The 103,968-nt window shown below is 46.8% G+C and overlaps 2 protein-coding genes across 7 annotated transcripts; one reads left to right on the plus strand and one right to left on the minus strand.

The window, feature by feature from the left end:
- Nucleotides 14,824-69,559, plus strand: EDC3 (enhancer of mRNA decapping 3). Of its 3 annotated transcripts, XM_005695141.3 has the most exons (9): nucleotides 14,824-14,966; nucleotides 17,303-17,384; nucleotides 23,313-23,363; nucleotides 34,288-34,498; nucleotides 38,100-38,419; nucleotides 46,939-47,274; nucleotides 58,872-59,025; nucleotides 64,330-64,547; nucleotides 67,114-69,559. In XM_005695141.3, the coding sequence occupies exons 4-9, from the start codon at nucleotides 34,335-34,337 to the stop codon at nucleotides 67,446-67,448; spliced, it is 1,527 nt and encodes a 508-aa protein (XP_005695198.1). In that variant the 5' UTR covers nucleotides 14,824-14,966; nucleotides 17,303-17,384; nucleotides 23,313-23,363; nucleotides 34,288-34,334; the 3' UTR covers nucleotides 67,449-69,559. The 3 variants fall into 3 exon arrangements, with proteins under 3 accessions (XP_005695198.1, XP_017921621.1, XP_017921622.1); XM_018066132.1 differs by lacking the exon at nucleotides 17,303-17,384; XM_018066133.1 differs by lacking the exons at nucleotides 17,303-17,384; nucleotides 23,313-23,363.
- On the minus strand, nucleotides 69,925-84,191 carry CLK3 (CDC like kinase 3). Of its 4 annotated transcripts, none has more exons than XM_018066134.1 (13): nucleotides 84,055-84,179; nucleotides 80,067-80,218; nucleotides 79,178-79,394; nucleotides 77,268-77,364; nucleotides 76,925-76,991; nucleotides 74,545-74,661; nucleotides 73,770-73,936; nucleotides 72,468-72,562; nucleotides 72,242-72,371; nucleotides 71,911-71,993; nucleotides 71,293-71,372; nucleotides 71,050-71,140; nucleotides 69,925-70,416 (listed from the first exon to the last, which is right to left on the minus strand). In XM_018066134.1, exons 2-13 carry the CDS (start codon nucleotides 80,216-80,218, stop codon nucleotides 70,240-70,242), a joined length of 1,473 nt encoding a protein of 490 aa, XP_017921623.1. In that variant the 5' UTR covers nucleotides 84,055-84,179; the 3' UTR covers nucleotides 69,925-70,239. The 4 variants fall into 4 exon arrangements, with proteins under 4 accessions (XP_017921623.1, XP_017921624.1, XP_017921625.1 ...); XM_018066135.1 differs by having other exon boundaries at nucleotides 70,005-70,416; nucleotides 84,098-84,191; XM_018066136.1 differs by lacking the exon at nucleotides 77,268-77,364 and having other exon boundaries at nucleotides 70,005-70,416; nucleotides 84,055-84,158.

The following is a 103,968-nucleotide window of genomic DNA, read 5'->3' on the forward strand; positions in this document are numbered from 1 at the left end:
TTTCATTGCTGCTAAGTCGCTTCAGTCGTGTCTGACTCTGTGCGACCCCAGAGACGGCAGCCCACCAGGCTCCCCCGTCCCTGGGATTCTCAAGGCAAGAACACTGGAGTGGGTTGCCATTTCCTTCTCCAATAGGTTTCATTAGGTCCTTGTAATATCTTAGTGTAACTACCTTTAGGTTCTCCTTGAGGAGTAACTTGATCTCAGGCTTCAAGGGTAACTTCTTTTAATTGTTCATACAATAAAGGAGGGCATTGTATTTGAGCTTCTATTGTCTCAAAGAACAGAGAAAGCTTCTGTCATAGATATCAACAAGGGGGTAGAAAGAGTACTTGTCTCATTAGTTTAAGTGGGACCTTATATATTTTTTAATTAGTTGTTGAGAATAGGTAAAAAGAATACCTGAATGCTGTAAGAGTTCTATTAGGCCCTTTCTCAAGATGAGCCAGGGAGAACAGGTTCTAGATAATGTCTCTGGGCAAGACATATTGTTGCTATGCAATCAGGGGTACAAGTCTTGAGATTCAAGTTTTTAGGCAAGATTTGTTACAATTATAATCATTAACATAGAGCCTAAGAAAAGCATTTTTATGAGTAAGACATTGTGTTGTGTAATCATTAGTTCTGGAGGTAAAAAAAGGTCAGTTTTTCGGTAAGATACATTGTTGCACAGGGCTTAAGGAAAGCATGAGTAAGAATGCTTCTTTTTTATAGGGCCCTGGACTGTCTGCTTAAGCTCTGACTTTCATTTTCTCCTGTTTTTAGGAGAACATGGTTGTCAGGGAAAGGGGTGGAGAAATCATTTTATAACCTCTTCCTGCTGGGAAGGGGCATAGGCCTTAAATTGTTGAGGCAATATATTATCCTTAGCTTTATATAGAGGGTCTCTGATCTAGGGGCCCTGAGTAACAGCTAGAAGAGGCAGTGGAAACTGCAGGAGCATGAATAATCATTTGTAACTTAAATGTCTAAGCCATTTAGATACAAAAATCATTAATAGCTACAGACATAAAAAGCAAACAGCAAGAATAAGATGACTGCAATTATTACAGTCAAGATAGTTTTCCACCATTTGGAGATAAGCCGCTATTTGTTTGCATGAAACTGAGAGTCTTTGAATTCTAAAAAAATGATGAAGTAAAGTAGAAAAATGATGGGGCTTTCTAGCCGTTTGACCGTTGTCTTAGTACTTACCGACCTCAATAGGTCCCAACTTCAGCAGGTCCGGAGTCACTCCATCCAAAATGTCACGTATACCGGGTTCCTGTTCGGGCACCACTTGTTGCGGTCCTTTAATGGACTGGAACCTGGTGGTCCGGAGTGGACAATAAGAAGGCAAAAGAAAGAGGCTAGTATTCCCTGGGTTATGCAGAGAACCAATAAAGCCCTAGGACAGGGCTTGTACCACTCATGGAGGCACAGGGCATCCTTTTGAAGAGGTCTTGAAAACCCACGCAGGAAAGTGAGCTCGGCAGGTTTCTATACTCTAGAAAATTAGCCCAAGGGAGAGAGAGAAAGAGAAAGAAAGAACGACACGGGGACCCAAGTCTCTAGTGGAACGAGGGTATTTTATTAGCAGAAATGCAGGCTTATATATCTTTAGTAAAATGACTACTCAGTCATTACAAAGGATGAAATCCCATCAATTGCAACAAAATAGATAGTCTAATACATACAAGTTCGCTGACGCTGAAAAGAGTTACTGAAGGGAGTTACTGAAAGGAATCCAAGCAGGTACCCTTTCCCATGATCTCAGTCCTGAGAACTGCACGCAGCAATAGGAACTGATAAGGAACAGAGAATCCTCGAGAAATGGTACACAAAGAAAGAAAAGTGCAACATATTGGATTCCTTAAAGTTGAACGTCCCCTGACAATTAGTAACATGAAAACATATGACAATAATAACACAATACTGGTAAAGGGACAATCATAAAAATACTTAATGGCATAAATAGCTGATGAAAATGTTATAGACGTGTATTATTCTCAACAGAGATTCTACTTTCCTCATGCTAGTATAGTTGAGCATTAAAATAAATTAACTGGAGCCATTCAGTCTTATCATGCTCAAGTAGTTTCTGTTTTGTTTCCTTGCATTTGCCTAAAGGTCTCAGCTCCAAGTTATAGATCAAAACTCAGTCTTCTTAAAGGAACATCAAAAAGTTTCATCACAAACACTTGTCAGAATATGCCAAGTGACCAAGTCAGGATATCCAGGACCTTTGTAGTCCAGAGGCAGGGACTTCATGGAAATGGACACCTCAACTGCCAGACCTTTCAATCAAGATCATGCCCATGAAAAGGGCTACTGATTTACCTTTTAATTCTTTTGGTGGTGGTTTAGTTGCTAGTCATGTTCGACTCTTGAGACCCCATGGACTGTAGCTTGCCAGGCTCCTCTGTCCATTGGATTCTCCAGGCATGAATACTAGAGTGGATTGCCATTTCCTTCTCCAGGGGAGCTTCCTGACCCAACAATCAAATCCAGGTCTCCTGCATTGCAGGCAGATTTTTTACCGACTGAGCTACCAGGGAAGCTTTTTAATTCTTTTAACTATTTTTAATTTTTCTAATTATTTTTAATTTTAATGGTCAGAAAACTTGACTTTTTATATAGAGATAGCTCATTTTTTTAGATTCAGCAGCTAGTTCAGGAAATGTAACTTACTGCTGGATTTCTCATTTGTCTATTCAAATATACTGGTGAGGTCTCTTCTATTAGTGTATTCTACTAAACTTGCTACCAGCTGCCATTACTATTAGGCTTATTCATGGAAACTAATTTCTGGATCAGATTAGTGCACAATTAATAACTTTAATGTAAAAAAGTATATAATACAGGTTGATTATATTGAGGAAATAAGACTAGTTGGTTGCAGTTGTTCCAACAAATTATATTGCTTTATTATTTAAGCATTACATTGCTTTATATAATGTATCACATAGATACATTGCTGTGTTAAGTTGTCATTCCCCTTTCCTTGTTGAAAATCCATTGACAAGAGATGTATGGACTTATTTCTGAACCCTCAAGTGTAGTCCATTGACCTATATGTCTGTCTTTATGGCAGTACACACTGTTTTGATTATTGTGGTTTTGTAGGAAGTACTGAAATTGGAAACTGTAATTCCTCCAACTTTATTTTTCTCTTTCCCTGATAGGATTTTGCTTCTGCTCAATCGCTCAGTTGTGTCTGACTCTTTGCAACCCCATGGAGTGCAGCATGCCAGGCTTCCCTGTCCTTCACCATCTCCCAGAATTTGCTCAAACTAAAGTTTGAGTCAGTGATGCCATCCAACCATCTCTTCTAACAGCAAAATTTCTCAGAGTCTTATTATTTAAAAGAACAATATTCCTTAGCACTGTACTTGATGTTGGTATAATTTCAAGGAACATGATTTCTAATATCATACCCTTGATACTGATAAGAAGCACCATGTTTGTCCATTTTAAATCCCCTTCTTCTTCTTCTTTTTTTTTTTTTTTCGCCATATGTGGCTTGTGGGATCTTAGTTCCTCAATCAGGGATCAAACCCTGGCCCCTGGCAGTGGAGGTGCAGAATCCTAATCACTGGACCATCAGGGAATTCCCTTAAAATCTCCCTTTTGAACCTTTTTAATCTAACAGAAGAAAAGACCACAAAATTCTGCTTTAGGCCCCCAGATCTTCACAGCTCTGTATATTCCTTCTGTGTGTCCAGGTGTCATCAGGTGTATTTATATTGAGATGATCCCACAACTGATCTTTTTGCTATCTCTGCAATGTCATTTAATGAATCAGTTTTCATAATAGTGGTTGTACTGTAGCTTTTAAGACTCTGAGGTAAAAATGTCAAATGATACTACTCTAAGGAGGGTTTGGAAAATACCTCTAAACTACAATTTAAGGTTTTTCCAAGACCAGGTCATGAAAATTGAGTTCAAACCTCAGCTCCTTCACTTACTGTATGATCCTCAGTAAGTGACTTAAGTCCCCTCATGTTACATTTTCTTAACTACAAAATGAGATACTTCTTACCTATTCTAAGAATGTGTTTACTGGATATATTATGGTAAAGCTGGTGAGGCCGTAGGCCTATTCAATAATAAGACTTGAAAGAAACAAGTTTTTTCTCCCCTCAATGGGTCCCAGAGAGGAGGTCCCTGCTTGCCATCAGGGCCACAGGGGAAGTGCTAGGTTTTGGCCAGGTGAAGAAGGCAGAAACAGAGAAGCCTAGGCCAGAGTCTTTATTTTGGTTTCCAGGGAAAACACAAGGCAGGACAAAATAAACATCTTAAGACTGGCTCCTTTGAATAATTCCAGCAGGCTTCAAGGCATAGGGTGGTCTCTAATTGCTTAGTACCTGGTCCTGGAGTGTTCTAGGGCTGGAGATATATTTCTTGGTGTGTGAGAGTTAGATAAGAAGATAGCTGTGGGATATGGACCCTGGATTGGTTAGTCTGTATGTGAAAAATGTGCTTTGGTCAAGCCCTTTTCTATGTGTAAGAATTGATTATCCTTAGGAGGTGCAGTCTTTACCAGGGTTTATAAGGGTCATAAATGACAGAGCATCAATAATACAGAATTTAAGAAAATATAGTTAATGTAATTAGCCAATGGATGCCGAATAGAAAGATACAGAATTTAAGAAGATGCAGAACAATTGATTCTGTGGCTTTTTGTCATCATTTTAAGGCAACATTGTAGTAATGATAATAGAGACCTTAGAGAGCAGGGCATGAGTTGCCTAAGCAGCATAGAAAGCCTTTTATTATGGGGATAGGAAAGGAGGAACACAGGTAGAACTGTAAGGAATCCTGCGGGCTGGCCATAACTAAGTTTCCCACTTACATGGCATTAGCCAAACACAGATCGGAACTTTTTGGAGTTTGTAGCAATGTCTTGGTGGCATTGTGGAGTATATTAGAAATATGCTGAGTTCAAGGTGGTAGGTCTGAAAGTCATGTTGTTTGAGGATATGATCTGATAAGTTAGCAAAGTAAACATAAAGGTTAGTGGTATTGTATGTAAGGAGGGGTAGGAATAGTTGTAGTGTCAGAGACACAAGATAGAAAGTTGTGGTGGAAAGCTGGAGGAGAGTAGCAGGAGGAGGCACTGGGGAGTGAATGCTTCTCTTCCCAGGGTGGCACTGGAGTTGACCGACCTAAGACAGCTGCCTCCATAATGTCCACTAAGCTTCAGAATGGCCCAGACAGTATTAACCTCTATCAGATTTCTCTTTAAGCTTGAGAGTATAGAGGGTCTATGTTTTGGGAAGGAATATATGAGGATCATGGGCTAAGCAGACAGAAGACTTGAGGAATCGAATAGAACAGAATAGAAATCCTTAGTATCAAAGAAAAGCAGAAATGTCCTATGTCCAGTATGTGTTTTAGGAGAGGCAGTCTATAAGCTCTGCTGTGGTGGAGCTTTTAGCATCTGGGGTGAAGTTGTCTTGGGCACAGAGGGTAAAGATATCTCCAACCTCAAGGAAGGTCTTGGATTGGGGCGATGTCACCTCCAGCAGTGAGCTTACAAGCCAGGCCAGTGTTGTCTGGGATGTAGAAGTTGGGGTATCCTTTCCAAGTGCATAGCCACTTGAAAAGTGTGTCTTAGCATTTTAACATATTTGGTTGAAACAATGATTGGCTTGGGCTTCTGGGTTATAAATCACTGAAAGTACCCAAACCAATAGCAATAAGACCCTGTCCACACAGTAGTGTGAAACTGAACTTGAGTGGTTTGCTACTCCTGTCTAAAAGCCATGTCCATGTCCCAGGACTGGGACCTGGTCAACTACCCCAAGCACAGAGTAGCCCTTAGCTATTTACTATTTTGTTTCGCTTGTTACTTGTTAGGAGTGGTCAGCTAATGGTGGCCCAGTTTTTCTTTCTTTCCTATATCTATGTCCCTTGCAAAGTGACTTTCTACATTTCCTCCTGTAAAGAGGTATAGTCCATTTCCCCAGAGCTTGAATGCAGGCTGGCCTCATGACCAGCTTTGGCCAACAGAATGCATTGGAAGTGATGGTATGCTAGTTCTGAGCCCAGCCTCACTCAATAAACTTCGCACATGTCTATCCTCTCTTGGAATCCTGCCACCACCGTGAGAACAAATCCAGCTTAGTCGGCCCAAGGATAACAGACCAAATGAAACAGAAAGTTAACCAAGTAAAGGCTACCTTAAAGCAGCCAGACCCTAGTCAACGTTGCTTAAGCGAGTCCAGCCAAGACCAACCAGGCCTAGTCTAATTAGCAGGATAACCCAACTAATTCAAAGAGTAATGAGCTAAATAAGTGATTGTTATTTCAAGTCATTAAATTTTGGGATAATTTGTTACACAGCAATAAATAACTGATACACTATGTTAATTTTGTTTCCCTTGTTCAACAATAAGCTTCCTTAGGGCAGGCCTATTTCTTTGTTACCTCCATCCCAAGTTCTAGCTCTGGGGCTGAGCACATGGTTAGCATACCATAAATACTTGTTCATTAGTCAGATTCTCTCTGATAACTTTATGGGTGACTTGGAGCATCTTGTTTTCCTCTCTGGGCTTACTTTTCTCTTGTTCACACCTCTATCTGATCTTTCCAAAGGATTGGGTGATGAGTAAAGATATATTTCCCTATTGGGACTTTTCCTGAGCATCTCTTGGTGGTTCCTTCACAGAATACTCTCAATCTACTTTAGAAAAAGAAAAGAAAGAAAGAAGGACTTCCTTGCTGGTCCAGTGGCTAAGACTCCACGCTCCCAATGCAGGGGGCCTGGACTTGATCCCTGGTCAGGGAACTAGACCCCACATGCTGCAACTGAAGTTCCACAACTAAAAAAGATCCTACATCCTGCAACAAAGATTGAAGATTCCACATGCTGCAACTGAGACTTGGCACAGACAAGTAAATAAATGAATACATTTTTTAAAAAGTAAATGCAAACTTGTGAAACAGAGCATTCTTGGGTTTATCACTTTTTGCAAATGTTTTTACCCTGTATGTGAAGTTATTCATCTACTTCCCTCTTTTCCTAGCACTTCCCTTGCAAGGGGAGCATCAGATGTGTCAGGATATGGCTGTGAGGTGAGTGGTAGTGAGGGGGAGAGCAAAAGAGCAAGAAGATAGACAGCTTGCAGTGTTCACTTATTTAAGACATGGGGGATACGCACAAGTGTCCTGAACGTGTAAACATTCTGCACAGTAGTCTGATTCTTGAGATACGTTTGGGGAGGACACCTAGCTTCTAAGTCCCCAGGAGCACAACAAACCTGGAAGGAAGCCCAGACTGTGGACTGTTAGACCTGGTGAGCTGGGAGGCTTTCCCATCCAACCTCCTCCCCACCAACACCTCTGTTGCGTCCACCTATGTAAAGGGATAGTTTTGCATTTTGGCTGAAGTCATCTAAGAATTGCCTTTCCCTTCTATCTCATTCTGATGAAATAAACTTAGGAATCACTGCAGATGAGGTTGGACTTGGAGGATCATCCCAAGGAGTCTGTGGTCCACCCCTACCGCTAGAAATTTCTCTCCCTCAATGCAATGTCCTCTCTCCTCCTATACCTCTCCCAGTCTGCACAGTGAAATTGCCTCTCCTGAACATTTTAATAGTTGACTCGCAGGACCAGATGAGGAAAATCATGAGTATGTCTGCACGCAACCCTTTAGTCTTGCCTGGGAACCTGAAGCTGATGTTCATGAAACTATTGAAAGCCCCAGGACTGGAGGAAGAAGTGGCAACTCAGTGGCAGCATCTGAAAGGGCCAATTGTTGCTGAGCTGGTTTCTCTCTGAGAATCCCAGAAATGGAAGAAAGGGGAGGACACAGAGGCTGAGGGCTGGAGCTGGGAGGGGCCTCAGGTGAAGCTGGGGCCTGGCCAGTGACAGTTGCTGCCTGTTCTCTTCTTGAACATCTTTTCAGATGGGTAACACGCCTTCCCCTATTATCCACCACAGTTCTAGATGCCCGCTGTTCTTTGCTCAATATCTATCCCTGCCTCATTAAAGAAAAAAATTAAGATAATTCTTTCTAGTTTAGACACTGGGAAAGAAGCTTAAAATAGAAAACCAAGGACATGGTAAGTATTACAGGCTGTAGTGGGAGAGGTGTAGGAGGAGAGAGGACATTGCATCGAGGGAGAGAAGTTTCTAGTGGTAGGGGTGGACCACAGACTCCTTGGGATGATCCTCCAAGTCCAACCTCATCTGCAGTGATTCCTAAGTTTATTTCATCAGAATGAGATAGAAGGGAAAGGCAATTCTTAGATGATTTTAGCGAAAATGCCAAACTATCCCTTGACAAATCTGGATTCATTTCTTTGGGGATTCTTGTTTAATGAAATGAGGAATTTACAAGTTTGAGGGTGAGACAAAGTCCTATGAGATAAATCCATTTCCCCATTAACTTCCATGATAGACTTGATGTTGTCTATCAAGTACTTTGCCCATTTTTAAATTGAGTTGTTCATTTCCTTATTGTTAAGGTGTGAGAGTTATTTATTCTGGACACTATATCCCTATCAGATATATAATTTTCAGATATTTCTCCCTATTCTATGGGACATCTTTTAACTTTCTTGATATTCCTTCAAAGCCCCAATTTTCCTTCATTCTGATGAAGTACAATTTAGCTATTTTTACTTTTGTTGTTGGACCATAAAGAAAGCTGAGCACTGAAGAATTGATGCTTTTCAACTGTGGTGTTGGAAAAGACTCTTGAGAGTCCCTTGGACTGCAAGGAGATCAAACCAGTCAATCCTAAAGGAAATCACCCTTGAATATTCATTGAAAGGACTGATGCTGAAGTTGAAGCTCCAATACTTTGGCTACCTGATGCAAAGAACTGACTCATTGGAAAAGGCATTGATGCTGGGAAAGACTGAAGGCAGGAGGAAAAGGGGACAACAGAGAATGAAATGGTTGGATGGCATCACTGACTCGATGGACATGAGTTTGAGCAAGCTCTGGGAGCTGGTGGTGGACAGGGAAGCCTGGTGTGCTGCAATCAAAGAGTTGGATGTGACTGAGTGACTGAACTGACTGACCTTTGTTGTTGGGCTTTTGGTGTCATATTTAAGAAACTCTTGCCTAATCTAAGGTTTTTATTTTTAATCTTTATCTTTGTTTAGCATTTTATGGTCTGGAACCTGTTTTCACATGTTAGTTTCCTCACTTATAAAATGATGTGTAAGAGTTTAAGACACTTAAACCTTTGAGATCACATAAAAGATAAATAATCATATAAATAAATAGCAATGCTTGCTTGGTCCTAAAATTTATGCTATATAAATAAGGTGACTATGGAATTTTTTGTCTAACTGGAACATATTTAAGGATAAAGGTAGGTGATAATTATTACGAGTAACAGGTGTGAACTGAGATTGTTTTAGGCAGACTGGGGCATGTTCTGCGCACATATAAGTCATAGAGACCCGAGTCCCAATGGTGAATCCACCATTAATTTGCTAAGCCCTTACCCATACAATGAGGGATGAAGTAGATAATTTCAAAGGTTTCCTTTCATCTCCTCCATTCTAGAACTCCACGACAGGTACTATTAAGTCAAGAACTATAGATGAGTATTGTGCTGTTACTGATCTAAGACTTTGTTTAATTCTTTGATGGTTGATATCCTTGATAGAGGGGCTTCCCTGGTGGCTCAGAGGTTAAAGCGTCTGCCTGGAATGCAGGAGACCTGGGTTCGATCCCTGAGTCGGGAAGATCCCCTGGAGAAGGAAATGGCAACCCACTCCAGTACTCCTGCTTGATAGAGACTGTTAGGGTGGCCAAAAGCACATTAAGGCAGAAGCAAGTCTTGTTAAAAGAATTGCTCCTTCCTATAGTCAGGAACGGAGAAGGCAATGGCACCCCACTCCAGTACTCTTGCCTGGAAAATCCCGTGGACAGAGGAGCCTGGTGGGCTACAGTCCATGGGGTGGCTAGGAGTCGGACACGACTGAGCAACTTCACTTTCACTTTTCACTTGCATGCATTGGAGAAGTAAATAGCAGCCCACTCCAGTGTTCTTGCCTGGAGAATCCCAGGGACAGGGGAGCCTGGTGGGCTGCTATCTATGGGGTCGCACAGAGTCGGACACGGCTGAAGTGACTTAGCAGCATAGGTCAGGAAAGGCAAGTGGGTGCTGTTCACTGGTTTTACCTACAAAACATTATCCCCAAAACACTTACTTCCTGTGTGTATCCTGTAAATGTTGGTGTCCTTCGAAGTTCTTTCTTTGGCCTTTGACCCTTCTTATACTATGTGTTATCCTTGGATACTCCATTATTGGAAATTCAATTACTGCCTGATTATTGATGAATTCTAAACCTCATATCTCTCTCCTGAGCTCCAGATCTATATATCCAGTTTCCCACGAGATGGCCATATGTTCCAGACTATTAAATGACCTACTCCTGGCATGTGCATGGCCAGGGACAGAGGATACACGGAGGTCCCCATCCCTTCCTCCTTTCTTCCCACTCCCTTCTGTGGTGAGGGGTTTCTCATGTTCACACATGTGTTCATCTCAGCCTGAATTTCCACTCTTCAGCCTCACTCCTCCCAAGTAGTCCCATTTCTGGCTACTCATTGGGCTTGGGGGCGTTGTATGATGGTGAGGTTCACCATCAGGAAGACAGGCTTAGGCAAGAGGCTTGTCTACAGGCTGAAAGTGGGCTTGGAACCATTTGGGAGACAGTTAGGGAATCCTAGGAAGGCAAAATGGAGCAGGTCTGGAAGGAGGGGTGTGAGCTCTGAGCAGGCTGTCACTTGAACACCACAGGAAAGGAAAATCAGAGCGGAAAGTACCTATAGACTGGGTCAAGGGCAAGGCTGCCAGGGTCCCAAATCTAAGGATTTTAACTGCTCCCACAGTACCTTAAATGCAACATTAGCAGACCAGAATTTATCATCTTACTGTTTATCTCTAAGATCTTCATCAGTATCTGAGCAAACAGCACCATCAAACAATCTTCAGTCTTAGCCATAAACCTAGGCATCGATTCTGCTTCTCCCAAACATTGTTATAAACTGTCTTCTCCTTATCAGCCTGACTTACTAATGCCTTAGTGTGAATTATTGCCATTTCTCATCTGATCTCACTCCCACCAGTTTTGTTTCTCTTAAGTCCATTCTCCATAACATAAGTCTGACCAGGACATTTCTTTGCTTAAAATTCTGCATTGGTTTCCCATTGCCCTTGGCATAAATCCAAGCTCTTGATGGCACGGAAGGCTCTCTTGGATCTGGCTCCTGCCTAACTTTCTGGATCTATCTGTCATCACCTCCTCCCTTTACATTTATGCTCCTTCCAAGCTGAACTCCCTGTGTTTCCCTGGGTGGGCTGTGCTAAGGCACATTTCCTTGGCCTTCTATGTAACTCTCCCTTCACTGAAATGATCTTTCTCCGAATTTCACTAATTAATCCCTGTTCATCCTTTGTACATCAGCTCAGATGTCATATCTAGGAAACCCCGTGCTCCCCTGTCTGTATCTGCTTCTCCCACTTCCTTGTTTTACGTGCTTTCCTGGTGCTCTGTGCTTTTGTATCATGCTCATCTGTAGTTCTTTGCTTTTCCTTCTAGAATGTAAGCACCTTGAAAGCAGTGCTTTATTCCTATCCCAGTACCTAGCACAGTGCGGGACACTTAGTAGGCAGCTCCTCTACAAATGTTTCCTGAACCAATCAAAGAACTATGGAATGAGAATTTTCTTTATATTTTAAAATTTATTTTAATTTTCTTTTTGGTTGTGCTGGGTCCTCACGGCTGTGAGTGGGCTTTCTCTGGTAGTGGCAAGTGGGGGCTGCTCTCTAGTGGCAGTGCCTGGGCCTCTCATTGAGGGGGCTTCTCTTGTTGTGCAGCATGAGGCTCTATAGTGTGGGCTCAGTAGTTGCAGTGCATGGGCTTAGTTGTCCCACAGCATGTGGAATCTTCCCAGACCTGGAATCATTTGAGCCCTTATCTCCTGAATTGGCAGGCTGATTCTTAACCACTGGACCATGAGGAAAGTCTCTGTACTTAAAAAAAAAACCCAACTGTTTCTCTATGCTATTAGTAAGCAATTTTATATACTATCAATTGCTATAAGGTAGAGGAGTTCTGAAATCAATTTCTAGTATGGTTTTTGCCGATGAGAATCCTCAAATGGGTATAACCATAAAAAGTGCCTCTGTTATAATCAGCCTGGATTCCTCCTCTTCCAAACTCTATGTAACTTTTTCTGGATGGCAAAATGTTGTCCTGGGATGGTAATGCCTACTGCCAGTCTCAGGCTGCCAAGAACATTCGTGTACTGTTGGTTTTTTTTTAATATAGATTTTTCATTTCTCTTGAATAGGAGTGAGAGCACCAGGTGTGCAGTTAAATATGTTTCCAATTAAGTTTTCAAAAATTATCATTAGTGACACATGGATCTTAATATATTTGATGAATTTCTACTGTTATTATTGATGCCCATACTGTCCTACTTTTGACCAATGGGAGCCTCTTCAAGTTGGCATCTGAGTTATTTTTACAAAAATGTAGTAGTTTTTGATAGCTTCTTTGCTATCTTGTACAACAGTATGTTTCAGGCACATAGTGTGTATTTCTTATCCCAATCAGTGTTCAGTTTTAACACACTGAGTCAGTCTGCATATATGGTAGTTGTAGCAAGGACAAGGAGTTTGGAAGGACTTTATAGCATGACTCCCTGGCTTCCCTAACTCTATAAGATGCTGATCTTTAATCTGAATTTTTTGTGCAATTAGTAAACATCCCCAATTCTGCTGAGAAAACATACCATTTGTGTAAAACTGTGTGAAACAACGATTCTCCATTCTAATTCTGAATGTATTTCCCATTCTCTATAGATCAAAGGAGAAACTCAATAATTCTTAAGAGCTTTAAGAAACTTAAAATCTGGGTGATTGATCTTTCCATGAGGTCAAAGTTACAAAACAATGCAGCAGAATTCTCTAAGCAGAGCAATTCATTTAGTTGAATTAAGGCAGTTGTTGATCTTTTCCAAAGTTTAGTGGCTGACCAGCTCAGACTTCAGATCTGACTAGAGACTCCCAGTTTGAGTTCCAGGGGAAGTCTATATAGAGGATCTCTGGATAATCCTTTCATTCATTCAATACACATTTATTTTAGAACCTACTATTTGGCAGGCACTGTGAGATCAACCCTGGGATTTCTTTGGAAGGAATGATGCTAAAGCTGAAACTCCAGTACTTTGGCCACCTCATGCAAACAGTTGACTCATTGGAAAAGACTTTGATGCTGGGAGGGATTGGGGGCAGGAGAAGAAGGGGACGACAGAGGATGAGATGGCTGGATGGCATCACTGACTCGATGGACGTGAGTCTGAGTGAACTCCTGGAGTTGGTGATGGACAGGGAGGCCTGGCCTGTTGCGATTCATGGGGTCCCAAAGAGTCGGACACAACTGAGCAACTGAACTGAACTGAACTGTGCAAGGTGATCAGAGAAGGCAATGGCACCCCACTCCAGTACTCTTGCCTGGAAATCCCATGGACGGAGGAGCCTGGTAGACTGCAGTCCATGGGGTCAGGCAGAGTCGGACACAATTGAAGCGACTTAGCAGGAGCAGTGCAAGGTGGTGGGGATGCAAGAGTAGGCGTAATATCCAACTGACCTCTGGGGTTACAGCAGTGTTTGCTACAGAGAACAAGATGAAAGGTTGATTCTCCTGTGCATTTAAAAAATAATTTGGAGTGGATTATACTGAAGAGACGTAGCACACATGCACAGAACCATAACCAAAGGGAGGCACAAGAGAATTAACAACCTTTTGTGTGTGTGTATGGAATATCAATCATGGTCAGCAAATCTCATTAATTTCACAGTAACTGTTAGCTATTATTTCCAGAGAGAAACAGCTCCTTTGTAAAATGATAATAATAATTAAAAAGAAAAGGTAGAGCAAAGATTCAACTCTGAGTCTGATACACCAGGGGTTCCCAAACCTTGGTTTGCTAAGAATTGACTGGAAGAAACCTTTAAAATAACAGATGCCATGGACTCTCCAGACCTACTAAACCGGAATCTTTAGTGTCGGAGGAAGGAAAGGGACAGTTCTTGAAAACAGCAAAAATTTTAAAGTTCTTCGACTTATTTTGCAGAGCCAAATTTGGAAACCCTGCCCTCCTCTACGCTGCCTGCTCAAGCAGTGGTTCCTAAACCAGGTATCAGGCTTCAAGATGACCTTGGCAACTATAAACTTCATTACATTCAGTCTTGATCCTAAACGGCTGCTTTTTTCAAAATCAGGGCGACCAAGACTCTAAAATGCCACAGGAAGGAGAGTGGCACTTTCCCATGTACTGAGTACTAGGGGTGGGAGTGGGGAAAGGTATTCAAGCACAGTTTGGCTGACACTAAGCCCCAAACGAGCTGAAGCTGATAAACTTTTAAGATCAACCACGAAGACCACGAAGGAAATTTTTTTCCTTTAATCCATCACGGGGGTCTACTAATTGCATCCCACAGCTGCAACTGATCGAGGATACGGGCCATGAGAACAGAGGCAGCCTCCTAGCCAAAGTCTTCCGCTCTGGTTCGGCGATTAGCATAAGAGGAACTGGAAGGAAAGTCGGAGCTTTCCATCAATACTACGAGAGGGAAGAGAGCTCCCCAGCAACCAAGCCTGGGACGCAGGCAGGACTCCAACTCGAACCCAGACTCCACCCGGTATAGGTAGCCGGGGCACAGGGAACTAGGCCTAGCAGGCGCGGTTTTGGAAGGCCACACAGCTGGTCCTAGTAGTTAGTGTTTCCAAACTCTCAAAATTCCCGGGCGCCCGGCCACCGGGTTCCGAAGCGTCGCGCCGGAAGTGACCTCACGACGGTGGCGTGGAGACGCAGGGCGCTTCCGGCGGCGGCCGTGGCTGTGCTGGTGGGTGTGAAGAAGACCCTTAGTTTCAGGGTCTTGCGGTGCTTCGAGGCAGGCTTGGTGTGGTGAACCGAGGAGGCGTAGGCTTGGAGGCGTAGAGGTAGGCGCGACGGGGGGGCGGGTGGCTGGTGGGCGCTCGTGGGAGGGGTCTTCCGGGGTTGCCGGGGAGATTGGTTTTAGGCTTCGTGGTTCCAGGCCTTGCAGACTTCTAGAGCGGAGGGTTCGAGATAGGGGCCGCTTCGGGTGCGCGGGGGCCCGTTACTAGGACTTGCCTCCGGGGCATGGTTTGAGGTGGAGGTCGAGAGAACGGGACTCTCAGCAGTCGAGGAATTGTGGGAGGTGTGAGGCATTAGCGGCCTAGGCTCTTAGTTTAGCTTTGTTAATGGCTCCTGCAGCCCACCCGCTCATTGCTCCCTGCCCCAGTTTCCTTTTGCACAGTGGAGAACGGTGGCAGGGAAGAACGCGAGTACCATATCCATGACAGATACCTGGGGGACGGAGATGAACTGGAGTCTGAGAGGAGAGGGTGGCTGAGAAATTAGTGATACCTGGCAGGGGGCAGCTTCTGCTATTCCTGGAGACTTACTTCCCCTTGATTCTTTACTGTTGTTAGTGAAAGTCTTAGTTTCTTATTATCGGTACTCTTTGTGTGATAGTGGTTGAATTGATCAGTAATTGACTTGTTGAATGGTTCAAGTGTTTTGGTGTGGGGGAGGCATAGTCCTCACCTGCTTGGCCAGTTGGTTGTCAGCAAACCTCCCAATTTCAGAGGTGGAAGGAGTCCAAACAGCCCTCTCCTGGCGTTACAGATGAGGATCTCGAGACCCAGCTTGGTTTTGGTTCTCTTTCCTATGGGGTGGAGGAGCCTGGTGGGCTACAGTCCACCGGGTCGCAAAGAGTCGGACACGACTGAGCGACTTGACTTTCCTAGCCACAGACTAAACGGATTTCAGTTTGCGCTCTGTCAAATAAAGGTCTTAATCCCATAAAAACTTAAGTGACTGCCTCTGAGCAGGTCACTATTTCAGCTGGAAACCTCATGGAGTCTAGTCTTTTATTTATGAATGGAAGATTAAATGTACTGAGCACAGAATTCCTATTTTTTGGTTTCTTTGTATGAAATGGAAATGGTTACAAAAAACATAATTCTTTGAGTGCTAAGAATCTTTTGTTGAAGCCTTCTTGAGCACTGTGGGACTAATAGAGTGTCTCTAACTTTTTTGACCTGTGACCCACAGTTAATGTATTTTGCATTCTGACTCTTTGTGACTCCTGCATGCATAGAGTGTGTACACAGGAAACAAAAATTTGCCTTCTATGTGTGTGGTACTCTCTGACATTTTCTGTTTCATTGTAAGAAAAAAAAAAAGTTGATTGTAACTCACTAAACTGATTCTGACCTGTAATGGGTCTGACTGCTAAAGAACTGTAGTTTGAAAAACGCTGGACTAGAAAATGTTTATTTAAGATTCTTGAGAGTCCAGGATTCGTAAGTAATGCAAGGTGGAAAATACAGCATTTTTCTGTTATCAACTACAGGAGCAGGGTTATTAGAATTCTTCTATCAGAACAACAGGACATGACATCCATATTAGTATCCCAAAGGAGTACAGTATCTGTAATGATAAATGTGTCCGAATTTTGGCAAGGCATTTGAGTCTTTTCTGGTGACCTGCTGGGTGAGATGGGGTGGGAGATTTGCCCTATTGTGGTTAAATTAGGTGACGGCATGACTTTGGGCATCTGTGTCTGTAGGGATTTGTTTTATGGATATAATTACAGCTGGGAATTTGGTGACCAGTGTTGAGGATCTGTCACTTTTTTATATGCAGTGTGTATTTGAAGCCTTATCTGAAGAGTGTTCTTATCAAATTTGTCGCCTAATGAAGTGAAGAGAGAAAGTATCATCTGGTTAATCTCATTTGCCCAGTGTAGTTTAATGAAATGGAAGGGTCATCATAAATTTAAGTAATTTAAACATTTAATTGAAAATGGTTTAGTATGTAATTTGTTAGGTTGTAAATATTGACTTTTGAGAAATAAATACAAAGTTTTCTAAATCTAATAGTAATTTGATGCTTTAAAAGTATATAGATAATCTTTTTTATATATAAAAGCCCTCAAAGATATGGCTGTGTATAAATGGTGTATTACATTACCTGATTTTCAGATGTTAAGCCAGTCTTGTGTTCCTAGAATGGATTCTGTTGGATCTTGGTGTATCCTGCTTTCTATATATTGCTGAATTCAATTTGCTGATATTAAAAATTTTTATGAGCAATATTGGTCTGTTTCCTTTTCCTGTGATGTCTTTGGACTGGACTCAGTATCAAGAGTAAAATTACCCTCATAATGTGAGTTGGAAAACGTTATTCTGCTGTTTTCTGAAAGAATTTATGTAGAATTTGTAATTATTTCTTTCTTTACGTTTGATAGAGTTTACCAGCAAAGTCCTCTGCGCCTGGGCTTTTTCGTGTGGGAAGATTTTAAAATTACTCATTCAATTTCTTCACTTGGTGTAAGTCTGTCTGGATTTTTTTTTTTTTTACTTTTTGAGTCAGTTTTGGTAATTTTATCCTTCTGGGAATTTCTTATTTTCTTTTTGAACTTGTATGCACCCCACAGAACTGTATCCTGAAACAGGAGTCAGCAAAGTTTTTCTGTAAAGGGCTTGCTGGTAGGCTTTGTGGGCCATGTGGTCTCTGTTAGTACTACTCAGTTCTCTCATTGACGTGCAGAAACAGCCACGGACAGTAAGCAGAGAGCTGTACTAGGTTCTGTTCCCAATTCTGCTTTGTTAGCAGTGGGCCAGATTTGGTACGTGGGTGTAGTTTTCTGACTCCTGTTTTAAAGTAATAAGCTTTATGGTTGAAAGTCTTTATTTGCTATCTAGGCAGATCAGCTTCAGGATAGAGTAGGAAGTTGATTCCCTTGCTCCCATGTCTTTGTGTACTCCTAAGGATGTGTGTATTCCACTTTGAAGATTGAGACTTCATTTCCAAGATGTTGTAGAGGTAATTTAGGCATTTTTGTAGTTTTTCAGGTGAGACGGAAGGTGACCCTCGTAGTATAATTTTCTAGGGCCATAGCTTGAATCCCCTATTTGGCCAGTATTCCTTCTGTGAAAAGGAGGTGTTTGTAGGACTTCCCTGGTGGCCCAGTGGTTAAGACTCTGCTCTTCCACTGCAGGGGGAATGAGTTTGATCCCTGGTCAGGGAACAGAAATCCTGCAAGCTCCCCCCCCCCACCCCCCCGCCAAAAAAGGGAGACATTTGAAGTAAAATTTGGTATATGGTAAAAATTATATAGATTATCTCATTTAATCTTCACAGTGGTTCTATGAGATCGTTTAATTGGTATACAGTTGACTCTTGAACAATTGGGGGCCAGGGCCTCCAACCGTCTGCAAAGTTGAAAATCTGAGAATAACCTATTGTCGGCCCTCCGTATACGTGGTTCTTCTGTATCTGTGGTTCTGCATCTCACATTCAGGCAACTGCCCATCGTGTAGTACTGTTGTATTTGGTGAAGGAAATAGGTATTTTAAGTGGACCTGCACCATTCAAGCCCATGTTGTTCGAGGGTCAACTCTAATTCCCATTTTATAATTGAGACAGTTGAGACTCAGATTAGGATAATTTGCTCATAATTCTGGCCTTTAATGTCTGACTTCAGAAGCCCGTGCCTTTTTCACTATGCTGCCTTTTGTGGAAGATAGGGACTTAGTACTAGGATTGTACTAGTAGATGTTTTCTTTCAAGATCTCTGTCATTTCCAAGCTTTTGATTCTATAGACACGTTTCTACATAGATACCTAGTTTTTCAGAAATCCAAACTAACCACTTATCCATAATTGTTGATTTAATTGTCCTTAGCCACTCCAGTACTCTCGCCTGGAAAATCCCATGGGCGGAGGGGCCTGGTGGGCTGCAGTCCGTGGGGTCGCTACTAATCAGACATGACTGAGCGACTTCACTTTCACTTTTCACTTGCATGCATTGGAAAAGGAAATGGCAACCCACTCCAGTGTTCTTGCCTGGAGAATCCCAGGGACGGCGGAGCCTGGTGGGCTACCGTTTATGGGGTCGCACAGAGTCAGACACGACTGAAGTGACTTAGCAGCAGCAGCAGATCAAAGGATTGGATCTGAATGCTGAAGAGCTCTGTCAGATGTGGATGAGATGGAAGTTTGTAGCTCTGTAATCAGCGATTTGCTTTTGAATCGTTTCTGACAGCTACTTTAATTGCATGATGAGTGGAAGACCATTTCGGTCTACCTGACTTTGTTATCTAAAGGCTTCTTACAAGAGAAGTGATTCGGTAGCTTCTCATAGTGCGGCATTTGGTAGTCTGGAAATCCTAATAGCATTTGAGCAGAATCATCCTGTGTCTAGTGTGCTCAGTTGCTCAGTCGTGTCCAACTCATTGCGACCCATGGACTGTCGCCTGCCAGGCTCCTCTCTCCATGGAATTTTCCAGGTAAGAATACTGGACTGGGTTGCTGTTTCCTCCTCCAGGGGATCTTCCTAACCCAGGGACTGAACCTGTGTCTACTGCTTTGTAATATGTCCAGCATAAATGGGTACATTCATCCACTACAAAGGTATATACAAAACTGTTTAATTCTCTATTCATAATGGCCCCCAAACTGGAAATAGTCCATCTTATCAGGACTACGATGGATAAATACATTGAGGCATAGTTATGTAATGGAATACTGTATAGCCACAAGAAAGAATGAACTGCTGCTACATGCAACAGGGGTGACTCTCCCAGGTGTAACGTTGAGCAGAAGAAGGCAACACGTTGAGAGAACTTTTATGATTCCATTTATATGAAGTTCAAAAACAGGTAAATGACTCTTTTGTGATAGACATCAGAATAATGGCTACCTTTGTGGGAACACAGTGGAACCTTCTGGGGTGTTCAAAATACTGTGTCTTGATTTGGGTGTGTTCTCCCTTAGTGTGTTCATCTGATTAGAAATCCCCATGTTGGCACTCCACTTGTTTTAGATTTACTGTTTTCAGTTAATAAAGAAATTTTCTTTAAAACTATTAAAAATCCTACTTATTAGTTATTATTGACATAATATAAACTTGTATGTGTAGTATCAGTGTCTTAAAGATATATGTTGAATGGAGAAGTAGAAGTCTTTTCCCATCTGATTGACTTCTGGCATTTCTTATGGCCAGTTGCAGCTTTTCGTTTTGCGTCAATCTAAAGTAATCATCAAAGTAGGATTATGATGGAGTATGAATGATAGGAAAGGAACTTCATATTTTGTGGCATTAAGTAGACACAGGTCAATCAGGAAAGGGAAAATAAGCATAAAATCATGGCTGTTTTGTGCCTTTTTCTGTCATCAGTGTCGTGGAAATTGTGTTGCATTGTAAATTCACTTGATTTCTTAAATTCCTTGAGATAAATTGATAATTGTTGCAACTCAGTGATGAGTATGTGGGGTTCATTATGCTATTCTGTCTATCTTTGTATATGTTTGAAATACTCTGTAGTAAAAAAAAAATTATGGATGAGCCTGCTAATGCAGTGTTTCTTTTATTGTCTATTCTGTCAGCATAGTTTTGTGATACTTGCTCAGTTTAGTAATAGAGAACTACTGGAGTTTGTCTTTAGGTTTTTGTGTTTCTAATGAGACACTCTTCTTTTTTTTTTTTTTTTTTCAACTGAAGGAGTGCTTTTTATGCTCCTTTAAATATATTTCTACTGTTTTTCTTTTTTTAGACATGTTTCATGTAGATATATTTCTGAAATTAATATTTGAAAACTGTTTAAAATGTTATTCTATTTCTTTTCTATTTTTTGTGGAACAGCGAAGCCACTGTTTCATTTTATGCTTAATATTGTTTGTTATTGTTGTTTAGTCACTAAGTTGTGTCTGACTATTTGCACCTCTATGGACTGTATCCTCTCAGGCTCCTCTGTCCATGGGATTTCCCAGGCAAGAATACTCGAGTGAGTTGCCATTTCCTTCTCCAGGGGATCTTACTGACATAGGGGTCAACCTCGGGTCTGGTGCATTGGCAGGCAGATTCTTTACCGCTAAGCACCGGGAAGCCCCTATGTCACCTGCCGTTTGCTGACTTCCCTTTGTGTGTAGCACAGTGTTAGGTTTCATATCTTACATAGAATTTCACATGGAATATGCTTAGGGATATTGTGTTTTTGGAACCATTTCCAAGGAGAGCTAAGGCATTTAGATAACTCTAGATTTTGAGTGATTAACTTCGGTTAGGTTTATTATGTCTCCTTTGATTGAATTACTATTTACTGAGTTCCTCTTCCATTCTAGAGGCAATCTTATTGTCTGAACAAAACAGACAAGGTCCCTTGCCCTCGTGGAGCTTACATTCTGTTGGGGTGACACATATAATATAAATAAGATAATTCATATGGTGAGTCATTTTGAAATTATAACAGAAAGTGTTGGAGAGTGATAGGGAGTTTAGCCACATTAAATTGGGTAGCCAGGGAAGGCCTCTTTAGTGTGGTGACATTTTCGAAGGTAACTGAAAGACAAGATAGAACTAGCCATTCATATAACTGAGGAAAGAGTGTTCTGAAAATACCTGGTGCAGAATTTTGGAGGGAACAAGCTTGATGTATTTGAGGAACAGTGATAAGGTCAGTTTGTCTGGAGAGCAGGGAAAAGGAGTGGTGAGAGATGAAGTTGTCTGTAGAGGTTAGTAGAAATGGGATTGTGTAGGGCTTGCAGTCTATGGAAAGGAGGTTAAGCAGAATCATGACAACTGATTTACATTTTAAAATTTACTCTGGCTGCAGTGTAGAGAAAGAATTAGAGGGGCGGAAGTCGAGGCAGAGATATAACGGGACTGCTGCAATTATGAGATGATAGTGACTTAGAGTAGGTAAGTGGCAGTGGAGGTGGAGAGAGATGGACTTATCTTTGAAGTAGTGATGATAGGGCTTATTGATGAATTGAGTGTATGGGATGAAGGACAAGAAAGGAATCAAGAAGACTCCTGACTTTTTTTCCCCTTTATCTAAGCAGTATAGTGTGTGTTGATGCCATTTATTGAGATGGGAAAAGCTTGAGGCTCAGTCGCTAAGTTGTGTCCAACTTTTTGTGACCCCCAAGGTCTGTCAGCCGGCCAGGCTCCTCTGTCCATGGGATTTTTCCAGGCAAGAATACTGGAGTGGGTAACCATTTCCTCCTCCAAGGGCTCTTCCCAACCCAGGGATCTAACCCACATGTTCTGCCTTGGCAGGTGGATTCTTTACTTCTGAGCCACCTGAAAAGCCATGAGAAAAGCCTGGGAAGGAACAAATTGGGGGATGTTGAGTGTTAGGCTAAAGAAATTAAGAATTCTGTTTTGGACATTTATGAGATGCCTAATAGAAATCTTTGCGGGCATTGTCCAGTGTGTGAGTTTTCATCTTTATGTTTTATAGAAAACCTTTCTGGGAAATTAATCTCTTCTTATTGAAGGAATGACTAAATATTCTGTGTCATACTATACTGGTTATGTTGGCTGCGTGTAGTTTTCCTCCTTTTTAAAAAAAATTAAGATACAGCTTGCATACGGTAATAATGCACAGATGTTAAATGCCCAATTCAGTAAATTTTGCTAGATGTGTACATCCTTGTAACTACTGCATCAGTAAAAACAAAGAACATTTTCTTTACTCCACGAGTCCCTCTGCCTCTTTCTAGTCAATTTTCCGACCTATAGGTGGACGACTTCGGATTTTTCTCACTATAGTTACTCTTGTAGAAATTCTTATAAATAGGCTCATATAAATGTATCTTTGTGACTTTCAGTTTTTGAGTATCATCAACCTTGTATTAGTAGCATAAGTAGTTTGTTCTTTTTTATTGTTAAGTGGTGTTCTGTGGTATAATCAATACCATGATTTGTTTCCTCTCTCCTCGTTTCCAGTTTTTGACTGTTATAAAGGTACTTTGTACACTTGTATACAAGTCTTTTTGTTAATATATGTTTTTATTTCTCCTGGGTAAATCCTAGACAGGAAATTTTGGGTCACAGATATATATTTAATATTATAAGAAACTGCTAACCTCTCTTCCAGAGTGCTTGTATCATTTTACACTATCAGCAGTTAAGAGTTGTTCCAGTGCTTTGCCTTATCACAGACATCTGGTGCTTTCATTTTTTATCTGTAGTGGTGGATATAATATCTATGGTGGTCTTTTCCCAATCTAATAGTTTTTAAAATTGTGGTAAAGTATACATTTTATCATTTGTATGATAAAGTATACATTTTATCATTTATATACAAATGATAAAATGTATCATTTTAACAGTTTTTAAGTGTACAGTTCAGTGGCATTGAGTGCACTCACATTGTCATGCAATCATTACCATCATGAACTTTTTTTATCATATCAAACTGAAACTTTGTACCTTTGAAATAGTAACACTTCATTTCTGTGCTCTCCCAGGCCCTGGAAACCTTTCTGCCCCTGTGAGGTTGACTCTTCTAGAGACCTCATGTAAGTGGAATCATACAAGATATGTCCTTCTGTGTCCTACTTCATTTTCACTTAATGTCTTCAAGGTTCATCCATGCTGTAACATACATCAAAACCTTCCTTTTTGAAGACCGAATGGTGCTCCATTTTAATGGAGTGTTTATGCATTCATCCATCTTGGACATTTGGGTGTCTCATTATGTTTCAGTTCACATTTCCCTGATAATTAATGATGTTGAACAGCTTTTCATATGTTTATTGACTATTCACATAGCTTCTTTTGCCTGCTTTAAGAAACTGATGTTTTCTTTCTATTTATTTGTAAATATTCCTTATATATTCTGGATCCTATCTATTGGGAATATTTTCTCCTTAATTGTGACTTTCCTTTTCTTTTTTTCTTTTCTTGTTTTGGTGTGGTTATAATAGAGGGCAGAAACATCTTTTTGCCATCATAAATCTGGGAGTTTTCTTGAAATTCTTGATCTTTGGAGGTAGCCTTCATTGGGATGATGTTGAAATGGGGCTAGATTATATGGAATACCTCCCTAAATTTTTTTTTTACAGTACCTTTGTTTTAAATGTATGATTATCTTAACCCATCCAGAGCATGATTCGGTTTGAAAAAAAATTGAAAATGATTTGTTTTGGAGAAAAGATAGTTTTCTACTATGGTGTATTGTAATCAAATCTAGGTGGTTTTACATTTTGACTGACTGAGGCTTTATCTTGAGAAAATTATTCAAGATAAGCACTGAATGAAATTGATCATTGCTGCATTAACTATAATTGTGAAAAACTGAATTATCTAAATGTCCACTGAGGAAAAAACTGCTATGTGAATGCAGTGGAATAGCACATACACATGGAGAATATGCTATTTTACTAAGAAGCTGCCTTTATGCTCTGATTATAAGTGTGTAAATATCCATTATAATCTCTCTGTTGTAAATTCCCCATCTGTAAAATGGGTTAGTAAAGTAATCATCTCATAGGGTTGTCATGAAGATTGAAGGCCCCTAAAGAAGGCCCTTAAAGTTTTAACTCAGTCCTGAGACATAGTAAATGAGCAATAAATACTAGCTGCTGCTATCGTTACACAATATGATGGTATGTGTGTAAAGGTTGTGGGATTACATGTGTTCCATTCACCTTTTATTTTATTAAGGGTGATTTCCCCTCACCCCTTTCTGTTACCTATTACTATATTAAATCATTACCAAATTCAGGCCATCACCTGTATCAGTCTTGGTCTTGAATCTCAACTTTTTCCCTTCTCCCTTGCTTCTACCTGTTCCAGCTTACCACTGTCTCTTAAATAGACTGCTCTAGTTGCCTCCCAGCGTCTTTTTTTTTTGACACGTCTTCCAATTTGTATTCTTTAGTGATGATTTTTGATGAGCAGGACTTTTAAATTTTGATGAAATCTAATTCATCAGATTTTTTTCTTTTATGATTAGTACTATGTATTTCAGTTTTGTCTAAGAAATCTTTCTCTACTGTAAGGTCACTTAGATGTTCTGTTGTTGTTTTTTTTTTTTCCCCTCAGTAGCTTTAGTTTTAACTTTTATATTATAATGAAAGTGAAGTCGCTCAGTCATGTCCGACTCTGTGACCCTGTGGACTGTAGTCCACCAGGCTCTTCCTTCCATGGGATTCTCTGGGCAAGAGTACTGGAGTGGGTTGCCATTTCCTTCTCCAACTTTTATATTTAGATAGTTTATTTTGAATTAATTTTTTGTATCTGGTATGGGATAGGAATAGAAAGATATTTTTTCTCATATATATCCAGTTGGTCTAGCACCATTTATTAAAAAATACTTTTTGATTTCTCCATTGATTTATGTTGATACCTTGTGATCAGAAGTCAGTTAACCATGTGTGTGTAGGTCTGTTTCTAAACTCTGTTTGGTTCGTCTGGTTATCTCCTCACACCAGTACCACATTGATTTCTATAGTTTTACAGTAAAATTTGAAATAAGATAGTGTAAAACAACTGCCTTTGTTTTTCTTTTATATGATTGTTTTGGCTGTTCTAAGTATTTTGCATTTCCATATAGATTTTAGGACCAGTTTTCCAGTGTCTCCAAAAAGGCCAACTGGGATCTTTATTTATATTTGATCTGCAGACCAACTTGAGGAGACTTGACAACATTAAGCTCTTCAGTCTGTGAATGTGTACATCTCTCCATTTATTTAGATCTTCTCTTCCTGTTTCTCAGCAATCTTTTGTAGTTTTTATCATAGAGGTCCAGCACATTTTTCATTAGATATGTTCCTAAGTTTTTGTTTTTTAGCACTATTTTAAATAGTATTTTGAAGTTTTATTTTCAGTTGTTTGTTGCTGTTATATAAAATACAGTTGTTTATTTTATATTGAGCATGTATCCTGTGATCTTGCTAAAGTCATGATCAGTTGCTTCAGTTGTGTCCGACTCTTTGTGACCCCGTGGACTGTAGCCCGCCAGGCTCATCTGTCCATGGGATTCTCCAGGCAAGAATACTGGAGTGGGTTGCCACGTCCGCCTCCAGGGAGGGGGATCTTCCCGACCCAGGGATCGAACCCGTGTCTCTTACGTCTCCTGCACTGGCGGGCAGTTCTTTACCCCTAGCGCCACCTGGGAAGCCCTGCTAAAGTTTCATGCTAGTAGGGTTTTTTGGGAGGGGTTGCATTCCCTAGGGTTCTCTACATGCACAGTCAACAATAAAGTTTACAAATAAAAACAACTTTACATCTTCATTTCCAGTAGTTATGCTTTTTATTTCTTTTTCTTACTGCAGTAGCTAATACCTATAATATAATGTTGAATAAGAAGTAGAGCTGGTGAGAGTTGATATTCTTGCCTTGTCCCAGTCTTCGGGGGAAAGAATTCATTGTTTCACCATTAATATGATGTTATCTGTAATTGTTTTATAGATGCTGCTGCTCCTTTTTTATATCATGGATGATGTTGAATTTTGTCAGATTATCTTTCTGCATTTGTTGATGTGATCATACATAATTTCCCATTTGCTTTGTTAATGTGGTAGAAGACATTGATTTTTTTTTTTTACCTTTTTGTTTGAGAGAGCTGTAGATCCATATGTACTTATAAGAAATACTACAGAGAGATTCCATATATCCTGCCTGGTTTTCCCTATTGGTAACATCTTTCAAAACAATAGTACAGTGTCACTACCAGGATATTGACATCATATGGTCAAGAGGCAGAATGCTTCCCTAACCACAGGGATCCCTCATGTTGCTCATTTATAGCCATCTCTGTTCTCCTTGTGTCTCTGGCCCTTCTCTCACTCCTGGGAACCACTCTTCTCTTCTCTGTTTCTATAGCTGTCATTTCAAGAATATTACACAAATGGAATCATAAAGAATGTAATCTTTTGGGGTTGGCTTTTTTCGCTTTTTCTCCATACTACGGTTTGTGTTTAACCTTTGACACATGGAAAGTCATCTAGCCTGTTCCAGTTTGAGTCTATTAGAAGTAAAACTGATATAAACATTCAAGTACAGGTTTTTTTGTGAGTTAAGTCTTCCATTCTCTGAGATAAATGACCAGTCGTACAACTGCTAGGTCATGTGAGTTGCGTGTTTAGGTTTTGTTTTTTTTTTTTAATAGCCCCCATTTTGGCTATTTATTTTTTGGCTGCACTGGGTCTTTGTTGCTGCGTGCAGGCTTTCTGTGGTTGCACTGTGCTGGCTTAGGAGTTGTGGAGATGAGCTTAATTGCCCCACAGCATGTGGAATCCTCCTGGACCAGGCATCAAACTTGTGTCCCCTGCATTGGCAGGCAGATTCTTAACCGCTGGACCCCCAGAGATGTCTGCATGTTTAGGCTTTTTTTTTTTTTTTAATAAAAAAAATGGCTGCAGCATTTAGTAGTTCCATCAGCTGTGTATGAATATATGAGTATGTATGAATGTATGAGTTATTCAATTTTTCCACATCCTTATTTGTACTTGGTGTTGTCAGTGTTTTTCATTTTAGCTGTTCTAGTGGGCATGTAGTGTATCATTGTGGTTTTAGCTTGCATTTCCCTAGTGGTTAATGTAGTGATGTTGAACATCTTTTCATGTACTTATTTGCCATCTGTTTAGTTCTTTGTTGAAATGTCTTTTGTGTCTTTTGCCCGCTATGGATTGGATTTTTTTTTTCCATCACTGAATTTTGAGAGTTCTATTTGTGTATTCTAGATACTGGTCATTAGTCTTTGTCATACATATGATTTGTAAATATTTTTTCCAGTCTGTAGCTTTTTTAAAAAAGACAGATCCTTTTGCAGAATGAAAGTTTTTCATTTTCAAGAAGTCTGATCAGTTTCTCCTTAATAGGTCATACTTTTGGTGTCCAGTCGAAGAAGTCATTGCTTCACCCTAGATCCTGAAGGCTTCTCTTATGTTTTTCCTAAAAGTTTTATAGTTTGACATTTTAGGTTTAAGTCTATGACCCATTTTGATTAAATGTGTATATAAATTATGAAACTTAGATCAGGGTTGATTTTCTACTGATGAATATCCATTACCATTTGTCTTAACAACTGAAGCAAGGTATACGGTATTTGTATTCTTTCATTGGAAATACAAAGCCTGATAAGATTATTAAACTCAGTATCTAGATTATTTTATTTTTAAAAATACTTGTTTTGCTGCTTGATTCATTACAGAAGATTGTATTAATTCTCTTCTATTGACTTTAAAAATTTATTCTTGAATATTTTATATACTTGTTTTATATTCTATATTATGTTTTGACATAATCATATTACCTAAATGGAAAATTATAGCAATATATTATTATTAGTGAGTTGTACCCTCAGTGATAATATATATTGTTTAGGCATGAATTAACTCTTTTAATGTTTTTGCCTTAACCTTTTATCTGATGTTTTTACTGCAGCCCTTTCATTCCTTTTATTTATATAATTTGTTCAACTTAAAAAAAATTTATTTACAGTTGATTTATAGTGTGTTGATTTTTGCTGTACAGCAAAGTGATTCAGTCATATATACGTTCTTTTTCATTATCTCTTCTATTATGGTTTATCACAGGATATTGAATATAGTTCCTTGTGCTGTACAGTAGGACCTTGTTGTTGATCTCTGCTATATATAATAGTTTGCATCAGCTAATCCTAAATTCCCAGTTCTTTCCTGCCCCACCTCCTCTCCTCCTTGGCAACTACAAGTCTGTTCTCTGTGTCTGTGAGTTTATTTCTGTTTCATAGATCTGTTCATTTGTAGCATATTTTAGATTCCACATTCAAGTGATATCACGTGGTATTTGTCTCTCTTTCTGGCTTATTTTGCTTAGTATGATCATCTCTAGGTCCATCCATGTAGCTGCAAATGTCATTATTCCATTCTTTTTGTGGCTGAGTAACATTCAACTGTATATGTGTGTATGTATATATACACACACATATATTTAAACATCTTTTTTTTGCTTTTGAAATTTTAATGTAAAAAAGTAGAAACACAGATGAGGCACAAATGTGCATTTTATACCCGAAGATAATATGGATGATTTGGTTATTACTCATAACATTTTAATGAAATAATCAGAAATTTAGTCATTCACATTAGTATTGACATTATGAGTCCTTAAAGGAGTTTCTCACACATCATCTCACGTTGGGAGATGATGTGTGCAGTGGGCAGATAGGAACAAAAAGCAGTCAATAAAGAAAATGTGATAAGTAATCTGATAGAATTTTCAGAATTTTCCGAAATTCTGAATTTTCTGGAAAATTCTGAAAGAGATGGGAATATCAGACCACCTGGCCTGCCTGTTGAGAAATCTATATGCAGGTCAGGAAGCAACAGTTAGAACTGGACATGGAACGACAGACTGATTCCAAATAGGAAAAGAAGTACGTCAAGGCTGTATATTGTCACCCTGCTTATTTAACTTACATGCAGAGTACATCATGAGAAGCGCTGGGCTGGAAGAAGCACAAGCTGGAATCAAGATTGCGGAAGAAATGTCAATAATTTCAGATATGCAGAGGACACCACCCTTATGGCAGAAAGTGAAGAGGAACTAAAAAGCGTCTTGCTGAAAGTGAAAGAGGAGAGTGAAAATGTTGGCTTAAAGCTCAACATTCAGAAAACGAAGATCATGGCATCCAGTCCCAACACTTTATGGGAAATAGATGGGGAAACAGTGGAAACAGTGTCAGACTTAATTTTTTGGGGCTCCAAAATCACTGCAGATGGTGACTGCAGACATGAAATTAAAAGACACTTACTCCTTGGAAGGAAAGTTATGACCAACCTAGATAGCATATTGAAAAGCAGAGACATTACTTTGCCAACAAAGGTCTGTCTAGTCAAGGCTATGGTTTTTCCTGTGGTCATGTATGGATGTGAGAGTTGGACTGTGAAGAAAACTGAGTGCTGAAGAATTGATGCTTTTGAACTGTGGTGTTGGAGAAGACTCTTGAGAGTCCCTTGGACTGCAAGCAGATCCAGCCAGTCCATTCTGAAGATCAGCCCTGGGTGTTCTTTTGAAGGAATGATGCTGAAGCTGAAGCTCCAGTACTTTGGCCACCTCATGTGAAGAGTTGACTCTTTGGAAAAGACTCTGATGCTGGGAGGGATTGGGGGCAGGAGGAGAAGGGGACGACCGAGGATGAGATGGCTGGATGGCATCACTGACTCGATGGACGTGAGTCTGAGTGAACTCTGGGAGTTGGTGATGGACAGGGAGGCCTGGAGTGCTGCGATTCATAGGGTCGCAAAGAGTCGGACGTGGCTAAGTGGCTGAACTGAACTGAACTGAATCTGACAGAGATAATACTGTTTCTAGGAGATAATATTGGAAGCGCTTTTTTAAAATTTTGTTTTTAGTTGGAGGATAACTGCTTTACAATGTTGTGTTGGTTTCTGCCATACAACAGCATAAATCATCTGTTATACATATATCCCCTCCCTCTTGAACCTCCTGCCCACCCCCACCCCACTATTTGTGAGAGTACCAGGTTAAACTCCCAAAATGTCTCCTCCCTGTTGAACATCCCACCACCCCCACCCCACCTATTGTAACAGAGTACCAGGTTAAGCCTTGAAAAGGAACAGAGATCATTCTGTCTGTCTGAGATTGCATCCAAGTACTGCATTTTGGACTGTCTTGTTTCTGTGATGGCTATTCCATTTCTTCTAAGGGATTCTTGCCCACAGTAGTAGATATAATGGTCATCTGAGTTAAATTCACCTACTCCAGTCCATTTTAGTTCTCGGATTCCTAAAATGTTGATGTTTGCTCTTGCCGTCTCCTGTTTGACCACTTCCAATTTGCCTTGATTCATGGACCTAACATTTGTGACATTGTACACGAGGCAGTGATCAAAACCATCCCCAAGGAAAAGAAATGCAAAAAGGCAAAATGGTTGTCTGAGGCCTCATAAATAGCTGAGAAAAGAAGAGAAGCTAAAGGCAAAGGAGAAAAGGAAAGATAAACCCATTTGACTGCAGAGTTCCAAAGAATAGCAGGAGAGATAAGAAAGCCTTCTTCAGTGATCAAAGCAAAGAAATAGAGACAAACAATAGAATGGGAAAGACTAGAGATCTCTTCAAGAAAATTAGAGATACCAAGGGAACATTTCATGCAAAGATGGGCACAATAAGGACAGAAATTGTATGGACCTAACAGAAGCAGAAGATATTCAGAAGAGGTGGCGAGAATGCACAGGAGAACTATACAAAAAAGATATTCATAACCCAGATAACCACCGTGGTGTGATCACTCTCCTAGAGCCAGACATCCTGGAATGTGAAGTCGAGTGGGCCTTAGGAAGCATCACTACAAACAAAGCTAGTGGAGGTGATGGAATTCCAGTTGAGCTGTTTCACTTCCTAAAAGATGATGCTGTGAAAGTACTGCACTCAATATGCCAGCAAGTTTGGAAAACTCACCAGTGGCCCGAGGATTGGGAAAGGTCAGTTTTCATTCCAATCCCAAACAAAGTCAGTGCCAAAGAATGCTCAAACTACTGTACAATTGCACTCATCTCACACGCTAGCAACGTAATGCTCAAAATTCTCCAAGCCAGGCTTCAACAGTACGTGAACTGTGAACTTCCAGATGTTCAAGCTGGATTTAGAAAAGGCAGAAGAACCAGAGATCAAATCACCAGGGTCTGTTGGATCATCGAAAAACCAAGAGAGTTCCAGAAAAACATCTATTTCTGCTTTATTGACTATGCCGAAGCCTTTGACTGTGTGGATCACAACAAATTGTGGAAAATTCTTAAAGAGATGGGAATACCAGACCACCTGAGCTGCCTCCTGAGAAATCTGAGGAAATATGCAGGTCAGGAAGCAACAGTTAGAACTGGACATGGAACAACAGACTGGTTCCACATTGAGAGAGGAATATGTCAAGGCTGCAGTTGCCTGCTTATTTAAGTTATATGCAGAGTACATCATGCGAAATGCCAGACTGGATGAAGCAAAAGCTGGAATCAAGATTGCTGGGAGAAATATCAATAACCTCAGATATGCCGATGACACCACCCTTATGGCAGAAAACGAAGAAGAACTAAAGGGCCTCTTGATGAAATTGAAAGAGGAGAGTGAAAAAGTTGGCTTAAAACTCAACATTCAGAAAACTTAAAATCATGGCATCTGGTTCCATCACTTCATAGCAAATAGATGGGGAAGCAATGGAAACAGTGACAGACTTAATTCTCTTTGGACTCCGAAATCACTGTAGATGGTGACTGCAGCCATGAAATTGAAAGATGCTTGCTCCTTGGAAGAAAAGTTATGACCAACCTAGACAGCATATTAAAAAGCAGAGACATTACTTTGCCAACGAAGGTCCGTCTAGTCAAAGCTGTGGTTTTCCTGGTAGTCACGTATGGATGTGAGAGTTGGACTCTAAAGAAAGCTGAGCGCTGAAGGATTGATGCTTTTGAAGTGTGGTGTTGGAGAAAACTCTTGAGAGTCCCTTGGACTGCAAGGAGATCAAACCAGTGCATCCTAAAGGAAATCAGTTCTGAATATTCATTGGAAGGACTGATGCTGAAGCTGAAGCTCCAATACTGTGGCCACCTGATGCAAAGAACTGACTCGTTGGAAAAGACCCTGATCCTGGCAAAGACTGAAGGCGGGAGGAGAAGGGGACAACAGGATGAGGTGGTTAGATGGCATCACCGACTCAATGGAAATGAGTTTGGGTAAACTCTGGGAGTTGGTGATGGACACGGAGGTCTGGCATGCTGCACTCCATGGGGTTACAAAGAGTCGGACATAACTGAGTGACTGAACTGAACTGATGGTTCCATATAAATATTAGGATTGTTTGTTCTAGTTCTGTGAAAAATATCATGAGTAACTTGATAGGTATCACGTTAAATCTGTAGATTGTTTTGGATAATAATGGCTATTTTAACAATATGAATTCTCTCAGTCTAAGAGCATGGGATATCTTTCCATTTCTTTGAATCATCTTCAGTTACCTTTATTAGTGTTCTGTAGTTCTCAGCGTCTTTCACTTCCTTGGTGAGGTTTATTCCAAAGTTTTTCTTTTTAATATTTTTTGATGTGATTTTTTAAAAGGATTGTCTGTTTATATCCCTTTCTGATATTTCACTATTAGTGTAAAGAAATGCAGCCAGTTTCTGTATGTTAATTGTATCTTGTCACCTTGCTCAATTTGTTTTATCAGTTCTAGTAATTTTTGTCCATTACCGTTTGTTGTTAAAAACTACATTACCTCCTTTGAATTACTTTTCCACTTTGTCAAAAATCAGTTAGGCATATTTGTATGGATCTATTTCTAGCTTTTTTGTGTTAGTGGTTGTGTCTGTTTTACACTTGTATCACTTTTGGTAACTTGTTTTTCAAGGAATTTCTTTGTTTCATCCGAGTTGCCAAATTTACTGACATAAAACTATCTTTTTAATGCCTGTAATGTCCTGTTGTTCATTCCTGACATTGACTATATATGTTCTCTCTCTTTTTCTTGGTTATTCTAGCTAGGGATTTATCAGCCTCATTGATATTTTCAAGAGAACAGATTTTTGGTTTTGTGTATTTTTCTTGTTTCTTATTTCATTGATTTCTACTCTTTGGTTTCTTTCTAATACCTTTGGTTAATTTGCTCCGTTTTGCCTAGCTTCTTAAGATGGAAGCTTCGATCATTGGTTTTAAACCTTTCTTCCTTTTTGATATAAGCATTTATATTAGAAAATATAAATATATAAATTTCTTTTCAAACACTTTCTTAAGCACATCCCACAAATGTTGATGTGTTCTATTTTCATTTTCCTTGACTTTGGACTATTTTCTTTTTTAATTTTAATTTTTACTTTATTTTACTTTACAATACAGTATTGGTTTTGCCATACATTGACATGAATCCACCACGGGTGTACATGCGTTCCCAAACATTTTACTATTTTCTAACTGTCCTTTTGATTTCTTCTTTGACTCATTGGTTATGTAGAGATTTTTGCTCTATTTACAGTTATTTGGAGAGATTTGAAAAATCTTATTATCGAATTCAAATTTAATTCTGGTTTTGGACAAAAAGTATACTCTGTCAGATTTCAGTCCTTTGAAATGAATTGATACTAGTTTAAGGCCCAGCATATGTTGGTGAACTGGAAAAGAGTCTATGTCCCGTAGTTGTTAGGTTTAGTGTTCTGTAATGCCTTCAGTCAACTTTCAAAATAAATTTTGTAGAGGATTTTTTATTATCATTTAAATTATGTCTAGGTAAGTAGCTAGTACATATGGTTGAAAGTACTTAAAAGAACTATATATGTAATGATATTGCTTATTCATCAGTATGCTTACTCCTAGTGGGAAAAAAAAGCTTTATTTTTAATGCTTTATTACCTCAGTTAAGGTTGTGATAGAATATGTGTTATTAAGCAGCACCTATTATATAACCTGATACAATGTTTGCTAAATTTTACTGGAGATTTGTCTGTTTCTCAAGGTACACTGCATGATTCCTTCTCTCCACGGAAATCTCACATCTGAAACATGGCTACAGATTGGCTGGGTAGTATTGTGTCCATCAACTGTGGAGATAGCTTGGGTGTCTATCAGGGAAGAGTGTCAGCAGTGGATCAGGTCAGCCAGACGATTTCTCTCACCCGGCCTTTCCACAATGGAGTGAAGTGCCTTGTGCCAGAAGTCACTTTCAGGTGAGTGTCCTAACTGACTCTTCAAATCCAGTCTGGTGATCTGCAGAGCTTGACCTAGGTCTCATTGCCAATATTCTCTTGCTTAGGACTACTTTTGTCAGGGGGTAGATTTTACCACCTTAGATCTTCTAGTTCTGATGCTGTTTCAGCAGACTTTGTGTAGTGATTAGCTTTCAGCTGATGATTCAGGGTTTGTGAAACATTTTTTTTTAATCTGTCAGACATGCAATATTATATTTAAATGTGTCAGATTTAGAATCATCTTTCTGTTTTCTTTTACGGTTTCAGATTTCCTTTCTCAGTTTTGTATTATTTGTTCTTTCTTATATGTAAGGCCTTTATTGATTCCCCCTTCCCGTCCCCCCACATAACTATCTCTCTTTGTAGATTTGTATTATAATTTATCTCCAGAGACACACTCTAACTAGTAGCTAAAGTCCTTAGCTATAGGAATGTATTTTTTCTTTAGTGTTTGCCAACAGATCTCAAGTTTAGATGTTGTCTTCACATCCCTCTTTTCACAAGTTTCACAGAAACCTTCCTTTCTTAACGTTTTTTTTAAAAAACACTTTCTGGCAAGAGCTTCCTTGACTTCCTAAACAACACCCAGACCTAACCTTTTCTGTAGGTGTGTATCCCTCCTTATTGCTTACCTCCTCTGAAGTCTTCACAGAAGGTATACCCTTTGTGTTCAAGGCTAACCTTATCACATATGCTTTGTGTTATCATTTTCTGTATCCTTTGAGACCCTACCCCTTTTCTTTTGTGTCTTCATTTTGAACCTTTATACTGTCTCTCTTCTCATCACTTTCTAACTTTCCCAGGCCTCTCCCATAGTAAAAACACTCCTCCCCTTAGTGCACACACCTTGCATTTGGCACTAGTCCACTGTATTTCCCTGACTAAGGACACCTTTCACCCAGGTTAGAAACTTAGGAATCATAATGAATTCTTTGTTCTCTTGATCTTCATGTTCAGTTAGTCACCAAATTCTTTGGATTCCAAATGTTTTTTTGGTTCCATCCTCCTTTCTCTCTTTGCATTGTCACTTGCTGTATCAGTTCAGTTCAGTCGCTCAGTCGTGTCCGACTCTGCGACCCCATGAATCGCAGCACGCCAGGCCTCCCTGTCCATCACCAACTCCCAATGTCCACTCAGATTCATGTCCATCTAGTCAGTGATGCCATCCAGCCATCTCATCCTCAGTCATCCCTGTAAGAAACGCCATGGGAAGAAAGAGCCACCCCTATGGACCGTTGATCAGGGCCTTTATTGGGCGGTCGCTCTTGGGCAGAACTCCTGGGGGCGGGTGAGCAAGGAAGCGAAGGGAGTCTGCCAGGTATGAGGGGTGGGGAAGGGTTTTATAGCCAGGGCCGGGCTCCCATATAAGGAAGAAAGCGCGGGCTCAGTGGTGGTTGGTGTCCAAAGGCTCCGTGTCGGCACCTGATTGGACGGCTTGGTTGTCGGCCCGCCTCCGGGACTTGTCTGTGGCACTTTTCCGGGGCATGCCTCAACATGTCCAGGCATGCCTCAACATGCCCGACCTTGCCCGACCTTTCAGTCCCCTTCTCCTCCTGCCCCCAATCCCTCCCAGCGTCAGGGTCTTTTTCAATGAGTCAACTCTTCGCATCAGGTGGCCAGAGTACTGGAGTTTCAGCTTTAGCATCATTCCCTCCAAAGAAATCCCAGGGCTGATCTCCTTTAGAATGGACTGGTTGGATTTCGCCTTGCAGTCCAAGGGATTCTCAAGAGTCTTCTCCAACACCACAGTTCAAAAGCATCAATTCTTCAGCGCTCAGCTTTCTTCACAGTCCAACTCTCACATCCATACATGACCACTGGAAAAACCATAGCCTTGACTAGACAGACCTTTGTTGGCAAAGTAATGTCTCTGCTTTTCAATATGCTATCTAGGTTGGTCATAACTGTTCTTCCAAGGAGTAACCGTCTTTTTATTTCATGGCTGCAGTCCCCATCTGCAGTGATTTTGGAGCCCCCAAAAATTAAGTCTAACACTGTTTCCACTGTTTCCCCATCTATTTCCCATGAAGTGATGGGACCAGATGCCATGATCTTATACATCCCCTCTTATTTCTGCCTCATCTCCTAACTGGTGCCCCTGCCTCTAGTTTCTTCACTGTTCTTATAGATACCAGAAAAACCCAGTGTGATTATGATCGATCCCTAATTTTCTCTTCAGCCTTACCTCCTGATGGCCCTCTACAAGCACTTGTCTCTTTAGTAACGCTATAACATTTACACTAACAACAGTAACGTTTGCAGTTCCTCACATGGCCTCAGTCTCTGAGCCTTGGCTTAAGGTGCCCCTTTCCCTCCCATACTCTGCTTGGCCAACTGTTATTTTCCCTCCCCAACCAGACTTGGCTTAAGTGCTTCATCCATCTCTACCAGACTAACATGTATTTTGCTCTGGGAGGCTCTAGTCCCCAGTACACACCTCTGTCATAGTATTCAACACTTTTGATTACCTACTTGAATTTTCTGCTGAACAGACTTCGAGTTCTGTGTGAGCATATGTTACTTTTCATCTTTATATACCCCACTTCTACTACGGGGGTTACCACATAGTAAGTACTCTGTGTATACCTTTTGAGTGAGCAGGTAGGTAAATGAATGAAAAAAGCCATTAAGCATTCTAGAAATCTAAGATATTAATGATGGTTTTATGATGAACAATAGGTCTCTTTATTGAAGTATAGTTGATTTGCAATGTTGTGTTAATTTCTGCTGTACAGCGAAGTGACTCAGTAACACACACACATTCTTTTCTATGTTCTTTTCTATTATGGTTTATCCCAGGATGTTGACTATAGTTCCCTGTGCTATACAGTAGGACCTTGGTGTCCGTCCATCCATATGTAATAGTTCGTATCTACTAACCTGAAATGCCCAGTCCATCCGTCTCCGACTCCCTTAACAATAGGTCTCTTTTTTGTTTTCCTTTTCTAAGCTTTTAATTTTTGTTTCTTTTCTAAAAAATTTATTTATTTTTAATTGAAGGATAATTGCTTTACAGTATTGTGTTGGTTTCTACCAAATGTCAACATAAATCAGTCGTAGGTTTACCTATGTCCCCTCCCACTTGCACCTCCCACCGACTTCCCTCCCCATCCCACCCCTCTCGTTGTTACGGAGCCCGGTTTGAGTTCCCTGAGTCATTCAGCACAATCCCATTGGCTCTCTGTTTTACATATGGTAATGTATGTTTCCATGTTACTCTCTCCATACATCATACCCTCCTCCCTCCCCGCCTCAGCCGTATCCATATTGCCTGTTCTCAATGTCTGTGTCTCCGTTGCTGCTCTGCAGATAGGTTCATCAGTTCCATCTTTCTAGATTCCATATACATGCATTAGTATATGTTATAACAATAGGTCTCTTTTAAAGGTCAGTGCTGTGTCCGTTGAATGTTGGTGGCTAAGTCTTGTCTTTAAGTACGCCACCATCTTTTTTAGGTTTTGCCTTTGATGACTCATTGAAATGAAGCCCTCCAAAGGTGTGGCTTGTTGCTGATAATCTCAGTTTCATTACCGTTATCACTATTTTAGTTTTGAGACTTGGACTCTTTTATGTATTTCAGGGCAGGTGACATTACAGAATTAAAAATTCTGGAGATACCAGGCCCTGGAGAAACCCAGCATTTTGGAGATCTTCATCAGACAGAATTAGGCTCCTCTGGTGTTGGTTGCCAAGTTGGTATCAATCAAAATGGCACAGGCAAGTTGGTCAAGAAGCCAGCCTCTTCGAGCAGTGTCCCTCAGAACATCCCCAAGAGGACAGATGTGAAGAGCCAAGATGTTGCCATCTCTCCCCAGCAGCAACAGTGCTCAAAGAGCTACGTGGACAGGCACACGGAATCCTTGAGTCAGTCCAAGAGCTTCCGTCGTCGGCACAACTCTTGTAAGTTGGATTAAGTTAATGTGTTTTCTTAGCTTGATGTTTCATGTCCACTTATCCACTGCTATTCTTTAAATAAGTCCTTTATTACTCTAATAAAAAAGATCCTGGCAGGGTTTCGCAAAAATATAGCATGGTTCTTTTATTCCAGTGCTATTTCCTCAAGATGTTAAAGGGAAAGGAAATAAGCTGTTGAGGCTCACACCTGCTCCTTGCCCTCTCCCAACATTTCCTTTCCTTCAAAAAATGTCAGTGATCTGGCTGGAGTTCACATAGACAGAAGTGATGTTTTTGATCTGGTAAATGGTGGTAGTAGTGATGTCTGAGTTGAACCTGCATTCAGGCTGTTCTAGGGGCTTCTTGAATACGTTTAGTTCTTATGGTTTACCTCCCATCCTCAGTTAGAGGAGAGGAAGGGATGGGCCTAGACATCTCTGTGATCTTGCAGTTTCTGACAGACTGACAGTTTTAAATTTACTGTGTTCACTCTCCCTGCCAGTCCACCAAGGAGAGCATACACTGATGTGTGTGGATGTCCAGTTCTGTGTGGTACTGACAAATTGTTGAGTGCCGTTTGCTTATTAGAGAACTGTAGTTAATTCACCCTGAGTCAGGTATGCTCTTTAACATATTTATTGGAATAATGTTACAGTAGTGAATTATAACAGATTCACTAGAAATTTATGTGGCCCTTCAGAAGCCAAAATTTTTTAAGTTTTGAAGTTGCCTGATTTCCATGAGTATAAACTATTGAAATTTTTGGGAAAAAAAATTAAAAAAAAAAGGTATTTCAAGGCACTTTTCCTTCAGTGCTTCTTAAATAACTATTTGAGTTGACCTGAGACTGAAATTGAATTGTTAATTCTTCTCTGTCCTTTGAAAAACTGTAGAATGCTTGGGTAGAAAATGACTTTTCCCATTTAGACTTTAACCTTCTCTGTTTCTTTATTCTTTCTTTAAAACAAAACAAAACAAAAATGCCTTTTTTCTTTACCAAAAAATTGGCTTGTTTGTTAAAAGTTTGAATGTTCAAGCAGTTTATAATCTCTCATGCAGGAAGATAATCTTCATTAGCAATTTTCAAATTATTTTTTCCTATATATTTTCCCCATTAGTAATATCTTACATTACTGTGGTACATCTGTTACATTTAATGAACTGGTTTTGATACATTAACCAAAGTCTATATTTTATTCAGATTCCCTTAGTTTTTACCTAATGTCCTTGTTACAGGCTTTCATCCAGCACGCCACGTTACATTTAGTAGTCATGTCTTCTCTTGGCTCTTACGGTTTCTCAGACTTTCACTGTTTTTGATGATCTAGACAATTTTGATGAGTACTGGTTAGATATTTTGTAGCATATTCCTCAGTTCGTATTTGATGTTTTTTTTTCATGATTAGACTGAGGTTATGTGTTTTGGGGAGGAAGACACAAAGAGAGAGTGTCATTTTCATTGCACCATATCAATAGTATGTGCCGTCAGCATGGTACGACTTTTTTTCTCGGCTGCCCTCGGTCTTGTCGCTGCAGGCAGGCTTTCTCTAGTTGCAGAGCATGGGGGCTACTCTCGTGTTCTTCGGGCAGGCTTCCCATGGTGGTGGCTTGTCTTGCGAAGCACAGGCTCTTGGGTGTGCAGGCCTCAGTAGTTGCAGCACGTGGGCTCGTAGTTGCTGCTCACGGGCTTAGTTTCCCCGTGGCTTGTGGGATCTTCCTGGGCCAGGGGTAGAATTGATGTGCCCTGCATTGCCAGGTGGATGCTTAACCACTGGACCGCCAGGGAAGTCCCACATTGTATTTCTTCTGACACTGACGTTGATTGCCTGATTGAGGTGGTGTGTGTCAGATTTCTCTTTGAAGTCAGTATGTGCAGCTCACATCCAAGGAGTGGAGAGTTATGCAGACTATCTACATAAGTTACTTGGAATTCTTCTCTACTAGAGATACATCTCTTCTTTCTCATTTATTTGTTCAGTTATTTATTTTTATCAGTATGGACCTACAGGGCTTCTCTAGTGACTAAGCAGTAAAGAATCCACCTGCAATGCAGGAGACGTAGGTTCGATCCCTGGGTGGAGAAGGTCCCCTGGAGAAGGAAACTGTAATCCACTCTAGTGTTCTTACCTGGGAAATCCCATGTCAGAAGGAGCCTGGTCGGCTGCAGTTCCTTGGGGTGGCTAAGAGTTGGACATAACTTAGCAATTGAACTATAACAACAGGGACTTACAAGTGTTTATTTTACACTTTGGCTTATAATTCAATGCCACTTTATTTTGGTAATCAAATTGTTTCGACTTTGGCCACTGTGAGCTCTTGCAGTTGGCTCCTGTGTCCCTTGGACATGCTCTCATCATTGTGGATGGGTTCCCCCTCCCTCAGTACTTCCTTACTATCTACCACTACAAGATGCTCCAGGTTTATCTTCTGTATTTCCTGCCCCAGCCCTAGGCTCAGCCATGTCTCCAGGGAGTCCTGTCTCCTTTTATTGGAGAATGGCATTACAAACTGCTGTCTAGGTACTAGGTGTGCTCCTTGCTACCGGGTGTCACCCTTTCAAAGGCTGACAGAGCAGGAAAATATATATGTGTATACTTAACCAGCATAGATACATATATCTGTAAATACTTCTATATGTAACCGTCACTACTAGATTAAGCTAAATGAGTTCATGATGTGACCAAGTTTAATCTATTACCACATGGATCATTCTAGCCTCCTCCTCATCTGTAACCTCTCCCTCCAGCTGTGAGAAACCCATACTATCTGCCATCTGACTTAAATTATTCAATTCCAGTATACGTATCAGAATTACGGTACTAACCCTAAGGTATACCCCCATTCCCTTCATTGATTTGTTTCATGTGTTTATAACAGATTGTTTCCCTGCATTCTGCATCCCATCTGGGGATCCTCCAAACTCCTCCCTCTTTTGCATATTTTAAGGCTCACTCTGTACTCTAGGAAAAGTTCTGTGGGTTTTAACAAATACATATATCTAATATCTTTACAAAACTAAGCAGAATTCCTTGTGTTTCACCTATTTAGTCCTTCCCTTTTTCCCCTCCCTGACTGTCTGCTGCAACCCTCCTCCAAACAGCTACTGATCTTTTTACCATCTACCTCTGTAGTTTTGCCTTTTCTAATCACATAATTTAAATCACACAGTATATAGCCTTTTCAGAGTAGCTTCTTTCACTTAACATTATTTGTTTAAGATTCATCCATGTCTTTTTGTGGCATGATAGCTTACTGCCTTTTACTGATGAATAATATTCCATTGTATGGATATAACAGTTTGTTTATCCATTTACCTTTTGAAGGACATCTTGGTTGCTTCTAGCTTCTGGTGATTATGAGCAAAGCTGCTGTAAATATTTGTGTGCAGGTTTTATGTGGACAGGACTTTTTAGATGAGTTGGGTAAATACCCATGAGTATGATTGCTGGATGTATGGTGAAACTATCAGTTTCTTTTTCTTTTTTCCCCTGATACTAACAGTTATAGCAACTCTTTTGAAAGAGTACAGTTAACTTCAAAACAAGTAATTTATTTGATCTTTAACAAGTCACTCTGATCTGGTAAAAAGTGGGGTCACTCTCAGAAGTATGCTCTGGTTAGTTGACGCTTCTTTTGCTTTTGCTGTTTGATCCACTCTCATTTCCTAGATTATTACTGCATGTAAATAAGGTTAAGAGATCATGGCAGTAAAATGTTGGGTTCTGTTTCCAAAAATTTATTTTGAATCCAGATTTGTGTGGAAGATGGCCATGGCCTGGGAGTTCGGTGATTGGATGTGATGGAATTGGTTTGTGATGGAAAGCAGAGTAAATTTATTTAATCAGCAAACCCTGTAAAATAAGAAGAAAGGTCTGCTGGGAATCGACTGATTTAGCATTTATGTAGCATTTTAAGGATGTCAAGGAAGTATATTAGTTTCTTCCCACCACAACTGTAGATTATTAATGTTTTTTTTCATTGATGGAAATGGAGATTAAGTATTTTTTTCATTAGAGAGCTATAAATCAGGTTTTTTCTAGTGTGTGTCGATTGATGTTGAGACTAGTAGATTGATAAAGCTATAAAAATATAATTTCTCATAAATTCTGGCTTTTAACTGTCTTTCAAAGTTAGTAATGAGTTATTGAAGGATTTGTTGGTTCTAGTTACCTAATCCAACATTGATGAGAGATTTAGCATGGGCAGATTTTAATCTCTTCTTTTAGGTTGAGAGTTGAGAGGGTGGTTATAAAGAATAGTTTCTATAACCGCGATTGCTGAACTAACACTTGATTATTTGTCAAGTAGGTGAATGGAACATTAGTTCCACAGAGCAGAGGGAAACCTCTTAAGTCCTCTTATATGGTCTGTTTAATGTAACAGTGATCCCACCATCTAAGGTCCTAAGATTATTTTTTGCTAAGTTTTCATGGTCCTTCTGAGGTCCTAATGTGACTTCATTACCTCCTTGGATGTGCTTCATATATCCAGCAAACTTGAAAACCCTGGTGCTGCTGCTGGAACCCAAGAGGTTGATTGATTACTAGGGTCTAGAATTTGGGAGTTGAAAAGAAGGTACTAGATACTCTCAGGAACCTCCTCATAAAGCCCATTGAGACTGGCACTAAAACGTTTGTAATTTGACCTTCAAGTGCCCTTTAGCGTGCTAAGTGCAGGACAGAGTTCCCCTTTACAATATGTGTGTGACAAACTCCGATAAATAAGTAGCACTGAGTGTTACACAACAGTGGGTTTGTTAGAAGTTATCCTGGCCAAAGAGCCTCTGTGCCAAGGCTGGCAGCAAAGTGGCACAGGAAGGCGGCCAGCCTCTAGTCTTAACACACGCTTGGCCCTGGTGATTGAAAGGTAGAGAAATCTGGGAAGCACTGTTTATCTTTTCCAAGGGAAGTGCTTTTCTCTCCCAGGGGCCAAAGGCCAGTCTAATACAGAGCCAGGCCCTTTGGGGTGAGTAAGCCAAGTTTTGAGATAGTTTATTCCCCTAGGACTTCCCAATATGAGGAAAGGGAAGAATAAGGGACAACTAAGCATGTTAGCCTGCCTTTAATTTACCTTACATTCTCTTTATCTTTTTCTTGCTAATATGTGATGTCATAGTATTTCCTCTTAGAAGGAAATTATTTTTTTTTGCTCTCTGCTTTATTAAAAGCATTTGGAGCATAGCTGATCCTTAGTGTATCTCTGTCAAATGAGTGAATGGAAGTTCTGTATTCAGCGGGAACATGAGAAAATAGCTGATGCTTTCTAAAATAAGAACTGTGGGTTTGTGAGTTATGTTTGTAGTTTGTGTCAAGCCACCAATGGTCTCCTGTTTTGCTGCTTTTCCTCTGTCTTCTTTCCCATTGATTAATTGCTTGTCTTCATCTGTCACTGAGATAGGTTCAGGACAGTTTAATGTCAGTTCACGCTGCACTTGACTGAACGCCTTTCCTCTGGAGTCCTTGCCTCCTGCTCCCTCTTGTATTGTTGTTGACTTCATCTTCCTGTCCTTTTCAGTCACGCAGCATGCTTGGCGTAGTTTTTGATGGTTCCCTTTCTTTCTCATAGGTTAGTCTCAGGTTTCCCTTTCTTTTATAACCTCTTTAGAGTTTTGTTTGTTTGTTTGGGGGTTTTGTTTTTTGATGTGGCTGTTTTGATTTTTAATTCATCAGAGATGGGTTTTTTTGTATGCTTATGGTGTAGGCGTGGTGCTGGCTGGCAGATCTGAATGGCAAGTGACAGACTTAACACCATGAGTAAAACAGAGATGCAGAGAATTCTGGTTAAGTTCAGTGAATTTCAAAAAGAAAATATTTTTCCTTTTTAATTTTAATGGCAGTCTTAGCTGGAGAAAATATCTCTGAGAGGCATGATGTAGAGCAGAGTGAGCAAACTTCTTCTATAAAGGGTGAGATATTAAATATTTAAGGGTTTATAGGCCATAAGGTCTCTGTCTCAAACATTTAACTTTGTCTTTGTAGCCTTAGACAATATGTAAACAAAGGAATGTGACCATATACCCATAAAATGTTATTTACAGAAGCAGGTGATGTTTGGGCTGGATTTGGCCCCAGGGTTATGATAAAGAGTATACACTTAGGGTGAAGTGGTAATCCATATTGATTCATGTTTGGAATAACTTTGTTTATTTTTTAATTTTGGAGGCTATCTTCTTAGGTCTGGTTAATTTTTAAAAACACTCTGGTTAAAGAAGGCCTGTGAGAGGAATAGAGGAAGTGTTATCTCTGCCATTCTTTGGTTCACTTATGGTTGCGTTATTGGCATTATCTTTATCGCATAGTTTTTTTTTAAGGTATCTTTTAAAGCCACTTACTCATTTTTGTATGCTTCAGTAGTTAAAAATGTATATAGTTGTACCGCATGAATGTACTTAATACTGTTGAACTGTACACTCAGAATGGTTTAAATGGTAAATTGTATGTTATGTATATTTTACAACAGTTTAAACATTTTGATGTAAATCCACTTGTTGTTATGGAACATTACTCATTCCTCAGGTAGCTCAAATACTGCCAGTGACTGGGTAGTATGAAACTTCTCAAGGGTGCTGATTCCCATCTGTGCCTTAAGTTCCTCTTTTTAGTTAGAAGAAAAAGTAAATAAAATACTCAGTATCTTTTCCCCACATTATCCTTTGTGGGTCATCAGTGGGTCGTCCTTTGCCCTCCTGGGTGTGCACACAACCACTGGAGAGAGACCGCTGGGCCAAAGACCTATGTCCTAATATTGATTTAATAATATTGACTTAATATAGAGGCAGTACAATGATAGTCCGCAAACTGGACTTTTTCTCTGTTTCTTCCCTTGCTTGCAAATATTGCTAATGGTGTTATCCTGACCGTGTATTTTCATGCTTGTTCTCTCCCATTCCTAATCCAGCTCTCTTTTCTCATCCGTGCTTCTATAGCACTTTATGTAAACTTCTCATTTTATTTTATTTTAGTTATTATATCTCTCCTTCCTTATGGGTAACTTGTCTTGATTATGTACTGTATTCCAGGTACTTAGCTGTTGCACACAAAATGCTCTCATTAAATGTTTTTGTCAAATTATTGAAACTAGAACTTCATCCACACTTCGACAAGCCTCTCAGTGGTTCGTAATCTCAGCTTTTTATGGTGACTCAGCCAACTCTTCCTTCCTTTTATAATTTTGGTCAGCCTTCGATTTTTCTCTGAGGCCTAAATCTCATCTTTACTGCCAGCATAGCCCTTTTCCATATCAATATTTGGCACGAGGAAGATTTAGACATGAGTTACATATGCATAGTATACATCTTGCAGAATAATTGTAATTAATCTTGCTGATGTGGATTTATTCGTTAAATATTTATTGACGGACTGCTGTGTACTAGAAACCCTGTTAGGGGTACCACAGTGAGCATTTTACATACAAGGAAATTGAGAAGTTGAATGATAGATATAAGATTATATAACATGTTAATAACAGAACTGAAACTAGGTCCTAGGTCTCCTGACTCATGGTCCACTGGATAGAAGGGAGTTGCTGTGAGAAGTTAGAGCAGTATAGTTGGGATGATCTGTATGAGGGGGTTTGCTCATGATCATCCCAACCTCTACTTGAGTGTTTTAAAAATTGAGGAGCTCAGTCTTACAAAAGGAAGTACATTATGTTTATTCAGACTATGTTGAAGGTTCCATTTGGCATACCAGTCACCTGGTTCATCCTTTCGGGGTGGTCAGATGGGGATCAAACTATAAATTCAGTTCAGGATTCTCTGGGAAGGCGTGGTTTGGAGAATTCTGTGGGGTCTTTGCTGCTGGAGGAGTAGTTGACTGACATGTGGTGGCCAGATAGTCTCAGAGACAAAGAGTGACTTGAGTGCTGTGGTGTTGATATGCACCTTGGTATGGCCTCTACAGGATTACGTCAGTATGGTCCTTGTCATCATTTGATGGTTCAGAAATTGCTAACCCAGAGTGATTTTAAGAAAAGAGGTCACCAGAAGATCTAAACACAGGCCTGTAAGTCAAAATACATCAACTTATAGTAACAGATGTATATCCGTCTCAAGATCTGTAATCTGTCTAAACCCAGGGATTCCCTTCCTGCTGAGGTCTAGCCTGAGACTGAGTTAAAAAATCAGAAAATGGCTTGCTTGGTAAGCATGGGATTCAGAGCCAGTTGGACAGAATCTTTCTTTGAACTTCAAGTTATGAGGACTTGGCCTTCTTTTACTCTGGTTATTTCTCTCTTAATCAATGGCTGGACATTCAGAATCAGACCACCTGGACTTGTGTGGAGAGACTGCTGTATTCTTGCCCTCCACTTTTTTGATATAGTCAGTTGTCAAAAAAGCCTTGATCATTACCAATTCCTTTATGAAGGGCAGAACTTCAGATTTTCAGGAGTACTGTGTATTTCATATTCACTGTTACTTGGGTACTTTATGAAGTCTACTATTCCATGAGAATTGTGGTAATTTGTGTTCCCCACGGAGCACTTTGTGTGAGCATACTGACTTTAGTCCCTGTTTTTTTCTGCAGGGTCATCTAGTAGCAGGCACCCAAACCAGGCAACTCCAAAGAAAAGTGGCTTAAAGAATGGCCAGATGAAGAATAAAGATGATGAGTGTTTTGGGGATGATATTGAAGAGATCCCAGACACAGATTTTGATTTTGAAGGGAACTTGGCCCTTTTTGACAAGGCAGCTGTGTTTGAGGAAATTGATACCTATGAGAGGAGAAGCGGTACCCGTTCCCGGGGCATCCCAAACGAGAGGCCTGCTCGGTACCGCCACGATGAGAACATCCTGGAGTCAGAGCCCATTGTCTACCGTCGGATCACAGTGCCCCACAGTGTGAGCAAGGAGTTCTGCACAGGTACGTTAACCCCACACCCCACTGGCTATTCCTCACCCCCGCCCCACTTTTTTTTGGTGCTTGAATCAGAGAGATGCAGATTCTGAGTCAGAGTCTTGTAGTAGGAAGTGGCTTAAGTGGCATGGTCATTGGCCCATTATATCGTCTTTTAGAGATTGTGGCCAATTTATCATCCTGCTTACTGCTCGATTGGGATGGGGGCTGATTTTTCTACATACCCATTTATATCCTGTGCCTGGCAGGATCTGGTCTGCTGTTTATTAAGTAGGTTATGGTTAACAACTAAAGGCATAGAGGCTAACTCTTTACCTTGACATACATAGTTAGATCTGTTTTCACTTTGGCTTTCTTATTACTGCCTGTAGATTTTACCAGAATTTCAGCTCTGTTGCACTGGTTGTTTGCTGGGGTAAGAAATGGTCAGAGCTGAGTGGTTGAAACCATTGGCTAAAAGTAGGGTTTCCATAAATTACCTTTGTGTACTATACTGTCCTCATCTCCTGCTGGCCCTGGTCATTAAGGAGCTAGTCATAAAGTTCAATGACAGTAGTCTTGTAGTAGTACCTATACTTGGTACCTTGGTAGTTATGTATAGGTCATTGTGTCTGTTAGCTCAGTAATTTTAAAGTCTTTATCTCTCTTTTAGCATAAGAATCTTTTCTTCAAATGTGGCCTTTGAGGCAGCTGTGGGACAGGTGGTCTGTGTCATCCCTGTCTCTGTCCCTTCCGCCCAAACTTATTAACTTGGCTTCTTGGAATACAAATAGAAACTATCGTTATTGAGTGATTTGGGAGCTAAAGGGGGAATCATGTTCATTTTAATAAGGATAATAATCATTTTGGATTGAAGTCTTGAAAATAGGGTAGCAGTAGCTTGAAAGCTAGTAGCAGTTACGGGAGATTTATGGAGACAGCATAATTTCATTTTGGGGAAAATCAGATATGGTGTGGCATTTTTGTAGACATCAGTGGGGCTCTGTTGTATTTGGTTTTGCTGTGTGTAAAAGGTTCCATGTGAAAAGAAAATAAGCAGATTTTCAGTAAAAGATAGAAATTAGTAGTCTTTCTTAACCTTTCAGACTCTGATAGGCATGCCTCTTTGCTAACGTAGATTACTTAAGTGATACCAGCAGTGTGACTTGATGGATTCCTTTAATTTTTTCTTTTTTTTAACCACCCGTGTTAAGGCAAATAACTTCATTCAGCAGGCTAGCAGTATACTCAGATCCTGCCACCCATCCACTTTTGATTGCTCTCCTTTTTACTGCCCTCAGTGAAAAAATAAGCTGCTTCTACTGGTAACTCTCTGGAAGCTGAGGTGGTTGGCTCATGTGTATGTGACTTCCTGGAGGTTCCTAAGCTTGGGGAGATTATGGCCTGCCTCAGAGTGAAGTGGCTAAAAGGGAGACAGTAGCTGCAAAAGTCAGGAAAGATTCTCAGATCCAAAAGAACTTAAAAAAAACATTTGCCAAGGTTGACAACAGGAGACGTGGGAACTTTTTCTTACTATGTACTTCATTTTCCCAGCTTAGTCTTCACACTTTGTTTAATTTAATGAAAGAAATGAAAGTTCCCTTCTCTTATGTTTTTAAATCACAATTGTGATTAACAGACATACTGCAAAGCACATGTGCTAGACGTTGGCCAAGAACTCAGGTATGGCGGTTTGTGGTGTGTCGCAGCCAGTTGGATTTCACTGGAGCGTTGACATTGAGGGGAGAAGAGGTCCTGTAGCGTCATCTGTCTGGTTTTTCTCTTTGTTCTCAGTAGTGATAAGGAGTGAAATTGAAGTCCTTTTGTCAGGCAGGGTCTGTGCTGGAAACAGAGCGAGCACGCAGTTATCTTGCTGAGTAGTTTCTCCCACAAGTGATTTTGTCTCTGCTCCGGCTTCAAGGCACAAGTCTTGAAGCAGGTTTTTACTCAGTGTTATTCACATAGTGCCTGGCTGGGGGCACTTCTCCAGTTGGAGCTCCTATCCAAATGTTAGTATAAGAATAAGGCGGCTGCTGCTAAGTCACTTCAGTCGTGTCCGACTCTGTGCGACCCCACAGACGGCAGCCCACCAGGCTCCCCCGTCCCTGAGATTCTCCAGGCAAGAACACTGGATTGGGTTGCCATTTCCTTCTCCAGTGCATGAAAGTGAAAAGTGAAAGTGAAGTCACTCAGTCGTGTCCCACCCTCAGCGACCCCATGGACTGCAGCCCACCAGGCTCCTCCGTCCCTGGGATTTTCCAGGCAAGAGTACTGGAGTGGGGTGCCATTGCCAATAAGGCAAACTGTCTGGAAAATGTGGGGAAACAAGCTAGGACCAAAAGAGTTAGGTTACTTGATCACCTAATGTAATTTTCTCATTTTTGCAGGTTGAGGACATTGAGGTCCAGAGAGGCAAAGGCACTTACAAACCTTATCTGTCACTTTTCTTTTCCTTTTCTGAATGTAGATAAGTTAAAAGAGAAAGAAGGATATGAGAAGGATAGTGTAATGGCACTTAGATTATAATATAGTCTTTTCTCTTTACTTCCCTTATAAGTAGACCAACTTAGATCAGCAATTGTGAAGAGTGGCTTGGCTTGCTCCCCAGTCTAGCCTGTGGCATTCACGTCCTAGAACTCCAAACCTATTTTCTGCTAATACCCAGAGTTGCAAAAGAACAACGTGTTTACTACCCATTTGGTAATGGTTTGGGTGTCAGGAATCTGGCAGCTCGCTGCTGGTATCCTACACATTGGCTGCATGCTAAGTGGTGTCAACAGTTTCTAAGCTGTTATTCTCTCATTGCTCATATTCCTCTTGGCAATACTCTTTGCCAACTGTGTGTGTGGTGGGGGCAGTGTTATAAAAGGTCTATTGATTGGGAAAACACATTCAGGAAACAACTAAATTTAGCTCTTTGTTTAACCCAAATCTTTTCTCTCTGGAAAGCCCCTCTGGGTCCTTGAACTGTGCTCCTGTCTCCAGCAGATTGTCGGACACTGCTCCAGCTTGGACCTACTCTGCTAAATAATAGTATCCAGCGGCTGCAGACATGTTAGTTAAGTTTGGCTATAGAATGCAAGGTGTGTGTGAGCACTCTTATGTTCAGAGGTGAGAGGTCCCAAAGAACACCAGTTAGGAGAGTGATAAGTCTTCAGAGAAGAATCTTTGCTCAACATTAATAATATTGTAAAAGTCATATTTAAGATAGTTTGGGCTAGTCAAAATGCTGTGCTTATTATGTGTAAGTCACTCTAAGACAGTCCTTGCACCCATGTTGTTAAGATGTACTGGGAAATGGAAAGATACCATATATGCTTGAAGTCCAGTGAGAATGTGGACATTAAATCCATGGGGTGTTGAGAGGCAGGAGAGGTCCTGAAGGTGGGGTGATCAGGGAAAGCTTCATAGAAGGGGCAGGGCAGAAGCCTTGAAACAGTCTTGGGCAAGATTTCATCAGAGAGGAAGAGGAAGATATTTATGGGTAGGCTGGGCAGGTGCTGGTGCAGAGTGTGAGTAAAGGGCTGTGTGGGAGATTGGCTGTTGGCAGGTTTGACCAGGGTAGAGATTTTTGTGGCAGGTGGAGGGAGGAGTGGGAGTTGAAAACAGCTTTAGACCAGAGCACAGAGAGCCTCATGTGCTAATGCTGTCCACTGTTTTATGGTCATGAAGAACAACTGAAGGATTCTGAAAAAGACATGATCCAAAAATCTGTTTTAGAAAGATTTATTAGTCTTTAGGAAGACAGGTCTTATATAGAATTCAGGTTAGAATTTAAGGAGAGAGACCAGAGCAGGAAGAAAAGTGAGGCTGATGACACAACTCATGTGTCAGGAGTTTGGACTTATGAGTAGAAAAGAAGACAGACGTGAGAGAAGTGACAAAGGGGAATTTGATAGGATTTCATGATTGAAAACAGATTGAAGAGGGTTGAATGAGCAAGAGGATTCAAAGGCATAGTATGTGCGGGGCATGAATGGCGATGAGAGTCTAGTTGTAGTTAGATTGCATGAATTTAGAATAGGCCAAGTCTACATGTTTTTGTGATTTTCTTCCTGCAGTGCTTTTTGGCTGAGCCCTAAGAAAGGAAATAGTAGTGTTGCCACAACAAGGGACTTACTAATCATTAAAGGCTTCCGTGAAGAGGCTTCTGTAGGGTCAGAGAATTGAGTTATGTAGCCATGTGGGGACTCCTGAACCTATTTCCTTATCTACAAAGGGATACTACTTGTCATTTAAATGAGGTCATGTGATTGCAGCCAATAAAGCTGACCGTGCGGTTTTCCCCCGCTTCCCCCGGGGGCCTGGTGTGCAGTGGCTGCAAACAGCGCCCTCCCCGATAGTGTGTGCAGCGTGTTGCCCTAAGGGGCCTTGGAGATAGCCCTGTCCAGTGGACGTTCGTGACGGCCATGCTGTCATCAGTCTAGGCTCCAGACTTGTATGTTAGGTGCCTTTGGAAAGCCCCAGGGCACAGTGACCAGGGTCCACACTGGCCAAGCCATGATGTCCATTCATACCAGGCTTCAGAACAAGGAGCATGTGATTGAGGCCCTCTGCAAGACCACATTCAAGTTCCTTGGCCTCCAGAAGATCCATATCTCCAAGAATTGGGGACTTGCTAAGTTTAATGTGGATGAATTTGAAAACATGGTGGCAGAAAAGCGGCTCTTGAATGGTTGTGGGGTCAGATACATCCCTAATCATGGCCCTCTGGACAAATGGTGGGCCCTGCACTCACAAGAGCCTTGGCGCTGCCCCTCCATACTCATGCTCACCAATAAATCCTGCTTTCCTGTCAAGGAAATGTAGAAAGCAGCTAGTGCAGTGCCCAGCTTATAATTATTATTCAGTCAGTAGTGTGAATTACAGAGACATTCATAGTAAAGTTACTTCAAAGCATCAACATTTATAAAATTTTTACTAGGCACTAATTTTTCTGGATCCTCTGGATAAGTCATTGTCCATCACCTCAGGGGCCTTAGGGTATAGGGTAACCAGATATGTAAACAAGTAAATTATGGAGGCGTATGCAAGATTCAGAGGTGGCAGAAAGGGGAGGGGAAGGAGAAACATTATGATCGATGTCATAGTATTGGATGTTCGGGGGTATCAGCTGTATCCTGGGCACCATTCTAAGCTCTTCATATGCTTATCACAGTTTTCGTAACATCTCTGGGGTTACACTGTTACATGCTTCTTATGTATTTATTTAAAAATTTATTTGTTTTTGGTTGCACTGGGTCTTCTTTGCTGTGTGCAAGCCTTCTCTAGCTGTGGCAAGCAGGGGCTACTCTTTGTTGCAGTGTGCAAGCTTCTCGTTGGGTGGTTTCTCGTTGTGGAGCATGGGCTCTAGGTGTGCAGACATCAATAGTTGTGGGCTTAGTTGCCCTGCAGCATGTGGGATCTTCCCAGACCAGGGATCAAACACGTGTCCCCAACATTGGCAGGCAGATTCCTATCCCCTGTGCCGCCAGGGAAGTCCCAGAGTTTTAAGAGTTTAAGTTCAAACTAAGGGCTGGGGTTCTGGAGCCATCACATTATGGCCTGACACCTGAGTTTTGATCAAGGGACCAGTTTGTCATTTTAAAAACTGAATTGGTCTCTGCAAATGTGACTTTTTTGCTATTATATGCTCTTTGCCATTTCACAGCCACAAGTGTCTAGCCAGAGCAAGGAACAAGTTTGATTTCAGTGTATCCACCATCCTGCTTGAATTCAGTATATCAGAGCTAAGTTAGTTATTTACTCCCACCCATATCTTTTACTCCTTAGTATTCCCATTTCTTTTAGTGGAATCACTATTCTTTTAAGTGTCCAGCGTGAAACTTTGTGGCTATCTTTGCCTCATAAAAATTCATGACTAGAAAGAACCCTGGAGGCCATTTTTTTCTAATTTAATAGACACTGATTTCTTTGCAGCAGTTTTGACAAGGAGTTTACCTTTATCCTCAGTGTTCATTGACTCCAGAGTCTCTTCTTCATGTGTGGCCCTTGAAATTGTCATGATCTTCTAGTTTATGGTGCTACCCTGCAGGCTCCCTTTGTCTCTTGAAATTAGTTCTGTATAACATTATCCTGTATGAAACAGCCTGGCTTATAATGCCTTCTGACGTCTGGCCCCGCCCACCATCCTAAGCTAGCCCTCCTGTGGGCCTTGGACTCCTGGCAGGGAGTTTTCATCTGCTCCTGCCACACCCATTCCAGCCCCTGGGTTTGTTCATAGCCCCTCCCCCACCCCAGTGTGCTCTCTCTCTCTTATCACTGTGACTAGGATTCTGCCTCTTTCAAGTGTGGTTCAGATTGAGGGTTTCACACTATCTGCAACTCCTGGCTTGAAATCCACATTTTACACTTGTGGTCAGGCTAACACAGTTTTGTGTTCTCTGGGATTTACACACATATATTTTTTTCTTCCAGCTAGATTGTAAGACTAAGAATGTGGTTTGTTCTCATATTCTTTCTATTTATTCTGTTTCCTGCCGTTCCCCACCCTACCACTGGCTTGATGTATTACTACATTTGTAAACATTAGTTGATCATATTTGGATCTTTCTTTTTTCTCCCCACCTTTAAAACATTTTTTATTTATTTGTGGTTGTGCTGGATCTTGGTTGTGGCCATGTGGGATCTAGTTCCCTGATCAGGGATCAAACCTGGGCCCTCCTCATTGGGAGCATGGAGTCCCAGCCGCACTGGACCACTAGGGAAGTCCCTCCCCAACTTTTTATATTGAAAAAAATTCAAAATTTCAGAAAAGTTACTAGAATAATATAATGAACAAATTTAGATTCACCAGTTAACATTTTGCTACATTTACTTTATAGAAATAAACACACACCCCTGAACAACTTGAGATTTAGTTGAACTCATTATATTTTGTTTTTACATTTCACCCCTAATGTATGTATTCAACAAGATGTTGCTCTCTTCAGTCACACTACAAGTTTGCCCTCAGAAAATTTAAAATTAATACAGACGTATTATCTAATATATATTTCATATGCAAAGTTTTCCTGTTGTCCCAATTGCGTCCTTTATAGTTGTATTTTTAATCAACCATTGCGTGTTACATATATTTGTCAGGTCTCTTTCATGTCCTTTAATCAGGACAGTTCCCACAACTTTTGTTGTCTTTTGTGATACTGACATTTGTGAAGAGTCTAGACCAGTTGATTTGTAGAATACCCCTTAGTTTTGATATATTGATTGTTTCCTTCCAATGTGTTTCGTGTTAAACATTTTCCCCAGAGTTTGGTGGCGCTCTGTCTCTTGCGGGGTATCACATGGTAAGAGGACACAGCATCAGTTTGTCCTTCCCTGAGGCAAGTTTGATCACTTGGTAAGGTGTTGTCCAACAGATTTCTTCTTTGTAAAGATACTTTCCCCTTTGTAATCAATGAGTCATCTTTGTCAGGAAGTCCTTTACCTCTTGAATCCAAAGCTTGTTCCACTAGAGCTTTAATCTGAAGGAATGAGGTCCACTGAGGCTAGGAGGTTGGTCTTGTTGTTACTGGGGGAAGGAACAAGTGGGGAGTCAGAAACATCTTACCCACACTTGCCTTTGGTTATAGCTGGACTCTTATCTAGCTGCAGGATGGAATGCCCCGAGGCTGTTGTACAGGTTTCCTTCCCATCCATTTGTGAATTCGGCACACACTTCTGTAGCCCCTCCACTAGGCACTGTGCTAGCACTGAAGGCGCGGTGGGAAAGGGGATATGGCAGTGAGCAAGGCAGACAGAGCTCCTGCCTGCGTGGCGCTTACAGTCTAGCAGAGTAGATAGTCCAGAGGAAGGCACAGGTTATTTACAAATGCATTAAGCACAATGAAGGAAGTAAGCAACACGCTGAGACTGAGGGGTATTTAAACTGAGACCTGAAGAAGGAGGAGTCAGCCACGTGTGGTGTGGAGGAGCATTGGGAGAGAGAGGAGAGCACCAGAAGAGGGGGAGCATGCGAGGGAGCGAGCTTCCTAAGCCCACACAGAACCTGGAGCACTCAGGACCCAGAAGGCAGCCAGATGCCTCGAGCCTCTAGGGTTGAGCTCCAAGGTAAAGGAGCTGTAGTATGCGGGGCCAGATCATGGGAGGCCTTGTGGACTCTTATAAAGAGTATTAGGAGTGTTTAGCTTTCTTGTAACAAATTCTTCTTTCAAAGGTACACCTGACACCAAATTGCGTTTTATGGCAGCCTTAATATACGTCTACAGAGGCTGTCTGTACATTGTGTGTCTGAAGGTGTGAATTTACCAGTGGTTTTATTCTCCAAAAAAGAACTCATGATATCACCACCCAATTATGTGACCACCACAGGGTGGAATAAAAATTTATACTCCTAGAGAAGTCCCTGTGCCTGTAACTGAGCTCTGCTCCTCATTGATAAGACATGGGATACACACAGCCTTTCCAAGTACAAGGCCCTGCCAGTGTGAGGATTGAGTTTGGATTGGAGAGGACACTTTGCCGTGGGAGCCTTGTTACACAACAGAAGGGCTGGGAGGTTTGAAGGAGTGGGAGGGATGTACATGCAGAGGCTGTGGAGGAAGACTTGACATGCCTGGCGCTGGAAGGCTTCTGAGGGTGGAGGGTGTGAGGACATGTCCGCGTGTCCATAAGGGAGGGAAAGGCCCCAGGTGGCGTGTGCTGAAAGGAGCAGTGTGAAAGTGACAGAGACAGGAAGAAGGGGCAGCGTACATGATGCCGAGCCTCGGCGCTTCATGGCCCTGCCTCCATCTGTGGGGCGAGCTGTGCAGGGAGGAAGCGTCTTCTCTCCTGACCTGCACTGGGTGTGCTTAAGCCGTTTTCCTTGATACCCTAAGGTTAATTAGATCCTAAGAAGGGCTCTGCTTGTCACGGACTGGCTATAATTATCTCTCTCTTATTTCACCGACAGCTGTAAAGAACATATTAATATTGAGAAGCCCTACCCACTAATGTTATTGCCTTGGTTCCCAAACAATTAACATCCACCTTCCAACCCAAACATAACTGGGCTTGGCCCATGTTCAGGCTTCGGCAGTGTTATTGTCTGCACTTCACACGCTATGTTCTTGGTGTCCTTCCTTCGGAGTTTATTTTATTCCCTCTGCCTGTTTCTGATAAGCCAGGCTGCCTGTTGGACTTTGTGCGTAAATGTTGAAAAGGAACATTTTGTGGTGCTGGCATGTTCCTTTTAGAGATACAGAGTAGAGTACGGTGAAGTCCTGGATGCCGTGACTGGTAGACTGAACAGAAAGGATTCCTGGCCAGATCCTTCCCTGGGCTACAAAATGTGCCAGTTCATCAGGGCCCCTTCCCCCGGCACAAATCAGTGAGATATTATAGACACGGTTTCCGGCTGCAGTAGCCAGCCATCTAGAGTAGGGTAAGCTCTCTTCCCGCTGTACCATCAGTCTTGTACCTCTAAGAACTGAGGAGAAAGCAGAAAATGCTCAACCTGCCCCTGGAGAGCCCTCAGAACTGGAGAGGAGGCACCTGCATGTGTCACGCAAGACCTAGTTCCAGAAAGGAAGTTTGGTTAGTGGAGTGCCAGGCACAGGATGCACTGCCCTGGCCTGTTTCAGATTCACCAGAAAGGGAATAAGTAGGCAAAGAGCTGCACAGACTGAAGGGGAAGCTCGCCTTGTGTGACTGCAGGTGAAGAGGGTGTTTGAAGTAGGCAGGTGCGTGACTTGTCTGACAGGTTTAGGGTTGTTAGTGTCTTAGGATTCCTGAGAATTCATTCACCCTTTTCACACTGCTATCAGTGGTTCCCAATTAGTTCTGATAATATGTGCATGTCTGAAACCGACCATAATAAATGGCTGTTTAATCAGCTGTTGACATGCAATCAGGCTACAGCCTCCAGCATCAGCATCTGGGGTGTCAACGGCTCACATTTCAGAAGGGGCGAGGCGAGGCTCACTGCCTGTCATGTCTGCCCCCAGCAGGATTAGGACTCAGACAGGTGGAGGAGCTCAGTTATCCAACAGGATAGTGTTCATTTTGACATGGAGATGGTTTTTATTATTACATTATTATTTTGCCTTTCCTTGAGAGAATACAGATGTGGGTACTGTAAGTTCAGTCTTTATGCTTGGGTTTCTGTTGTTAAAATGTATAGCCACAGCCTGATTCTCTGTGGTTTTAGGGATCTATGTAGGCAGGACTGGATAACTGATAGAACCTCAGGAAATTTCTCCTGAAATCATCAGTGAGGAAGAGAAATTTTTCTATACAGGGCTCTGGAACCAACAGGATGGTGATGAACTTTCTGATGAAAACTTCTGCCTTAGAGTTTTATACATTTGAGTACCTAATGAGATCTTGTCTCTTTTGGTAAATAAATACAGCTGAGATGACAGAACTGAGGTGGGGGTCGAGGAAGGAAGAGGCTTATTTCCCTACTCTGAGGGGTTTACAGTCCAGTACAGATGAGGACACCGGATCTAAAAAGGCACCTGAGGGACTTCCGTGAGCATCCAGTGGTTAAGACTCCGCACATCCAATCCAGGGGCCCCAGAGTACATCCCTGGTCAAGGAACTAGATCCCACATGCCAGCAGCAGATAAATTTTTAAAGTGGTGTGGGGGGCATGTGATCCATCCAGACAAAACTAGATATATGCAAAATCCCTTGATAACTTGCTGATTGGAACCTGTATTTCTCGGTCTTCCAGGCAGAGAGTTTGCTCCCTTGGGGCCAGTCCAGTGGCTTTAACCTTTGTAAGGTGGCATTGGATATCAAGGCAAAAGATCACAATTTTTGACTTTGCTGTTTCTTTCCTATCCTGGTTTTCTGGGCTCTGAAACAGCACCTTGCTACTGGATGTGTAAGGCTCTAGACTTCTTCAAGTGTACCAAGCTGCTGAAGACTTTGACCTTGTAAAACCAAGTATTTTTGATGGTGTACTTTCAGTGACTGTGATTTTCCCTAACCTTTATAGAATTGCAGTTCGTTTATAGTGAGTAAAAGATTTCTTCTGAGTAGCTTAAAGGAAACCATAGGTTACTTTCCATGTACTCTTTCTCTTTGGTAACAGTTTTAGGTTACAGTCACCCAAAGGGGGAGAAAACAACAAATTATTCGAGAAAGCAAGTTTCTAGTTGAATTTCTTTGGCCAAACAGAAGGGGTAAGTAGAGTAGAGAAGGAGGAGGAGGATGTGGGGAGCAGGTGGGATGAACAGGTCATCCTGCCTGAAAAGTGAATAGCGGGGACCAGAGGGTCAGGAGGGTTAGCTAGTGTCTGTTCCCCTCTAGGCAAGAATAAGGGGTCTGCTTATGAGGAAAACCTCACAGCCGGGAGTGGCATTTCCCCTACTTTGAGAAAAGCATGTTTTAATGTGGTTGGCAGCCTTTTCTTGATAGTACCAGGTACATGTTGGTGGATTTGGCCTTCATGGTCTAAAGGTAAACTTAGAGGTTAAGTTCTCCCCAGCTCTGTGGTAGCCTGAACAGGTTGTTACGTAGTTCCATATCCACTGCTTGAGCTCTGGAGAGCTGCATAGCATGCCTTTGTCTTGGACTATGCAGATGGGCTGAAGAGGGTCAGTCTTGAAGTCTTGGCTTTCATGGATCAACTTCACTATTTGAAGAACTGATTTCCTGTAATCACTTTGCCTTTTTCCTCACGTCCTTTCAAACTGCAGACTCTGGCCTGGTTGTCCCAAGTATTTCCTACGAGCTGCATAAAAAGCTGTTGGCTGTGGCTGAGAAGCATGGCTTGACTCTGGAGCGGAGACTGGAGATGACAGGCGTGTGTGCCAGTCAGATGGCATTGACCCTGCTCGGAGGACCCAACAGGTAAATGCCCCCAGGTGGGTGGGGGCTGAGTGTGGGATGACGCTGCTCTGCCTCGGCACCACCATGGTGCCTCACACACGCAGGGGTTCTGCTGCTGCTCTTCTAACATGAGTCTGTGTGAAGTCACTTTCCTGGATGCTACACAGCTTTTGTTTGCCATTCTCACCCTGTCCTGGGAGTCCTCATTATTCTTCCAATGCTTATGCATGCTCAGTCGTGTCTGACTCTTTGTGACCCCATGGACTGTAGCCCCCCCTCCGGCTCCTCTGTCCATGGGGATTCTCCAGGCAAAAATACTGGAGTGGGTTGCCATGCCCTCCTCCAGGGGATCTTCCCAACCCAGGGATTGAACTCGTGTCTCTTAATGTCTCCTGCATTGTTGGCAAGCGGTTTTTTTTTTTACCACTAGCACCACCTGGGAAGCCTCTTCTCCAACAAACCACTCTTTGATTCTTCCTTCCTGGTAGCAGTTGACTCTAAGACTCCTGCCAACTAGCAGAAGCTTGCCTTCTAAGAACCTCCAGAGACCCAGTTTTGGTACAGCTGAGTGATAGGGAACTGCTGAGGGTACTTCAGTAATGCTATAACATGATTAGTTTTGTGTTTTAAAAACTTTGGCTGAGTAGATTAGCAGAGACAAGATTGGCGGCCATGAGACCAGTTAGAAAATTGTAACAGAAAACTGAGCCAGGGGCCAGGTGATGGTAATCCCAAGTAGGGAGGGCGGGGATCAGAGAAGTGGGTAGACTAGGGAGCTTTTTAAGGTAGAATCAAGAGGGCAGGGTATTGAGTGGATATGAAAGGTGATTGAAAATAAAGTGTCAGTGATCACTGAACTTAAAGCATCCTAGCCTGGATACTGGGCTAGACAGTGACAGCAGTCACTGTGATAAGGAACGTGGGAAGAGGAGCAGGCATGGAGGAGGTGGTAGGCTTTGTTTTGGATATGTTGAGTTTAGGACTGTGAGATATGCAGGTGGACTATTAGCAATCTGGATCTGAAGTTTAGAAAAAGGTCTGAGCAGAAGATAGAGATTGGAAGTCATCAGCTGGTACGTGGTATAAGAATAGGCAGGCTCCTTTAAGGAGAAGGTATGAAGGGAGGAAAGGGCCTGGGATGGAATTCTGAGAAACATCAGCATTAAAGCCTAGTTAAGAGATGAGCCTTCCAAAGTAGCTAAGAAAGTTTAAAGCCAGAGAGGTAAGAGAACCAAGAGGGCAAGGCTTAAGAACCAAAGAAATGGTGTGTGAGGAATAAAGGGATGGTTAGCAGTGCTGATGCTGAGCGAGCAAGCACATTTAAGGTTGACAGGTGTCTGCTGGGTTTGTCAGCGAAGAGGAGGATATTGCTAGTCTTGTGGGAGGGTTGTGGCTAAGGTGATCCACACTGACAGTGAGGTTTCCCCTCCTTGCTTCTCCACGCCTCTCCCTGTAGAGTTGTGTTCATCCACCTTGCCCCTTGACTCAGGCCTGCTTTCCCACCCGGATCTCTGGCCTGGCCTGTGCTGGGGAAGAGCCAATGGAGACGCAAAGGAGGACATAGTGCAAGTTGCCCTCTGCAGTATAGCATGCTCTTGGGTCTGCTGACTGTTGAACCTCCTCCCAGAGCAGCCATAGGGGCAACCCTTGGAATAAGCTCTTCCTGGAAGTATTTGAGGCCATTAAGTGGCTTCCCAGAAATAGCAGTTTGAGGGCAGCACCTGAATGTCCTTCTTAAGTCCATTCCTCTTTGGTCAGCTTCTTGTGGTTGACTGTCCTTGTACCTGTCTGTTCTCTCAGTGTCTGAGCTTTCAGAAGGGCTAACAGTACTGTTCTTTGTAACAGTTGCTGGCTTTCCTTTGAAGAAGATATCTCCATAATCACTTTCATGTTTGTTAATTGTTGCTCAGTGATGTCCGACTCTTTGCGACCCCATGGACTGCAGCACACCAGGCTTCCCTGTCCTTCACCAACTCCTGGAGCTTGCTCAAACTCACGTTCATTGAGTTGGTGATACCATCCAACCATCTCGTCCTCTGTTGTCCCCTTCTCCTCCTGCCTTCAATCTTTCCCAGCATCTGTCCATTCTAACGAGTTGGCTCTTCGCATCAGGTGGCCAAACTGTTGATTGGAACTTCAGCTTCAGCATCAGTCCTTCCAATGAATATTCAGGATTGATTTCCTTTAGGATTGACTGGTTTGATCTCCTTGCAGTCCAAGGGACTCTCAAAAGTCTTCTCCAACACCACAGTTCAAAAATATGAGTTCTCTGGCGCCTTCTTTATGGTCCAGCTCTCATATCCATACATGACTACTGGAAAAACCATAGCTGACTAGACAGACCTTTGTTGGCAAAGTAATGTCTCTGCTTTTTAATACACTGACTAGGTTTGTCATAGCTTTTGTTCCAAGGAGCAAGTGTCTTTTAATTCCGTGGCTGCAGTCACCATCTGCAGTGATTTTGGAACCCAAGAGAATAAAGTCTCTCACTGTTTCCATTATTTCCCCAACTGTTTGCCATGAAGTGATGGGACCAGATGCCATGATCTTAGTTTTCTGAATATTGAGTTTTAAGTCAGCTTTTTCAGTCTCCTCTTTCACTTTCATCAAGAGGCTCTTTAGTTCCTCTTTGTTTTCTTTGCCATAAGGGTGGTATTGTCTGCATATGTGAGGTTATTGATATTTCTCCCAGCAGTCTTGATTCCAGCTTGTACTTCACCAACCCAGCATTTCGCATGATGTACCCTGCATATAAGTTAAATAAGCAGGGTGACAGTGTATAGCCTTGACGTACTCCTTTCCTAATTTGGAACCAGTCTGTTGTTCCATGTCTGGTTCTAACTTGCTATACACATCTGTGTCTTTTTTGCTGTCTCGCATACAGGGTCATCATCACCATCTTTCTAAATTCCATATATATGTGTTAGTATACTGTATTGGTGTTTTTCTTTCCGGCTTACTTCACCCTGTATAATCGGCTCCAGTTTCATCCATCTCATCAGAACTGCTTCAAATGTATTCTTTTTAACGGCTGAGTAATACTCCATTGTGTATATGTACCACAGCTTTCTTATCCATTCATCTGCTGATGGACATCTAGGTTGTTTCCATGTCCTGGCTATTATAAACAGTGCTGCGATGAACATTGGGGTACATGTGTCTCTTTCAATTCTGGTTTCCTCGGTGTGTATGCCCAGCAGTGGGATTGCTGGGTCATAAGGTAGTTCTATTTGCAATTTTTTAAGGAATCTCCACACTGTTCTCCAAAGTGGCTGTACTAGTTTGCATTCCCACCAACAGTGTAGGAGGGTTCCCTTTTCTCCACACCCTCTCCAGCATTTATTGCTTGCACATTTTTGGATCGCAGCCATTCTGACTGGTGTGAAGTGGTACCTCATTGTGGTTTTGATTTGCATTTCTCTAATAATGAGTGATGTTGAGCATCTTTTCATGTGTTTGTTAGCCATCCGTATGTCTTCTTTGGAGAAATGTCTATTTAGTTCTTTGGCCCATATTTTGATTGGGTCATTTATTTTTCTGAAATTGAGAGCGCAGCACTTTAACAGCATCATCTGTTAAGTGATGTTAAGTACCATGGTATGTTAAGTATCATGCGTTTTTTCACTGTGCCTTCACAATGGCATTTAATTTGCTCCCCACTGCTTCACCTCGAAGGTGAGTAGTAGACCGGGGTTTAAAATGAGCGAGCTAGGGCTCAGGAGAGCAGAAGGACTTGGCCCACGTGACGCTGGCGGCTCGCGGTGAAGCTCGGTCTCCAGCGCCTGGACTCTGACCCCTGCCTGTGGGTCTGTGGGTGTCTGGTCTGCTTTGAGTTCTCAGATGGGGCATGCCTCTGTGAGAGGAAGAGTTCATTTAGGGAATAAACCCGGGCAAGTCAGATGAACTCTGCAGTTATCTGTGAGCAGGAAGAAGTACTCACCGTATATTTCCTTACGATGCAAACATGGTGGAGCGAAATGAATAACTTGGTGTATATGAAAGTACATCACCGAATTCCCCTGAATTTATTTGGAGAGTGAGGGTTTCCTCTTTGGCTTGACATCTGTCTTCCTCTCTTTGGGGAAAACCCATAAGTGACTGTCCCTGCTCCACCCCAAGCAGGGACCTAAGCCTCTTTCTGGCTGTTCATCTCCCCTGCCTTCCTGCCCAGGGGCAGACAGCACTGTCTGGGAGTTGGGCATAGCTCTAGGGCTAATTTTAACTCCCTTATTTATGGCTTCTCTGGACCAGAGGGGTCTCGGCCTTTCTTTTGGGGTGTGGGGGGGTGTCTCCACTTTGAATGGCATAAGAAAGTGACTTCATCAGAAGTGAGTGTCCAAGGCAGCTCCCAGCCGGGGAGCCATTAGCCTTCTACGTTCTCTGTGACCAGAACTATAATGATACCAGCATCAATTGAGCCCTTTCTGTGTCAGTTCCTATTCAGAGTGCTTTACATCCACTCATCCACCCAGCAGTCTATGAAATGTAGTAGCTCCAGCGTTGCCCTTATTAGCTTACTGGCAGCTCAGAGACGAGAACTTGGACTTGCAACTAATTGAGTATGATTTACAGCTACCCTCTTTGGTACTTGCTGTGAGTCTCTTAGGAACTGAGCCAGAGTAACCCTAGAAGGAGTGGGTCAGAGATTCGTAAGTGAGGGGCTCTCTGGGCAGGTGAAGTAGTTTGAGCAGAACCAAGAAAGAGCCTTCAGGTGCCAGAGAGAGTGATGAGACCAGTCTTGCTGCAGCAGAGCAGGCACACTGGGGAAGAAGAGTCAAGAAGGCTGCAGAGGTGGGAAAACCTCTTTGCCGAGAAGTGTTTGATGTAATAGGTCCTACAGTGTATAGAACAGAAAGTGTTCTTGGTTAGCAAGCAGTGTTCTGGCAGTGGTGTTTCACCGAACAAGGTCAAGTGAACTACCTAGTGTGTGTTAAGCCGCCTCAGTCATGTCTGACTCTTTGCGACTCTGGACTGTAGCCCGCCAGGCTCCTCTGTCCATGGGATTCTCCAGGCAAGAATACTGGAGTGGGTTGCCATACCCTCCTCCAGGGGATCTTCCCGACCCAGGGATCGAACCCAGGTCTCATGTCTCCTGAATTGGCAGGTGGGTTCTTTACCACTAGCGCCACCTAAGAGGACCCAAAGATGAAGTCTGGGACAGTGGGAAGGCCACCCTGTGAGCTTGGCCTATAGTGGACTTTGTCCATCCCCTCTAGAACCTTGGCCCTGAGAGCAGCAGGTGCCAGGGGGTGTCCAGTATACCAGTATAGGGGGCAAAGTTTTGGCAAGTCTCGGCTGATGATGCTTCTTTACCTTCTGTTCCAGGCTGAATCCCAAAAACGTTCACCAGAGGCCTACAGTGGCCCTGCTATGTGGGCCTCACGTGAAGGGGGCTCAGGGTATCAGTTGTGGAAGGCACCTAGCCAACCACGATGTCCAGGTCATCCTCTTTCTGCCCAACTTCGTGAAGATGCTGGAATCCATTACCAATGAGCTGTCTCTCTTCAGCAAGACCCAGGGCCAACAAGTGTCTAGTCTCAAAGGTGAGCTCTCGCACAGGGTTGGGGAGCCCTCAGTGCTTTCATGGTCTGGTGGCACCGCCCAGTGGCGACAGGCGGAATAGCACCACAGGTGTAAAGAGCACTTTGCTCATGAGTAGTCTTAGAGTCTTAAGGAAATAAATACCTTTGGTGTCGACTTGCCTACTTCCCATCCCTTCACCTTCCTCCTCCTCCCACCACTCAGATGGAGAGGTGGGGATCCATTTATTCGTTTCACGGATAAGTACAGAATGGGCGCTGTTCCTAACACGGGATATGGCGATAGATTTTTTTTTTCCTTAATCCATGCTTTTGTGGAGCTTACATTCTGGTTAGGACAGATGACAAGTGACATTTCTCTCAGGTCAGATGGTAGTAAGTGTTATGGAGACAAATAAAACAGGGAAGGGAGCTCGAGAATGTTGGAAGGCTGGGTGGAGGGAAGCGGTAGACTTAGACATTTCGGGGCCCATCATACAGGGCCTGTGGGTCTTTATACAAGGCTTGAACTGTTAGTCTGAGTGAGATGGAGAGTCACTTTAGGAATAAGTAGCAGAAAGATAGAATCCAGCTTGGGTTCCAGACGATCATTACGTCTGTTGTTTGAGCGCAGACTGTAGATGTACACAGAATTATTAAGGCTGTTGTAAGAATAAGAAGTGATGGTGGCTGAGACAGCATGAAAGTGATGAAAGATGGTTAGTTTCTGAAGCAGTATTGAAGATAAGAGTTTATAGATTGGATGTAAAGGATAAGAGAAAGAGAAGGGTAAAGAATGACTCCAAGGTTCTTGACCTGAGTAACTGGAAGGATGGAGGTGCCATCACTGAGATGGGAAGAGCTGGGAGAGGTTTGGGGAAGAAGAGCAGAAGCTCAGTTGGAGATGCCCTTTGGATAGGCAGGTGGAAATGTTGATTGATGGAGATGAGTCTGGAGTTAAGAGAAGGGATCCAGTCTGGAGTTACAAGTGTGGGGAGGTGGTGTTTAAAGCTGTAATGAGCCTGGATAAGGTATCGTCTAGGAAGAGAGACTAGATAGGTTGTTAGAGTGAGTTCTTTGGATAGAAGTTTAAGGGACCAGCTAAGAGACAGGGAAAGAGTGGTCATTGAAGGAGAAGGAAAGCCTGGAGAGTCTGGTACCTGGAAGACAAGTAAAGAAAAGAGGGTGTGAGCAGCTGTGTCAGCAAGCCTTTCTAGGTTGAGTTCAGATGGAGATCGAGACTTCATCTGAAGTCTTCAGCCACCATCACTTCTCGATCCAGTTATTACAACAGCCTTAATAATTCTGTGTACGTCTACAGTCTGTGCTCAAACAACAGACGCAATGATCGTCTGGAACCCGAGCTGGATTATATCTTTCTGCTACTTATTCCTAAAGTGACTCTCCATCTCACTCAGACTCAAAGACTTGACTGCTGGATCCAGCAGTGTGGATGCCCCTAGTGATCTTGACAGGAGCAGTTTTAAGTGGTACAGTGAAGCGTGGTCTGATTGGAGTGGGTTGAAATGAGAACAGGGGAGAAGTGGAGCAAGTAAATGTGGCCCAGAGAAAGGGCCTTGCCAGGGATCAGATGGCAAGATAGGGCCAGAACCTCAGTCTCTTACCTCGAAGGGAAGATGCCATTCCCACTCTCAAAAGCCTCAGGGCTCACAGGGACACCCCCATCCCCACCTGTGGTGGCCTGTTCTGAGACTCTAATTAAGGTATGTTAGTACTTAAGGCTGAGACCTGGGGAGGGGTTCTCATATGTGGATTCCCCCTCTTAAGAGCTGTAATATGATGCCCTTTTTCAGGCAGTTATTCTTCCTTAGCTGCCCACAAGGCTTCCTATCCCAGTTGCTCCAGGATGTTTACCCTTGAGTTTGGTCTGATTTCCGCTAGTCTCAGTTTAACCTCTTAGGCTGGTCAGGACTTACGTGCTTATTGAGCCATCTGTTCTTACACTGTGCCAGAGGCTTGGTGAGAGCAGAGAAGCCTTTTTAAACACCTGGGAGAAGTGAGAAATTCCTTCCCTGTTCTTAAGTTTGGGCTGCAAGAAGGACTCATTTCTATAATAGGGGACCAGCAAGGCCAGTGTGGGAGCAGGCCAGACTGGTATAGAGTGACCACGCTTTTGCCTATTCACACTTCTTGGGCTAGACAGCAAATGGCAGTCAGCCCAATTCTCCTGGGCCCTGGTCACATCCTCCCCCTCAAGGCTGACTTGGTAATAGAGCCCACCTTCCCAGAGCTTATAATTTACCAGGAAGTTAGATGTGCAGAGGAGGCAGGCGCCTCATGTCCTGAGAAGCTCTGCTCACCCAGCACGACAGTGCTTCAGCCTGGGAGCTCCACGAGGACAGTGGTCCATTGGGCTGACATACCCTTGGTCTCCAGCACCCAGCCCAACCAGGTCTTGGAACTCCTGGAGCCTGAGTCCCAGCCCAACCTTGAAAAGCCTGGCCTCTGCAGAGGCATTGGAGTGGTGTCTGAATAAGACACTCTTGGTTGGGGTCACCGAGGTTCTTGTCCCAGCCTGGACTGCTCTCTGCTTTATAGGGGTTACAGATGGCACTCTTTCCACCTGCAGATCTGCCCACTAGCCCTGTGGACCTGGTGATCAACTGTCTGGATTGCCCCGAGAATGCCTTCCTGCGGGATCAGCCCTGGTACAAGGCAGCTGTGGCCTGGGCCAACCAGAACCGGGCACCAGTACTCAGCATAGACCCTCCTGTGCATGAAGGTGAACAGGGCATCGATGCCAAGTGGTCGCTGGCTCTGGGCCTGCCTCTGCCTCTGGGGGAGCATGCAGGCCGTGTCTATTTGTGCGACATCGGCATTCCCCAGCAGGTCTTCCAGGAGGTGGGCATCAACTACCACTCGCCCTTCGGCTGCAAGTTTGTCATCCCACTGCACTCTGCCTAGAAGGGCTCTGGGTGGGCTGGACCTCGTAGTCCCCTTCTGCTCCTGACACTGAACTTGACAGCGAACGCCTTAAGGATGTGAAGCTTCATGGACCTTGTTGTTGAATTTTTTCTCTTTTCATTTTGTTTCTTTGAAAGAACAGATCATATTTAAAACTGACCTGTCATGTGCCCTGAGCCAGGGAAGGCTTCCCTGCTGGGGGCACGGGGTGAGTGGCAGGCTTAAGTGCACAGTGGCTCCAGGCATCTCTACACTCGGCCCCCTGCATGGTCAGGTGGGGCTTTGTTTACAGACATAGGCAGCTCACAGACCGTACATGTCAGGTTTACAGCCACTGGGCCTGGGCCGACGCCTCACGGGGTGGGGCAGCCCTGTTTGGGGGTCTGTGCTTGCTCTGGTTCAGAGCTTGTGGCTTTGTCTCCCCTGCTTCCTCCACTCAAGCGGCCCTTCCTCTGATCGTGTAGAACTGGCTGCGCTGCCGCTGTCCGCTAGAGGGCAGACTTGCATTCTCGGTTCAGTTTGAGGGCTTTGAGGCCTTCCCCGAGCCCCACCGTAAGATGATGGGGGCTTTGACCCTTTCTCCTGAGCTGATCAAGTTTTATGCTAGATTTCTTTTTTTTTTTTCCCAAGGGTCCTTCCTCCTTTCCACTCCATCACTCTGAGAGGCAGGGAAGGGGGAGCCAGGGTGGCGTCTGAATGGTATTACTGTATTGGGATTTTTTTTTTTAAACTATTTTTCTGTTGTCTTCAGCACAGGTAGTATAAGCTTATGTTACTGTAGAACCACAGTGCCCATCTTGCCAGCAGTGCCCCCCAATCCCATACTCTCTAGCTGGGGACTGAGCCTTTGCCTAGTCTGGGGCCAGACCCCTCAGGGTGCAGCTTTAATGTTCAGTATTGGGGAGGCCCCTGGGGGAGCCTGGTGCTGAACCAGAAGAGGCTCCCTGGTGCTTCTGTCCTAAGCCACCACGCCCCCTCCTCTTTGCCTGCACCCAGACCCCTACTTTCCTGCCCCCTCTGCCCTTCCCCTGAAATGGTCCTTTGCAGCTGTGGGCGCATGTCCCTCCCACCCCCCCAGCTTTTAGTGTCTGGGCCTTGAACCCTTTGATTGTCCTCTCTAGATGTATAGGCTCAGGGCCAGCACCCTGTCTCACAGATGCCAAAATGAGGCTAGTTCTGGATGAGCTAGCTGGTGGGCCTCAGCCTTAGGAACACAGTGCTGCTCAGATCCTAAGGCACTGAGCCCCTAGATATTCACAGGCCCTGGAAGTTGGCAGAACGGGAGCCATGTCCTGAAGTTCCCGAGAGGGGCCCTTGCAGAGGCTTGTGCTTTAAAGCCTTTTTCAGGGCTTCAGGCTTCCTTCTGCTCTATGCCCACCCAGTATGGTTAAGGGGTTGAGTGGAAGGGCTTGCCAAGGATCATGGATGCAGGGTAGGCAGGCCCTGGTACCCTGGGTTTCAGGATACTTATCACTTTCCTTATAGGAGCATAGCTGGGGCAGATTAGGCAGGGCAGAGAGGGCTGGTCCCTCCTTTCCTCCCAGCCTCCCTCAGATAGTCTCCAGCAGTAGAGGGAGGCCACTGACTGTGAATCCCGTGCTGTGTATCCTTCCTGAACCTCTGCTCACTCTCAGGGCCGAGAAGCTCCTGAATGAGGCCCTCTCTTTAGAGGTGGGGCCGTAGTTTGAGGAGCAATGCTGGGTTACAGGCATTTTAGTGAGCAACCACTCAACAGGCTCTGGCTGCCTGTTAATGCGGTGAGGTCTCCTCAATGGGTCCAGTGAAAAGCAAGCTAGAACCCTGGCCCAGAAGACTCTGCTTGCTCCAGTGAGTCATGGTGACCCTGTGGCTGATGGCCTTGTGTTGAGGGGCCACTGGGAGTTGGTGCCCAAGCCTCTATTTTCTCCCCAGGCGGCACTGGAGCCTCTTCCTGCACTCAGCCTGGGCCTTCCCCAGTGGTGGTAAAGATGGCATGATTCCTCCATCTTCACATCTTTTCAGAGGCATCCTACCCACAGTGCCCAGCTCCCACGGGGCCCGTCAGGTGGCCAAAACTCATGCAGCTCTTGGGGAACCAAAAACCAGCACTAAAATAAAGCTGACGACAGGAATCTTGTGTGCTGTGGTACATTGCTGTGTGGGCTGCAGTGCAGTGAGGCACTGGATCCCCAGCCCTGAGAACCTGCCTTGATCCTCACACTTGACCTCAACAAGCCAGTTATTGGGCATACACAGCCTGACGTCTCAGCCAGAGACAGGGCTGGAAGGAAAGGTAAAGCCGGTGGGCCAGTCCTGGCATGTTCTTTGGGGCTGAGTGGCACAGGGGCCAGCAGGGAAGCGGGCGCAGGACAGGCCCAGGTGCCTTTCCAGACTTGAGCAGGCCTATTGCTGCTCTCCTGGGCTCAGGGGGACACCCGAGCTGCTGGCTAGCCTTTCCGGGCCTGGCCCAGTTCACATGTAGCTCTCCACAAGTGGCACCGCTAAGAAAGACTTTATTAATAAGGTAGGGAGGGGAGAAGGCAAGGAGCCTGGAGATGGACAAACTGGTACCAGGGGTTACAAACAGTAAGAAACACTTTATTATAACTTTACAACATATAAATAGCTTGGGTCAAATCTGTGCTTTCTGGCAGCTGGGCATCAGGTCTCCTCCCCTGCAGGCTCCTGCCTTCCTTCACATTGCACTGTTCACTGCGTGGCTCTGGCCCTGGGGCCGGTGGTAGAGGTTGGAGGAAAGGGGCCGGGCAGTCCAGTCCCGCTCTCCATCTCTGGTGCAGTGGCTGCACGCCTGTCATCTGCTTGGGTTGCGGCTGGTGTGGAAGGACCGCTCCTCAGGGGTCAGACCAGCAAAGAAGGGGTGCAGCAGGGCCTCCGCCAGTGTGATGCGCTGGGCAGGGTCAAATTCTAACATCCTCCTCATCAGGTCAAACAGCTGCACGTGCTCCAGAGTGTCTTGGAGCATGTAACTCTGCTCAGGGACACAAGGTGCCTCAGTGTGATGGCGGGCTGTGGGAGGCCACAGCCAGTCCCCTTGCCTCTGGGAAGCCTTGCTGCATGGCTGAGGAGGCAGCATGCCCCCCTGGAGGACGACTACTGCCCTCCTGGACAAGGAACGGCTCTTTGCTTTTCGCGCCTATAATCATGTCTGCTCTGAACTTTGTCAGGCTACCGGGTATCTTGCTGACTTGATGCCTCTGCCCCCATGTGCAAAGTTCTGACAGGTGGGTACACGGCACCTCTGTGAAATTCACTTGTCCAAGCACCAAATGCAGTTGACAGAGGCTTCCTGGCCATGTCTAGGTCTTCCCTCACCCTCCCCTCAGTCCTGCCAGGTGAGAAAAAAGGGAATGGGAAGTAGCAGGGTCTCGGATATCTGGCTCTTCGGATGCCCCGATTACATCAGAGCCACCCTGTGGGGAAGGGGAAGAGCTAAGGGCCCCTCTAGTTCAGTTTGCAAGAAGCCTCACTGCCAGCACCTGGCAGCCTTGGGCACAGGCTCCCACAGAGCTGGAACGAGGAGGCCATTTTTAGCTGTCTGGCCTCTGCCCAGTGCCTGGGGTCTCCTTGGCATGAGTTGAGCTGAGGGAAGCCAGAAACTGACCTTCAGAGGTTTGCAGTTCTCCTTCACATACCGGCCGTCAGAACTGTTCTCATCCCAAACCAGGCCCCCCTTGTAGAAATATTTCTGCTTCCTGAAAACAAAAGACAGGAAGGGTGGAGTCTTAAAGCCAGAAAGAGCAGCAGCGCAGAGAAGAGCAGCGAAGCAAGGCAGGGGACCCTGGCCTGACCCAGCAGGAAGGTCTGGGCAACAGCTCAGCCAGGTCACTCCGAGACACATCCTTACCTTGTCCGGTGGATCATGTGTGATGGGATGGGCCCTAGGATCTTCTCCATCATCACCAGATGCTCTCGGTTCTCGTGGGTCTGTGGAAGGGTGAGGGACACAGCAAGTGGGAATCATGACAGCCTCCACCCCCTCAAGGTCCCTCGGAGAATAAGGGATAAGAAAGATGGTCAAGGTTTCTCCCTGCCCCAGGAGGTGCAAACCCACCAATGGGAGAGCAGCCGCAGCCTTTCTGATGTGGTGGCAGCCTGGGACCAGGGAGGAAGCCAGCCTCTTCCTTCAGGGTGACTTCTCGACCCTTCCAGTGTGCTGCATGAGGACTCCTTCTGGCTAGTTCCTCCCTCTCCCCAGAAAGTGCCCTGCCCCGGCCCATCTCCATGCCCTCACTCACGCTGTGCCCCTTGCCTGGAACACTCCTCCCACCCCAGTTCTCCGTCCCTGATGACTGACTGCAGGAGTCCCCTGAGTGTTCCAGCTACCCTGACTGACCTCTTCCTTCCCAAGCACCTACAACCCTCAGTAGTCTAATCTCACAGCATGCTGATGGGTGGGTGGGGGTCCCTCCCACACCAGGCCTCTGCAGCTTAGGGTTGGGGGGTGATGAGGGAGAGGCCTTACCTGGAAGAGTGTGAAGCCCCGGTAGTACTCAAAGAGAATGCAGCCGATGCTCCAGACATCGCAGGGCTGTGCCCAGCCCAGCTCTGAAAGCCAAGATGGGGTGGGCTATGAGACTCAGCTCTGTGCTCCCAGCCTAGAGGTCACAGGGCAGCTACCACGCTGTCTGGCAAGACTCCTGGCCCAAACCCAGTAGAAGTCCCTTTCTTAAGACCAAGTCAACAACCATAGAGACTCAAGACACTGGCTCCAGGTGTGGACAAGCACCACACTCCGTTTTCATAGCTTGCCAAACAGTGCCTGCTTTATTGGGCTAGGAGCTGCAGTCACTCACCAAGGATCACCTCAGGTGGACGATAGTGACGGGTGGCCACGATGGTCGTGTGATGCTCATGGTCAAAGGTAGCACTGCCGAAGTCAGCCACTCGGATGCTGGTGTTCTTCACTGACTTCTCCTCACAGCTCTGAAGGGCAGGAAAGGGGAGCCAGGTCAGAAGTCTGCACTGGTAGGTAACCGACTCCTGGAACAGGGCCTCAATCTTTACCCCACCAATAAATACCTTGTGCTCATTGTAGAGGGTTTCAAACTCAGAATTCACAAATAGGATGTTCTCTGGCTTCAAGTCTGTGTGGGTCAGTTGGTTCTCATGTAGAACTGGGGGAGCAGGAGAGGAGGGAAGCAGACACTGAAAACCTGGGCTTCCTCTCTGGCCTGCCTGCCAGCGCTAGGCCAGCTCCCTCCTCCAGAGCCAGCCTGCTGGAGCCCTCAGCCCCTAACCCCAGCAGTGGCACACTGCCTCTGCCAGGGTTTCCCTCTCAAGGGTTCTCTGTACTTATGAACTCGGAGGGTTCTAATTCTTGAGGGGGCAGGGGAGATGCCTTCCATTTAGAAAACCTCCTTCCATCTGTCTGCAGGGGACCAGGTCTCTCACCAAAGCTGCAGGATCAGTCTTGGGGTGGTTCCCTCTCCCAAGCACCTGCTACATAATTTGCAAGGCCCAAGGCAAAATGAAAATGTAGGTCTCCTTATTCAAAAGTTACTTAGAATCTAAAGATAGTAGTAGGAGAGCATTAAACCAAGCACAGGGCTCCCTATGAAACAATGAAGCCAGTCCTGCCTTTCTCCCCTCATCCCCGAGCAGGGGGACGTCTGCCTTTTCCCTCCAACCCTGTCCCACCGATGGTTGTACCCTGCCACTCATCACTTTTCCCATCTGGCACTCGACCCTCCCGACAGTGTAGCCCGTCTCTCTTTACATGGGCCCTCTCTTCACCACAGTGAGCTGCAGCACGTGCCAGGCTCTGCGCCAGTGCTGGGTGGCTCACCTGGCTTGGAACGCTCTCCCCAGTCCCGCCATCTATGCAGACCCTGCTAGTCTAGCTCTAGGTCTAGCCACCTTCTCTCCAGTGAGCCTTTCCAACCTGTTTCAACCACTACAAATCCTGCAGCACTGAGCACAGGTACCACCTTAGAGACTGACGGACAGATGGGAAATGATGGTGAGACATGGTGTCTGTGTGACAGGATCTGTGGGTGGGATCTACCAGGTCAGTCTGCGACCTCTTCATCTTATGCAGGAAGGTAGGCATGGGGATGGTACAGGGCTAATCCTAGAGCAGCTCTCTCCTCTTCCGGAGAGCCTGGGGTCAGAGGCCAGCTCCGCAGACCCCTGGAGGGGACTGCAGCCTCTCCGTCGTCACAGATTCCTACTTGAAGGCCTTTCAACCAAAGGGGCCCTAGTGTCTCGGGCCCAGCAGAACAGTCAGCAATGTGTTGGAGCACCTGATGGGAGGGCAGGGCCAGCAGGTGCCTCTGCTGCAGACAGGAGGCTCCCCCTGCTCCACCTGAGGTGGGAACTTACATCTAAGGGCGTGGCAGAGCTGGTAGGCCATGTGCCGGACATGTGGTAGAGGGTAAGGCTGGAAGTTATTCTCCTTTAGGAACTCAAAGGTGTTCTTGCCCAGGAGCTCAAAGGCGATGCACATGTGACCGTGGAAGTTGAACCAGTCAGACATCAAGACGCACAGGCTGGAGAAGGACGGATGGGGCTCAGGGTCTGTGCTGGGGGCTGGCTGCCCACCTGCTTCCTCAGGTGAAGACAGTCCCCACTCCCTCCCAGGCTGCTGGGTCACAGACAGGATGCAGATTCACAAAGAGAAAGAAAACTATGGGCACAGCCCCTGCTCTCAGAGAGAGATGGCATAACCAGGCCACTCCACAGGACAAGTGCCCTCTGCCGAGCTTCCTGAGTCTGCAGGGCTCAGCACAGTGCTTAGCGGAGGGGAACGCTCCGTGTCTGTGTGCTCCTTCGGATATCTCTGACTACATGAGCACCCTGAACAGTTTTGGGTTTATCTTGTCTAATGCCCACCACAACCCAGTGAAGCCTCTAATTCACAAATGCAGGGCAAGGAGGCCACCTCAGAACAGAGCTGGTTGCAGTGGAGCTTAGACTGAAACCCAGATGTTCCTTCCAGCAAGACTCACTCGCCGGACTCCCCTGGCTCTGGCTGTGGGAGAAGGCATGGTGCCAACCCGGCAAAAGGACACTGCTCAGTCCCAGTGGGTCTGGGCCACTGGACTGGACACACACTGACCCCTAGGAAGCTTCCCACCCATTCCCTGCCGACACTCACAACTTGTTCTCTTTGTCCTTCTCCTTGATCTTCTTGAGAACGTTGATTTCTAGCCGGGCGGCCTCCCGGTACTTGCCTACGTTGCGGATGATCTTCAGGGCAACCTGAGACTTCCCTCTGGACCGGGGAAGGAAGCAGCAGTCCTCATGAAAAGGTATGCAGCCCTTCCCCCACCCTCCACCCCAACCCAGCGACTCCTGGCAAATGCTACTTAGGACTCCAGGAACAGGGCTGCCCTGAAGACAGCAGACTCTTGATGCCCAGCCTGCCCCACACAACTCCAGACCTCTACCTGTGCAATACGAAGCTGCTGTTGACAACCGTGCCAGTCTTAGGTTTTTATGATCTCAGCTGCTGCCAGCCCCTGGGGGGAGTGGGCAGAGGAGCAGAGCCCTATCCTGCTGACCAGCACCAGCCCTAGAGCTTGCTCAGTTACCTGACCTGGAGTCCAATCAGTCCTGACCCTGGCTAGGCCACCCACTCAGAACCCTCTGCTGCACCTGCTGACTTTCCTGAACACATCACCAACTCTACACAAACTGCTCCTCCTGGGCTTCCAGGAGGGAGTGAGAGCCTGGCAGGAGGGAAAGGTGCCAGCAGAGGCTCTTCCCCTCACTGAACCCCAGGACCGATCCCTCAGCGAACCTCTTGGCCCCACCTGCCTCAATACCAGCCATGCCATTTGTCAGAGACCCCTAAGTGCCAGGAACCCTTATTCAGTGTCCAATGAGGATTTTAATAACTCCTGCTCCACACCTCCCACCTTACCCCCAGAACTACCCCTGTATGCCACGAGCAGGTGCCCAGCAGAGAATGACTGGGGCGGTTAGGCTACCAGGCGCAACACTCTCAGGAAGGGAGAGCCAGTGCTCAGATGCCCAGTGGGAAACTAGAGTGATAAGCCCTGGCCCACAAGGGTGTGGCCTAAGGCCTCTGGGAACCTGGCCTTGGTGCCAGAAAGGTTCACAGGTCGAAGGGCAGAGGCATCTTCTAGAACACCGTGCATTTTTCTCATCTCATTTTTCCAGATTTTCAGGATAGGAAAGGACCTCAGAGAAAAAGCCGTAACTCCAGACTCCTGGAACAGCATCCCTTAATAGCATTCCGACCCTTGAAACGAGCTCATCACTTCCACACAGCTACTGCCAGAGCTGGGCGGCCCTTCCTTATGTGGAACTGAATTCTGCCTTCTCACAACAAACCCACTGGCCAACTCCCTCTGGACTCGCTGAAGGTTCCCTGAACTCTGGGCCTGCCCTTTAGTGACTTCAAAGGCTCGCTTCCCATCTAGCTGCTCAGAGTGACGGCACAGAGAGCCCCAGGCGGCACAGCTCTCAGATCGGCCACCTCTACCACTGTATACTCTGCATGTCCCTACGCCCACTGGCCCCAGCCCTAACTTCTTGGGCCACAAGGGGTCTGAAGGGTGTTTAAATGGGAACTGGGTGCCCAGGGAGGCTTCGTTGGTAATAATCACCACCTTAAATTGGGGTCACATGGCGGGCTGAATTGCTAGGTTTAACTGTCCTTTCCAGGCACCCCTCAACATGGAAGCGCCAAGTACAGCAGTACCCAGCTCCTCCATTCGAGAGCTGGGGGATACAGGCGGACCCTGAGCATATTTCTTCATCCCTAAAATCATACAAGAGTCACGTACAGGCAACACGTGGCTCAAATGAGACAGCAAGGACACAAGCACTTTCTGGCCAAAGTGCCACAGCAAAGAGAGGCCATTTAAGGCTCAAAGGCAGTGGGTTCGCAGGCGGCAGCCTCCCAGCCTAAGGGAGAGGAGGCAAGGGTTCTGGTCTCAAGGAATGGCAAGGGACAAAAAAATTTTTCACTCTTCAGTCTATAAGGGGGCAAGGGACCCCCAGCAGGATCCCAACACACACAGGTGTACCCCTGCTCTACCCGAGCACACTCTAGCCACGCTGTCGAAGGCAGCAGCCCACTTGGTGAGAAAGCCCAGGGTCTTGCTCCTCTCAATGGGGGCCTGCATGGCCTCTCAGGCAGACCTCCAGACAGTGGAGGCTCATGCTTGAGTTGGACTCAGCAGTATGCCCAAACCCCTGCCAGGCCCCTAAAAAGAGCTCACAGGAAGCAGATCCAGACCATGGAGGGGCCAGGGTCTTGCCCTGTTCTGATCTCCACCACAGCCCTGAGGAAGTGGGGAAACTGGAACAGCACCATTCAGTGACCAACAGTTCTTAGGGAGAGATGCCACACGCCCAGGAATCCCAGGAATTTCTCCCTATTTTAGGGGATCAGCAAAAACTCAACATGCACAGGAGTTTGGTGCTACTCTTCAGAGAGAAAAAGGTTAAGCTCTGCCACCACCTTCAAGAACCTCAGGCCAGCTCTTCCCAGGAAGAGAGCTTACCTGGCATGGTCCAAGCACTCCACCACCTTGCCAAAGGTGCCTTCACCCAGGTTCCCCACGATCTCATCTAGGAGAGAAAAGAAACAGGGCATGAGAGCCTGGAGGACGGAGGGCTGGCAGCTCCTGTAAGTTCACAGCATTCAAATTCTCAAAAACATAAAAGGTTTCTTTCTCACTGCTACACTCTTAAAAACAGAAGTTGCTAGAGTCTGTGTCATTCAGGCAATTACTGGTGGCCCCTCTAAGGCACCACGCGCAATAGCGGCCCCTCGGGCAGGAGAGGTCTCGTCTAACAAGGGGGATAGAAAGTAGAGAGGTAAAGTTTTACGAAAGGTGGCTGTACATCGCTCTTGGAGCCAATCGCCGATCCGGCACACCAGGTGGCCCTCCTTGTCATCTTCCACACTCCGGCTGCTGCGCTTACTGCTCTGTTGGCTTCTCTGCATGCACCGCCCCCCGAAACGCCATCCGACCAATCGCATGGTAGGCGGTTCCGATTGACAGATTGAGGTGTCAGTCAAAGGCAGAGGTGGAGACGGTGAGGAGCCGGTGGGTTGGTTGATTGGATTTTCCAGATCCCAGCATTTCATAAGGCACACAGCATATATAACGATAGGGATATTGCAAGGGACACGTCAAGACACAAACTGACTTCAAAAACAGAAAAGTAAAAACAGCTACAGGTATGTAAAGAAAACTCGGACATTATCTAAAAGAAAGGCGCCGCAAATGCTCAGAAAGACGCCCAGCCTCTGCTGCTAAGGGGCCGGGCCATGTGGAGAGTCGCAGGCCTGACTCCCTCCTCCACTGAGTCTCCCCCTCCCGGCCCTCCCGTGTTGGCTTCAGCCAGGGTGAAGACGCAGTGAGAAGGGTGCAAGAAGACGGCGGGCCGAGCCTTGGTCAGATCATCCAGAACGGTCAGAGGCCACTCTGGTTCAGCTGCAGAATGCCCAGTCTGTCTGCCCACGCGATCCTGCACACGCCCGACAGCTGCCACCTGCCCCTAGACAGCATCTGTGGCCAGACTCAGCATCACCAGCAGAACCAGCCTTCCGTCGGCAGCCCTTGCACCACCAGCCTCGAGCAGAGAAGGAGCGCTGGATCCTCTGGGCCGGCCTACTCTCCAAGGCCTACCACCACAACGGCCCACACAGGCCCCAAGCCAGCTCCTGCCCTGGCCTTGGCACCGAGGCGACTCACAGGCCAGACCCAACTTGAGCCTCATGACAACAAAGGGCACCAAAAAGAGAAGAAGCAGAGCCACACACCTGTGGCAGTGTGCAGAGAGGGCACCAGGCCATGCCGTGTGCCCAGTCAACCCTCAACCCACGGCCACTCAGAGAAGTCACGGGAAAGCTCGGCAGAGAGACACCTGGCCCCCTCCACTGCGGCACCACCACTCCTTGGGGCCTCGAGGCCGGGAGCCAGGGAGCCAAGGCAGAGGGCTGGGAAGGGAAGACAAGACGGCATATACCCTCCAAGACACAAACTGGCCTTCCTTCCCAGAGAGCTGAGCGCAGAGCAGGTTCCTGGTCTCAGCAGAGATCTGTACAACACTCCGCAAGAAGAATGCTTCCAGGCCCTGCTCTGGGCGTGTGACCTGCAACTGGACACGGCCTGGAGCTGGGGCCTTTCTGCCCCGCCCCACAGGCAGCTCATCCCCCTCGCGTTGACTGCCCCTCACATGAAGAGGCTAGACTGAAGAGGGCAAGCCTGAAGGTCAGAGGGCAGGTCCCAGTCCAAGCTCACTGACGGACGGACCCAGCCCTCCACCCATGGGCACTCCAGCCTCCAGGCCTCTGGTGAGGGGTGTGGAGAGGAGACTGCAGAGGTGGATGCAGTCCACGCCAGTTAGAGCACTCAGCTGTGTGGCGGGGCAATATCTGGGTGGGAAGGACCAGGTCAAACAGCTCCAGACCACATACCAGCAACCCTATTAAGGATCCTGAAGAAGTGACCCTGGCCACTTACACACGTGGCCTGTGCCTGGAGCAGTGTGGAGACAGGGAGGCCAGAGGCCAGCCAGCGCCGGAACCAGAACCCCTAAGTTGCCATTGCCAGTGGGCCAGAAGACAGAGGAGCTGGGCCCCTGCTCAGCCCTGCAACTGGACCAGACAACACATACACACACACACACACACCAAACGCGCGTGCATACGGCTGGCAGTACTCACCCAGACCAGCCACCTGAGAGAAGGCTAGAAAGAGACGAGGCCTTCAAGCCCCAGCCAGCACACTCTGGCCACCACTCACCGAGGAGGCGCTGCTACAAGACCTGGTGCGGCGTTTGTGGCAGTGGTGGGCATGCTTGCGGGTCCGGTACGGCTCCCTCTCCCGTGATCGCCGGCGATGATGGCAACGTGAAGATCCATAGTAGTCCTCTCCAAAGGATGGGCTCCGGTCTTCACACCGGTATGTGTCGCTGTCACGGTGCTCCCGGTATCTCCTCTGGTAGGGCAAGCGGTCATGGCTGCCAAGAGTCACTGGTCAGAATTTCCTCCCCCCACGCAGGCTCCTGCTGCCAGGCAAAACTTGTGGTGGGGTGCTTGCAAAGGGCTCACAAGGGTCGTCTTTTGGAGCAGAGGCATCTGGACTATGGGAGGTGGGGAGGGGGAGCACATGTATGTGAACTCCAGTCTCCAGACCTGGGGCTCCTGAAGGCATCCTTCCAGGGCAGCAAGAGGCAGAGCATGGGGAGGGGGGGGCCAGGTAGTGTGGCAGAGGGCCTCTGAGGGCTCCCCTAATCACAGAGCTCTCGGTGGCCTGCTAAGACTAAGTTTGGCCTAGGGGTGGAGATAAGACCAGAGACCAACCTCTGGAAAGGGCTGAGATTATGTTCCTAACCCACACTGAGGAAGGCTCAGAGGTTAGGAGGGGAGATGCTGGCCTACAAAACGGGGGAACACGTTAGGAGAAGGAAGACTCAAAGACAGACAAAGAAGGGGTGGCAGGATGGCGGTGAACGAAGACCAGGGGATGCAGCTGAGATCAGAGGAGGAGACGGGAGAGGGCAGGGTGGTGACCCAGGTGCAGCCAGGCAGAGGCGCAGCCGCCTGAAGAGGCCCAGGGGTCACAAGCCTTCAGACCATCTCCCCAGCCCAAGGGGGAAGGGGTCCTCCCTTCCCACCTAACTCCCTCTCACCTTCTAGACCGAGATCTCCGCGGCGGCGGCTCCCTTCGAGACGGGTATCGCAATCTCCCTTCGTGTTCCCGACTGTAAGACCGCCTCCTCTTCCATCGGTAGCTCAGGTATGGGTCTGGCTCAGGGGAGCGGTATCGCTTACAGTGATGCATCTGGGCCACGGAAACAGAAAGCCCTGCTGAACATGCAGCCAGCCACTGGGCTGCCTAGGCACTCCTGAAGAGGCCCATTGTTCTGTTTGGGGGCAGCCCCTCCCAGGGGTTTATGAAGTGATGAAGAACTCTGAGGTCACACTGGTCAAACAGCAGACAATGGGTAACACCCTTCTCTACTGGTGAACAAACAAACAGCTGCCTCCCCAGCACAGCTTTGGCCTAGTGGCCTGAGCACTCAGGGAACCAGGTGAGCCAGGACCGGTGTTGAGGCCGAATGCAGGAAGGGGCTGGTGAGCACCACCACAGAAGACCCCCGGGAAGAAAGGGAGCCTCTCATGCTCAGCTCCCTCCTGCTTGTCTGTAGGGTCCTAGGAAGAGCCTGTTCTGTTGAGCCAGAGGTCAGAGTCAAAAGGCTGCTGGCAGGGAGCCAACACGTAGGAGCAAGGGGTGAAAGACCTCGAGTTTGAGAAGCCAAGTTGCCTGGTTGAGCCCCTGAACTGTACCCCACTCAAGGGAGTAAGGACTACAAATCAGTGTGAGGAGCCACAGGCAGAAATGAGCAGGCTAGTCCTCGGACAAAGAGGGGCCCCAAAACATTCCCGAGCCCACCTGAGGGTCTGGTCAAGCAGACATGGGGGTCTATCCAGCCCTTGTTGGTCTAAATTCAGTCTCAGAATCAGCAAAGATGCCAGGTGTCTTCAGAGCAACCAAGTTAGTTGCCTGAGGCCTATTTCGCACCCTTACACCACCTGCCAGTGGTGCCATGCCCAGGCAGTGCCTCACCCCCAACAGGACCATTACTGTTCCCTCTTCTAAATCCCCTGCTCCAGTACCCTCTTCTGTGCCCATCTCAGGAGGAGCCAGAAGGCTGTCTGTCTGACAGGCTCTATGTTCACAGAGGCAGGCCAAAAGGGCCCCACCCCATTACTCCTAGTTCAGTGGGAATTTACATTCACCACAGGAAATTGCCAGGTTGGTTCAGCCATGTGCTATGTGAGGCCAGCTCCCCGTTCCACCCATACCCCAAAACATGACACTGCCTCCTTGGGAGGGCTCGGTCAGAGACTGCAGCCAGCCTCCCTCCCAATCCTGCACTTGGCCATAGTCAACCAATGGTGGTCAGTCCTGGGCTTGCCTGATGAAGCACATTTTTGGAAAATCCATTGAGGCTGCCCCATCTCATGAGAAGGGTCTGTCTGGAGGAGAAAAGGATGGGACAGCTCTCCTTGAATGAGCAGGTCACCAAAGCATATCTGATAAACACCTGGGAGCTTTCCTGGGATCCCAAGAAAGTCACTGCCCTCAGTCTCCTGGCTAGCAGCTGTCTTCTGCCCTCCACCTGAAAGTCTAGGCCCCAGCAACCCTTGAATACTGGAGTGGTTGCCATGCCCTTCTCCAGGTGATCTTCTAGACCCAGGGATGGAACCTGCATCTCTTAAATCTCCTGCATTGGCAGGCGGGTTCTTTACCACTAGCGCCACCTAAGGACATTTTAAAAGTCCCTTCCAAAGAACCATAGGGGAGAGAGCTCTGGGTAGAAAACCCTGAACAAAATCCCAGTGCTGCTGCTTACTGGTCTCTTAACCTTTTACAAATCACTCAAAACCCTAAATATTCTGTAACAGCTCAAGAGCTCAGACTGCAGCTCTGTTTTGGTTATCAGCAGATTAATGTTTCACTGTTTCCCTGCCATTATGGCTGGGTCAGGTCCCCAAGCAATGGAATGAAGGCAGTATCTCACATCTCACTAAGTGACACGGAAGATGCTCCAGTGATCAGAACAAAGGCACTGCCCATCCTCACTGAGCAAAGCATCAGACCTGGAAGACCTGGTCTAGTTCACAACAGGCCAAAGACTCCCTCCTGGGACCTACAAGATTCATGTACAGACACGGTCACATTAATGGAAACAGCATAGCTTCAAAGTCAGAGAGAAGTCAATCTGAATCCTGGCACTGCCATTTCCAGCTTGTGCCTTTAGGCAAGTTATTAAACCACTGCAACCTTCAGCTTCCTCTTGCAACACGGGGATAGCTCTGTGAGGATTAAATTATGCCACCCTGTAAGTAACATGCCTAGTACATGCCTTAAGGTCAAATGCCTACCACAGGTCTGGGCCCACAAGATGTACTGAAGGCAGCTTTTCACTAACAACATTAAAAAGGTTCCAGGTAACTCTGTGTTAAATGCCTTAAGAGCACTGCATGTGCGCATGCTAAGTCAATTCAGTCATGTCTGACTCTGTGACCCTATGGACTGTAGCCTGCCAGGCTGCTCTGTCCATGGGATTCTCCAGGCAAGAATACTGGAGTGGTTGCCATGCCCTTCTCCAGGTGATCTTCTCCACCCAGGGATGGAACCTGCATCTCTTACATCTCCTGCATTGGCAGGCGGGTTCTTTACCACTAGCGCCACCTAAGGACATTTTAAAAGTCCCTTCCAAGGAACCATAGGGGAGAGAGCTCTGGGTAGAAAACCCTGAACAAAATCCCAGTGCTGCTGCTTACTGGTCTCTTAACCTTTTACAAGTCACTCTGGGCCTTGGTTACCGTATCTGGAAAAAGGAGATAACACGACCTCCCAGCCAAGTTGGCAAAGGAGAGGACAAGTATAAGAGCTATATAAAACACCACACACAAGGCAATCATAGAGAATATAACTTCCTTTAACACATTCTAGGCAGCTGAAATATTGGAAATACCAGATGCTCATTATTTCCAGCTAGGGCTCTAAGGCCCACTTCTCGTCAATTATCTCTAATTCTTAGACCTCTGCAAACAGGTTGTTAAAAGAAGGTAAGGGCCACAATTATGCTCTGGAAGGCTCTGCTCTGCACAATGAAGAAAAAGGTAATGCGAAGAAAACCAGGCAGAGGATGCCAGCTTTTTTCTGAGCACAAGCTTACATCTCATTTGCTGCTCCTGGCCAGAGAACTGGGCTGACAAGAAGAGCAGCCAGCCAGGTCAGCGGCTGCCCGCCCGGATCCCTGCCACCCCAGCGCCCCACGGTTATTTTTGGCTGACGCTGCCCCACCACTGCAACCTCAAACCTGCCACCTTGCAAGCCGCCACCACCGGGTGAAACGCTCCTCCTTTTCAAGGGCATGGAGGAGGGAAGCTGGAAGGCTGCCAACTCCGCTTCGACGGAGCCCTCGCTCGGGCGATTCCCACCCCAGCCCTACGCCAGGACACCCGCACCCGGAACTAAAGCACAGAGACTCCCGGAGCGAGGAGCAGCCCGGGCATTTGTACTGTCAGCTGGGCCTGGCCCCTCCTCAGGGCTGGAGCGGATCCATCATCACAACAAAACAAGCAGGGGGCCTGCGGCCCTCGCTCGCGTCCCTTCCTGTCGCTCGGGTCCCAGAGATCTCAGAGCCCCGTCCCCCGTAACCGCCGCCAGTGGATGCGAGGGGAGACCTGGGGTGGGCGGGTGGGGGGTGGGGGGAGGCAGGCCAGCTTGGGCTGGAATCAAACTCCAAGCCGCGCGGGGAAGGTGTCTGCGAACTAAGCCTCGAGCCAGGGGGAGGGGAGGGTCTGAAAGCCCCTCCAGGGTATTCCAGGTAGGGCCCCGACCCCATTCCGCGGGCAGGCTACAGGGCCAAAACTGAATGGATCTCTGCAGGGGCCTCAGGCCTCTCACGCTCGGACGCCGACTCGCGGGAGCGAGCGGTCGGGGTCTGTGGTAATCGCCCTCTGGGGAAGAAGCGGCGGGTCAGGGGTGAGAGGTCGGGGCCGCGGCCTGAGGAGGGCCGAGAAGAAAACGAAAGGGAGTAGCCCGAGACCGAACCGAGAGCCCCGGGACCCACCCCTAGCGCGCCCTCCCCGCCGACTCACCGCCCTCCACTGCTCCCGTCGCGGGCCCGGGCCCCACACTCACGGTCTCCCAGGCTCAAGCTGCTGCTAGGCCCCACTCCCCGCTCCGAGCGCCTCTTCCGCTTCCGGCTCCGGCCTCCGCCCGTGGCAGCCCCGCCCCTCCCGTGACGCAGCCGTCCTCAGCCCGGGCTAGACCTGGCTCAGCCCCGAGGCCGCTCTAACCCCCGACTCGAAGGCTCTGGAGGACCTGTCTTCTCTGTACGGCTCGGTGGAGCAGCGGCAGAACCTGGTTCCTCTAGGGTCAAGGGGAAGTCCTTGACCGCGGCCCGCCCTCCCACCGTGTCGCGTCGCACGTAGGCCCTAAAGACGCTACGGGGGCCCAGCCCGTGGCGGACGGCTCCGAGAGCCCAAAGCTGGAGCCCCAACCCCGCCTGTGCCTGTCTGTCCCTTCCTGCGCGCCGGGAGGAGGGCATTGTTTCGCTGTCGCCTTCGTGAAAACCAGGCGGGGCTTGAGCGCAACGCCTGGCTCCGGGGCCCAGGAGGGCGCTAAAGATCACGGAGACTCGAGCAGACGGTCCCAACTACCGGTTATGTGGAAGAAGCAAATGAGCTTATTCTTTGTGCAGGTTTTTTATTTTTTTTAAGCCGTGGCGGCACACCCAAGCCTCAGTGTAGGTGCACAGCAGTTTGAGCCGATATCGGACAGTCTTGTACGCGGGGTCTGTGATGATAGGACGGGGTCTGGAAGAAAGGGGATGGTGGTGTGTGTGTCTTTTTCCTAGAGCATCCTTGGAGGATGGCAGTAAGTGGACCAGCATTGTTTCTCAGTTCATAAGCCCCCACCAAAGAAATGCCCTGCGCTCCGCCGCGGCCAGACTGGGCTGCAATTTCGCCCCGAGTCTCTCGCTGAACCTCTCCACCGCGGCTCACCAAAGCCCCGCCCACCTACAGTTCCGCTCTCGGCCAGGGCCGGTTAACCAGGCCCTGTTTTCCAGATGACAAAAGTGAGGTTTGGTCTTTTAGGTTTGCGCTCCCCGCCCCCGGGCTCTCGCTGGCGTCGCTAAGCGAAGCGGCCTCTAATTGTCCCCGCGCCACGCCAGGACACAGCATCTCTGCAGACCCCGCCCCTCCCCGGCAGACCACACCGCGGAAGCCGGGTACCCGCCAGCCCTCTCCCTGGCCCAGTCCTGGTCCCGCCCCAATGAGAGCTGGGCACGCCCGTGACGCGAGGCTTAGCCTCCCCGCCAACCAAGCTCGGCAGGAGCGGAGCCGCCCCCTCGGAGTAAGGAGCTCTCCAGTGTCTAACCTTTGGCTCTTCTTTAAACTGGCGTCTGACGGCGTGGCTCGAGCGAGTGCTTAGTACCCCCAAAATCTCCACTAGTTCCACCATCCCTACTGGAAGTAAACAACCGAAGTTAAATAAAAACGGGGTGCTTGCTATACTACTGCAGCCTGAAACCGGCTCCGGGTCCCCCTCCAACCAAATGCACCCAACTCCCCAGTATAAAAATTCAGGAACCGCTTCTAGTGTGCAGTTGGTGCCCGAGAGCCTGGAAGCCTGCGCCCCTAGATCCTGGGCCTTTAGGAGTCCGAATTGCCATTCTTGCGTGGGCCTCGAAGCTTGGCCCATGGCCTGTGGCCACAACAGCCAGGTTTCATCTAAGGGTTTCATCCACTCAGTCGCGGTGGGAGGACTCTGATATCTCCTCCCACCTCTTTGTGCTGCCCGCAGATCCTGTGGCTCCTGGAAGCCGGGATCACATTGGCAGCTGAGGGAGCAACAGCTCAGAGAGGTTTCTGTCCCTAGCCCTGCTGTGGGCACCAGGCTCTGAGGGGGTAAGTCGGGCCCTCTTCCCACGAGCCCTCCTACCATGGAGAACCCAGGGAAAAAAAACAGAGCTTTCTTTTTCAAAAGTAAAATAGAGGACTTCCCTGGTGGCACAGTGGATAAGAATCCGTCTGCCAATGCAGGGGACATCGGTTCAATCCCTGGTCCAGGAAGATTCCACATGTCTTGGAGCTAGAGCCAGAGCTCTAGAACCCCAGAACTGCAACTATGGAAACCTGTGCACCTCGAGCCTTTGCTCTGCAAGAGAAGCCAAGCAATGAGAAGACCGTGCACCCCAAGGAAGAGTAGCTCCCACTCACCACAACTAGAGAAAGCCCGAATGCAGCAGTGAAGACCCAGTGCAACCAAAGAATTAAAAAATAATAAAATTCTTTTCTCTTTTCAATTCCTGGTTATACTTTTGGAGAGGGTTGGCATTATAATTTATTTTTTTAACTTTTTATTTTGTATTAGGGTATAGCCAATTTACAGTGTTGTGATAGTTTCAGGTGAACAACAAGGGATTCAGCCATACATGTACATGTATCTATTCTCTCCCAGCCAAACAGAATGTGGCTTTTCTGGTAGCAGTATTGAAGGCAATTAACTTAAAGGAGGGCTTCCCAGGTGACTCAGTGGTAAAGAATCTGCCTGCCAATGCAGGAGACGCAGGAAACATGGGTTCAATTCCTGGGTCGGGAAGATCCCCTGGAGAAGGAAATGGCAACCGACCCCAGTATTCTTGCCTGAAAAATCCCATGGACAGAGGAGCCTGGTAGGCTAGGCCATGGGGTCACTCCCTCTCTACAATCTTAAGTCCAGCAACTGTCCTGCCTGAAATCCTACCTTAGAGCCTCATTCTTTTGTTTCTTTGTTCCTAAAAGAACTCGCACCTAGAAGAAAGAGAGGCAGAGTATCAGGCACTTGAAAAAAGTAAAGTATGGGCAACTCCTTCACCCCTAGGTCACACACCCACACCCCTCATTCCTCCAGTGCTGGATGGTTGAGACCTTGGCAGTGGATGGCTGAGAAGCTCAGGGCCTGGGCCACATGCAGAGAAGGTTTACTGCACATCCTCCACCCCTTAGGTCCAAGCTCTTTCTCAGAGCCTCAACCCATGTGCCCGCCCAGTCTTTTCTGTGCCACACCAAGGAGATGCCTCTGCCCCGCACTCTGCCACTAGCCACCTGAGCCTCACAGCAACTCCAGCCCCTTTCATCTCCCTTGTGCCCCCCTGGGCTCTTGGCTCAACTTACCTCTCTCCAGACCCCAGCTTTTCTGATCCCCCTCCTTGCCCTGCTGTTCTTGCTCGGTGTGCCACGTCCATCTCTGCCCTTTCCAGGACAGTTAATTCACCTTCAGGCCTTAGCCCAAGGGTCACCTTGGGAAAGCCTTCCTGGGAGTTCCCAGGGTGGGTCAAGCGCCCTTTTCTCTCCTCCCGAAGCCCTTGGTGGCTGTGCTTTCTCTGCGCTGGCCACACAAGCTCAATGGCCTGGCCCGTGCCACTCACCGCTGTGATAAATCCTCAGTCTTCACCCTCAAACCAAGCCAGGCAAGCTCAAGGTCTCAGTAATGGCTGGGGGCTGCCCATAGAGAGTCCCTGCCTCTAAGTGGGAAAGACAGAGCACTCAGCCAGGGTGGAGTTATGGGTGCTGTGCCATGAGCTGGTCCTCATGGTCCATTTTGAAGATGATTTGTGTGATGGTGAACCCGAGGGGGACAGCTGAGGAGAGAGCTATAGGAACCTGAGCCTGGAGTTCGGAGAGGAGAGTCAAGGTGTCTAGAAGAGAGAGGGCCTGGTGGGTGGAGGTACATCCTGACGGAGGCAGGTTGGGAATGAATGTGAGGAGTAGGCAGGTCAGTTGTGGGTAAGGCCCCATCTTCCAGTTGAAGCCATGAAAGCTAGAGAGGTGCTGAAGCAGGGACTTGAACTGAGGGCTTCTGACCCCCTATATCAGAGCTAAAATGCAGCATCTCCCCAAATGTTCCCTTGCCCTCTGCCACTGCTATACTCCCACACTAGGAAGGAGAGCAGCAGAGTGGGGGAACGTGGGCCCAGGTCGCAGTGGACTGACTACCTGTGTGACCTGGGGCAAATGAATCCCAAACTCTGAACTTCCGCCCCTCCCTACCCCAAACCCGGGAGGATCAAATGAACCCGCAGTTGTTCAGCATTGGCCAGGCCATAACAGCACTCACAGATCATGGAATCTGTTGGAACTGAGAACTGTTCAGGAGGTTGAGGCTGGTGTTTATTTGAAATCTGAATCACCAGGGAGCATACTGGGCGAAAGGTTGGGGTTGAAGGGTTTAAGTGCCTGCTCAGCCCCAGGGCCTCAGTTTCCACATCTGAGGAAGGGCCTCCCCTCTGTCCTGTTGGACCCACGGAAGCAGAACCCCAGGAACTGATGCCTGGCCTTGCCTGCTGTCCCCATCACACCCATTGCCCCTGGCCACTGGAGTGTGCTTGCCACTGAGCCCCGCTGAAGGATACGGGTGAAGGTAGGGGAGGCGGGCTTGGCAGTCTCTGGCGCCCCTGCTGAAGCCTGGCTGCTCTTTTCCTGGCAGGTGCTCAGACAGGGCCCCTGAGCAAGCCTGGAGGCAGAGAAGGGTGTGGTTGGCAGAGGGCAGGTGGCAGTGGGCCAAGCTAGCTGGCTGCCCGCGGGCAGCACTGGAGGCCCATCTGAGCAAGCACAGGTGCTGCGGAGGGAGGAATGCAGCTGGGACTCAGCAAGGCCCAGTGAGCTGCTGGCTCTAAAGCAGAAAGTAAAACTCTGGTCCTCTCCCCCTGATCCTCCTTGCTGGTCCAGAGTCCCAAGGATGTCGCCAGAGCAAACAAAGTCCCCTTACTAGACTGAAAACCCCAGAATGCTCAGGGCTGGGGCCCACATCTGGTGTCATATTCTCAGGAAGAAATCTTGTCAGGGTCCAGGGCATCCAAAGGAGACAGAGGGAAATGGAGTCCCCAGCAGGGCTACCATGGTGAAAGCATCATCTGTGAACGGACCCCTTGGAGGTGTCTCGTGCATTGCCTGCTGAGGCTGGGAGCAGTAGACAGACGCAAAGGACAGACTGGGGAACCTCTGCCCCTCCCCTCCCGAGAAGAGTAAGAGGGAGGGAGGTAGTTGGTTTCAGCTCAGTGGACAGGAGAGTTTCCTCAGAAGCCCAGGCAGCCCTGGTGAAGCTTCAGTCCCCAGGGAGGCAGAGAGGGTTATGCAAACTGAGGCTTCTGGGGGAGATATCCAGCACCCCTACCCCATGGGAGCCACCTTCAATGGCCTAGGAGCCTAAGCCTTTAGTGGCCTGGGGGTCTTAGCCCACAACTGACCCTTCTAGAGCCCTGGCTCCCTACCAGACCAGGAGGGACCCTGGGAACCCAGTTGACCTGCCTGTCAACTCTCCAGCATCCCACAACAGCATCCCCTGTACTTTTCCTGGAGCTCCAGAACCATGAGGAGCTGGGTGGGAAAGGGGATGTGTCTTGAGTCCAACTGGAGGTGGAGGGTTTCACATCTGGAGCTGGCAGTGACAACAGCTGGGCAGCTCCTCAGAGCCTCAGGGCACAGGTCCCTACTGGGCCCCCAGCTAGGCTTATCACAGCTGGTGGGGTAGGCAGGACCTGCTTTATCAGGGGCTACAGACCCTGCCCTGCTGGGGGTGGGGGATGTGTGTGGTGAGGCTGGACCCGCCCTCTCCAGGGGTTGGTGCTGCCTTCAGCCCTTCCCCTCCGCGCCCCCACCAACCCAGCAGGTGGAATGCTCTGAGGTCTGCCTGGAGCAGCAGCAGCACCAGCTGTAGGAATCACAGGGACAGAGGAGTGGAGGAGGCCAGACAAGGACACAGAAGACCAGTGATGGTGCCGGGAGGTGGGAGAGGGTGCAGTGGCAGAGGATGGGCAGAGTCCCTTCTGTTCCCACTTTCCTGCTACTGCAGACAGAAGTGGAAAAGGCCCAGCTGTGTCTGGACCAGATGAGCCAGACTGTCAGATGAGCTGACAGTCCCCTGGCCCTGGGGGCCCCTGAGGTAGGGATGAGCAGAGGCCCCCTTCAAGTGGGAGCCTGGTATGGCCCTGAACACTAGCCCCCCTACACCTTCAGCCCTCCCTATACTTCATTCCCAGGTCTTCATTCTTGGAGCAGTAGCTAGGGAAGGAGGGTGGCACAGGAGATGCTGGACACCCTCTCCCTACATTTGGGAAGACCTGACTCCTCTCCAGGTTCAGATGGGAAACCAGTCGAGAGGGCAGGGAAGAGCTTGTTCAGGGCCCTAACAGTGGGTCTGAAGACTGGGAGGGGCCCCTAGACTGAGTGTATCTGCAGGAGATGCTGGTACTAGGCCAGGAGCCATGGTGGGATGGCCTCAGGGCTCAGATGGAGTCTTGATGGGGGCAGCTGAGATGCCCACGGGCTCAACTTTCCTGCAGAAGCCACTGTTGATGCTCACCCTGGGGGGCCACAACAGGGAACTTGTCAGCCCTGCAGGGAATCCAGGTACTAACTCAGCCAGGCTGTGCCCGCCTGTGCTGCGGGAAGAGAAGCAGGGGGGCATGCTGTCCTTGGGGATCCTGAGGTTGAGGGGCCCTAAGGACACCATGGAAAAGAATGATCAGGAGGGACAGCTTGGAGCAGGGCCCCTACACAGCTCCACTCTGGTGAGCACCGTTCACATTGTAGGTCCACCAAAACAGCACCCTCTGCTGGTGGGCATCGAGGAACTGTCCAGCCTTAAATCCTTTGGTCCAGAGTTGAAGCCTAGAGTTCTGAGAAGCCTCTGTGGGCTGTGATGGTCAAAGGAGGGCCCTGGAAGAGTTGAGTCTCAGACGATGTGGAGGTCAGGAACTCAGGAGGAGGGAGCTGCAAGGGTAAAGGCCCAAGGGCTAGCCTGAGCAGACAGATCCCAGGCAGGGGAGCCCCTCACCCGCCCTGAGGCTGAATCATGACTCGGGGCAGAGTGGGGGTCTACACAGGCGAACAAGAGACTCTCAGAGGAACTGGGCCAGGGCCACCAACAGCTAGGAGCCTGCTTAGAGCAGCTGCAAGGTGAAAAGAAAGCTTTGTGTGGCCCTGGAAGCAGAGCGTGTCTGGCTGCTTGGGGAGAAGTTGGTGCTGCTAGCAGCGCTGGGGCAGCCCTGGGCCAGGAGGCTGGCCCACCCCGCAGTGTCCAAGCTGGGCTGGGTAGGGGGTGCTGTTCTCACACTGGTGGGATGGTCTGTGGGCAGGAGGTGGGCCAGCCTCTGTCAACACAGGCAAAGGAGAGGAGACTAGAGCCCCAAACCCCAAATTATGTGGCCAAGGTCAGATGCCCTTTCCCAGGTATCAGTATTCCTGGATACCACATTCTGGATCATTCTTGGGAGCATGTGGGAAACCTGTCAGTGCCAACAAGTCCTGGATCCCCTCCTCATGGCTGAGCCCCACTTGCCAGCCTAGGGCTAGGCCAGAGGGAGGTGAGGTAACCTTAGCTGCGGAGCTCAAGTCAGGATGCTTGCGAGCGGAAGCGCTCAGGACAGAGGGCTTCATGTGTGTAGGGAGGCGTGATGGAGCTGTCTGCCCCACTCCCCATCCCCGCCATCAGAACATAGTGAGAACATCCATGCAACTTGGACAGGAATCACTGAACATGGGTGAAAACGAGGTGATCTGAGGTCCATGCGGTGCCCAGACCGCCCCATCCCTACTACTAGCACACTCAAGGTCTAGCAGGTCCCTGTGCCCTCAGGAAAGAGTTGCAGGGGCAAGAATCACATCTCAGGCTTCACGAGAAGGTGGCTGAGTACCGGAGGGCATGCTGACAGCAGGGAGCAGTGGCCCTGAAATTTACAGAGGAGGAACCGCAGAGGCTTCAGAGGCAGAAAAAGGTCTGGCCTCCCCAGATCCGCGCAATCTGTGCACCCCTTTCCTCTCCTTTCCCATTCTCATCTCCACTGTCCTGCCTCTCCCCGGCATGCCGATGAACCTCCCCCCCTCTCAGGATGCCCCTGGCTTTGTGCTCCGCTTCTTTCCCTCTGTCTCTTCCTCGTCACGCTCGCGCTTTGACTTCTCATGCAGCGTGCATGCACTAACCACCCACTGCATACCTGCCCTCTTTCATACACAGAAGAACCGAAGTCAGGGCAGACCACTCCCTGCCCCTCAAAGCTTCTGGTATGGGAGGGGGCACACATCAGGCAGGCAGTTAGAATTTAATGTGTCTGATGAGGGAAGGGGCACTCAGAGCTGCAGGTGGGGCGGCAGACAGCAAAGTCTTCCCCAGAGAGGGGGCTTCTGGGCTTCAAAATCCTCTCTGAGGGATGACTAGGCATCTTCAAGGAGCAAAAGCAAAAAGGGCATTTCAGGACTTCAAAGGGTAGTCCAGAGGTTAAGACTCTGAGTGCAATGCAGGGGGCGTGGGTTTGACCACTGGTCGGGGAACTAAGAGCCCACATGCTATGAAGCATGGCTAGAAACCTTTTTTTTTTTTTCTTTTTAAGGGCATTTCAACAAGAAGGAAGAGCTATTGCAAAGGCCCAGAGAGGAGAGACATGGAGCTGGGTGTGTTGTGAATAGTCCCTGATCCAGATGAAATGTGGAGTAGGTGAGGAGTTGCTGTGACGGGTGGGACGGGGCCAGAGCACCGGCTCGGGGGTCCCAGGCCCTGTCCGCCTGACTTCCACTCCAGCTCCTCCTGGAGGGGGCCTCTTCCTGACCAGCATCCTCCCTTAGTCTCCTGGCCATATGCACACGTGCACAGGCAGAAAGACAATGGGACACGCGCACATACCAAGACACACCTCAGACACTCTACCCAGAGACACACGCACATCCTCCCAGATGCGCGCATACACAGACACCGAGCAATAGATACAGATGTTGAGGAGACGGCTGAGAGCCAGGCGGTGGAGCACTGTGAGGACCCGGATGGGATGTGTGCTGTGCGACAGGACCCGGACCAGAGTCGCTCGACTGCTGTGCCTGAAGCAGAGGGACAGGGGGTCTCCGCCGCAGCGCTGAGCTGGCCTCAGGCCGTGTGCTGTGCTTAGTCGTTCAATCGTGTCTGACTCTTTGCAACCCCATGGCTCCTCTGTCCATGGAGATTCTCCAGAAAAGAATACTGGAGTGGGTTGCCATGCCCTCTTCCAGGGGATCTTCCCAACTCAGGGATCGAACCCAGGTCTCCCGCACTACAGGCAGATTCTTTACCGCCTGAGCCACCAGGGAAGCCCCAGAGAAGGTGGAGTTGGTCTAAATCAGTGGATCTCAAACTGGGGTCCAGGGCTGGGCTCTGGGAGGGCTGCCAGTTCCTGAAGGAAGCAAATTTGCAGTACCAGTTCTGCCTCCGCACATGCATACAAAAAAAATCTCTGCTTTTGTCTGTTTCTCAGCCCAGACTACTGAAGGTCAGAGAGGTCTCCGTGGGGGCCTGGAGGGACTCTCTTCTTTATGGGGTGTGCAGTGGCCCATGTCCAAGAGAACACAGTGACCGAGGGCTGGGCCCTATGGGCAGATTGAGGCTCTGGGAAAGAAGGAGGTGGACCCTGAGGAGCCCTGTGCAAACACTAGGCAGATGGCCTGTAACCAGTGTAGATGTGGGCCCCAGCACTAGGGTTTCCGAGCCTCCTGCCTGTGTCCTGTGATATCTCCCTCTCTCCAGTTCCTGGGAGCCCCTCCGGGGACTCACCTGTGAGTGAATGTGAGCCCCAGGCCCTGTGCTTGTGCAGAGGGGGTGACCTAGAAGTTGGTCCTGCATCATGGGGGTCCTGTGTGGAGCAGCCAATGGGCCAAGCACAGCAGGGAGAGGGGGCAGCAGCTGGACAGGGTCTGATGCTGCACCAGTGACTGGCTGCAGGGGGTGTGAGGGGTGCCTGGGGCCTCCAGCACTCTCCACCTCTAGTCCCATCCCCCACCTCAGGCTCCTTCCACCCTCCTCTTCTCAGAGTCTCTACTTCAGTCTGTCTTCCTTTGCAATCCCAGGATTCTGTGGGCTTCATTATCCCCAAAATAGAGCTTAAGAATCCACCTTCCAATGCAGGGGACACGGGTTCGATCCCTGGATGCCACATGCCACAGGGCAACTAAATCGGTGCACCACAACAATAAAAGCCCAAGAAGGCAAAAAAAAAAAAAAAAAAAAAGACTGTGGGCTATGGAACCTGACCACTAGCTCATTAAATCCTGACCCCACATTACACTATTGTGTGCCCACATTGTATACTCCATCTCTCTGGGAAGTGAAGTGAAGTGAAAGTCGCTCAGTTGTGTCTGACTCTTTGTGACCCCAGGGACTATACAGTCCATGGAATTCTCCAGGCCAGAATACTGGAGTGGGTAGGCTTTCCCTTCTCCAGGGGATCTTCCCAACCCAGGGATCGAACCCAGGTCTCCTGCATTGCAGGTGGATTCTTTACCATCAGAGCTACCAGGGAAGCCTCTTTGGGTCTCATCTGAAAAAATCAAGAAGAGTAACAGTTTTCCTCCCTCAGCAGCTGGCTGTGAGGGTTAAACTGGACAAGCCTGTAAAAGGCTCAGTGCTGTGCTGGACACGTGGCACATAGTCCTAAAATATTAGCTGCTATTGTTACACTTCACTGCTACTAGTGTTACTTCACACTACTGCAGGCCTGGCTGCTTTGAGGCAAAAGTCCCCCTTCTGAATCAGGGTCCCTTTAGGGCAAAGAGCTGCCATGGGGCTTTGATCTTATGCACCCTCTGGGTTAGCCTGTTAGGGCTGCCACCCTCCCTCCTAAGTCACTTCAGTTGCGCCCGACTCTTTGTGACCCTATGAACTATATATAGCCCACCAGGCTCCTCTGTCCATGGGTTTCTCCAGGCAAGAATACTGGAGTGGGTTGCCATGTCCTCCTCCAGGGGATCTTCCCAACCCAGAGATCAAACCCGCACCTCCTGCGGGTACTGCATGGCAGGCAAATTCTTTACTGCTGAACTACGGGGGAAGCCCCAAGAGCTGCCATAACCCAGTACAAGGTAGTACTTAACCTACAGAAACTTACCGACGTAGCGCTGGAGGCTGGAGTCTGAGATCAAGGTGTCGGCAGGGTTGGTTCCTTCAAAGGCTGTGAGGGGGCCTCTAGTCCCACTGCTCCCCCAGCTCCTGGCGGATGCTGACAGTCTTTGACACACTAGCTCATAGAGGCATCGCCCCAGCCTCTGCCTTCACGTGAATAAGGCACTCTCTCTGTACCCGTGTTTTTAGATTTCCCCTATTTATAGGGTTGGATCCCTAGGTCAGGAAGATCCCCTGGAGAGGAAATGGCAATCCACTCCAGCATTCTTGCCTGGAAATCCCATAGACAGAGGAGCCGCTTTGGCTTACAGTCCCTGGGGTTGCAAAGAGTCAGACACGACTGAGTGTCTGAGCACAGCACAGGGCCCACTCTAATGAGCTCATTTTAAATGTACTTCCGTACAGACCCCAACTCCAACTGAAGTCCCACTCTGGGGCATTGGGGGTTAGAATGCAAACACCTTTTTCTTTCGGGGGGCACAGTTCAACCCACGACACCTTCCAATGTGCTTCCTGCTACCTTCTTTTTAAAATCTTTTACATTCTTCTTCTTCCTTTTATTAAAAAAAAAAAATTGCTTATTTGGCTGTGCTGGGTCTTAGTTGCAGCATGTGAGATCCAGCTCCCTGACCAGGGATGGAATCCGGGCCCCGTGCACTGGGAGTTTGGAGTCTTCGTCCTGGACCACCAGGGAAGTCCCCCTGCTGCCTTCTTGTTGGGTGGGTTGGATGTGACTTGGGATCTTGGCGACCCAGATGTTCTTTGTCTTGTTTTTCCCCTCCTTTAATTCCAGGACCCTGACACAGCTGCAGAGGCTGGCATGTCCACAGGAGGGGCCACTTAGTGAGCCCCCAGACACCTCATCCACATAGGGGTGGAGGAGGCAGATTGGAGTCCAGGTTGGAAATTGGGCTTCTCTCTGCATGCCAGGCCCTGCCCAGATGGAGGAGCCTGTGTGGGGGGTAGAGGATGGGGGTGAGGTTCCCCTCAGATGGGGCTGCAGTCTGTCCTTCCTTGCCTGGCCCTGGCTAGTGACAGGAGCAAGATGCAGGCTTTGGAGAAGAAAAACAACCAGAGGGCTGCCAGAATCCAGATGGAAGATGGAAGGAACTGGGAGCTGTCCGGGGTCAGGGGAAGAGGGGCCCATCTGGAGTCAGGACTCCCATGAAGCCCTTCCTGAAGGCCTTAGAGTCTTCCCCAAGCCAGAAACCAGGGACCTGGTGCAAAAAAGCAGGCAGCCCCACCTCTGTCATAGGGACTAGCCCCTTCCCTTCGCGGGGCCTCAGATTTTCTGTCTGCATAATAGGTCCCAAACTCCCTGTCCAGGCCTCTGCAGAGCTGGGGGCTCAGGTCCAGAGTGGGGAGCCTCCTGGGCTGAGGCAGCCCTTCTGCTCACAAATGGACAAGGGCTTTGCACTCCAGGCTGAACGGGATGACTGGGGGCAGGAGCGGGACTCCGAGTCCAGCTGGCCCTGGAAGCTGTAACGAGAGCTACTAGAGGCAAGGGTCCGTGCCCTCAAGTGAGCGTGACCTAGGTCTGCCCACACCTGAGGAAGGGAATGTGAGAACCGGGACAGTGCAGCTGGCCAAGAAGGGGGGCCAATAGCCCAGGTGTTCCCGAGTCTTCTGCACCAGCCCCCTTCCCAAGGTGCAGGCCCCACCAGAGAACCCAGGCGACCTCCCGGAGTCTGTGCAGGCAAGGTGGGCTCCAGGCCAGTTGGAGGTCTGGGCCCAGCTTGGCCTCTCTTTGGGGACCAGACTGGCATTTACTGAGTGGGCACCAGCCAAGCCCACTCCCCTCAGCCTCCAGTCCACTGTCTGTGGGGCAGGCCGCTGTGGAATCCTCCCTGGGTCTCTTGCAGCAGGCTTTCAGGAACACAGAGATGGGCTGTGGCCTGCTGGCCTTGGACAAACCCTCTGCTGACTCTGGGCTCAGGTCCCCATCTGTGCACTGGGAGTGGGCTGGCGGGGCTCAGGGGTTCTGACCCTTGGTGATACCGTGACCCTATTTGGTTTACCCACTGGGTTGCTGTCCCTCAGTCATGCTCTCTCCACCTCTTTATGGCCTGCTTCCCAGGGGAGTGGCCCACTGGCCTTGGTTGGGTTAATGAGGTTCAGAATGGAATGAGGGTAAGGGGCCAGGGTTCTGCCGTCCCCACCAGGCCCCAGGTGCTGCCAGAGCCGAGGCCCACAATGGGACCCAAGGAGTGTCCAGGGTGGGCCCCCTCAGAGACAGAGAGGAGAGCTTGGGAGCAGGCTCCCGCCCACCCTCACAGAAGGTGACAGCTGGCCTGGCTGGCCCTGGCTGCCCTCCCTCAGGGCTGGGGATGAGGCTCAAGTAGGGCCTCCCAGACAGAGGATGAAATGGTGTGGGCCAGGCCCTCTAAGACTACACTGGGTCCTTGTGCCCAGGAAACAGAGGGTCTGGGACAGAGGCCGAGGCCACCTGGGAGGTGAAGGTGGGGTGAACTATGGAGGTGGAGAGAAGAAGGCTTGTGACTCAGGATCAGGATGTCTCTACTGAGGGCCAAGATCTGAGCCTTGGTGCCCTTGCTCCATCTCGGGGTGGCCCTGGGTGGGGACCAGGCACTCAGTCCTCACTGGCACAAAGCAAATGCCTCAGGGTCAAGGCTCTGTGGCCCCGACCTGGTGCAGGGACTGCATGTGGGGAGACAGGGAAGGATGTGGAGACTGAAGGGAATTTAGGGACTTGGGCTTACTCTCAGGCAGCTCTCCGGTGGGATGGAATCAGTCATACAGGAAGCACTGAGGGAGTATCACCCATCAATATTTTTGGATTCAGGGAAATTTTTAGTCACTGAAAAATTTGGAGGGGAAGACCACCACAAACTGACTAGGTTAGCATGAACAAGTCTGCCTTCCCTAAACCTCTGTTTCTTCACCTGCAAAATGGGGATACTGACAGTACCTACTTCAAAGGAAGATGTGAGGATCACCGTGCCTATTTCTGGTGCCCCTGAGCTTCCTTATACCTGGGGTCCAGTTTGGGGATCAGTATTAAAGTCATAAAACCAGAGACAGACCCAAGATCAACTGTGTAGGGGGGCTTTAGCCACATAATCTATCCATTGTTCCACCAACAAGGCATAGTTCCCACTTCTTATTAAGTTCAGGAAACAATCAGATATAATGAGCAGCCACCAATGACAGACAATGTAGCATGTTCACAGCCTGGAGCTTATGTACTGTTCGTGCTTGGATACCCTACTAACTGTGATCGGGCCTCATCCTTATGACTCTGCATGGAGGAGCTGGGTGGGGGCTCCTTTGCCTCAGCTGCTCTCTGGGGATCCTGAGCAAAGCAGGGCAGGTCCCTCAGTGGACCCTCAGGCTGGGAACTGCGTCCTCAGGAAACAGGAGCTGGTGTAGCTCCGAGCATCAAGGGCTCCAGTGCTGGGAGGACAGGCACCTCCAGCCAGCTCTCAGCTGAAGGCATCATTTGGGGATTCTCCAGGGGGGCACTCCCTACCTCTCTGTGTGATCCAGGCCCAGTTTCTCTCTCTGCCCTTGTCTCTCCATCTGCAAACTGGAGGGAAAGTCAGGGGCCTGAAGGGTCCTTCCAGTGTGGCCCTTAGCTAGTTCACCTGGCTTCCTCAGCTGCCCGGCCTTCCCTGAGGCTACTCCATACCTGGTACCTGCCCTGCCCCTGTGCCCTCTGTCGGGGGAAGCCTCTGCCTTATCCACTCCCAGACCTCAGCCACAGCCCTGGAACCACAGAAGAGAGGAGTCTCAGAAAAGCTGGCGGCCAGGGCCAGTGCCCAGGCTGGGGAAGAAAAGTGGTGTGGAGACTGAGGCCCAGAGCCACCAAGGAACAGACTCACAGCCTTGCCCTACAGCACGCGATTGAGGTCAGCCCCCGGCCCAGCCCCCGTAAGCCAGGCAGTCCTAGCACAGAGGATCTGGACTGACAGGCCTCAGGAAACCAAGGAGCGGGGACAAGGACTCTTGGGGAGAGGGGAGGACCCTGTGGCTATGCCTTTAGCCCCCAAGGACAAGCTCTCTGTCAGTCTATCGTAGGTAGCTACAGTCAGAGGCTGTCTTTGTCCCCCACCTGCCATGGGGCCTGCAGTGCTCATGTGGCATAAGGTTCCTGACTCTTCATGGGTGAGGACTGCCTGGCCCTTTCCCAAAGGGACCCTGTGGCTCAGAGTAGAGCTGGGCAGGGAGTGGCCAGTGGGGATTCTGGGATCCTTGTGGGGCTTGGGTGGCTCACTGATTGCCCCTGAGCCAGCTGAGTGATGGCTAGGACCCTCTGTCTCACTGCCTTGGCACTGGGCTTTCGACTTTTCACAGTGCGTTTTCATTTACTTGTGGTCTACAGTGTCCATTTCACAGATAAGAAACTGCCCAGAAAAGGGCAGTAACTTGCCTGAGGTCACACAGCAAAACAGCAGGTAAGCCCCCTGGTTCCCTAACCTGTCCCAGAAGGGTGGTTTCTTATTTCACACTGTCTATTCTGAGCTTGACAGCAGGGCCACCTTCAATGCCCACGGGCCAGACCACTTAGGGTTACATCCCCCTCGAGGTCATCTGGCTGTTTTTCTTTTTCTGAACTTCCCTCCCTACCTTCCTATATGCTTCCTTCTCTCAAAGAGCTCTGTCAGCTGGGCCACATGCCCCTAGAATCTTCTTTGATGCCATCACTGAACATTCCCTCCATCAACTGCCTTAAATGAAGCAGGGTTTTGCCGAGGGTGACTCTGGCAGGGTGACAGGACAGAACATCTCTGGGATTGTTTCCCCAGCATTGTCCTCTGCAAAATGTTCTCTGCCATCCCTGCCATAAACAGGCCACTGTGGGGGCTGCCAAATTCTCCACTGAGAGATCCAGCACTGGGTACCAAACCCAACTGAATCAACGTTCTCCTTCTAGGGCCACTTGACTTGGGACAAAAGAGTAATCCATCCAAGGCTGAAGAGTGGACACATAAAACTAAACTGGAGACCCTGTTTTTCTCTGTGGAAAAAGCTGGATTTCAGTAAGAGCAAATGGAGCTGACAAGTCTCAGAAAGTTAAATTGGGACAGAGAGATTTTGCTTCAGCCCAGGGGGTCTTGTGCTTCCTTAGTGGTTCAGATGGTAAAGAATCTGCCTGCAATGTGGGAGACCTGGGTTCCATCCCTGGGTTGGGAAGATCCCCTGCAGGAAGGCATGGCAACCCACTCCAGTATTCTTGCCTGGAGAATCCCCATGGACAGAGGAGCCTGGCGGGCTACAGTCCATGGGGTCGCAGAGTTGACAGACTTACCGACTAAGCACACACACCAGGGGGTCTCATGTATGCACAAAGCATAAACTTGACCTTTGGTTTGGTCCTCTCATTTTGTTCTGTAGCTCAGGCAGCAGGTTGGGCTGGTCTTTGGGAGGGCAAAATACCTTCCATGGGCAGTGCTTCTGGGTTCCAGACCCTTCCTGGGGCCAGCCTGAGGTCTCACTGCCCTAGGGCTCCTCCACACATTCTGGAGTCAGACAGTAAATACCCATCCTTTCTGCTCACATGGACCTTTTTGGATCCCTTACCAGGGAAAACACCGTCAATGCCTCCAAACCAGAGGACTGGCCCCTGTCCCAAAGGTCCTCCCTGGAGGCCGAACATTGCCCTCCACTGGCTTATCTTAGACCCGGCTCCAGCTTGTTCCCTTGGCACAGGCCACCCCACCACCCTTGGCCCTCTTGTGTGTCCCTGTGTCCCGGCTGCTGCGGGGCTTTGTACTCGCCGTCTCCAAGCGCAGCCGGGTGGCCCCACGCTTCCCAGTCCTGCTGGTCTGGTCGGTTCCTTCTCCCCTTCCTTCCGGTGGTGGCCACAAACCTTCTCTTCCAGAAACCCCAGGCCACCAACCCCTCCTTCTCTGCGGGCAGTAACTTGCACTCCATTTCTCAGGGACGCGGGCGGAGACGCGGTCTGCGCTGGGGACTTCCCTCCACTCGCCGAGCGACTGTCCCAGTCGCCCCGCCCCCTCGCCCCATTGGCTGCGCGGAAGGCACATACCCAGCCCTGGCCAATGAGGTGAGGGAGGCTGCGGCTAGTGGCCGGGAAAGTAGTGGCCGGGAAAGCTGGTCCCGGGGATGCTGGAGTCCCTCAGGTGATTCCCTGCTGTGCGCGGCGTGGGGACGATTGGGCCAGAGCGATAATCAGACCCACTCTCTACGCTCTGCTTCCTTCTCATCACCGCCCTGGGTTACCCCGGCCCTAAGTGAAAATAGGTACATGCGGGAGAGGTGGGACAACTGCGTTAAGAGTCTGTTCCCAGCCTGCTGTTGACTACATGTCCCTCGTGCACATTTCTGCCCTTTAGTTTCTTCATCCGCAGAATGAACAAAGTCACTGCCTCACACGTCTGTGGGTTTAGTGTTACATGAGCTACTTGAGTACAGAGTGCTTTGCCTTGCTCGTCGTTAGGGCACAGACCCTGGGCTCCGTTGCCACTGACTGCTCCTCTCCCCGCTCTGGAACCTCATTGCTACTTAGTTAACCTCTCCGTACCTCCCGTCTCATAAACGTGTAGAGGAGCAAACGAGTTAATTCCTGCAAAGAACTTAAAAGCACACCTGGCCCACACCAGTGTTCAGTAATTGGGACTTTTACAGCCTGCTTATCACTGCCAGCTACACACGTCCTACGTTCTGGGGCACACGTGCAGATTTCCTCTGGGGTACAAATCTGGTAGCAGAATTGCTGGGCCCCACGGCATGTTCATGTTCCATTTTACTAGGAGAAGCCAAAGTGTCTTTCAGAGTTAGGCTGATTTACAGTCCCCCCAGCAATCTGAGAGCTCCCATGGCTCTCCATCTTGGCCTGGTGTATTTTTTTCCGGCCATACCAGGTCTTCATTGCTGCTGGCGGGCTCTCTCTAGTTGCAGCGAGCAGAGGCTACTCTTGCGGTGACTTTTCTTGTTGCAGTGCTCACACTCTACAGCATAAGGTCTCCATAGTTGTGGTGCAAAGGTCTAATCGTCCTTTAGTGTGTGTACTCTTCCTGGACCAGGGATCAAATGTCCCTTGTTTTGGACCACTGGACCATCAGGGAAGTCCAAGGCCTGGTATTTTAAGACTACAGCTTGTGACAATCTGATGACAGCGAATGTTTTTTTCTGTATGTTTCCCTGATCACTGATGTGCAGTCATTTTATTTCCCCTTCTGCAGAACATCTGTCTATGACTTTGCCCCATCTGCTCAAGCTTTCTTTTTTCGCTTTTGTCTTCAGTTCAGTTCAGTTGCTCAGTTGTATCTGACTCTTTCGACCCCATGGACTGCAGCACACCAGGCTTCACTGTCTGTCACAAATACCCAAAGCTTGCTCAAACTCATCTCCATCAAGTTGGTGATGCCATCCAACCACCTCATCCCCTATCATCCCCTTCTCCTGCCTTCAATCTTTCCCAGCAACAGGGTCTTTTCCAACGAGTCAGTTCTTCACATCAGGTGGCCAAAGTATTGGGAGTTTCAGCTTTGGCATCAGTCCTTTCAATGAATATTCAGGCCTGATTTTTTTTTTAATTTTACTTGGAGGCTAATTACTTTACAATGTTGTGGTGGTTTTTGCCATATATTCACATGAATCAGCCATGGGTGTACATGTGTTCCCCATCCTGACCCTCCCTCCCCATCCCAATCCTCAGGGTCATCCCAGTGTACCTGCCCTGAGCACCCTGTTTGATGCATCGAACCCGAACTGGCGATCTATTTCACATATAATATATATGTTTCAATGCTATTCTCTCAAATCATCCCACCCTCGCCTTCTCCCACAGAGTCCAAAAGTCTGTTCTTTACATCTGTGTCTCTTTTGTTGTCTCACATATAGGGTCATCGTTCCCATCTTTGTAAATTCCATGTATATGCATTAATATACTGTATTAGTGTTTTTCTGACTTACTTCGCTCTGTACAATAAGGGCCTGATTTCCTTTAGGATTGACTGGTTTGATCTTAAGACTGCTTTTGTCTTTATAATAAACATTAAAAAAAATTCTGACCACTACTCCTTTGTCAGTTCTGTATTACAAGTATCTCCTTCCAGTTTTTTATTTTTTGGTGTCTTTTGATGAACTCTTTTTTTGGAGGGTCTAGTTTGAAGAACTCTTCTCAAGGTCTTAGATATTATATATATATATATATATATATATTTTTTTTTTTTTTTCCTGTTAGAGTGGAATGGAACTGCAGGCCTGGTGCCTTGCTCTTCCCGGATTCTCCATTTCTAACTGGACCCTTATTCAGCTGCCACTTCTCCCAGCATCACCTCACATTCACTCCATGCTGTTTCTATTTCAGTGTCTTTGAACCATGCTTCTTATCTGGTGCCCTCCTCCTGTACCAGGCCCACTGAATCTCCACGTGGCAGCCCTGTGATGTGTCACAGGAAGTTGTGACGTGTTGTCCCAATTACGGGTAAATAAGTAAAGTACTAAGGGGTTGGTTATTTCTGTCAAAAATTTTTTTAAATATCAGTGAGAGGTTCAAGACTGTCCCAATGTCACTCTCACTTTCCAGCACTTCAAAACGGCAGAGAAAGGTCGCAGACAGGCAAGGTGTCTGTTATGGATGGAGGACAATCACAAACCTGCCCAGCGCTTGACCTCTCTGCCTGTTTCTCTTAGTTTTGTTAGTCCCAGGTTGTGCCCACAGGATGTGCACTGCGGTAGAGAAAAGTGCTGAGCAGCCTGGGTCTAGGCCTAAGTTTCAGTGGCAGTGTCCCAGGGTGTCCACAACTAGAATGTCTCCCAGTTCCAGGTCACCCTTCTAGAAAAGCCTCTAAGCCTATGCCCTCCTCAAAACATGTCAGTAGTGTCCTGATGCTCAGAGGACAGTGCCCAAGTCCCTCAGCCTGGGCTCCATCCTGGCCCCAGCCACACTTTTGTCTACCGGTACTATCCACAGTTTCCCAATGCCAGGTCCTTTGATACCACATGGATCGGTTCGCCCGCTCTTCCTCATGTCTTCAGTTTGCAACTTCATTCTTCCTGCTGAAGTGTCCACCTCTAGGAAGCCTTCCAGGGATTCCCTAGTGAGCTGCTCCAGCATTTACCTGCCCATGGATTCCAATCATGTTTTGTCGAGAGTTGTATGTGCCTTCGAGACAAGA

The sequence above is a fragment of the Capra hircus genome, chromosome 21, assembly GCF_001704415.2.
Source record: "Capra hircus breed San Clemente chromosome 21, ASM170441v1, whole genome shotgun sequence".
NCBI classification, from domain to species: Eukaryota; Metazoa; Chordata; class Mammalia; order Artiodactyla; family Bovidae; genus Capra; species Capra hircus.

Excerpts from the sequence above, each read along its gene's own strand:
- EDC3 (XM_005695141.3), top strand. The coding sequence starts at position 34,335 with ATGGCTACAGATTGGCTGGGTAGTATTGTGTCCATCAACTGTGGAGAT. Across the intron at positions 34,499-38,099 it reads GTGCCAGAAGTCACTTTCAG|GGCAGGTGACATTACAGAAT; the intron begins GTGAGTGTCCTA and ends TATGTATTTCAG. Across the intron at positions 59,026-64,329 it reads CTGCTCGGAGGACCCAACAG|GCTGAATCCCAAAAACGTTC; the intron begins GTAAATGCCCCC and ends CTTCTGTTCCAG.
- CLK3 (XM_018066134.1), bottom strand. The coding sequence starts at position 80,218 with ATGCATCACTGTAAGCGATACCGCTCCCCTGAGCCAGACCCATACCTG. Across the intron at positions 79,395-80,066 it reads CGGAGATCTCGGTCTAGAAG|CCATGACCGCTTGCCCTACC; the intron begins GTGAGAGGGAGT and ends GACTCTTGGCAG. Across the intron at positions 74,662-76,924 it reads GAGTGCTTGGACCATGCCAG|AGGGAAGTCTCAGGTTGCCC; the intron begins GTAAGCTCTCTT and ends TCCCCGGTCCAG.